Here is a 130,865-nt window from a genome sequence, read left to right as displayed (position 1 = left end):
TTTGAGACTGTCTCCAGAGTGCTGAGTGTTGTCCCTCTCATGCACTCGGGGAAGGCAACAGTAATGCCACAAACACTGCAGTGTGACAAAGGCTTAGCTACCGACCCTGAACTCAACCCCCAATGGCTAGAAAGCATCTGTGTCACAGATGATTAGCCCAATCCCATGCACCCAGGTGGGAACCATTTGAAAACCCCGGGAAAAATCCTCCAACTTTACCAGGTTGTGAGTTCGTCCAGTGCTGTTTGTCCAGCACCCAGCACCACAGGGCCCTAAGAAAAGTCACACTCGACCCAGCTCTCGGATTTAAAATACAAAGTCCAGAACCGCCTCCCTCCCTCATTCTCAGGGAGGCATCCTAGTTACTGCCACAATAACAGTCAGCAAAAAGACTCCAAGCGGGGCCCTTGCTTGCTCTCATCTCTCTTCCCCACATGCTTTTGGGTCGCAGTGTCTGACCGCCTCTCGCCCCACGGCGTTGGAAAGTGAGCTGGAATCTGTCCAGCCTGATGGGTCCTCAGAAGGGCTGGCTACATGTCTGTGGTAGATGCTCTGGCTGCTGTCGAATGTGGAGGCAGGAGGAGTGCGGCCGTATGGAGTTCGGTATTTGTGAGCTGGGTGGTGCTATCCAAACCAGGTCTTGCCCTAAATTACTCCCAGACTAAGAAAACTCAGAGCTGGACTTGTAATCCAAGCCCTTTGGAGCTGGAAATAGCTGAGAGCACAAATAGCAAGGCCCCCGCTGCATCCCCCTTAGCAGATGTGGGTCCCTGCAAAGCTGGGGAATGAGAACACCCCCAACATTCAGGGAGAGTTTGGCTCTGGAGTGGGCCCAGCTACAAAGGCAGGTCTGGAACTGCATTCAGAGCCAGGACCCGTTCTGAGCCGGGGTTCGGTTCAGAGGTGTCTCTATCACACCTGTTTTCAGAGTTCACACTAAATTTTAAAAAGAGGGCAAATTTAAACAGAGATCCCCTGATTTCTGTCAGCAAGAGGTCTGCTTTAATGCGACACGGGATGGTCCTGGCCATCTATTCTGGCCAGCACAGGGCACAGAAATTCACCTGACTGCAATGCCTGCAGCGAGCTACATAAACCTATGTCTGAGCTAGAGCCTGCCTCTTAGGAGGAGACACCCTTCCCCCTTGTGATGGAGAATGCACCACGTCCCTCTGTGCCGCTGCCCCACGGGTTAGTCACCCTCTGGCAGAGAGCTGCCTGCTAGCTCCACTTCATACAGAACTTACTGAAAGTTCCTCTCCTCTGCTCATTTTCCCTTCAGCCCCGTGTGATGGGAAGGCACAGCACTGCCTTGCTGCACCTCCCTGCTCTGTCCGTCCACCCACCAGCTCTTTGCTAACAGCCCAGGCAGCTGCTGCAGCAGGTCCCCCACGCTTTTCACCGAGCGCACAGCAGCGTCCCAGGAGAGCGTGGGGGGAAAGGGGCTGAATCTGGCAGTAATTACCCAGGGAAAGTCAAAACCCTGCTGGGTAGCTTCAAACATCAATGTGTCAAAACACAGAGCGAAGATATTTCAAATACCAAATTCAAATGTCATCAGCAATAACGGGATAGACTGTCAAGAGGCCCAAGCGCCAGTGACAGCACTTTCCTTACCACCCCCATCCTGGATCTCGTTTGGTTTCCATTAGGCCTCAAAAAAATGTAAGCAAATAAAAATCCATTCTAGTCTCCTACGGCTATAAGGTCGGTGTCTGGGCCTGCGGGCCCTTTACTCACATGAATAGTCATCCTGGCTCATGGATCCAGTAAGGGACAGAAACACAACCTGGTGCTGGGCCCCAGTTCAGTGCACGGTTGACCCCTGCCCCAGAGAATTTATATGTGGGGCTGGGGTGGGCGCACACACACACACACACACACACACACACACACACACACTTTGAAACCCACCTGGTTTACAATTTTCATTAGAAAAGCAGCCTCACAGGACTGCAATGTGTTGTGTGTGGTCAGACGAGCCCCACGTTTGATGCTACCCACTGCCCTGTGGGATGCAATGAGGGCACCTCGCTGCCGGCCCGCACAAACCAGGGGTCCTGACACATTAAAATTAAATTAATACAAAGTACAAATGTATTAAACCATGAATGCAAAGCACATGGAAAGTGTTGGGCGAGCAGCACTGCAGAATATCAACTCACAAGACATCAGCTGCTTGAAATACCTTTGGGATATTAAATGTAACGTATTGTGGGTGATTGGCCTGACAAACTTACACTCACAAACAACCTGAGTGCCAGGATGTCCATTTGACAGATGGGGGCACACCGGGAGCCTGGGAAAGAGGAAGGCCCTGAACCCACGTCTGCTCAGACAAAGCCAACCTCCTTCTGCATGCCAGGGCAGCGCTGAAGTTTTGTCTGGTACGCAAAGGTCTCGCTCGGGCTCGCGTCAGGCAGTCTGCACCTCACACAGACTGAGGTGAAGGCCTCGTTTATTGCCACCCCGGGGATCACAATGTTATCAGCCCCCTGGGATGCCCATTTTCCCTTTGCAACACATCGGGGGGATGCTGAGCAGCACGGATGAGCCATCCCAGCGGCTGCGGCTCACCCAACAGCCGTGCCATGCAGATCTCACCATCCTGTGGCAGAGCCAATGGGGGAGAGGCAGAGGCAGCGGTCACCCACCTGGCCCTTTGGGTGCACCTAGGGCACCTTTTCAAGGACCCTCCCCCTTCTGACACAGCCTGGCTCTGGTTCGGCATGAGGTGTGACCTGCCAGTCAGCGGGAAGGCAGACAGGCCCCTCTCCCTGCTCTTTGGAGGCTGTCATGGAAAGAGATCTGAGCCAGTTTTATACACCCTCCAGTCTCCCCAGGGTGGGGGTAGAGGCAGCCTGGGTGTGGTAGATGCTGGTGGGCTCCCCAAAAGGGTGGCACTGTTTGCAGCTAGCAACCTGCCCCTGCACTTTGTGGTTGTTAGGGCAGGAGGGTTAAATGCTTAACAATGTGAAAGGGAACCGTTTTCTCTGGACAGCGGGATCAAAACCAAAACCTACTTGGATCAGAACCCAAACACCAGGTGGGCTCAGTTCTGCCCGCTGCTCTCAATCACCGGGAACCCGGCACACTCAAGCCAAGCCAAATACCTGGGCTCAGCGCATGCACTTACATCACCCCCAGTGGCCGAAGAGCCTGCTGCGTAGGTGCTCGTTCCGGAGCCCCACAGGCTCTGTTCTTGCTCAGCACTAGGGTGTGGGTCTGTCTACAGCCGGCTTCTTACCACAGTCCTGCCCCAAGTTCTGGAGGAGGGGGGTGCAGAGCTGTGCCCGCCTATAGTAAAATCTGTGTCATGTGAAGCTGAAATGCAGCTGGGTTATGCAAGCCCCAGTCCTGTGCAGAGTCAGCCTCGCCTCCTCGGCTCTGGTCACTGCACCTTGCCCTTGAAAAGCAATTGATAAACTGATTCCTTCCTCCAGCCCTCAGGGTGCAGCGCCGTGGGCCGTGCTGGGAGCAGGAATCCGGGAACACGGATGGCTGGGTGAGGGGAACACGGATGGCTCTGCATTGTTTTTTCCAGTCAGAACTCACAGCTCTTTGTGCTCCGTTGCCGCAGCATTGCACAAGTCAGGCTTGGGTCTAACTAGGGGCCGGAGCCCTTTCTGGTTGGTAAAGCGCCCGCGGCTGGAGGGGAGGCGGCATGGATACATAACACTGGCAATGACAGAACAAAGAACACTGTTGCGTCGAGCCCTTTGTGGGGCTTGGGCCCAGTTTTGTGCTGCCCAGTTGTAGCCTAGGCCCAGGACACATGGGGCCTGCGTCCCCGCCTCACACATACCCAGGGCTGCGGGGGAACGTGGGGTGACAGCCGCTCTGCTCTGGGGTAAGGGACAGGAGCGCAGATCGGTGGGTCTGTTGAATCCAATATCTGGTCTCGGATGTTTCAGAGGAAGCTGAGAAACACCCGCATAGGGTGTGAGGCCAAGTGGGCAGGGCTGGGGGAGGCCCCTTTCCCCTGCTCCTCCACCAGCGCCACCACCAGCTTCTGCCTGGGTGAACACAGCGGTCTTAGCCTGGGTGACTAAAGCCTTCCCTGCTCTAGAGATCACAGCTCTGCTGACAGGAGCTCCCGCAGGGCCAGCGTTCTAACCACTAAGGATTAACTTGAGTCAGACCTTGAATAATGCCTCGAACCGGAGCCCTAACGCAGGTCCTCGGGCTCCATAGACAAAATGGGCTTCACTTGAGAATGATTGAGGAGCCGCCCCAAGGCCAGGGGGAGCAGGGACAGTTCGTTCCCTGTCCTTGGCCGACACTGGTAATCAGAGAAGATTTATACACGGGAAAGGGCAGGAGAGACACGGTGGGGAAAGGAAGGTGGCGTTTCAGAGACAGGTGAGCTGGGTGTATTTCACCTTCATGCTAGCGGGAGGCAAAAACAAAGAAGAAGCGTTTGACTTACGTGTTCTGGAGCTTCCATCCAAAGCTGCAGAACACAGGCCTGCTTGGCTCCTGCCGCTGGGCAGCTCTGGCAAGTCTCTTTGCTCCCCTCCAGGTGCCAGTTACACGCATTGGGCATGGAACGTGAGGTGATCTGGGGCACCCAGCTGGAGCCACCTTGAAAGGGGGGCTGGCTTTAAGGAGGCGTGCCTGGCACATCCCAGATTGGGGACCCAAAACTCACTGAGCCCTTTGGAAAATCCTTGCTGCTGGACCCTGCAGCTGCACGTCCTGCTGGGGCAGGAGGTCCCTGTGTGGCATACAATTGGTGACGTCCTCCTTACCCAGCTCACCAAACAAGGCTCTAATTAATTGCGGTTGTGCAGTTCCCCAGCTGTATTAAAAAGCAGCATTACCCTGCCAGCAGTTCCCTGGAAAAGAACTGGGGCACGGCACGTAATACAGGTCATCCCCTCGTGCACAAGAACACCTTGGCGAACAGTCAGGTGCTACACAAAGATGACTGCACTCCAGCTAACGAAGGACTCATTGAAAGCCTCTGAGCCGGGATAGACCATGGGGATCGCTGCTGAGGCTTGGCAGCTCGTTCGTGGAGGGAAATAGCTTACCTGGTGAGCAGGCAGCAGAGCACGGGCTTGTGGTCAGATGTCAATCTCTTGCAAGCATGACTTGGCAAGCAGCGCTGCTGCGGCTCCTGTGAAACAGCCCTCTTATAAAAGGCCCATGTCAGGATGCTGGTACCAGTAGCTCAGAGGCAGTGCCGTCATGCAGAAAAGGCCTGAGGCCAGGAATCAGGAGGGCTGGATTCTGCTGCCAGCCCTGCCAGGTTGTGCCTCTGTTTCCCCTCCAACCCGGTGTCTATTTAGGTGACAAGCTCTTTGGGGCAGGGACCGTCTCTGGCCATGTATTTGTAACACGCAGCCCTGACCTTGGCAAGGGCCCCTGCACAGTGCAGGAATACAGCCACCCGTAGCAAAGAGGACATGCCAGCAGGATGCAGCTTGGCTGAGGAGGGCTCTTCTCTGCATCCAGCGAGGCAGTGACGCGACCCTTTTAATGGATGCATTGCAGGCCTCCTGCAGTTCCAGGGGTGCCAGAGTGTGTTAGTTCGGCTGGTTAACGGACACTCAGCAGCCCCGTGCCAAACGCCTAGTCCCACAACCTGAACAGCACACAGGAGACGAATCCTGCATTTCCCAGCACCCTCCCTGCTCCAGATTCAGCTCCCCCACTCCTCATTCTGGGGCTGCAATGAACTCCTTGGAGAGGATGTGAGGGTTATCAGGAGCAAACTCCCAGCGCAGCCAGTGGGACCAATCGGACACAGATCTGCCTTTAACAGCTCTAGTGATAAAAATGCTGGTTTATTGGAAACACATGGAGTATTTATAGGTGACTTCAAAGCAGGAAGGAGGTTTACATAACAACTGGCCAGATTAAGCAGAAGGCATCTGCTTTTTCTGCAGCCATGGGGCTCCCATTAGTCACAATGCATTTGGGGGACACTGGCGCTTTTCATTCCCTCCTTTGGGAAAAGCAAACAGCGGCAAAACCAAATGCGTTGGCCGTGTAAAATACGACAGGAGTGAGAGTCCCGTTACAGGCTGCCTGCGTGAGTGCAGGCTGACAAAGAGGGTTTAAAAAGGAAAAAGTATAAACAGCAATGGGAAACTTAGCACCAGGGATGCAAACAGAACCGTGGGCCCAGTTCATCTTCATCTCCTGCACCAGAGGGGCTGTGCAAACCAGCGCACAGTGTGAGCAAAAAGCCAACCTGTTAGCACGATGATGTTTCACACCCACTTCGCACTGGTGTCTGGCGCTGCACAAAGGAGGAGACAATGGTGAATGAGGCCCCTTGAGTCTGAACTCATTTGCATTTGGCGTCCGCTCTCTGGTTCTGATCCCCCCCCCCACAAGTCTGGTTCCCCGTCTCCACCCAAAATGGGGAAATTCAAACCCTCCACCAAGCAGTTTTACCCTGAAAAGGGAGACGTGCCAAAGATCCCAGAAAATCCACCAGGGATGGTGTTATTGATTTGATGTGGAAAATGCTCAGTTACTGAGGTGATGGGGGAGGGGGGATATAAAACCCTAAAATATATGAGCTGGGTGGAACCTTGTTATGGAGTGAGTTAAACCCCCGTTCAGATGGATATGTGACTGTGCCCTTCATCTGAGACAATTGTAGGAGATGGTTCAGGGGCCACACCCAAAACAAGACTTAGTAGAAACTAGCACCATGTGGGTGAGGGTCCTACTGGGTATGGGACCAGGGTTGTGCGGGTGTGCAAGTGAACACACGGACCAAGGACAGAGGAAAACACAGAGCAAGGCTGAGCAAAAAGCAGGAAAGTTTGGCCCAGCCCATGCGCACAGAGTGAGCCTGGAGAAAGCGCGAGAGAGAGAGCTCTCTGGTATTGGCTAAAGAGGCTTGGCGCTGTATGCTACGAAACTACTCCTTTTCCTTTTGGTTCCTCCTGTGTTTGGAGAACTAGGACTTCTTACATGCCTTGGAAATAAACGAGCCTGCATTAAACAAAAAATCCTCAACCGCTTTCTACTTCCAGCTGAACATCCCCTGGTCCCCGAGCTTTGTCTAGCCACTTGGACGGCAAAGGGGAACACTCCAGATAGACCCGCAGGGGAATAGTTCTGGTTCAGATGTGCCTGGATCACAATCCTGCTGAACTCACTGGAGCTGCGTAGGTATAAGAGATGAGCTAGGGCTGGAACAGCCAAAGGGATTTGGGGACATTGGAGCTGTCCACACAATGGTACCCCCACTCCATTCCCCCTTGAGATGAGGACAACACCATGTGCCACGTTCTGCTTCACTTGAATATGCTGTAAATCTGGAGTGACTGCATCGATACCTGCAGAACAGAGACCGATACTGTCAGCACTCGTCAGCGATTCCTCTCCTCGGCAAGCAAAGATCCCCAAGCTGCCGCCTTCCAAATCTTTGCTGGAGCCTCCATCGCCTAAAGTTTTGCACGGATCAGAGTTTCTTGGGGAAAGAAAATCCTCCCATTAGAAACTCTGACTGAGCCCAGCCCAAAACCCCACTTAATTTATTCTTCTCAATTGTGTGACTAATGGACATGACCAATTAAACTGGTCTCCATTCAATCCTGCCAGCCCCTCCCACACAACACTCCAATTCTCCCTGGACTCTGGCCAATTATTCCTTCCGGACCCGGTTTCTCAGCAGACCTGGTCCTCTCTCATTTATGAGCCATTGTGTAAACAACAAAGTATTTCCTGATAGCTTGTTGGAAGCATTTCCCTTAAGAGGGACGTCCCAAGCCACATGGAGACCAAAGCTTAAGAGAGAGGATATGTTTCTAAAACCCCATTGACCTGCCATGTACTTCAACAGCCTTCTCTCTGGGCTAGATTCACCATGGCCCTGCACCTGGTGGAGCATTCGGACCTGGTATCAAAAATGATTCTGGTCCTTTTCTAGAACTGATAAATGAAATTGTTTTTAATTATTAATGTAACGTTTGCCATCCACTACACTTGTCTATATTGTAACTTCTGTTCACTGTTTGCCATATTGTAATTCAAACCCCATTTTAAAACGCTCACTCCATTTTGTAAAGGCTTCCTCCAACCTTCATTTTTGCAAACCCTGTTGTACTCTTATTAGTTTAGTTGTGTGACGGAGGTGTGGATGGATGATGGAATCAACCTCCAGCCCCAGCCTGTCCTGATGAAATAAAGTTCAAACCCCAACGGCTGAAGATGCAGACAAGAGCCCTAACAAAGTAATAAGTGTCCACCCTAAAAAGAAAAGGTACAATAGAAGGAAGATCAAAGCCAGGTCTGAGGCTGAAAGTCACGCCTGCAATTGACAGGTGATCAATCACCAAACCCAGAGGCAGTGACACAGCAAGACCTATAGACTCTGGATTCAAACTAAAGCCTACACAAAGGATGGGTGAGATGGGAGACTTTGGAGGGTAACATTCTGCTGCCAACATGGAAGGGCATCGGTGCAGGCCCAACAGAGACCCAGCTCGTCCTTCTGCCCGGCTTTCCTGGCCAGTTACCGCCACAAGCTACAAACCCAAGCTGCAAAATCAAGCCACGAACTCAAGCTATCTTCAGGACTGGTAACTATGCAGCAGCTGCAGAACATCTGATGTGTGTGTGTGTGTGTGTGTATAGGTATTAGGTATAATGTGTGTGTATAAGGATTAAGATATTAGTTATTGATCATAAATCAAATTGTTATCATAATAAATGTGGCATCTTTGTCTTGCCCCCTGAAAAGATCCTGTGTAGTTTTGTCTGACACAACACTTTGCTGCTCCCTGGGTCCCTTTGCTCTGCCAGTTTGTCAGGCAGTTGCTCTTTTGTTTCAAATCCCCTCTCAGCTGCACAAGGGAGCAAACATTTCGATTGGAAGCAGAAGACTCTCTAGTGCCAAACCCATTTTTGGGACCTGGAAATTAGACCCCATTGATTAACTTCAGCTCATTAAAATTCCGATGACATAGGAAGTTTTATGCAAAACGTTTTGCTTCTTCAGCGTGCACCAGATTCTGCTTTGACACTGGTGTAAACCAGGAGTCACTCCACTTCAGCCAGTGGAGATACACAGTCACGGAATGCTGAACTGTATTATACGTTTCAGCCACTAGGAGGCGCTGTTTATAAACGCCCTTCCTTGACCGAACCCGGCCAGGCGACTGGGCGCACAGCCCAGATGTGGTGCAGGAACTGACACACAGTGTAAACCTGGTGTAAGTCAGAGCAGGGGCTTTCCCACCTGGATCAACGATCCGGGCTGGGCACAGGGTTGCACAAAAAACTCTTGTGTGTGCATCCGGATTCCTTTCTATTTAAAGGGTTTTTCATTTTTACTTTTTGACATTTTTTCCACATTCTCATTCATCGTTAACGAGCCTTTGTTTTGTAGCATGAAAGTATCAAAAACAAATGTGAAAAAAGTTAGAATTAAAAAATCCCTTTGATTAGAAATAAGGCTTTTAAAAACCCCGCCAGGGGACCAGGCTGGCCAAAAAAATTTTGGGGGAAAAAAAATGAGTTTGAAATTATCTTAACTTTGAGCTTTCCCCTCCTGCTCTTCAAGCCGCTCTCCTGAGCCCCGTGTATCGTCAAACCAGGCCTCCCCGGATACCAGCTGCGGCCTGACGAAACGCTGCCTGGCGCCCTGTGCGGCTTTGCAGCGGAGCTGAGCAGGTGTGAACCCCCCATTCTGCTGGGCCAGGAAATGAGGTACAAGGCAGCGGCACAGCAGATCTGGGGGTTCCAAAGGAGAGGTCTGGTTCGGGTCCCTTTTGTATTTCCTACGAGCACAGCCAGGGCAATCAATTGCAGTAGAGGGCAAACAGTCGGCTTGCCCATGTCTGTACGGTGCAGTGATCACACTGTAGCAACTCTGGCTTATTCTGAGTCTGGTTCCAATGGACGGTGCAGAGCTTCCCAGCCCCGCCACGCCCCCCAGAATCTCTGCAGCTCAAATCTTAAAGACATAGCCCCAACATGTAGCCGAGAGCAGAGTCCCCCTGCGAGCGTGGCTGGCGTCCTTTAATGGCTAAGCCGATTATTCTGGCTCTGGAAGAGGGAGATGTCCCTGAAAACAGAGCCGGTGTGAATTTCCACCAGCTCTTGTAAGTTGCAGGATATTTCCCTTACAGCTCTGCCTGAACAAACCCAGCCGGGATTAAGGGTGTAACCGAACCCGTCCTGCGAAGGCCAGAGTTCAGCTCAGCAGGGAGATGGGGAACGACTGGGCTTGATGCAAAGCAGGGAGGCCTGTCGTTGATTTCGGCAAGCTCTGGATGAGAAGCCACTCACACATCAACCCCCTCATGAGAGCCAGTACAGGCTCAAACAAGGGGCCAGCCTGTACCAGCTCTCCTGGGGGGAGGGGAGCAGAGTGAGCAGGGGGTGAGTGGCCGCAGAGACTGATCTCCCCAAGGTGCGTCCCTGCTGGGTGGGTGGCCTAATGCTGGGACTCCTGCTGTATTTCTCCTGGGAAGAATGGGCAGGATGGCTTAGTGGGCAGACCAGCATTCTGGGCTCCACCACAGACCTGGGCCAGGCACTTTGGGGCCTCTTCTCCCTGGCTGTCCCTGGGGGTAACAGCCGTTCCCTGCAGCGCACAGGTTCCCCGAGAACACGGCATCGAGGGGCTGTGAAGAGAGGGCCCCAGATTCCGTGGCTGCCAGGCCACTGCTTTTCACCGGCATGCAAGGATAAAAGTCCATCCTGAAACAAGGCTCATTCCAAGTCTGGGGAGGCAGTTCGGGGCCCCTTCACCCACACCTGGGTGCACAGGGGGCGAACAGTCCCCCACTCCAGCTGGTGGCTAGGAGGCAGTATGGGCCAGTGGTCAGCGTGAAGGCCCCGAGGGTTCTCACTCCAGGCCAGGCAGGGATGTGCCCTGTTGGCCTTAGACAAAGCACACAGCCATACAACTTTTCTCTTCCTGTAAGATGGGACCGACACCTACCTCTCAGAGGGAGTGCACGATGCTCAGTTGAACAACGCAGCTGAATCTTTCTGGGATCCTTGAATGAAAGTTGCTACATGCACTGGGCTGGGAGTCAGGTCACCTGGGAATTCTATCCCTATCTCTGGTACGGCCCCTAGGTGACTTCCCCTCTTCAGGCCTCAGTTTCCCCATCTGTACAATGGTTAATGGTGCTGACTTCCTTTGCTTGATGCTTTGAGACCTACAGGTGATAAGAGCAAAGCTCGACAACTGGAATAATGCGGGTGGTTTCCTGTCGGTCAGACACCAACCGGACATAACAGCTCTTCAGCCAGAGGAATAATGCACTCTGTGAGGTCTTGCTACCTACTCTTCTGCTCCGGGAGCAGACACCCAAGCTAGGCGGGAGACTAAAATTTAATTACCACTCGCCCTTGACGAAGGCGGCATTTCCAGGTTGCGGGGTCATCCGTGTATCATGCCAGTGAAGATTTGATTTCAGCCCGGTAGCCTGAACTGCAGCTAGTGTGCTAGTGTAGGCATGATTTCAGGTTCCCAAGCTGTAACGCCTTGTGTCAATTCACCTTCCAAACATGCGTAATATTCTGCAAAATCAAATAATGAAGTAGTTACGCAAGGGGCAGGGCTGGCGCAACCCATTAAGGCACCTAGGCGGTCACCTAGGTTGCTAATGTTTGGGGGGTGGGGACCGCAGTGGCCGGATGTTCGGCCGCCGCGGTCATCGGTGGTATTTCGGGGGCAGGACCTTCCACCACCTAGGGCGCCCAAAAGGCTGCCGACGCCCCTGGCAAGGGCTTGCATCAGGAATGTCTTCCATTCAGGGCAGAATGTTCTGCACGGAGCTGGGTGAGAAGCAGTTCTGTGGTTAGACTCTTTTTTCTGGATGGCTCCAGCTGCATTTCACAGCTCTGCCAGCTGGCTCCAGCCCCGGGAAACGTTACATTTTCACGTCAAGTGTTTATAGTCTCATGCGTTGTCATCTCCCACCTCCGAGTAGCCCGGAATGCCAGTGCACTTGTGACATTTCCACACAAGCACCTTTGCAAGTCTCCCGTGCAAGGGACGTGCTCCCTGGAAACATCTGCAAAGCTACATTCATCTTACACCACTTTAAACCCCTCCTTGGAAAGCTGAGCCCACTGTCTATCAGGCTGAGCAATATTATCCTATTGCTTCCCTGTGCTCCCCCGTCGGTCTTTCCCCACCTGCTGTCACCTGTCTTATACGCAGATTGGAAGCTCTTTGGGGCAGGGCCCAGCTTTGAGTTCAATGTCTGTGCAGCACCCAGCACAACAGAGCCTCCTGGGCCCTACGGTAATGCACCTAATATATAATAATGACTAATAATATTTCTCAGAACTTCTCGTTTGCAACCCGGTCTGGAGCCTCTCCCCAAATCATTTGTGACACTGAGTCCAAGTGGACAGAAGCCAGAGGACTGGGCTCCGTTTGTGCCTCCATTTATACTTTGTAATCTAGATTCACAAAGATTGCAAATCAGCAGAACTCTGACTACACCCCCAGTTTACACCGGTGGGCCATGTCGTTCCCACCCCCCAAATTCCCACCCCATCATGGGCCCACGCTTCGCTCTGCACTGGGAAGGGAACAGAAACAGCAATAAAAGACTGTTCCCCAGCAATAAAAGACTGTATCTAGCCAGGGTTTCACCTCACCAGAGACAGACAGATGCAGCCTGGCTACGTTTCAGGACTAGACAGGTTTGCAGGTTGCGTGTTCTGACCCCACTTACCCTTCGCATTGTAAAATGGTTTGTCATCTCTCATGGCACCCACACTCAGCACTAGGCCTGGGCATCACAGCAGTGAGGCTCAGGACTCGTGAGACCTAACAGACGTTTTTGGCTGGGTCCTGAGCACAGGGGTGAATTTCAGCCACCGAGAGTCGAGCAGGAGTGAGCACATGCCAGACGCACACAAGGACAGTGGAGGGAGCTTTGGGGAGCGTGAATCAGGAGAAGAAATCTTAGCCAAGCTGGCCGAGCACATGGATTCCTCAAGGTTTGCCTGCCTCCTGTTTAACCTGAACTCGACTCTCCGCCCTTCAATCAAAAGGCAGAGTGTGCCTGGGAGGGGAAGAAATCTGTTGCCATGCACTGTAGCCAGGGTCTCCAGGCCCTCAAGGTGATCTCTATCAAAGGTCTTAAACACCCATCACAGCAGAACAAGCACCTCCCGTGTACTTAAAAATAATCACAGTAGCAACAGGCAGGATCTGCAGCTGGGTCAGCAACTTAAAATGAATCCTTATTTCACAGAAAAGGGGGAAGGAAAAAATACACCCCATTTCTGCAGCTGTGCGACCAGCCACAGAGACACACACACCCCTGCCCCGCCTGGAAGCCAAGAGCCCCCTGAAGGGTTAACGAGCCAGCCTCGCTTTGGGGTGGCTGGATGTTTATGAAGCCCTGTCCCAGAGGCAGAGGGAGCCTGGTGAAAGATGAGAAATAGCCCAAACCATGCTCTCCTTTACTGACACTAACCCAGCAGCATTAGCAACTTCCTAGTCATCACTTTCAGCCAGTATTGTTCTGTTCTGTAAATCATCCACCTCCAGCCCCCTCTTTCTCTCTCAGCCAGAAGCCCTCACCTTGGTGTTGGGCACATCCTCCCGCCCAGGCCCGGCCTGTGCCTAGTGTAACACTGAGGGCCCATACAGTCCCCAGCTGTGCATTGTTCTATTTCTATTGATCAGCTGCACAGTCAGCCAACGGGACATTGCTTTCCGGAGGGGAAGACCCAGTTCTTCTTGTAGGATGTGGCACTCAACTCTTGGGCTGCCTACAGGGAGGTTGTGGGGTTTCTTCCGGCCTCTGCCTCTTATTGTCCAGCCTGTTCCCCCAGGGAGGAGGAGGAGGAGGCTTCTGTTCTGTGACTCTTGAAGGTGTGAGAGAAGGGACTTCCAGATCTTTGGCTTTTGCAGTTCAGATTCTAGCTGCTCACCGTCTCCCTGTAGGTTCAGAGGTGGGTGCTGTCATTCCATTCCCCTGGTACTGTGTAGCTGTGCAGTGTTACTGTGTGCAGGGCAAAGGCTGCTACGCTCCCCATGTGAGGTGGCTGCATTTCAGTGCTGGATGGGTTTTCCTGATTAAATGGCTGTGTATGTTACAAAGCATACATGCACGCCCCACTTTCTAGGGTACTGTATTGATGATATGTATGTAGGTGTATATGATGATTATACACCCTAGTGATCAATCCCAAACATTCAAAAATCATGAGATTGGCTTAAAAATTTGTTCTCCATGGAGGTTTCATGGTCTCAAAGGGAGCAGTTTTAGATCATTTTTTCAGGGGGGAATTTCACAAGATGGCTTTTTCCTGCTCTGTTTGGTTCATGAAGGAGCCAGTTTTCTGGGCACTGCCTTCTGAATAGCCCCCTTCAAGGTCTCGCAAACCAAGCACCCAAGAACCGGAACACTAAAACCCATGAAGCGCCTGCAGCAATGCAGGCCTGTAGAATTACCCGGGTGACACAAGTGGCTTTTGGGCAGAGAAATGTGACTTTCTTTCTGGTGAGCCAGGAGCACTGACAGGGCTGGTCAAGAATTAGAAAGGACTCTTGACAAGCGGTTTTAAAGAAAATCCAGCAGCTGCATTAAGGAAAGCTGGAATACCCAGGGTCTCTGGAAGAACTCTTCCCCTCCCAGCTGTAAATATGTGGATTAACTTGCCAGGGAAAGCCACCGAGGCAGTGCAATTCAGTAAGTTTAAGAGACATTTTTATGGCGATGCAAGGAGGGTGAAGGATATGCTGACAAGCAGGAAGGAGGTTTGGAAACAAACCCAAGAGGGGACAGGCGCGTTGGCCAGTCAGCGTTTACCTGCCCACTGCCCAGCAATTCCTTACTGCCCCAGCTCCTGCTGTCTTGTAAAGGGCCTGATGGATAATGCCCACAATGAAAGCCACCGAGTAGCCCCATCACCTTTCTCCAATTGCCTCCCTCCCCGCACCGCGATCCATCTTCTTTATAGCAAGTATCCGTCTGTGCCACCAGCAATACAATTATCGCAGGGGGACCTTCCTTCCCAACCACATTTCACAGAGGCCTTGCACGGCTTCCTGAAATGACTGGCCACACACATGGGGCCTGTGCCGGCACCACCACTCTTCACCTAGAGCTCTGGTTCTGGAATTAGCAAGTCTAATGTCCCCTTCCCCTGCCCTCACCCCTCAAAAAGAGACATTGAAATTGATCTCTGTTGCTGGCCATCTGTAATGTAATCAGAAAAATCTCTTTCTTTGGGTCCCTTTTTTTAAAAACCCTAAGACTGTAAGTTAAAAAGGACAGTGTCAAAATGGAAACACCCTCTGCCCCCACCTGGGAGTTATTAACATTGGCAAAGAATTCACAGAAATCTCTCCGGCTCTGTGCATCTCTGCTCGTTTGGGGCTTGCTAATCAATGACACGCAGCCATTGAGGAGCCAGATTTTCCACTCGGCTCGCAGCAGCTCCTATTGTGACAACATGCTGAGCGTGCTTAACTATCGGCCCCAAGGTCCCAGTCCTGCAGACCACTCACTGAGGGCAAACCAAAGGCTGGTGAATTTCCTTTGTCCTGCTGCATTCACCAGCTATTATTTGTATTGGTCTAAAAATAAAATGTACCTAAAGCCAGAAAACACCACAAACCTGAAAAGCTTTTTGAAAACCTCGGGACCTGATTCTGCTCTTACGCTCATGTAAAGCAGGAATGACTCATCATCTGTAGAAACAAGCTACACTAGTTAACATGTATTTGTCAGGATTTTAACACGCATTTGTTTAGACAAGGTGGCTTGTAGTTGCCACGTGTGTTAGCTGGTTGATGTAATCCTCAGCTTTAATTTGTGCCCTGAACATGTGTTCAAGAAAGCATGCTGTGTATACACTAGACTTATCACCGGTGTTAATTAGCACATTCTAACGTCCCTCCTTTTACCCTAGTCTAGACAAGACCTTTCAGACCAGATCCTTCCTGAAAGCCCAACAAGCTGGGTTTTGCAATGTCCTGCACCTTGCACAGTCTTTTCCACCAGTGCAAAATGAGTTCTCAGATGGTGGCTTTGATCACTTGCCCCTTGGAGAACACTTCTGTTCTATGGAAAGAAAAATATTTTAAAGCAATCCTTGTGGGTACTTTGAGGTGTCAGTATGCAACATTAATCATATGCCCAGCAGTTGTGGAGGGGAAATGGTGTCGCTTCCAGGATAATTGGAGATATACCAATCTCCTAGAGCTAGAAGGTACCTTGAGTCTAGCAGCCCCCTGCCTTTGCTAGCAGGACCAAGTACTGATTTTGCCCCAGATCCCTAAATGGCCCCCTGAAGGATTGAACTCACAACCCTCTGATTAGCAGGCCAATGCTCAAACCACTGAGCTATCCCTGTCCCAGTGTATCAGAAACATGATTGGAGCCAAATGGTGCTGAAACTGGGTAATGGAGCCCCCCGATCCAAAATGCCTGCCCAGCTCCAAGTGATTTAGCAGGGTGCTCTCTGCCCAGCACAGCAAAGGGAACGAACAGAGTCTGGGTAAACGTTATTCAGTGCAAACATTTTTGGACAAAAGAAAAGGGCTTTCGGAAGTTAACGAGAATGTCTTGCCCCATGGGTTTCCTCCCAATTTCCTTCATTCTGGCTTCTGTTCTTTTGGTTTTTCTTTCCTCTTCTCTGCCTTTTGTCCTTTCCCCCAGCCTCTTTCCTCTAGACAAGTGTGGGCTTAGGGAGAGGAATGAGGAAGGGACCCAGAGATCCAAAAGGAAAATTATTGTTCTGAATTGTTTGGTCCCAAAATTATTTGAACTTTAGACACAGAAAAAACAAACATTTCTCATTTGGTTTAACATTTTTCAAAGACAATATTGACTGATTTCCCTCTGACTGCAGAAGGATCACAGCCAGCCAATGTGCACACAGGGCTCAGCAGAAACAGAAAGTAACTTATGCAAAACTTTTCACAAACCTTTTGTCCTGTTTGTTCTCAAAAGTTCAAACAAAGGAAATAGTTGAAAAAACAGAGAAAAACTGAACTATGGATGATTTTTTCCAGCTCTGATGCTGAGCTTTTCCAGCAAAACCAACTGGATCTGATGCATGTTTAGAGTCAACACATTGCCAACTGCTCAACAAGTTGGATGTTCCAGTCCTGCAGCCCTCAGGCTAGCGTCGTTGCAGCCACTAGAGAACTAACATCTCACCAAAAAGTAAATATTCTGCCCCCCTCCCCCAGCATGTGTCCATTGCCAGGAGGTCTGTGCCAGCCTGTTGACCTGCCCATCGGTCAGTCAGGTCACTGAGTGCTTTGTGGTCAGCACACAGAGGCCCTGCCTGCACACAACCTCGCGTGAGGTCGTTAAGGCTGTTTAACCAATCCAGAGCATGCACCGGCGTGAACACGGATATTTCAGTCTAAGAGCGGCTTATTTTGGTTTAGCTTAAACCTGTCCCTAATCAACTTGAGCTCAACAGCAATAAACCTGGCCTAACGCCAAGCATCCAGACAGTGACTACACGTAACATGCTTCAGCGCTGTGCCACTGTCACGTGTCAGTGTAGACACTCACCATGGTGATGGGAGAGGCTCTCCCGTCACCGTAGTTCATCCACCAGCCAAGAGGCCATAGCAAGGCTGACGGAGGACATCTTTGTCCTGGCACTGTCTGCACCGGGGCTTGGCCTGGCCGAGCTGCGTCTGTCTGCTGCGGGGTGGATTTCTCACACCTCTGAGAGATGTGGCTATGCTAATGGCAGTCTCTAGCGCAGACCAGCCCTAAACCAGATTAAGTTTCCCTCAGACTGGTGCAGCTCTCCATGGAGACAAGCCCAAGGTTGATCTTTTCAAAGGAACTGAAGAATGTTATGGGCCCACTGGATTTCCCTGATATTGTTAGGGCTTGTCTACATGGGAAGTTATTCCAAATCCTAATTAACTATTCCTCCTTAACTCCCTGTGTGGATGCTCCTGTTCCAGAATAAGAGTGCTATTCAGAATTACCTTAAGCTACTTTGGATGTTTATTCCACTTTCAAGTCACTCTCTACTTTGATCAAAACTTATTGATACGTGCAGGAGAATGGAGCTTCTGGGTGCTCTCCTGCGCTCTCCAGAAGGTGTAGTAATGGTGTCCGACACCATCAGCTGGTCCAGAGACATTTATACGGAACACATCACAGGACACCATCAATACCACATTGAGTAATTGAGACCGCCGACCAGGGAAATAACCTACTTCCTTCCCTGACAAACCAAGGGATGCACCCCACCCATGTACTTATTTGCTACACCGATACTGGCTTGGACTCCTTATACAGTCCATGGGTGGCGTACCCGAGCCCACTTATCCACTGACGCTTTAAAAACTCCCACACCCAATCTGGGTCTATGCTGGTTATGTGATATAAATGTATCTCTTCCCCCTTGCAACCGGTACCTGTGATCCCTCAGAACTCAAGCCTGACCCCAGATATACGGTACCGTCCCTCTTAACGTGTGTCTATTGAATGTCAAACATGAACGTGAATACAATTGTAAGTGGGGAGACTCAGCACAGCTTGGCTGTGTGTTCTGTGCCCTGCCAGCAGTTAATAATGAAGAGTCCCATGTAGTGAAACCGGAGAATGGGCCGGTGCCTTTCGAATGGGAAAGCCACGGTCTCTCCCCACTGTCGCCCAGGAAGTTCTGAGAACGCAGTGCGGCAGGAGCTGCTGTTCCTCCCTCGGCCGTGGCTGTAATAGAAATGTGAATCGCTGCGCCTGGCAGAAAGCCCTTTCCGAGTGATCCCTGCTCCTCAGAGAAGCTCTGCTGCTCTATTCTGGGATTTCCTTTCACAAGGAACCAGCCAATGGTGGCTGTCACAATAACGTTTGGTTAATAGCATCAAAGGCCTTTGTTAAATCAATGATGCTCTGCAGACTCGACCTTTATCCAAAGCTGCTGCTGCATCACACATGATCTTCCCAGCCCTGGTAATTCGGTTACACCCGGACCCCCCACCTCCGTTAGCCCGGGAACGGTAGGTCCATTGCAATGATGCAGTGATTGATGGGACAGGAGCTTAATGCCAGAGCTGCTGGTGCAAACAGAGGGCCAGGGAATTAGCCAGGTGTTGTTACCCCCGGATCCCCTGAAATGCTCAGAGTCCCAGGCAGTGGAATGAGTGACAGTGAACGGCGTCGCAGGAGATGTGGGTTCTGTTCCTGACTCTGTCGGAGTCACTAAGCCGGGCTGTGCCTCCGTTTCCACTCCCACCTTTCGTCCAGCTGATCTAGTCGCATCGTGAGCTCTCACTGTGTGTGTGTGCAGAGCCCGCCCCCATGGGCCCCTGAGCTCTGACGGGGACGCTGTGGACGACGGTAACACAAATTAAACACACCATGACACACAGTTGAACAGTTCTGATGCCAGTCGGTAGAGGGCGGCAGCCTTCGCACGCCAGCAGGTTCACGATGAGAGAAAAGAAAAGTTAATTTGCAAACCCCACTTCATTCACAGCTCCCCCCCTCCTGTTTATTTCTTTGGGTTTCCCCCCGATCACCAGCGCTACAGACCTGCCGTAGGATCCAGGTGTCACCCTGGGCTCCTTGCACATCCTATAGCTTGGTCCCAGCCCCAGAGTCTCTTGTGTTTGTGCAGCTCTTAGCGATGGCTCGCAGTGGAGTTCAGCTTGCAGCAGGAGCATAGAGGCCTGGTCTGTGCTGGGGTTTCAAACTAGGGCAACCTGCACTTGTTTGCACTATGGGGTTGCACCAGCATCAGACATTAGTGGCTAACGAGTGTCTGGCTAACAAGCCTGCTGCAGCAGTAGGCGTGGGAAGGAAATGCAGCTCGTGGTCCCAGGGTCCCAGGATGGCAGAATGGCCCAGTGCTCAGGAGAGCCAGCAGGTCAGATGGCTGAACCTCAGCACAGAGCCCCCTCCCAAGCAGTGCACGGCAGGGCCTGCAGCCTGCCCCACTGCATGGGCTGCTGCAGAGGCAGTTCCTGTCCGGAATTGCAGGGAAATGCAGCAGCGCCGACTGAGGAAACAGCTTGGCCCTTGCCGCTCCGAGCTGACCAGTGGTGGCGAAAGCAGGAATAGAACTGCAATCTGACAGAGCCGTGCTCTTCCCACGGGGCCCCTCCTTGTCACTGGCACCCCTCAAACACTTATTGGGGTGGCCACTGCAGGTTCGGTAAGAAGACACCCCCCACCCTGAGGAGCCCCAGGAGGCCTGGAGCTCCTTGCAGAATGCAACAAAGGGGATTAGTGTCCTGCTGCCCCAACCCCTGGAGGAAGCAGCATCCCGCCCGCGGCTCCACTGTCAGGAAGGTGATCGGCAGAGTGTGACAGGCGTTCTGACGCCATTGTCCTGTCTGCCTCGGGCTTTCCCTTAGAGCCAGGAATTTACCTCCCGCCCCTTGTTCAGGATCTCGGGGACCTCCCATCAGCCAGCTAGGAGCAGGCACCCAGCACTGTAGGGCTTTGGGGAGTGCAGGGAAAGGAGCTGTTCACCCTTCAGCAACTGGCTCTGCGACCAAAAGCACCGGTCTCTGGGCAGTGAGGCAGCTTCCAATGGGGAGACGCTTTCAAAGCCACTAGCAGGTACAGGAAGACGTTGGGATGCGTCTACACTGGGGGTTTGCCCCAGTCACAACCATCAGTACCCAGACACCCTGGCTGCTGCAGCAGTGCAAAAGCCTAGTGCAGACAGGCACAGCCTCGACAAACTGCACCCATGCCCAAGCACTCTGTGCTGCTTGAAACCAGGGGTGAACTGCACCAGTGCAAATCACGGCTCAGCCTGCCTGTGCTAGGGGCTTCCACCAGCCGCCACATCAGTGCAAATCATGGCTCAGCCTGCCTGTGCCAGGGGCTTGCACCAGCCGTCACATCAGTGCAAATCACGGTTCAGACTGCCTGTGCTAGGGGCTTGCACCAGCCGCCACATCAGTGCAAATCACGGCTCAGCCTGCCTGTGCTAGGGGCTTGCACCAGCTGTCACATCAGTGCAAATCACGGCTCAGCCTGCCTGTGCTAGGGGCTTGCACCAGCCGGCACACCAGTGCAAATCATGATTCAGGCTGCCTGTGCTAGGGGCTGGCACCAGCCGCTACACCCATGCAAATCACGGCTCAGCCTGCCTGTGCTAGGGGCTTGCACCAGCCGCCACATCAGTGCAAATCACAGCTCAGCCTGCCTCTGCTAGGGGCTTGCACCAGCCGCCACACTCGTGCAAATCACGGCTCAGGCTGTCTGTCCTAGGGACTTGCACCAGCCGCCACATCAGTGCAAATCACGGCTCGGCCTGCCTGTGCTAGGGGCTTGCACCAGCCGCCACACCCGGGCAAATCACAGCTCAGCCTGCCTGTGCTAGGGGCTTGCACCAGCCGCCACATCAGTGCAAATCACGGCTCAGCCTGCCTGTGCTAGGGGCTTGCACCAGCCACCACACCAGTGTAAATCACGGCTCAGGCTGCCTGTCCTAGGGGCTTGCACCAGCCACCACACCAGTGCAAATCACAGCTCAACCAACCTGTCCGAAGGGCTTGTACCAGCAGCCGCACCAGGGCCAAGCACGGCTCAGCCTGCCTGTGCTAGGGGCTTGTACCAGCTGCCACACCAGGGCAAAGCACGGCTCAGTTTGTCTACACTAGGGGCTTGCACCAGATGCCGGGCTCCTCCTGGCTGAAAGCCCCGTGCAGGCCTGGCCTTATTTGTCATCATCTGCAGAGTGTAACATGCCATTGAGTTACAAATACATCTAGAGCGTCGCTGCAACCCAGGTAACAAACTGCGCTGACATTGGGCTTAGGCCCAGAGTGCTTCATGGCAGGGCCAGTCTCTCACTCTGTGGGTGCAGCGCCCAGACAATGGGGCTCGAAGCAGCAGGCGAGCCTATATATGGGGCCTGCAGGATGCCTCCCAGCCACCCAGTGCCTGGTCATCAGACATACAGAGCCCCGTGCTTCGCAGCAGTCACGCAAGCCTCTTTGCACTGGGCTCTGGCAAGCCACTCAGACAGGAGCCAAAGTCCCTTATTCCCCCCGGGCCCTTCCCCTCCATTCAGACACCCCCAGCAGAGCCACACTTGGGGCCAGCGCGCTCCCAGAACCAGTAGCGAGACTCTCGGCAGCAATGGGGCAGGGAGCTCAGTTATGAATGAAGGGGGCTGATGTCTGACCTGGGCTGGGTGGGGCTTCATTGACCAGCTCACTGCAGCAAACACCTGGTGCTACTGCTTTTGGCCCTGCAGCTACAGCGCAGTGCGTGTCCCCGGCCGCTCCCACACGTTTAACGGGGCAGGGCACAGTCAGCGCACAGCTGGGAGTCCTCCAAAAACTGGCTCAGCCGTGGCGGCCTCGCCTCAGAACCAGCGTCCGAACTGCGTGGCTGCTGGGGCTGTACAACCAAAGGGCCAGATTTGCTGCAGCTCATTGTCCAAATGGGGGGAAAGGGGGAAGAGCCGAGCTAATGTGGCTGCGTCTCGGCCAGCTACCCGTCAGTGACGCCCGCTTCGTTCTGGGTCACTCAGGCCTGCAGGCCCAACCGCCTTTGGCACCCAGCGGAGGGGCCATCGCCAGAGCACCAGACCCCCTTCTTGGCTGGGTCACAAGCCCTGGGTTTCCAGGGATGCCCTGTCCACACGAGCCGCCCAGCCCTCTGTCTGTGGGCCTGTTGCCCAGCACAGCAGGATAGAGCCCTGCCTGAGGGGGTCGCTAGCAGGCCACGGGCAGGTAACCGGCGCTCAGGAAGGCATAGCCTTGGTCACTGGTTTTCTAGGAGCTGTGCCTGACAAACGCCTCCAGGCTTCTGTAGGCAGGACACCCTGTCCAGACCTAGCTAATTAACCCACCAGCCCCTGGCAGATAGGTTACAGGGGAGGGGGGAAAAGGCAGCTCTCCCAAGACGAGCGGCAGAGCCAGCGCCTTAGTCCCCAGGGCAGGAGGGATTGTGAGTGCCGGGGATGCGGGGGCAGAGCCAGCCCTGGGAGGCTGCTCCACGCATGGGGTTACAGGGCAGGTTGGTTGGATCCAGCCAGCCACTTGCACCCCAAGCTATTAATCACCCCAGTCTGCAGATGGGCTCGCCCTGCCCTGCCCTGGGGACTCTCGGCCTTTATCCCTGCGACATGCCATGTGACTGGGGAACGCCCCTCGGGCAGCACCCCTTCCACAAATCACACTGGGCAACACCTGTAGGGGAGGCCGAGCGACCCCAGCACCATGCCCTATGGCACCGCCAGATGCCCTACTCGGAGCCATGTCCACCCCTGCCCTGGTCTCCCAGAGAGGTGAGCAGAGGCAGCCGGGGGCCAGGACAATGGGGCTGAATCCCACCCCCACCCCCTGTGATAGGTACGGCATTGTGCACCACAAAGAGCGACTGTATCGGGTGACATCAGCGCTCAGCTGCTCCGAGGCTCATCGATTGTGTCAGGCACTGAGACCACCGTGCTCCGGTCCCCACCCCCATAAATCTGTTAGTCACGCTGGGCACTCCTCCGCCTTCCAGCCTGTCCCAGCCCACCCGATCCTCCCCCCCGAGCCTGCACCCCTGCCCGGAGATGAGAGCGGCTGGCTGTCTGATTCCCAGCTGGGGGCCAGGCGCCCCGTCCTTCGAGAGCGTCGGTGCCAGCGCAGGGCGGGTATGTGGGCGCAGCCACCCTTTGAGCTGGACACAGGCCCCTCTTGTTGGGACAAGAGAAGCGTCAGCTTGTGTGGGGGCAGGGGAGACCCAGGTCTGTATAGCTGAGTGATGGGACAAGGGGCTCTGGTACAGAACCAGGCAGCTCTGGGAGGGTCTGGATTCAGATGGCCCTAAGCCACAGAGCTCCGCTGGAAAGCTGCAATCAGGGCCCCATTCGCTCTCGCTTCGTTAGCATCCCCATCTCCCACTCATTTTGTGCTTCTGCTTCCCCCAGATCCAGAAACACAAGGATACTCGGGAAAACAGCTATTAGCCAGCACTTCCTACCATCCCCAGCCCGTGTCAGTTCTGGGCCCCCTTGTGCACCATTGCTGCCGTGAATGAGCAGTGCAGCCACATTCCCACACAGGATCAGTGCTGTGAGAATGGGGGGGCGAAGGGGGGAGATTGTTCTGAGTCAAACAAAACGTTTCCATTTTGACCATTTAAAATGTTTTTGGTTGTTTTTAAAGAAAAGCTGAAATAAGAAGTAGTTCGGAACCGAAAAATCCAACGTGTCGATTTTTAAACATTCTTGGGGGGTTGGTTGTTTGTGGGGTACAGTTCGGTGAAAACACTAATTTGTAAAATATTCAGTGTCTCCCAGCTGTAGAGGGGACGTTGTCAGGTGTCCCTCCCACTGCCGAGTGGCTGAAACGCTTCAAGATGCAGGCCCAGGGACCCTGCCCCAGAGCCAGGACCCAAAGGCAGCACTCCCCAGAGCCAGCCGCGCTACCCAGGGAAGGGAGCGAAAGCAAAGGCAGCTCCCCACACAACCCCTGCCCCAGCAGCAGCTCTCTCCAGTGTCCCTGGGAAACAGGCCGACTCCTACTTTTGCAATGAGCAGGCCAGTGCTCAGCCCACTCTGGAGTCAGGAAACGTCTCCATCAGGCTCAGCGAGTGCCAGGGAGGGGTCAGAGCCCCTCACTCATCTGCTATAGGCGCTCGCCACAGACGCGGGCAGGGCCTCGGCTCGAAGCCGGGCTCAGAGGCTCCCACGCAATTCACAGGCAGGAGGGTCCTGCAGGAAGCAGCCTGAGGAGAGGAGGGAAACGTGTGTGCCTCCTTCGTGATCTCCCCCCACCCACCAGCACCACAGACCCAACCCAGGCTGCTCACTGCCGCCCACCCACCTCTCTGGGACCCCAGCCCCCCTCAGATTTACCCCAGCAGGGGCCCCAAGACACCCATGGAATGATGGAGACTTGCAGTCCCTAGACACCCTGGGACTGACCCACTGGTGCCACGAGTCTCTGATGGCTTGCCAGGGCTGCCTGGCGTTGGCAGGGGGCTGACTGTCCCCGCGGCTCTGCAGCCGGGAGCCCACATTCCGTAGCCACAGATAGGTGCAAGGCAGACCCTGGCTGCACTCAGCCGCTGACCCAGCCCTGACCTGGCATGAGCGGGGCCAGGGTTAGAGGCGCGCATCCTGGGCTCTAAATCAACACTCCCAACTTCCCTCTGGGGCTGAGTTATTACGCCCTGGTTTTGTGATGGAGATGACGGGGCAGCCAGGGCTGACTGACCTGGGCGAGACCACCAGGCTCAGGGCTTCCAGTCGGACGCTGGGCGGGAGGTGAAAGATCAGGGCTTTATTCCAAGCGCGTCTCGGCCCCCGCCCCACTTCTCGGCAGCTCCCGAGCATCAAGTGTGATTTAGTGCCCGCGCGGTTCGTCTGGGAGCCAACGACACTCACGACTCGGACAGGCTCCCTCTGGCCAGCAGAGTCCAGTGGTCAGAGCAGCGAGTGAGGAGCCAGAATACTCAGATTCTATTCCTAGCTCAGCTGTGCATTCGGTATATGATCCCACTCAAGTCACATATACCTGCTCTATGCCTCAGTTTCCCTCTCTATAAACCAGAGACACCCCCAGGGCTGGTCACATCCGGGTCTCTCTGTAGCCCACCAATGGCAGCTGCTTCAGAAGAAGAGGCAACTCACTCGGCAGTAGGGCAGTTCTGGCCCAATCTGCCCGCAGTGTGGCCCATGCCCTGAAGCAGGAGGATTTATGGTGACGGAGTGACCCTTGGCAGCATTGCTTGCACCCTGCCCACCCCTGTAGCCTGCCCTGAGACCTCTGGGCAAAGGAGGCACTTCCCTGCTTAGCTGGAATCGCAGCAGCGATGGCAGCTGCCCGGCCCCTGGGCTCCCAGTGCAGGGCCCCTCCCTTGGGGCCACCCAGGATTCCCCTCTGACCAGTCAGCCCTAAGCTGGGATGCCAGCATGCTCGTGAGCCTGGGTACGTCTGCACAGCAGCTGGCAGGGAGAGGGACACGTTAGCTCTGCTCCAATTAGTGCCTGAAAATAGCAGTGTGACCACAGCGGGACGGGGGGTGGCCCAGGCTAGTCACGTCCCCAGGGTCTCGGGTGGGATTGTACTCAGACGGCTAACCAAGCTGCCGTGCTGTCTGCGTCACTGCGGCCACACTCCTGTTTTCAGGTACTAGCATGAGCAGAGCTAACACGCATCCGTCTCCACGCACTGGGAATCGGACGTACCCTTAGCACAGCCCATCAGGTCAGCAACCCACATTTTGATGGAGGGCTCCATGGAAGACTGGAGAGCTGGGGGGCTTATTACCTCCTCCAGGGGGGTCTAGTGGTTCGGGGGCTTAGCAGAGCTGCAGCTAATTCCTGTCTCTGCCACAAACTCCCCGTGTGACCTGGGGAAAATCACTCAGTCTACCCCATGCCCATGGACACTGCTTCCCTACCTCACAGGAGCTTGGAGATAGGAAACGCCTCCAACGAGTGGACACAGTGGTGACGAGGGCCATGCAGGTACCTAGCCAGACATCTGCCTCTCCTTGCGCTCCCAGCCTTTCGGAGAGATTAAAATTCATACATTTACTCTGCACCATGGGGCTGGTTCACTTGCTGCAATGAGTTCTGGGCCTTGCGCTCAGTTTGGGAGAATGAAACCTAGCTGGTCGGCTTCACATTTTGTTTGGACTTAGTGTCATGTCCTCGCATGGGCGCCAGCAGTGGTGCAGGGGCTTGGTCGCAGCTCGGGAGGGAGAGGATGGTTGTTTTTAAGCCCTGAAAAGCAAAGAGAAAACGTCCCACCACACACTCCTGCTGGACTCAGCTCAGGACCCGTTGCACTAGGGGCTGGACAGACAGAACAGGGAGGATCCCGCAGCCAACCTCTGAAATCCTCAAGTTCTAAACTCCAGCTTAAAACCACCGACGCTGCTCCCTGCCACAGAAAGAGAATGACGCCGGGGAAGCTGCCAGCCCATGGCCATCCCTGCACGTCCCCAGTGGGTCGACCCTCCCGAGCTGCACGGCTGCCCCTGCTCCTCACACACCCAGAGGAACTGCAAAGGGTGGCCCCTTGCCAAGCACACGCTGCAGTGTGGTGTGTGCACTATATGGTGGCGGGGGGCCTGAGCGCTAGGAGAATACAACCGATGGCGTCACCTCGTGGCTGCTGTGAGCTCTGTCACTGCCATCCCTCGCTCTGATTTGATTTGCTAGTGCAGGCCTGGGTGCACCCTTCCGCCCCTCTAATGAAGGCCCCACAATTATCCTCATCACATGCCTCTTATGCCCCCCCCCCGCCTCCCCGCTGCAGCGTCACGAGCGGAGCCCTGCTAGGGGCTGACTGTCACACACCAGCAGGGGCCAAAGGGGGGTTATTCATGGCTCTCTCCAGGTCTCCCCACTGTCCGGCCATCATACCCCGCTGGGGAGGGGAGGGAAGGGGAGCTCAGTCTCCATGACCTGTTCTGCCCCTGGTTTCTCTCCAAACTGCAACATGGAGACTTGTGCACTAGGCCCTGGACCGAGGCCCACAGAGTCAGCGCATCACGGGCCACCAAATAACAATGAACAGTTTGGCCTCCCTGCCCCCCATAACTTGACTTCCCTCTTCATTGAGCAGATGGGAAGCTCTGTGGGGCAGGGGCCATCCCTTTGTTCTGTTTGCACAGCACCTAGGACGATGGGGCCCTGGGCCATGACTGGCCGTTCCCTCAATACAAACCCTGAACAACCACCACCATCTTTGTGTGGGGCACAAAAGGCCGGGGGTGGGTGGTGGTGAGTGACTTCTCCACACGGCCCAGCACAGACAGGGGGTACGCGCCCCAGAGCCCTGCCCCTACTCCCACAGCAGGACTGCGGGCAGCGTTTGAAATCAAAGAGCCATTTCATTGTAACAAGGCAGCAAATATTTCAGGCCCGGCATGTTTGTATCTGGGGTAAAGGAGGGAGGTGATGGAGTAGGGAAGGGCCCAGCCTCATTGCAAGCTGGCTCAACGTTCATGACAAGCAGGAAAGCCGAACAAGTCAGGCACTGGCTGCGTATTATCCAGCCACCAGCTCCACGTTAATAATCAACCCGCTGGCAAACCGGCTCTCTGGCCTTGTCCTGTGGCAGCCCCTTGTGGTCCCTGTTGTCAGCACACAATGCAGCCATTGGAACAGCGAGCGGCGTGCTTCTCTTTGGGACATGCTGCCTATTATCACCCTCCTCGGTTCCCACTCACGTTGCAGAGGTGCCAGGCCAAACACACGGGATTTGCAATCCCAATAGAAGCATCATCATCCCCTGGGTATGGACGCGGGAGCCACGAAGGCCACACAGTGAGTTCGTGGCAGTGCTGAGACTTGAATCTACATCTCCCGAGTCCCTGCCCGGGGCCACGCCAACCTGCCTCGCTCTGCAGCTGTGTCATGTCAGGTGCTGCACAGACCCCAACCCCTCTGGGTGCCCCTGGCAGCCCTCCCCACTGGCTCTGAGCCCCACAGAGCGCCCAGCCGCCTGCCGCGGGAGAGGGTGGGGCAGAGCGCAAGTGCTGGAGCTGTAATGAGCAAATGCACCTGTGGGCTGTGGCGAGGCCAGGCCAGGCATCCCAAGGTCTCTGCTGTGACATAACCTGCTCAGAGGCTCCTGCCTGCAGCCAGGACAGATTATAACACGTGGCTCCCTGTGATAACCCCCGTAAGCCCTAAAGCCGCTCCAGGTCTTGTCTTGTGATAAGAGGGCTGGGGAAGGTTAGATAAAGGCCTGATGGCAGCACGTGGCAGGCAGGACAGGGCCTACGTCACACGGGGACCGGGCTCCTGTGCCGGGACCAGGCAGCTCAGGGCTGCAGCAGCCAGGCGCTATTCTTGCCGTCTTACGTAATGGCTGCAGAGGGCTCCGGCTGCTCCTGGGCTCCCAGGGATATTTGTCAGAGCTGCAGCATCAACCCCTTGTCTCCTCAGCCCGTCCAGTAGGGAGTGGACGTGCCCCCAGTCACCATTTGGGGGCCCCAAATCCCAGGGGCTTGGAGCAGGGCTGGTGGCCACTCTTGCCCCCCCTCCTCTCCCAGCCAGGATGGAGGCCCAGTGGCAAGGGGTAGCCATGCACATGGGGGTAGGGACGCAGGACCCTGCTGTGTGCGCTGTGGGAGGATAGGAGGCCCCAGGGCTCACACTCCAGCTCCCTCTGGTAGCCCAAGACTCACCTCTGTGCCCTCCCCACAGAGACACACCCAGCAGAGCGGGTCAGGGGAGGAAGCGACCCACAGGCTGTCAGTGGGGCCCTGGAGCCTTCAACCCGCAGCAGCGACAGCAGCGGGACGAGCTCCCCACACCCTGCCCCCAGCTCAGCCTGCCCCCTGAGTCTCACGTCCCAGGCTTGCTCCCCCTTTAGCTTCACCCCCAAGGCCCCCAGCAAAGGGACCCAGTAGCTCCCAGTGGGACAGTGGCCTTAACTGTGGAGACACTTGTCTGCTAGGGTCTGGACTGAGACCCACCCAACCCATGTCACGCACGAGGCCCACTTAGCCATGAGAGGGTCACAGCTTCCAGTCTGACCCACACTGGATTTGAACTAACAGCTGCTGGGGGACCCACCCTCTGCTGGGACCCCACAAGCCGCCCTGGCCCCTTCATTTGGGAAACAAAAGCAAGAGGAAGGAGGGGCCACTGGCTTCCTTTGAGATGTGGGGCCTGGCCAGCGGCTCTGCTCTTGAGAGCCCCTCCAGGCGCTACAGACCGTGGTCAGTCTGGCCCAAAGCAGGTGAGCTGGGTTCAGCGGCCCAGGCAGGAAATGCGACTGCACCCGGGTGTTTCATTTGCAGGTGCAATTGTGCAGATCTCATACTTCCCTGTGCAAGCGACCCATTGTGCATCTGCTCAGCGGTTTGCACGCCATGTGCAAAGAAGGCTCCAAGTTGCACGCCCCAGGCACTGTCTTCTTCGGCCCCCAGAGCTCTGAGCTGGGTCGCAGTGTCCTGCTCTCAGAGCGAGGTGAGTGTAAAAACACACCAAGGAGAGCGTGGTGGCTCCCAGCACCCCCTTCTCCGGCTAAGGACACCAAATCCCACACACGCCTGCCTGATCCTGCTCAGGGCGGCCAGAGCCTTTTTAAGTAACAGTTTAAATTAAGATGCCTTGGTTGGCTAAGCCCTCAGCAACGTGCCAGCTGTTACCACTCGGGAGCCCGGGCCAGAACCAGCTTTCCCTTGGGGAGTGGGAAGAAGGGAAAACTTTCCATATGCCTCAGTGCCCCAGGGATCATCTCCGCCCGGCTGGAGCAGCGCTGAAATCCAGAGGGCCAGGACAGAGGTGGGAGAGTTAAGTGTCCCCGGATAAGCCCTGGGAGGGAGAGAAGAGATTTCTCCGTGCCTGGGCCGAGAGGCGAACGCTGGCTCAGTATTTCCAGGGATTTCCAAAGCTTCGCTGGTCCAGAGCAGAGCAGCAGCATCCCCCAGCCTGCAGGGACTGGCAACAGGTGCCTCAGGGAAGGGGCAGGAGACACTAATGGTCAGGTAGGCAGGAAGCTCGTTCCCTCACCCCCCATAAGGGTTTTATTTCCCAGATAATACGGGAGCAGTGGGTGTCAGCCCGCTAGCTGCCAGACCTCCCCTTGCATCTGCTCGGGACCTTGTGGCTGGGAGTGGCGTAGGCTAGCGGTGCACCACGTAAACAAGTGTGTCCTTCCAGCGTGGGGGTAGACGGGGGTGATTAGAGCAGGGGCTGCCGTGAGCTGGTCACACACAGGGATGGGGTGCGAGGGAGGGCAGCAGAGAACCAGGGCTGCTGCCAGCCTGCCAGAGAACATCGGACTGCACAGGCCAAGGGGCGGCTCAGAGTCGGCTTCATGTCAGGGCTGTGCTAGCGAGGGGTCCAGGGCTCCCTTTGTCCCCCATTCCCCCCACCTCACTAGAGCTCTGGGCATGGGTGCCCAGAACAGTCCCAGAAATGCCGGGGCAGCCCGGCTGCAGCGTTCGTGAGTTATCCCATTACAGACATGCAGAGAAATGCCAGCAAGCTGGGTGCAGGGCCGTCGCATGCTATGCCAACTTCTCTGGAGGGGCCTGGGGGCTTCGGACCTGGTGGTCTGGAGTCTGCTCCCCTTCCCCAGCAGGAAGGGGACCTGCACCTGGGGATTTAATCTACCCCTTTGCTGGACTTGGCCCCAGATCTGCCTGGGAATAGGCTTTGCAACTGCCATGTTCTCCTGTGTGTGGATAGGACGGGGGGCAGGGATAACAGGGAGGAGTGTGAGGCCCCGGCTCCTTCTCCCGCCTCTGGTTAATTCAAACTGACAAGCAGGTGCTTTCAGAGCTGGACACCTGGGGCAGCACAGGGTCTCTGTGCCACTAGCAGCATACAGGACAGAGGCAGGACTTTGGGGGCAGCGCCGCCAGCCAGCCGGGTAGTGGCCCAGCCTGCTGGGACCTGGGCACAGCGGCACTCCCTCCTTGCCCGCCCCAGCACGAGAGGAATCTGGGTTAAGAGATGCCAATGGAAGGGGCAGTTGGGGAGGGGCACACAGGTTCCCGCTCTGCCCATCTGGGTCCCCCATGGCACGTGGCCCAGAGGCTGGGAGCAGGGCGATGCTCTGCACCCCCAAAGCTCCCAAGTTGCCCCCAGCCCTCGGCAGCTCCCGGATGATGGTTTTATGGCCTGCTCTGTGCCTGGGTCCCAGCCTCAGTGAGCTGCTCAGGGGCGGGGGTGGGGGGTCTAATCCCAGTTTGGTCTCAAGGGCGAATGGAGCCATATGCCAAGACCAGCCTCAAGCGCCTGTCAGTCCCGCTGCCCTGCGAGCGGCCTGGAGAAGCCAGGGCTCCCCCAGCCTCACCACAGAGCGACCGGTCCCTGGGCAGGGGAGGGGGCCTGGGCCTGGCCCAGCCTCGCTGACCTAGGCTTGCACTGCAGAGTCATCAGCCAGTGGTGAAGGGCACCCAGGCTCCTGGCGTGGGGTGGGCAGGTGGTGCCGTGCCAGGCCCTGCTCCCTCTGGATGGGCTGCATGACAGATGACAGCAGTGGAGGAGAGCGTGCTGCAGACCTGGAAGAGCAGCCCGGATGCCGTGGACCCAGAGCTGCTCTACGAGGAGGAGGAGGTGGAGGAGGCGGAGCTCTCTGACACCAGCAGCATCCTCTCCGACGACTCTGTCTACCCTTGCTACGAGCCAGCCCCGGCTGCGGATGGTGGGCAGTCGCTCACCTTCTACCAGTGCTGTGCCAGGAACAACGCCAAGCTGCTGCAGGAGATGCTGGCGCAAGGGGTGAGCCGGGAGGAGGTCACGGAGCTGGATATCAACAGAAGGGTAAGCATTCCCGCGCGTGGGCGTGGAGCCCCTCGGAGACAGACCGGGATGGCTAGCAAGAGGCAGCTGGACACAAACCGACCCTACGGCTCCCCTGGCTCCCACGCCACACTCCACACTGTGTCCCTGCTAAGGCAGGAGCCAACCCCAGGTCCTGGCCAGGTGCATCGTGGTTGGGGCAGAAAGGGTTCCCACCACTGGAGGTGGGATACGGGGACTAGACACACCAGTCCGGCACAACCTGGAGGCAGGACAGCAGACTGGATGGACCCTTGGTCTGCCCCTTTACCTCGAATCCGATTGGTTCTCAGCACCAGAGCCCAGCCTCGTAACTTCTCTTGTGCTACAAACCATTTTCCCATCATGCACTTTAGCAGCATGGGAGAGGGTAGGTGAGGCCCTGCAAGAGGGGCAAGTGCCATGTGGAGGTGGGTGGGGTGGGGGTACGGTGGGGAAGATGCTGGTGTTCACTGATACACTGGTTCTGAATGCTCCTCCCTAGAATGGGCTCATAGTGGCCTGCTTCAAGGGCTTCGTGGACATCGTGACCCTGCTGAGCAAATGCCCCTACGTAGACATCAATCACCAGGATAATGACGGGAACACGGCCCTCATGATCGCTGCCCAAGCAGGTAGGAGCTGCGGTGTGCCGGTGCTGGAGCTGCACTCAGGGGCTCCCCAGAGTGCAGGGGCATGGAGCACTCACTGAAATTAGCAGGCAGTCAAACAGGCAATGTCCAGTTATCCTGCAGCAGTGAATTCCATGGATTATTACAAAGGCCTGTTCTCAGCTATCTCAGCGATGGGAGCCTTAACAATAATGTCTCATTTCAAAGTTGCTGCCCACTCCCACCCTCACGTCCTTCTCTAGGAGACAGACCAGGTCCCCAAACTAGTTGCTCATGACAAATAATCAGAAATAGCTCAATGGCAGTGACTAGAAAACAGCCTCCTTTTTAAGCAGTTCGGCCTTACACAGCTACTCTACACAGACAGGTCATCGCATTTTGCTTGGACTCAAAAATGCAACACCCCCTTCACGCTCCCTCCCTTCCCGCCCCCAGCAGAGGAACAAAAACCCCACAGAAACCATGGCTTGCAGGTCCCAAGGGGCCTAAAGAAGTCAGAACATCAGACCCTGCTATCAGGCCTCCTTACAGCAGTAGTTTTTAAACCGTTAAGTCATTTAATTCCAAAGTTAAGGTTCCTACAACAACGTCCCCTTGGGCTCAGGGCAGCCCCCGCCTGAGCGGTGCTGTATGTTGGACCAGATCCTGAGCTGGGGCTGATGCATTAACTAAGTTTTTTGCTTTTCATTTCCTAGGATTTTAAGAAGTCAAACACATGCATGATCACTCTGTTTCACCCCCTGCAAGCACCGCACTGGGGCCTTCATGGACACTGCCCCCATCACACCACTAATGCACGCAGGCTTCGGCGAGTGGGCACTAAATACTCTTTTCTTGTTATGTTCTGAAATTCTAATGCAGCTTCTCTCTCTCTGCCTTTCAAGGACACGTCACGATAGTTAACTATCTCCTGAACTACTACCCCATGCTGGAGATCGAGAAGAGGGATGTGCGGGGCCTGACAGCGCTCATGAAGGCGGCAGTGCAGGGGCGGAAGGAGTGCGTCACCGCACTGCTCCTGGCAGGTGCGTTGCTTTCTGGATGTCTCAGGGAATTGCTGCGCAAGGGCCGAGCTTAGGGAAAAAGTGTTTTTTAACTCATTTGAAAATCCCAGGTAAGATGAGGCATTACAACTTTAACATGCGTTAGCTCAGCCCCCCACTTAGGGGTTACCTTGGCCGGCTAACTCACATGAAAACTGACAACTGCCTCGTCTGCCCTAGGATTTTCACCTGGGTCAAATACACCTGTTTCCTAGGCTACATCTTCACAGCCAGAAGGTGTGTTCACATGGATCGCTCTCGCCGTGTGAAATCTGAGTGAGACGAGACGCTGGTTTTTACCTCAATGTAGCCAGTCAAGGTTATTCCCAGGGGAGGTGCACAGGGTTGACCTCAACTAGCTATTTAGGTTATGTGTATACCAGACCCCCCTGTGGCCATGAGTGTCAGAACCTGGATCAACTGGCTCAGGCTCAAGCTATGGGGCTAAATGAACAGTGTAGCTGTTTGGGCTCAGGCTGGAGCCTGGGCTCTGAAACCCACTGAGTGGGGTGGGGCTCAGCGCCGAGCGAGGGCAGCCACGCTGCTTTTGGAGAGGTACACAAGTGAGCAAGCTGTGACGGAGGTGGCTGGGTACCAATAGCATGGAAGCTTGGACCTTGGTTCTGCTCTCAGAATGTGCTGCCCCAGCTTCAGGCCCATTGAGACCTGCGCTAGCTAGCTTACCGCTAACGTGGGTAAGTCTACACTCGCTGCAGTCACACCTTTGGCTGCAGCGTAGACGGGCCCACGACCTCTTCCGGGTGCACAAGTGATGGGTTAGAATCCAAACCCTGGGGCCCAGCAGCGCCTTGCTCCTTGTTATCTGCTGCCCCTTAGCGCTCATTCAGTGTTCCAGCCGCAGAGCTCAAAGCACTTCACAGAGCTGGCCCAGCACATTAACCCTAATTTTGCAGGTGGGGAAACTGAGGCAGAGTGGTGGCACAACTTGCCCATCATCGCTCAGCAGGCCAGTGGCCAAGCTAGGAGTGAAGCCCAGCCTGTTCAGGGCACTATCCACTAGGTCACACTGCCTCCTTCAATTTTGTTCTAAAAGCCTTTTCCAAACCACAAAGTCTGTGATGAGGCCATTTGGAACAGGCCTGCTCTCAGGCCCTGACCCAAGCCGCTCGCAGCTACGCAACCAAGGGGTTCATTTTTATAATAGGCCGTTTCTTTACCCCCTGTCGTCTCAGGAGCTGACTTGACAGCGGTGGATCCTGTCCGAGGGAAGACAGCCCGGGAGTGGGCAGGTCTGACTGGGAGCTTCGAGACCATTGTGCAGATCCGCAGCATCCTGCAGCGGCCCCGAGCCGAGCAGTTCAGTGACCAGTACCGGCCCGAGTGGCCGGCGCTGCCCGAGTTGGTGACCAAGGCACTGGCCACTAAATCCAGATGCGAGAGGCTGTTGGAGAAGATCTGCTCCACCTTCAGCGTCAACCTCCCGCATGACCCCGAGGTGGACGGGGTGATGGACCACATGGTCCGGATGACCACATGCCTGGCCAGCCCCTTTGTGGCTACAGCCTGCCAAACCATCTGTCCCAGGAGCCCCCCCGAGGTGGGCAAGCAGAGGCTGTCAGTGCCAGAGATCCTCGAGGAGTACACGCCGGATCCTGACGCCAAGTCTGAGCCCAACTCATCCTCCTGCAACGGCCAGGCTGTGTCAGAGACCCGCGTCCTGGTCCCGTACCGGAGCCCCTCCGGCATGCTGAGATTCCTCCCACTGCGGCTACTGCGCAGGAACAGCGTCTTCCCCGGGGGCCACATCCCCAAAATCAAACTAGTCAAGGCCCCCTTCCCCCCAGCCTACCAGGGGAAGCCGCCGCAGTCATGGAAAAACAAGAACATGCTGGAGCTGCCCAAGTGGAAGTACAAGGAGCTGAAGGAGGAGAAGAAGAAAGCGGCTGAGGCCGAGGAGAAGCAGAAGAAGACGATGACGAAAACAAAGACGAGCAAAGGGAAGAAGTCATAGGGGAGGGGGGTGCTCCTAGGATGGCAGCTGGCCATGGGGGACACGCTCGCCCTCTCTGCTGTTTGGTGGGCTGCCCTTCTCTGAAAGAGCATTTCACCAAGGGGCAGATCAGAGAACGGCTGATGGGCTCAGCAGTGAGAAAGAGACATAGGGAGCTTCAAACTGCATGTGAATGATCAGCTGAACCCCTTCGAGAACCCCCAGCCTCACCCAGTGCCCCACAGGGCCCTGCCCAGCCCCGCCACCCCCATCTGGTATCCACCCCCAGGCCCTGCCCAGCCTCAGGGCCCCAGTCTGTTACCCAGAACCCCCCAGTGTCCTACCCAGCCCCAATCAACTAAACCTCACCGAGAACCCCCAGCCTCAGTGCCCCACAGGGCCCTGCCCAGCCTTAGTGCCCTGGTCTGTTACCCAGAATCCCTTGGGGCCTTTCCCAGTCGCCCCGTTCCCTGTTACCCCGTACCCAGGGCTGATGCCCAGAACTAGCACTTTATTTTATGAACTTCTGGGCCCTTAGTCTCTGCTCGCTGCTCTGCAGGAACAGCTGCCCCAGGTCACACGTAACGCTCCTGCTGCCCCAGGGCGGAAATAACTGGGAGCGACAAAACGGGGGTGGAAAAAGGCCAGAGACTTGAACTCATGTGGCGGCCGATGCTTGGCCCAAGGAGGCAGCTGCCCGGGGGCTGGGGTGCGGGAAGGGCGAGCAGAGGATGGGGGTTCTCATCATTTCCATGACGTTGGCGTGCCAGGACATGGCTGCCGAGGGCGCCCCCCAGTGGTGAAGCTGGCAGCGCACGGTACAGGGATGTTCTACCAGCCCCGGAGCTGAGCTCCTTTGGGTCCTAGTGCCAGGGAGCTCCCGCTTTGTAACAGAGGAAGGAAACAATCCAGAACATTCCAGAAGGGGGTGAATTTCTGACCCCTCCCCCATATTGTTTAGGTCCTCATCTGGCTGCGATTTCACGGAACACGAGTGTTTAAATTAAACTAAAAGCGGTTGCCAGGAAATCAGCGTTTATGCATATATCAACCCCCAGGGCTGACGAGGCCTTGTGCTCTTTTCATGACCATCTTCCGTCCAGGGGGATCCAAGTGCTTGGTGGGTATTAAACTTCCTAACTCCAGCGTCAGCCCCCTGTTACTCACGGAGCTGCAGAGAAGCCATGTGACCTGCCCACAGTCATACCATCAGTGGCAGAGCTGATACAACCCAGGAGCACCAGGCCCCCTTCTATAATCAGGGGACCCCACTCCCCTCCCAGAGCTGGGAACAGCACCCAGGAGTCCTAGCCCCCCTGCTCTAACTGCTAGACCCCACTCCCCTCCCAGAGCTGGGAACAGGACCTGGGAGCTCTGCTGGTCACCTTGTTCTAACCCCTAGCCCACACTGCCTTCCTACATCTGAAAACAGAACCCAGGAGTCCTGGTTTCTCCAGTGTCCTGGGGGATGGTGGGATTTCCATTTGCTGCTTTGGTGAATTAAACATCCCATAAGTGCCAGGGGTGTGGAAAAGCTACCAAGTCAGAGCTCGCTCCGCAGACAGATCAGCACAGCTTCTGGTAGCTCTGGCAAGAGATGGCTCCCGTCATCTCACTCGATCCTGGTGCACCTGACAGGCAGAGCCTCATGTCAGCTAGCGTAAAGGACACCTATTGAGTCTAGTTCCCAGAGTCGCTTCACCATATGGTGGAAATGCAGCCTCCTCTGGGGAGCAGCACAGCACACCAGATTGAGGCAGGATGACATCACACCCAGTTCAAACTGCAGAGGGCATATAGGGACACAGACTGTAATGCAGCCAGGACAGTCCATAGCCCCCACGAGGTGCCAGGGCTGCCACAGCTGCTGAGAGATGGCAGTGAGGTAACAGGACATGGGGTTCGCAACCTTTCTCTTTCTGAGCCTCCCCAACCCCTCCAACATGCTATAAAACCTCCATGGCCCACCTGTGCAAGGCCAAGGCCTGGGGCCCCGCACCACACGGGCACCGGGAAGCTAAGCCTCTCGGGCTTCGGCTTCAGCCTGAGGTGGCGGGACTCAGGTTTGGCCTTTCTGCCTAGGGCCCCAGCGAGTCTAACACCGGTGCTGCTCTCTGGTTTATTTTGGCAGACCCCCTGAAACCGGCCCACGGCCTTGCTGAGAACCGCGGCTCTACTGAATACCCACCCAGGGGTGCTCCTCTGAGGCACCCTTCCCCGTGGTGATACAGCTCAACCTAGCATAGCTTCACTCGGCCACGTTAACCCGATCAGTGCATTTCTCACGCAGCAGCAGGGGAGGGTCAGCAAGATGGTGCTTAACGGGAGTGCAACAGCAGCTCCTCTGAGCATCCCACTGCAGCAGACCCCCACGGGTCCCTGCTCCCCACGCCCAGTGCCAACAAGCTCTGGCAGGAACAGCACCTGGGGGGCACTCGCGCCAGCTCCAGCCTCGTGGCATGGCCAGGTTAAGGGATCGGGGACGTGCTGTGCTTGGCACATTGTCCCCTACACACAGCACCTGGCATCAAGGTGGGATGGGAACACACCTGCCATCCAGGCCGGGCCAGGAGTGGAGAGGGGCAGAGGTTCCTGCTGTGGGGTCCCAGCTCAGATCAGATGCTGTGTAGTTACCCAGGATTGCCCCCCTCTTGGACTCTCCCCCAAACGGAGTTCAGTTAAAATGAACCAACAGCCACAGTCTGGGCCGTGAGCAGCCCCAACAGGAGAAAGGTGAGCAAATCAAGACTCCACCTCCTGGAGCAGCGCTCAGAGCCCCTCACCCCAGCTGGAGGGGGGCAGTGCTGTCCCAGGATACTTGCCAGTCCCTAGAACTGGCTTTGCCCAACATCATTCTAGTTCAGCCAAGGAGAGGGTAAGCAAGCATGTTGAGCTCCAAGGCTTCGCAGCAAACCAACATATCTCCCAGAGGTCCCGCTGAGACTTGAACTCAGATTCCAGGATTCAAAGTCCTGAGTGCTGCCCATTACACCATGGCAGATTCTTGGTGTGGCCAGTGGGATAAATCCTCACCCCTCTGCAGTCTGGATGTAGCTGGCTTAACCCCACTGGGCTATGGCCAGTATGCCAGCACAGGGCTGGAGCTACCCTGGCAGGACCTCGAAGGAGCCTGGCCTCTTGGGGTCTGAAACAGACACAAACTGGAAAGAACAGGGGGTTTCCTTGCAGGCACCCATGTGACTCACAGGCACTGCCCTGGCCAGCTGCTCTGGGCCCACTTGGACACCTCCCAGAGATGAGTCTGCTCCTATTTGCAGATCAGGAGACACAGGAGAAGTGTAGGCAGCTCATCCAAAGGCAGAACCCAGGACTCCTGACTCCCCCTACTCTAATAACCAGACCCCACTCCCCTCCCAGAGCTGGGAACAGAACCCAGGAGTCCTGGCTCCCAGCCCCCTGCTCTGACCCCACTCCCCACCCAGAGCTGGGAACAGAACCCAGGAGTCCTGGCTGTCAGTTCGCTGCTGGAATCACTAAATACATTGTCTTGTCCTGCAACCATTTATGTTGCAATTGAGTCCTGCAGGCCCCGGTCGCATTACACAACATGCCGAAATGCATCCAGTTGGAGCTGCCTAGTCACATCTCATCCCTGAGCTGCAGGTAAAATACGGCATCTTCACAACTCTCCCGTTTCCGTGCGCACCTGCTGATCCCACAGCAGGAGCCACTCTCTGTGCTCTGGGGACCCTGGAGATGAGCATGTTGGAACTGAGCGACAGAAGCAAAGACGCAGTTAAGGCTTGTCTGTCGTCTAGAGACCCCTAATAAAGCCGGGTTACTGCACTGTAAACAAAAGGGCCAAAGAACCATTGAGTGACTCACAGGACCCATTGGTCTCAGCCTTCGCGATGTGAGAGCAGGAGAACTGCGGGCCCTGGCTAAACCTCAGCTCCATGCCCAGCGCCCTGCAGTGGTTACTGGGTTGGGATCTTGCACTAGAATGTTATCTCAGAGCAGGGCAGGCAGTTTTCTGTCTGGCCCAGAGACAGCCAGGCAGTGTCCGGGCTGCAGCAAGGCCGTGCGGAGCCTTGCCATCAATTAAAGCACGTTGCTGCCCTCCCATTTATATCGGGTTTCTACTGAGGTCATCCCACCCACAACACACCAGCTCCCAGCCATTGTTGGGGGAGGGGTAAAAGGCCAGGTGCTCAGAGCACTGTGGGCCTGGATATATAAAAACCTTTGATTTGGGTGCTGTGCTGGTTGTCTCTGCCCTGAGGCATTTATACCCTAAGATCCCTGGGGTCCCCCCGGCTCCGGCTGCTCCTGCCTGCCGCCCCTTGGGGATTCGGTTGCTGGTTTTGCGTATTGCTGCTGTGTGGATGCTACACAGCTGCTGTGGTCCTCCCCAGAGGTGGCTGCCTGTCAGTGATGGGACAGGGGCATCATGAGGCTCTAACTGAACTCTGGTGCAGCATTTTGGAGGGACGGGCCTATGGACATGGGGAGAGTGGCTCGCGCTGCTCCCCTTCCTCCCTTGGCTAATTTTCAGGTTTCTCCCTGTGTTGTTTCCTTCCTTTGCCAGCTCGCTGGTTCCGCACACATATGGGCTGGGGGCGGACGGCACATGGAGCAGGCGAATAACTGCTCTACACGTGCAGCTAGACTTGTTCTCACGGCGGGCGGAGGAAGGGAGCGCAAGGCACCGGCGAGAACAGGAGCCTCTGGGGCATGCGTGGATTTTTGCTGCACAAGTGCTGCCTTTGTAACAGCCAGAAGGGGAATTTATTGGGCTTTGGGGGGGACTGACTCATGTGTGTGTGCATCTCTGCTTTCCACTGCTCCAATGTATGTCACAGTCCCCATGCTTCTACCAGCAGAGGGAGAGTCTCCAAAAGAGAAGCTGGTACTGGAGGCAGAAGGTAGCAGAAATCTTGCACTGAGGCCTTGTCCTGCTGCAGTTTCCAACCTGCCATTGCACACTCATGATGCTTTCATAGGAATGGTCGTCGTATTTTTGCTTTCGTTTGTGGGCTTCTCCATTGGCAGATCTGGAGTTGCCGGGCCCCAGCTGCCCAGATGAAGGGTTGTGGTGCAGGGATGGTTTCCTGGAGGGTGTGCTGTAGCAGTTAGAGATGTGGCCTCACCCTCAGGCCTCTTGGGCTGTGTTCATGGCTCTGAGAATCAGTACAATCTTGGGGTTGCAGCCATGGGTTGAGTGCCTGCTCTGGGAGGAGAGTGTGTCTTAGGTGTGTTTTCAATGTGTGTGTTAGATCTAGAATGGTTCAAGCAGGAGATGTCGACAGAACCCAGAAGTTCTGCGCCCAATCTCTGCTGATGTCGGCAACCACTGAAACAAGCAACCCCCTGGTGCCTCAGTTTCCCCATCTTGTACTGTGGAGATGATTTCCTGCAGCATGGGGATTGTGAGGATTAGCTAACGGGTATCTGTGAAGTGCTTTGACATCTTCAGAGGCACGGCGTATTGTCCCACAGTCTTTTGTCGCTGCAGCCTTTGTCTTTAGAATGCCAGAAACCTACTGTCTCTGTTCTCACCTTCCAAACATCTGTTTCACAAACCTCACTCACTTAAACCCAGCAGGAGCACCTCAGAAGTGTGTCCGATCTGGCACCCGTTTGTCTCTGACAGCCACCTCAAAGGAAGCACAAACCCCCGTATCTGTGCAATGCTACACCGACTGTGTGTATGGGCTCTGTAGGGCTAATGCCCCATGGAGATTCTCCTTAATTCAGGTAGCAGTGGCCTGTTCTTTCTGTGCAGGATAGTCCAAGCTCTGGTCTCACTACAGCTGTGGCTGAGTGGCCACTTCAGCAGCATGATGACAACTGGGGAGCTCCCAGGTGGCTGGCTCCACGCATGCCTCCGTCCCATTGCAGTACAGCGCTGAACTGTCTGTGGCTGTGGGTCCGATGCCTCCTTTTAATATTCCTCCAACAAGCAATGAGTTAACGAGCCCTCCACCCCCACCCCCAGCCCCACTCGGCCTTTTTAAAAATAAACCAGTGGAGCTAATATAAGAGCCAACCTCCTCTCTTGGGGGGCTGTGTGGAGGAGGGGGGCAGCTCCAGCGTCTGGCTGGTTAGAACCGGAGTTAAGAATTTCTTCCTAAAGATGCCCAGACTTTGCTGTCCTTTCTTGCTGTCTGAACCTTCCCACCCCATTCCCTTTGGGCCTTCTAGCCAGAGGCCCTCAGCTCTGCAGCAGCTGACGCACGTGCTTCCCGTTAGCCAGCGAGCCGTCACGGTGACCTCCCTGGGGCAGCCTGACCACTCCAAGTGGAGCAGAGGTGTGACAGAACACGCCTGCCATGGGACAGGAGCGATCCCTGGGGCTGCCGAATCCCCAACAGGCCGCTGGGATTTCCAAGCGGGAGCAAAGCTAGTTCATGTGATGAGGGAAAAGGCTGTGAAGGCAGGCTCCCTGCAGGCCCAGCCTCAGCACACAGCTGCCCCCTCAAAATCAAACTGAAACTCTTTACTTCCCATTCCAGGGAGTCTGGCTCCAAAAAATCCCCCAAGGGTTAACATTTGGGCTGTTCGTGTTTCATTGCTGCTTTTTAAACCTGCTGTTTAGGTCACATGTAAGGCTGCCAACCCTCCCGGCTTGGCCAGGAGTCTACTGGGATCGGCATTGATCTCCTGGTAGCTATTGAAAGCAACCCAGGAGATTTTAATAGGTACAGTATAATTAATAACATTACGTCATGGGGGGGGGGATCTCCCGGAATAGCTTCAGCAATCTGTACAAATGAGGGGATGGTGGCCAAACAATTGATGCATCAAAGTTTTAGTTATGTGGGTCTAAGTGCAGGACACCTGGGTTCTGTTCCTAGTCCTGTGAGCAATTAAGGTTACTGGGAGGCAGGATGCCTGGGTTCTGTTCCCAGCTCTGGGAGTGGCTGCAGGAGAGAACTGGGAGCCAGGACCTTATGGCGTGTAGCTTTCAGGTAAGTATCTTTAACTCAGATTTAATGGTGTGAGCCCAGGACGCTGCTGTGGAGGTCACGTCTCTTCGCTGAAGCTCGGTTTTGTGTCTACATTGGGGCCTGATTGTCCTCTTGCTACCGCAGCTTGCTCCACGGAGTTAAGCAGAGCTGCTCGGGGTTCACAGCGGAGTGAGACAGCGGCGTGGGACCCGGTGACTTCATTACAAAGTAGCATGTGAAGCCAGTCCCCAGGTGCAGCTGGCCCCCTTCTTCTTACCCAAATGGAGGAGTTAAGAGGCCAGGAAGAAGCAGCTGGCGGGAGGCCTGAGGCTGGAGGAGAGCTCCCTGAAGGGGAGAGATGAAGAGGGAGAAGCAGCTTACTCTGAGATGACCCAGAGGAATGAGTTAAAAAAGGGGAAAGGGGGAAGTGCTGTTTGCGGTCCCCACAGAGCCCTGCCAGCCCTGCCAGCCAGCCTCACAAGTCCGTGGCTGCAGGGAAGCTCCAGAGACATTTGTGGTTTGGCCGGAAGTAACCCTCTCTCCTCCCCCCGTGGGAACCTGAACACCAGGGTTAGCACCCGACTCTTGCCAAAAAGGGCTCTGGGGCCTTTGGGACCAGGTCTTGGCATCCCATGTGAGAGACGGCCCCCCAGCAGTAACAGCGTCTGCTGGCATCCAGCTGACATGCTGCGGGGCAGCGTTCTCTTAAAGGGCAGAGTGCCAGCGCGGCTCCCTGCCGCACAGCGCTCCTAGCCCTGCCCTGGGGCAGTGGGAGAGCACCCGAGCACCTTTGTGTAGCACAGCGCCCCCTAGGGACCATTGGGGTCAGCACTGATGGTGAGGGCAGAGCGCCCCCTTCTGAGTCACTTGCATCACTCCCTGCAGCCCAGCGCTGCCTTGGGGTCAGCACAGACTGAAAGGAGCGAGGCTCCTTCCCCATTAGTCTGTACTACCAAGTTCCTCAATTGCTTCTCAGCCCCATACACTGGCCCCACGGGAGCTACCAGCATTGCTCCCAGAATGTCTCTTGCCTGCTCTGACTCCAGGCCAGTAAACTGAGGCAGTGCGAGGCAGTAGGGTGACCAGACAGCAAGTGTGAAAGATCGGCACAGGGGTGCGGGTAATAGGAACCTATATAAGAAAAAGACCCAAAAATCGGGACAGTCCCTATAAAATCAGGACATCTGGTCACCCTAGATGGCTGCCAAACCCTTAGGCCCCTGGCTGCTCTGTGCGGAGACTTGGCGCATTTCCCTTTGTCCAGACAGGGGTTTGGTGGGAGCCTGAGGAAGAGCCGGGAACGCTGCCCACCCTGGCGTGGGGGAGTGTTTGGACGAGGCCTGGGCGGGTCCCAGGGAGAACAATCGGGATGGAGCAGGGGCCCGGTGTGTGCAGGAGGAAGGGAGCTAGGCTGTGGCTGTATGTTCAGCAATAGGAAATGCTTTATTAGCTGGGAGTGGTGGAGAAAAGCCAGGCAGGAAGAGGCAGTAATAAGAAACATTTTTTGACTTCTCCCACATCCAGAGCTCGGAGATCTTGCCAAACTGCTGCGTTTGGGGAACAGGGAGAGAGAGAGACGAGCCCCCAGGACCGGGGAGGGAACCTAGACGCACACACCCCTCTCCCCAGCTGGGACAGGCGACAGCGGCTGGAACTAACACCAGAGCCAAACCTCTGCCCTGCGAGCATCCCTGTGCGAATCTAGGAAGGTTGGTGTGTGCGGTGGGGAGGACGGAGGCTGACCCATGCATCTGCTTCAGGCTGGAGCCTGCAGTGCAGTGGGGAACTGCCTGGGGTGAGCTGGAAAAGTGTCCGTCGAAGGCTGGGATCCAGACACTGCAACCCAAGGAGAATCGCCTCTTGCCCTGGGAAAGGGTGACCGCAACCCTGCTAGCAGCAGACAGCGAGCCGGATACAGGACGCCCAGACCTGGGTCGGGCAGGGTTCCGTTCTGCCTCCAGAGGCTCTGCAGAACCCGCCCGCCCACAAGCAGCCTCTCCTCTGGGCCAGTGCTGTCAATGAGAGGGAAAGAGCCGTAGGTGAGTTGAAATGAACTGCTCCCTCTGTGGGTGTTGGGATGTTGCTTAGGCTGCTGCTCAAAGCAGAAAGCGAGCTACCAACGATCTCGTCATGGGCCCACTCCTCAGCTAGAGGCCTAGCGCTGAGTTCCCTGGAGCTTGCCCATATTTGTAACTCCTCACCCCCTCTGGTCTGTTCCTGATTTGCCCCCTCTGTGACACATTGGAGCAGACAGTTCTCTGGATCCCCCTTTCCCTCCTCTCTAAGACTCTGATCCCCCTTTGTGCACTACATGCTGCTGAGAACCACTCCATTGCTTGAATGTAAGTCTGGAGTAACCGCACTGGAGCCAGCAGAATTTGCTTCTGATGTATGCTTGTGCAACTGAGCCTAGAATCTGGGTTTACCTCAATGACACTTACTGAGATGACTCTGGATTTGCACAAGGGTAAGTGAAGTCAGAATCTGGCCCTGTGTCCCCTTTCAGAAGATGAAACAAAATGTAAACTATAATTATATGAAATGCAATGGAGCTAGTGCTGGAGGATTGGAGAGTAGCAAATGTTTTGCAGATATTTCTAAAAAGTGCTGGGGAAATGTAGTAAACTGCAGACTAGAGACTGGTTGAAATGATGGAATTACAAAGCACTTAGAAATGAATGATATGATAAGGTCAAAGCAGCACAGCTTCTGAAAAGGAAAACCATGTTCACCAATCTATTCAAATTCTCTAACATTTTCTGCAAAAGAGTAGATAAAGGAGAACAAGTTGACACAATTCATTTCCATTTTCAAAAAGGCCTTTACAAAGTTCCTCATAAGAGGTTGCTGAAGGAGCTTACTAGTCCAGAGATCAGAGGCAAAGGGCTATCTTGGGTCAGGAACTAGGTAAGAGATGGAAAACGGATTATGAAGAGATGGTCAATTTCATCACCACCAAAAGTGAACAGCAGGAGCTGTGCTAGGGCTGATATTAATTCATGATCTGGAAAAGAAGAGGAGCAGGGAGGAAGCAGAATTTGCAGATAACACAAAATGATTTAGGTTAACCAAGACTGTGGAACGTCAGAGGGACCTAACCAAGTTAAGGGCAATATGGTGGCAAATGAAATTCAGCTTGGGATGGAACACCGTGAACTGCTCCTACACTGCACAGAATCACTAAACTGCTCAGGAGAAGCTCGGCCTTAGCTCAATGAGCAGCGCCAGCGGAGAAAGCAAATCGATGTTGGGGTGCGGAAGGAACGGGTGGGGACTATTCTGTTGCTATCCTGTAGCTCAGTAGGATACTTGGGACTGGAATGGGGTGTTCAGTTCTCACACACACACACATACACACGAGAGGGTCAGAGATGCTTCGCAGGATTTGTTTGTTACTGTTTCTAAAAAGCTTCCAGGCTAGAAATAAAAAAACCCCTTGCTGTTCTCGGCACAAACAAACAGAAAATCAGCCTCGCCCTCCTGTTTCTCTAACACACAGAAAAAATAAACACGTGGGTGGGGAGGGGGCATCTGGGCTGATTTTTTTTTTAAATAACAAAACCTGTTTCTCTGATTTTTAATGTAGCAACTGCCTTGAGCGCAGGGCAGCACAAAGCCTGTGCTGTGCAATATGGCTGCTTGAGGTATCTGCTGGCTCTGGGCATGCGGCGCCAGGCATGCCAATGCTCCCGGGGCAACCTTTGGAAGGCTCCGAGGCTCAATTTGGCTCCAAAATGGGCCTGAAGGAGACTCCTGAGCCAAGCGAATCTGATCTCTGGCTCCCAGATCTACATTCTCTCCAGCCCTAGGAATACAGCATGTTCCCTGGATCAGACCATTGGCCAGCTCCTGAAAGCTTCAGTGGCAGATGTCACTGCCGTATGCACCTGGCCAATTCTGTCCCGGTGGGCCGGGAGAGGAGGGGAATCTTCGTAGCTCTTCCAATTTAGGTTCAAAGCCCATTGAAGTAAACGGAAAAACGCTCAATGGGCTTTCGATCTAGCAATGCCTGGCCTGGTTTGTAGAGGAGTGAGCACCCCGGCTGCCTCTGACCTGAAGGGGAACTTCAGCATGTCTGACAACCAGCCTAGAACAGCAGTGTCCTGGAAACTGCCTCAATCTGCTGCCTCCCCGGGCAGGAATAACGCGTGCTCATGTGCTCTGGGGGGGAGGGGGGTGTCAGCACAGCTGCTGGTTCTCAGGGAACAAAAATAAGGAACCAGGTCATGAGATGCAGCCTGGCACTCAAAACCCAAAAATGGCTTTTCTGTGTGCGGGTCGCTGGGCAGGAGCCCTAGATCTCTCCCATGCGAGCGTGTGACTGTGCGAACCATGCTGATCATTGCGTTGATGATTCTTTTTCCTTGTTTGGCTTCATGTCAGCTAGTTAAATTGTTCTCCAGTGTGAACCAAGCCACATGAAGGGCCCTGGTGCCTAGAGCAGAGTGGTGGGAAGAGGAGAAGGGTTTAGGTCTCAATCTTCAAAGTATTCTCTGGGGTCTGATACTGATTCAAAAGTATCCTCTGGGCACCTGCTGCTCCCAGTCACTTCATCTGGAATAATGAGTGCTCTGCACCTCGGAAAATCAGGCCCAAGATCACGGTCTCAAAAATTGAAGCTTTTAAACTCTGTGGCCCCCTTGGAAGACATTGGTCTTGCTCAAAGGCCTGCGGCACAGCCGGGACTGGCTGGGTCAGCTGAGGTGGGGGTCTGGGCTATCAAACTGCAGTACAGCTTTGCAGGCTTGGGCTGGAGCACAGGCTCTGAGACCCTGCGAGGGCGGAGTGTCTACACAGCTATTTTTAGCCCTGCAGCCCAAGCCAGCTCAGCCGGGTTTGAGATTCAGCGCGGTGGGTTTTTATCCCAGTACGGCAGTGCCCTCTGGGGACAATTCATGGCTTCCCTGGACAGTCTGTTACACAAGTGCAAGGGGCTGTCTCTGATCTTCGGAGACCTGCTTTGCACTGGTGTGACGGCTGCAGGAGGCACCAGGCATGGCTGTCTCAAGCCCAGGGAGCTGGTTTGAATCCAGCCCAGCTCGATGTGAACAGAGCGTAGTTACCGCTTAGGTGGGGTTGTGCATCAGGAGTTTGGTGGGACTCGATCTAGTTCTTTCCGGACACGTGTCCACAGCTCAGAAACCACCATCATGAAAGGCGCTTGCTGGCAGCCCCGGCACGTGGACCAAGGCCTGAATGGGCCACAAAGACTGAACCCTGGCATATTCAGATGGTCCTGCCAAGGCACCATTAGGGCTTATGGGTGGAGCAGGGGAGCCTACACACACGGACTGGTCACTGGTCCTGCGCAGAGAGGTCTCAGGGCTCTCTCTGGTGCCCTTCACAAGCACTAAACGCACTCCAGATTTGATAAAAACAGACTCTGTGCTGAGTAGAGGGCAGGGTTGGCCTTACAGCTGCAGTGGAATCCTGGGCTGGCACGCTGCTTGTGAGAGAAGGGTATGGCGCCAAGGGGGTCAAGGAGAGACAGAGACACATCTGCAAGCATTCAAAGCCCTGCTTCCTTGGATGCTCTGAGTCAAAGTGGCCCATGGGGAGTTGCAGCTCCGAGTGCACTTCCATTTTCAAAGAAATTGATACTTTGCGATCTCCACTCACATTCTTAATAGAAGCATCTTTGATAGGTCATTACATTGGCCAGCTTTCTTATGTGGTTCTATAGGACACCGTAGCATAACATCTTAAATGCTTGGCATGCTCTTGCTTTATAAATCATATCAATAGCACATGCGAGGAAGGGGTGGAATTAAAGTTACTTTAACTCTGATTATCCTCACACAGGTTCTCGACTGGTGTAAACTGATATAGTTCTGTTTATTTCACTGGAGCTATTCCGATTTACAGAAGCTGAGAATCTGGTCCCTCTCTTTATTTATTTGTGGTTCAGAGGGTCACAGACCAGATAAGGCTGCCTTGCCTCTTTTCCCCTGAGCAGTTTGTCAATATGTGGAGCCTTGCCTAGTGGTTTCCATTAGAGAGGAAATTGATGATACAAGTCAGGAATTTCTCTGGTCTAACCCTGTTTATTTACAGTGAATGAACACAGGGTCCTATTTCCCAGAATACAGAAGGAAAAAAGAGCAGGATGTTTCCTTAGAATTTCCAAGCCAGCTTCTCCAGCCAGTCCTGTGCCCCAAGGAGTTCTGTCTCTCTTCTCCTCTGGGCTAGTCTCACAACTGTTTCTCTTGCTGTCTGCTGGTTTTCTGGGCTCTCTGCTTCTCTCACATGTCAAAAAATCCTTCAGGCCAGGAGTTCTCAAACTGGGGATCAGGACTCCTTGGGGTCATGAACTGTCAACCTCCAGCCCAACCCCCGCTTGCCACCAGCATTTATAAGGGTGTTAAATATATTTAAAAGTGTGTTTAATTTATTGTGAGGGGTCACACTCAGATGCTTGTGATGTGAAAGAGGTCACCAGTAAAAAAGTTTGAGACCCACTGCATTAGCCCCTACATTTCTGCAATCTGTCATAGAGAAACCCCACTTATTCTCCCTGGGGTCCTTCTTGATTAGGCCTTGCCATGCAGCCTAGTGACTTGGGCGGTGGCTTCTATTATGTCCAGTTATCATTATTTAAAAAGGGGCTTCACTTCTTCTATTTGGCATGAATGAAAGGTGGTCAGCACACCCTTCCGTTTTAACCAGGTCTATGATCAGTGGTTGCCATCAACCCTTCCAGTAGAACCATGTTTAAAAATTCTTCTTCCCTGTGTTACTAACTCTCAAGGTGATTAAAACTGAAAGGACTTGAAACTTCCAGCTGATTTTCCACCACTGACACTGCCGTCTGTTGGACCCATTTGTGCGTCAGTTGGCTTGGGATGGGGATAGTGCTCCAGGCACTTCCATTCGGTTCCCCACACTTGCAGGACATGCTGCGTGGTGAAATTAGAGCATTTTGGTTCATTGGGTTTTTTGTGCTTGGATCCAGGGGGTTGATTCTAGAAACAATCCCAAGAGGAAGTTCCACTCGGCTCTAAGATTCGGGTCTTGCCACTTTTTTCACCAGTCTTGTAATATTTAGGGTTAAATCCTGGCTCCCTTGAACACAATGGCAAAAATCCTAGTGACTTTAGTGGGGACCAGGATTTCCCTTCGAGTCCCTGCTCTGAAAGGAGACTCATGATGGCGGGGTCTCAACTCTCAATTAAAATGAAAAAAGTAAGTTTCTAGCCCTCGTGATTGCAGAGGAAAGCCTGGAAATGGGTCTCAAGTGCCCCCCTAAGGCCTCACAAACCAAACGGTAACAAGCCTCAGCTAGAGTAGCTTTGAAAATCGTACAATTCATAAGCCAATCTCGTCATACTTTGGGGCCTGACTCCTGATTCTGGAACCATTGGGGTCAGTGACACGGACGACTACAGCCAGGTTACCTGTCCCGAGTCCTGCACTTGGTTCTGAGTCGAGGGCCATAGTTGGTACCAGTTGGCACAGAGACGCTGACGCCATGGTGTGGAGACCTAATGAGGTGAGAGAGCTACAGAGAACATGTGAATGGTGAGTCACTGGTGCAGAGGGTACAGGAAATTAAATCTCAGTTTCTGGAACAGAAGCTTCCTTCTAGAAGCAGCTGCTTGGAAAGCAGCAGAATAAAGTGAGTTTTCAGCAGTTCTCAGGGCCCTCCCCCCTCCCACCGTGTTTCTGTTACTGATGAGAACCAGAGAGCTCAGGCTGGGGTCACGGGGCGACTTGTGACAGAGATGCTTTGGGTCTCTGGAGCAATGTTACAACATCCAAGTTGTGGGGCTTAAAGAGCCATCTGTGTTAGCGTGTGAGGGAGAGAGGGAAATGGGACAAAGGGGAGGATAGCGATGGGGGAAGGGAGGGAAGGGATCAGAGCCCACAGGAGAGGCGAGAAGGGAGGAAGAAAGAGAGTAGGGGCGAGAAGGAAGGAAGGAAGGAGATCAATAGCGTATGGCTCATCCACATCTGCCAATAGCAAACGTCTCCACCAGCTGGAGGTGGGACTCTAGATAAGGAGGGCTCTAAGTTCTATTGAGAATTCTTTAACGGGGTCTGGCTCTGGCCCACATGCCCAGGGTCTAACTGATCGCTGGGTTGGGAGGGAATTTCCCCCAGGTCAGAGTGGCAGAGACCCTGAGGCTTTTATACCTTCCGCTGCAGCACGGGGCACTTGGGGGTTTGAACTAGAGTAAGTGGTGCACTCGCTGTAACTTGGAGTCTTTCAGTCATGATTTCAGGACTGGCTAACGCAGCCAGAGGTTGCAGGAGTGAGTGGGCAAGATTCTGTAGCCTGCAATGTGCAGGAGGTCAGACTAGATGATCACGATGGTCCCTTCTGGCCTTCGACTCTATGAGATCAGGAAGACGGAAAGAAAGGAAATGGATCATGGGAGCTAAACAGAACTGGGCCCAGCTCTTTGGAGGTGCCACTGGGCCCAAAGACCTTTTCCGGGAGCTTCCTTTGTCTCCAGGCTCTGGATGGGGCCTAGATTACCAGGACAGCAGCCATCCAAACTTGGGCACCATGGAGGTTGCAATTCCTACTCCAGGATCTTGCCTGCAGCCGGGGGGACCCAGCCTGTGAGATGAAGGGTCAGGTGCCGCCCTGGAGTGAGCTAGCACCTTGATTTAACCAGGAGTGTGTTTTGCTTACACCAGGGCTGGATCCGTGCCCTGGTGTCTGCACTGGCTGTGGGGCAAGTGAGATTGGGGTGCAGCCCATGTGACTGTCCCTGGTTCAGGGCGCAGCTGCTGGGGATCACCTATCCCTCCCCCCAGGAACGTTGCCCTGTCTGTGCCAGTGTTTGGGGGATGGGCCTCAGAGAACCAGCATTGCCCAACATGGGTTCAGCCTGCAGATGCATCCAGCCCCTTTGCTCACCCTTGAAAGGGCTGTTTGCCTGCTGGTGCTTTATCCACAAAAGCTGCAGATTCCCTGGCCAGAGGCAGCTCCCACTTCCAGCCCCAAATCCCACTGGAGCTGAGTCTCTGTTTCCCCTCTGGGAGAACAACAAAGCGAGTTATTTCAGGGAGGAAAGGTCCCTGCGAGGCTGCCCTATGGCTGGAGCCACGGAGCTGCTGTCTGGGCCAGAGATCTGTTTGTGCGGCTGGGAGCTGTGTGTGTTTGCGTGACTCCCCTTTCCCATCAAGGCCAGAATCTAAACAATCTTGATTCCTGTTCTGGCTTCAGCAGCGGGCAATGGGCAGGGCTCCCTGAATTGCAGGAAACGGAGCCATCAGCCTGTTTACGTAGAAATCACAGACGGAGGTGGGTGGAGAACCCTGGGCTCCCAGGACCCAGGGGCTCGTCCATTTAGAAAGGGCTCCAGAAGCGAAGGAGACGGCTGCACAGCGGGGAGGGAGGCTTGGGGACAGTGGTGAGGTCAAGTCTTCATCATGTTTAGTTTGGCAAGAATTCCCTTTTCACAAGGAAGAATTTAAAAAACAAAAACCCCTCCCTCTCCATAGAAGCAGCTGGGAAACTTTTGGCAGCCTGCTAGGAGTGTATTTGTATCGCTGATAAGCCTGATACCAAAGCCCGCTGGAGGACCCAGTCCGCGACTCTCTGCAATGCACCGCTGGCCTGAAGGATACTTCGGAGCAGGCCCACGGAGCTGTATCTCCCACCAAATCAATTCCCTACCATTGCCACGAGCCCCCATATTTCTCTGCCTGTGGTTTCCTTTAATCTAGTACGGATTACTGGCCTCAGGACCGAGGTAACTGGGCGGGGTTTCGTGGCCCAATATGCAGGAGGTCAGCCTAGGTGGTATGGGGGTCCCTTCTGGCCTTAGAAGCTTGGACTTTGATGCACGGAAGAGAGGTGTGGTGGAGGGGAAGGTGAGCCCATCTTCATCAGGCCCTTCTGAGCCATTGCTCTTTGATCCTGCACGATCTATTGCTTAGACCTAGTTAAATCCCGCTAGCGGCACTGCCCTGCTTTGGCCCTGTTGCATCCCATTACATCTGTTACTCCCTGGCTGCCCTTTGAACTTCCTAGGTCCCCTGTTAGTTCCTGCCGCCTACTCTGTCCCTGCTGTGTTAGTGATCAGATCGTGTGGAACTCGCTGGCTCCCTGTTTTCAAACTGGAGCTTGGCTGGTGCAAGCTGGGTGCTGTTCTCCACGCCAGAGATGGCTGCATTTCAGTGGTGGTGAGGCTGCGCAGCCTGTAAATTGCTTTGATGTAGATTTTCCTGGGATGTAAGGAAGTGCAGCAACACAAGTTGCTACAATGAAAAGAGGCTGATGTGTCTATTGCTCTTCATGCGACAACAGAACATGAAGGCACTGCAGGGACACAGCTGGGTCACAAGTAAGGAACCATGCTTACTACACACATGCCAGACCTAGCTACAACCACCCTGCTGCCCTGGCTGCTTTCTGGTGGCTTCTCCAGCCCCAAACACAGTTAGCGCCACTAGCAGGTTCACAAACATTTAAAGGTATACTACCCTGTTCCTGTCTGCTACCCTTCTGTATACAAATGGACTGTTGTCAATCATTGCAGAGTTTGCACTGTGTTTATTTACATGCATTACCAATGCAGACTGATCTTCTGGAGGCTGAGTTTAGCTGGAATGGGTTTTCATGCAGTTATGTGTCGTAAAGATGTCCTGTAATCTCTCTCAGGAAGAGGTGGTAACTGTGATATCCTGGCCAAGTTCCACTCTGGATAATTCCGTCTTACCTACCTACATCCTGCCCCCCCACCCTGGCAATTTCAGTTGACTACAGAATCCTTTATTTCCTGTCCAAAGTCATTGTGTAGCTTTGCCAAGCGACTGTGAAGCAGCTGACCCATTCCATCCCAGACGTGGCTGCATTTCAGGGATGCATGAAGTAACCCCCTATATATAATGAAGTTGCACAATAATAATATCATTTGCATTTGCAAAGAGCTTTCGGATCCTCCAGGTGAAAGAGGCTGCCGAATTGTGAGAGTGTGCTATTAATTAATTCTGTTTTCTCCAGAGAAAATGCTGCAAGGAGCCATCGGGAGCTTTCTCCTGGTTGTTCTGACTGTTCCAAGGAGCTTTCCAGCGGGTATGTAGCAGAATAGCCAGAGTGACTAAGAACAGTGCTGTGGACAGCACAGCTGTTTCTTTCTGTAGCATGCAGGAAACTGAAATAAATGGTGGAAGAGTTGGAGATTTAGTTATATACTTGCCTCTCAAAATAAGTCACCATCCCAGGCAATTTATTTGTCCCCTGTGTGTCTGCCTGGAGAGGTCAGAAGAAGGAGCTGGGAGTCAGGATTCCATTCCAGCTGTACCCATGACTGGCCATGTGACCTTGGGTGAGTTGTTTCTCCTCATGTGTCATAGAATTGCCGGGTCAAAAGGGACCTCAGGAGATCATCTAGCCCAACCCCCTGCTCAAAGCAGGACCAATCCCCAGACAGATTTTTGCCCCCCATCCCTTAATGGCCCCCTCAAGGATTGAACTCACAACCCCAGGTTTAGGAGGCCAATGCTCAAACCACTGAGCTATCCCTCCAGCTGCTGATCCCCCTTCCAGTGTTAGTTCACTATGGCTCATAATGTGCTTTGAGCTCATTGGAGACATGAAACCGAGAGATGGGATGCAGGGAGTATTCTTAAATACCTAGGGCTTTTCCCTGGGGTAGGATCCTCTTAGTCATGGAGGATGCTGTCTTGGGCTATTAACTGGACATCTCTTAGTGTCCTCCAGTTACCCCAGTCTGCTCATCTCCGTCACTGGTCAGCCCCAGCCCGGGGTTGTCTCTTCACCCTGTTCACAGCTACCCAGTGCTGAAGCAAGGAGGCACTTTTTGAGGCCCCGCTGTTAGGGCTAGTGCCATGGAAGAGCTCTGTGCAGAGGGAGACACTGGTGGGTTTGCATTAGAGATGAGCCCAAGCTGTGAAACAGGCCAAATCCCAACCACAGTGTACCCAGGGCTCTGGGGCTTCAAATCAGAAACCTTGCTCGGGGTCAGAGCTCGCAGCTGCTGCCTGACTCTGATGGGCCAAACACCCTAAAAAGGCGAAGTTCGGGTTCAGGTCTTGACTTTGCCCCTGCTCTGGGGAATGCCTTGATGATGATGATTGGCCCCAGCCTAGGTTCTGGGTTCCAGGCATAACTTTAGGGCCTAGGTTTAGAGACAGGACCAAGATTAAATTCCAGATCTAAATGCCCCTGAGTGGCGCTCAGAGTCCAAATCCACATGTGAAATTGCAATGGGATGAACAAAAACAGCTGGATCAAAAAACACTGACCTTCCTGAAGTTAAAGCCCCAGAGACAAATATCCTAGTTTGAGCCCGTCCCCAAATTCTTTCTCATCTATCCATCACATTTATCTAGCTATTTATTTAGCTATTTATCTGCCAGTCTGAGCCTAGATTTTCAGAAGATCTCAGGGGCAGATTTTCTGGTGATCAGCACCTAGAAAATCTGGCCCGCATGGCCCAGCCTCGACTAGCTGACCCTCAGCTATGTGAGACTTGCTGTTACAAGAAGCTGGTTTGTGTCCCTCAGTATTTATTAATGACCTGTCTCCCAGCCCAGTCACAGTCCTCCCATGGCATTCGGGGAGTGCCGGATGTAACATACCCCAGCTGGATTGTGGGGAGAGTCCTGTGTGCCCACCCTGGCTCGGCCCCATCCATGAACAGTGCTATCTCGTTTGTGTCCTGCAGAGAACCTGATGTGCGCCTGTGATGCACAGATGCAGCCCTGTCACAATGCCACCTGCTTGGGGAAGGTGTGTTTTGTGAGCAAAACCCTGGAGAACGGGAAGGCCATCCAGGCCAAGGGCTGCCTGAGTAACCATATCCTGGAGCACTGCCAGATTCCGGCCATGGAAGAATATGCCATGAACTGCTGCAGCTCCAACATGTGTAATGAGAACATCAGTGTCCTCCTGAAGGGTACGGCCCAGACGTGTCGTCGGTCCCTGGTGTGGCTGGGTGGAGGGGGCTCCCCTGTCTGGTAGTTTGTCCCAGGCTCCCACTCCCTGCCTTAGGGAACCCTCCGACAGCCTTTGGGGAGACAGGAATTTCCCCAGAAATCACTCTGAGGCTGCCCTGGTTCCCCTCTGCCCTTGTCCCCTCAGCTCAGGTGCCTCCCAGCCCCGAGCTCAGGCCCTGGGCTGCTGCATCCATGCTCACTGGATCCCAGCAGACTCTGTCCCCCTCCTTCAGCGGGAGGAGAGCTGTCAGCAGGAACTGGAGTGACGTTTGCTGTCAGCTCTCCAGCTCTCTGCTTGCTGCCCCTGAATTGCTCAGGGCTGCTGGGGAGTTGGGCTGGCCCTTTCACACCCACGGAGAGGGTGGCTCCTAGCAGCCCCGAGGCTGCTCTAACTTATACCAGGGCCCTGCATGGCTCTAGAATATGAGAAAGAGAAAGGTGGCCTGAAGCCTCCTCCCTGTCCCAGCACAGGAGCACAGAAACCAAGCTGCAGACCCCACAGTCTATTCCATCCAGACCGGACCCCTGCTCTGACCCCATGCATACTGCATTTGCCCCTGGACTCCACCACAGCTCGTCCTTTTCTTTCCCTCAGGCCAGGAGCAGCCCGAAGAACCTGCCTCTCTGAAGAACCTTCTCCTGATGATCCTCGTGCCCCTGCTGGCCCTCCTCGTGCTCGTCATGCTCATCACACTCTCCTTCTGGAAGCTGGCTCAGCACCGCAGGAAGCGGCTTCTCATCAGACATGATGACTTGGGGGACACAGACTTCATGCTGAAAGCCTCCATGGTTGGAGACAGCACCTTAGAGGTGAGTGGGCCTTGAACAGCCTGCCCGCTACGGACCAGAAATGGCGATAGCCACAGGCTCCCACCCTGCAAACCCCCCCGGGTCTGAAGGCCCCAGAGTTCTGGAGAGGTTGGATCCAAACCTGAACTTTGTGGCCAGAGCCCATTGCTGTGTCACAGTCAAGGGGTCTCTTCCTAACTAAGCAGATATAACATTCAGGAGTGCAAGTAAAGTGGTACCCGCCAGTCTGCAGTACCAGCAAGAAATTTTTAGCAGTATGGGGTACTGGAAAGCCTTGGGGCTAACCCGCTTCTCTGGGGGCAGGGGCTGCGCCCTGCTCTTTAAAGGAGCAGAACGCAGATAGGGAGAGCATTCATTCTTTGCAGCCAAACTAGTCTGATATGCATTTTGTTAACTGGAACTGGAGCAGCAAAACAAAGAAAACAAATGCCTCGTTTTCCAGCTTTGTGGGTGAGAGAACGATACGTGAAGATTATAATGCCAGACACTGATGGCCTTAAACCAGCTGCCTCAGGAATCTGCCGAGAACTTTGCTGAAAATATGTTCCTCATCTTAGCAAAGGAGCTAAGACTTTTCACACATCTGCCACCTTTATTCGAATGAAGCTCCTTCTGATCTGACAGCTCGGGCATTGTCAGTTTCATCCAGAACAATTTACGAACTTGGTACCTTATCCTGTAAACCCTTAATCATTTGATCAATCCCACTGAAAACAATGGGACTATTTGCATGATTATGGACCACTTTTGTGGGCTGGTAAGAGTTTCAGGAGTCTGTTCTGTTCCTATAAAGGAAGTTGAATCCCCCATTGAAAAATGCAATGTTTGACAATGCCATAAAGCAGTTTAGGATACAGTTCTACTTAAAATTTGTTTTTAATATGTCATATATAGGCTGAAATGGCTCCTCACCCAACTCCCATATTCCATAAAACAGACTGAATACTGCATATATAGGGGGAAAGTGAATAGTTAAGCATGTTGATGTTTGTATGTACAAAGGGGGGTTGTTGGAGGGGACGGGGAGAGCGTGTGGGTCCCGGGCTGGGGGCAGGGCAGGGAGGAGTCACATGGAGGGTCACGTGTCCCACTTGTCTCCCTCCCATGAGTGCAGTACTGGCAAGAAATGATTTCTACTTGCACGCTGATAACATTGAATAGGAAAGGTATGTGGGTGGCATGGATTTTATGGTCTCCATAATTCTCTCTCCAGTTCACCTCTAGGTGCCACACAGCCATCTCTGTTCCACAGGTCACTGGTACCCTCCTTTCAGCTTTTACTCTGTCTCCAGCCAGAACAACCTTCATGCCACAACCCCACCATCACGTGCCCCCTCTCCGCCCCCTCCTATGACACTGCCTCTCCATGCCCTTTGCCCCCAGCCAATCTACGGCGATGTACCAATCCCCACCCAAAATCCATGCATGAACTCACTCCATCTGCCCCCATCACTCTGCCCATGTGCCCCATCTCTAGCCCCAGATCACCACCAGGCAGTTTCACCACCCTTGTGCACCCCACCTACCTCCCAGCGCCCCACTCCTGATTGCCATGGTAACCGAAGAGATGGGGATTTAATGTTGCTTGAGGGGTTATTGTGCCACAAGCCATTTGCAAGGTTACCTTGCTGCAAGCTCTGTCACTGACTTCCAGTGATCTGTCCCTCAGGACCTGCTGAATGAGGACTGCACGACGGGCAGTGGCTCTGGGCTGCCCTTTCTTGTTCAAAGAACTGTGGCTCGGCAGATCGCTCTGGTGGAATGCGTAGGTAAGAAAACCCAGCCACTGCATCTGCCTTTAAACATCTGCACAGGGTGAAGGAGGAGCCCCCTGACTCAGCTATCAGCTGATTCCTTCATCCAGTGAGCCAGGCATGTCCCACACTCCATCCTGGGAGCAGCTAGACATGAGACCATGAATCCTGACCCTCGGGGGAAATTTTGGACTTTGGTTAAGGCCATCTTTGTTACCCACCCACTAGCCCAAGGCCTTCTGGAGATGCTTAGTATAGGAGAGGGAAGGACGAGCAAGTCTTGGACTGGAGCTGGGCTCTTCCTAACCCTTAATCCCTGATATCCGATGGGCTGGGCTCTGGCCATGAGGCTTCTGGCTTAACTCTTCATGGTACAGACTAGGCCGGGCCCCAGGGGACCTGGCCTGACCCCTAGCCCGACAGACCGGGCCTGGCCCTGTGGGACCCGGCCTGACCCCTAGCCCGACAGGCTGGGCCCAGCCCCGGGGGACCTGGCCTGACCCCTAGCTCGACAGACTGGGCCTGGCCCTGGGGGACCCAGCGTATCCCCATGACTTTATAGGCCAGGCCTGGGCATGAAGTCACCTGTCCTAGCCCCTAATTGGTCAGACTAGACCCTATTAAGCCAAAGAAAAGTCCTGGCAATTTGGTGGTGAATAGGTTTGTTTTCTGACAGCCTCAGGCTGCTGGGTTGCCCAGCGGCCATCAGAGGGTGCAGTGCAGTGGGTCAGCCATGGGACCAGGTTGCCTCTAGTCATTGATCCACAAAGAACATAAAACTTATCCTGAGGTGGCTGAGGTCGCTAAGCCTCTCGCTTAGGCAGCAGTGGCCTGGGCTTCTATCCCGACGTGGCCCAGTGGGGGCAGGGGTGCCCCATGTGAGCCCATCACCTGGGCTCGCTCAGCACCGGCAGGCAGCGTGACGCTGTGTCCATGTCATGGCAGGGAAAGGACGCTATGGGGAGGTCTGGCGCGGCGTGTGGAACGGGGAGAACGTGGCCGTGAAGATCTTCTCCTCCCGGGACGAGCAGTCGTGGTTCCGCGAGACGGAGATCTACAACACGGTGCTGCTCAGGCATGACAATATCCTGGGTGAGTAGCAGCCCACGAGGGTGTTTATGTGGTGCCCGGCCTGCTGGTGCACCCCTGTTCCATGGCCCCTTCTGCTTTGTCCCCCTCTAGGCTTCATCGCCTCTGACATGACGTCCAGGAACTCTAGCACCCAGCTCTGGCTCATCACTCACTACCATGAGAATGGCTCGCTCTACGACTACCTGCAGAGGACGGTGCTGGACACCCAGGCCTGCCTGAGGCTGGCCTGCTCCATCATCTGCGGCCTGGTCCACCTGCACGTGGAGATCTTCGGGACCCAAGGGAAACCAGCCATCGCTCACCGGGACCTGAAGAGCAGGAACATCCTGGTGAAGAACAACATGCAGTGCTGCATCGCAGACCTGGGTGAGGAAGGTGCCTCGATGTACAGGGCCAGAGCCAGGGCTGTAACCCAGTTCTGGGTGTCATCTTGCTTGGGGAACAGAGGAACTGACCATATCAGACCTTTCTCCCCTCTACGCCTAACCACTGTCTGGATTCCCTTTCACCTGCATGCCTTGTGGTGAAAAGGCAGGTGCATCTCTAGGGGGTGATAAAAACAAAGGCTGTTTCCTCTGCCAGTGGAAGGGGTGGTCTGCTCATCAGAGCTTAAATATTTAGTTCCCTGGAGTCACAGGTTCAAATCCCAGTGGGGTCAATTCTGGGGTATTTTTTCCTCCCCAGAACAAAATGGTAGTGTTTCAGGAGGTGTCAGTCCCAAGGTGACAATAAATAGCCCCCCACTTTGCAGCCCCACTGATCAGCAGAAGGGAGGTGAGTGGGATAAGCCAGGGAAGGAAAGAAAGAACAATCATCATGGGAGACAGAGGCACACAGGCTGTTCTGATCCAAGGTGGACTTCCGTGGGCTGTAAGCAGAAAACTTCGCCAGGCCCAGATTTCCTCATAGAGAGAGGAGTGAAAACCCAGGCCCCCTGTGTCCTCCAGCTCAGCCTGTGTGATGCTGCTTCCTTTCAGGGCTGGCGGTCATGCATTCCCAGGGCAGCGACTACCTGGACATTGGGAACAACCCTCGGGTTGGCACCAAACGCTACATGGCCCCCGAGGTCCTGGACGAACACATCCGTACCGACTGCTTCGAATCCTATAAGCAGACAGATATCTGGGCATATGGTCTGGTGCTCTGGGAAATCACCAGGAGGACAGTTGTTAATGGTAAGGGGTAGTTGGGGGGCTTTGGGCAGTGAGACGCTGTGCTCCTGATTCTCTGTCCGCATGCAGACACACAAATGTGGGTGTCATACAAGGACCCTTCTCTATAGATATGCACACATCTGTCTGTCCTTTTATAGTACCTGGAGACTGCCCTGGGGCCCCTGGTCTGTATATATGCACAGAATATCTTGATGTCTGCAGACACCTGAGAGGGTCCTATCTATTCTGCTAACCTTCTATATTCACTGTCTTATACCCAGACTGCGAACTCTGTGGGGCACAGACAGCCTCCTTGTTCTGTTTGCACAGCACCCAGCACACTGGTCTCCTGGGCCAGGACTGGGGCTCCTTGTACAACCTCAATATTGATAATGCATCCTAACCTGCAGAGAAAGAACTGGAGCTCTGACTGGACGGGCTGAAGCTGGGATTGCCTGTTTTAATAGGAAGTCAGCAGGATCAATGTCCTGAGTGTTGCAACAGAGGGCAGCTGGGTAAATGGGTCCGTTTAGGAACATGGCCCAGCCTGTGGGCGCAGCCGCAGCAGAGAGGCTGAACGAGCGGAGTGAGAGCCGGAGAGGCTGGAGTGAGAGCCGCGTCCTCCTGTGAGTTAGCGAGGCTCCCAGTGCAGAAATCAATGCTGCTCTGGGCTGTTCCGGTGAAGGTTTTCGGCTGCTCTGGGTGTTTTTTGCCTGAAGATTAGCTGTAAATTATAAACACTGTAATCTAGTGTCAGCGCGGGGCTCCCTGATTAAAGGGCCCATTAGACTCAATCAGTGCTTTGTTTGTTCAGCACTGATTAGAAAACAAGCAGCATCAGAGTACTGCTTGGAACCTGGCCACATCCAGGGGACTTCCAGCTCCTCCGGAGCATGGGCTGGTTAACCAGCATGTTTCCCTTGGAGCCTGCCATGGCCAGGGGTTGGTCAGTGCGGGCCTTGGGCAGAAGCAGCTGTTGTGGGATGGGGATGGTGGGGAGGGCAATGGGGCTGAAGTGGAGCAATGACCCAAGAACAAATGGACCAGATGCAGACTCCTTCTCCAGGGCTTTGGGAGGTGGAATTCACCTCCCCTGCCCCATTCTCCCCCTGCAATAGCAGTGTCAGAATGTGGGAGGAGGGCTTCGCTTCTGCAACTAGGACGCCCCCAGGCACAGTCCTCTCACCCTCTGGCAGCTTGGGGTGCCGTGGATGGTGAGCTTGGCCCCAGATGTGGTGTCTTCAGTCCATGTCCCAGTGGCAATGGAATACCCCCCCCACACACATACTCATTGTGGTGGCCTCAGCAGACGGGCCCAGGCTGGAATGAGTGCCACAGAGCCCACCTTTCCCTCCAGGGCAGGGCTAAGGGACACAGGCAGGGGGGGAAGGTTGACCCAGGTGGACACACACAGAGGCCTGCGGTCTCCCGGGTGTCCAGCTGGCACCTTTCACCAGCAGGAAAGTTCATTAAATGGGGGAAGTTGGGGGCAAGGTGGCAGCTCCCCCAAGGCACAGTCTGGCCAGGCTAATCTCATTTACGGCTCCCAGGCGCTCCCAGATTAAACACTTCACTTAACTAACCCAACAGTGCCCTTGCCTTGGCTGCCCTTAACCTTTGTGGGGCCAAAGGCCTCTCTCCCAGCACTCAGGGCCGGGGAAACTCCCCACTATTCACTGCATCCAGCGGGGCTGGGTGACGTGGGGGTTACACCCTCTGCCCCGAGGCTTCCGATCCTTTTTTGATGGAGGCTTGTGAGGTGCCGGATAAGATGGGACCCTGGAAGGGCTTTGGCAGCCAAACAGGATTAAATCTCTGGCACAAAGACATATGGAGGCACTAAATATGAATTAGCCAGGGCCAGCTGCTGGCCAGTCTGTGATGAGCAGCTGCCTGGCCTCCAGTTCACCACGAGGTGGCAGTTGGCGCTGCATCTAAGACTGGTCGGTAACCTTTCAGAAGTGGTGTGCAGAGTCTTGATTTATTCATTCTAATGTAAGGTTTCGTGTGCCGGTCATACATTTTAATATTTTTAGAAAGTCTCTTTCTATAAGTCTGTAATATAGAAAGAAACTATTGTTGTATGTAAAGTAAATAAGGTTTTTAAAATGTTTAAGAAGCTTCATTTAAAATTAAATTAAAATGCAGAGCCTCCCCAGACTGGTGGCCAGGACCTGGGCAGTGTGAGTGCCACTGAAAATCAGCTTGCGTGACGGCTTTGGCACGCGTGCCATAGGTTGCCTACCCCTTGGCTAGTCTTACAAAATTCTGGCCCCATCTGATCAAAACCCAAACCCTGCACAGACTGAAGCCAAAGGAAACGTGTGCCCTGTGCCACAGCTGAGAGTGTGAGTGCCACTGAAAATCAACTTGCGTGCTGCCTTCCGCACACGTGCCATAGGTTGCCTACACCTGGTCTAAGACAAGGTTCCCAGATGATCTGAACTGGTCCCTGGTTTCTTGCAATTGCAACCAGTTCCAAAGGGAAACCTGGGGTTGGGGGGGTTCCCTCCCCATGAGCAGCCCTGAGGTGTTCACTACAGGCTTGGTGCATCTTCCCCTGAAGCACTGGGTAGCCAAGGAGGATTCCACCCAGGGTCTGATTTGGCAACGCAAACAGCACAGACTGAAACTGATGTGAGCTACGCCAGCGTGAATCTGGAGTGAGGGGGTGTAGTTTGTGGGTCAGCTCCTACAATGTGCTAGCACTGTGCCCAGTGTGTGAGCACGTTCGTGTCACACATCCTGGTGCGCTGCGTATCTGGTCACGCCTGCTCACGGTACATACCCCCGTCACGTTTCATGCCATCCAGGATGTATAGCATGCTCGGTGTAGTGTCCCATTGACTGGTTTTGCCCACCCATGTTCATACCATGGGGAGGGTCCGTAACACTCTGCAGCCACTGTCAGTACAGACAGCACGGGGAAAGGATCCCTGGGGTGAAATCCTGGCCCCACTGATATCAATGGCAAAACTTCCATTGGTATCAGTGTGAGCAGTTCACCCCTGTTCTTCCGTTCCTCCAGAGACACGGCTGTCTATACACTGTACAGCACCTAGCGCAGTCTTGACTGGGCCTCAGGCACTGCCGTAATACATGTGAGTCTGTTGTTTGAGACTGGAGCTACTAGGGGTTCTTCATGTCCCGAGTACAGTGCTAGGACAGGTTCATCTCCTTAGAAACAAGCACTCAGCAGGCCGGGTCCATCCAGCAGAGGGCAGTGGTGCAAACGTGCACTCGCACACGCACACGTGCCTGAGTGGTGTACACTCCTCCTGTTTGTCCTGTGGCTGCTGCTGAACTACAGTCATTGGTGCATAGTGCTGATTTTGTGCTGCATGCCCCCGTGACCATGCCAGCTTTCCTCACATGCTGCCCTCTCTTCCCCTGGCAGGGATAGTGGAGGACTACAGGCCTCCTTTCTTTGACATGGTGCCAAGCGACCCCAGCTTCGAGGATATGAAGAAGGTGGTTTGCACTGACCAGCAGACGCCCAGTGTCCCTAACCGGCTGTACTCTGACTCGGTAAGTGCGGCAGAGGGCACAGATCCACTCCAGTGGAGTGACTCTTTAACTCAACCACTGTATAAACCCATAAATCCATAAATAAGATCATAAGACTGTCCAGACTGGGTCAGACCAATGGTCCATCTAGCTCAGGATACTGTCTTCTGACGGTGCCCAGTGCCAGGTGCTTCAGAGGGAATGAACAGAACATGGCAATTATCAAGTGATCCATCCTCTGTCGTTCAGTCCCAGCTTCTGGCAGTCAGAGGTTTAGGGACAGCCACAGCATGTTGCTGTGTCCCTGCCCATCTTGGCTAATAGTCAATGATGGACCTATCCTCCACGAACTGATCTAGTTCTTTTTTGAACCCAGTTATACTTTTGGCCTTCATCACATCCTCTGGCAGAGTTCCACAGGTTGACTGTGTGCTGCGTGAAGAAGTATTTCCTTCTGTTTGCTTTAAACCTGCTGCCTATTAATTTCCAAAAATGGGCAAACACTCCTGGGTCTAGTGTTATGTGAAGAAGTAAATAATCCTTCCCTAATCACTTTCTCCACACCAGTCATGGCTTTTTAGACCTTTATCATGTCCCCCCCCCCCCACACTTAGTCGTCTCTTTTCTAAGCTGCACAGTCCCAGTGTTTTTAACCTCTCCTCATACGGAAGCTGTTCCATCCTCTAATTATTTTTGTTGCCCTTTCCACATTTTTTCCAATTTTAATATATCCTTTTTGAGACGAGGTGACAAGATCTCAGTATTCAAGGTGTGGGTGTCCCATGGATTTGTACAGTGGATTTGTGACATTTTCTGTCTTATTATCTATCCCTTTCCTAATGGTTCCTAACATTCTGTTCACTTTTTGGACTGTTGCTTCGCATTGAGTGGATGTTTTCAGAGAACTGCCCCCAGTGACTCCAAGATCTCTTTCTTGAGTGGTAACAGCTATTTTAGACCCCATCATCTTATATGTATAGTTGGGATTATGTTTTCCAGTGTGCATTACTTTGCATTTATCAACATTGAATTTCATCTGCCATTTTGTTGCCCAGTCACCCAGTTTTCTGAGATCCTTCTGTAACTTTTCCTGGTCAGCTTAGGACTTACTATCTTGAGTAGTTTTGTATTCTCTGCAGACTTTGTCACCTCACTGTTTACCCCTGTTTCCAGATCAATTATGAATATGTTGAATATTATTGGTATCAGGACAGATCCTTGGGAACCCCACTATTTGCCTCTCTGCACTGTGAAAACTGTCTATTTATTCCTACCCTTTGTTTCCTATCTTTTAACCAGTTACTGATCCATGAGAGGACCGTCCCTCTTACCCCATGACAGCTTACTTTGCTTACTTTGCTTAAAAGCCTTTGATGAGGGACTTTGTCAAAGGTTTTTTGAAAGTCCAAGTACACTCTGTCCACTGGATCCCCTTGTCCATGTGTTTATTGGCCTTCTCTCTCTCTCTCGTCCCCACCCAGATTTTGTCCGCCCTGGCTAAGATCATGAAGGAATGCTGGTACCAGAGCCCCTCTGCTAGGCTCACAGCCCTGAGGATTAAAAAGACACTAAAGAAGCTGAGCAGCTCCCTAGAAAAACCCAAACAAGATGATTAACTGTGGGGAGCAGGCCCGAGAGTGCTGCCATCGGGTTTCTGACTCGCTCAGGCTCTGAAGCAGCAGAGAAGCCAAAAAGGTTCAAGGTCACCGAGTTTATGCTGCGCGCAGGGAGGGGGCCAGGTCTCTTTGCGCAACTCTGAAACAAACCGGTTTTTCCCTCGAAGTCCAGCCCCGTTGTGGAAGGAGGATTTTAATTGGCCACCATTCCCCAGGGACCATTCCAACCTGCTGCAGAAAAGCCCCACTCAGCAGCTGCCAGTTGCCCCGGCATGTCTTTCGCAGTCGCTCTCCAGTGTCCTCGGAGTTGTTTTTTTGGAGGTTTTTTTTTTAATTAAAAAAAAATTCTCCCAGCCCATTTATAAAAATACCCGCTGGGTCCATGAGCTGACGCCAGCCTGTCTCGCGTGCCAGACGGGAATATGAGCAGCAGCCCGTGCCCCACCCTGCTCACAAGAGTGGGGCGTTGACTCTGGACGCCACATCAGGACCATGTAAAAAGCAAGAGTCTCAGTTTAGCCTTTGGGATCCTTTTGCACACGGGTGAGTGTGCATGCATGTGCACATGGGTGAGTGTGCGTACACGCATGTCTGTCTGTGGGCACGTGTAAAATAACACAGTATGCACTCTGGAATCACCAGGAGGCGAGCAGCAGCGCAGTGACTGGAACTGGGCTGTGATGAACGCTCTGTGCTCATTCAGGGGGTGCAACTGAAGCCACTGAGGGATGCACTAATTTAGCATCCTATTGAGAACTGTCCCCTGAGGTCTCTCCACTGGGGTAGAGAGCAGTTTTAATAGCTGCTCTCTACCCCAGTGGAGAGACCTCAGGGGACAGTCTGCCACCCCACCCTGGGGCTGAATCCCTGTGGGGCTGCAGGTGTCATTTCTCCTTCCTGCGGTGGAGTTCTGGCCTTCACGCTCATCGGACTTTTACTGGTCGTCATTCAGAGCCAGGTGAGGCTCTGTGCAGGAGGTGGGCCCAGGGCCTTTCTGATTTACTTTCATTTGTTTACACCAGGCAGGAATTTGGTGCAAGCAGCCATTTGGGGTCTAGGGCTATCTTGACATTTCCTGGGTTGTCCTGATCTACCCTCTCCCTTCCCCAGAGGCAGGCGCAGAAGGGCAAGAAACACCCCCTCTTTCAGTGGGTCTCCCTCATTTCCCCAGCGCGTCCAGCTACTCCATCCCCACCAGCTGGCAAGCCAGCCCTGGCCAGCTTAATCTCACTGCTACCCATAGCTGGAGAGGTGAGTTCCTGCCCCCTCCTCCCTCACTGACACAGCCCAGCCTGAAGGAATCTGGGCTCTGCTCAGACCTGAGCTTCCCCAGTCAATTTGGCACCAGCAGGGCGGCCCGCCCACAGCTCCCCGGTGACAGCAGCCAGGAATTCCCCGACGGGCGCAATGTGCAGCATGTTTCTTGTATTCTGCAAAGGATGGTACTGGGTTAAGTCCGGGTTAGCGTCCCCACCCCACCTTGCTGCTGCAGATCCCAGACACCCTGTTAGCTCATAGATACTCCCTGCCGTAAGGGTACTTTGGGTGCATTTGCTTCCGTGGGAAGGGGAGTCACATCATCGTATTCCAAGCAGACCTGCTAAAGATGGGTCTGAGCCGCTGTATCTGGCCCTGGCCTTGTCTCCTGTGGAGGCCTTTCCATCTGTGCACACTGGCCGTGCAACCTGGCCGTTCTGACGGGGTGTCTTTTCCCCTGCATTTTGCACAGGTGGAAATGACAACACAAGGTGCAAGGCGGGGCAGAATAAGACCCCAGGTCTCCCTAAAGGCAGCACAGACTTCCAGCCACTGGAGGGGCCCACCTGACACTCCCTTGTCTGTTACAGACAGAGGAGCCCAGAGGGACACTCCAGGTCCGTAAGGGACGCAATGTAAGCCACATTTTACAGCCGCATCTGAACTCACCCCGGCTTTGGGGGGCTGTTTGGAAGCAGTGTTCTCATCGGGGTCCCTCTCTGGTTTATCCACATCTGGAACCCTCTAGAGTTGGGACACCCCACCCCCTAATGCTGCCCACAGCTGCCCTGCTGCTGTCATACAAATGCAAGGACAGCGCTGAACAGCTGCGGGGCTCTATTGCTGGTGGTTTCAGCTGCCCAGCTATCAAGGAAGATACAAGCATGAGCAAAATATTGTGGCTTTGTGTGTTTGTTTTTGATTAACAGAGCCAGGACTCAGCCCAGAGATATTCTGAGCAGCCTCAGCTTCCCTTGACTTCGCCTGGAGCCGAGGGCGCTCAGTGACTCGTGGGGGCAGGTCCCTTGTTGAACAGATATGGGCAAATTAAGGGCCTGAGTGTGCTCCCACTGCAGTCCATGGGCAGTTTTACAACCGCTTTCAATGGGGAGCAGCAGGACTGAGTCCCAGCTGTGGCCCACAGCCTCCTGGCAGGTTGTCAGTGCAGCCAAACCCCTCTCCCCCCACCCCCGTGTATCTCACACAGCTCAGTCATTCCTGGAGCTGGGACAAAAACTGCCCCATTAGCAGTGCTGTGACCAACCCTGATTGAAATCAGTGGCTCGTAGGCATAGATTAATGAAATACATGTCTGTCTCTGTGTATCCAAAGTAGCTCTGATTGGAGTACAGCAATATCATGGATGTCATGTGCTAATGAGCCCCTGAGGAGCCTTTCTCTCAGTCTCAGGAGTATAAGGATAAGAGAAAGCACATTTCCTGGCTCTCCTAAACCCCTGGAGAACAGGAGGACTCACATGCCTAAAGACAGGCACATGCTTTAAGTGTCTTGTTGAATGGGGGCCTGAAATACCTTCCTCTTGTCACCTCTCTTGTGATGCTCACCTGGTAGCCATCACTATATTTAAGGCAGAAAAATAGTTCCCATTATACCCTGCCATATTCTTCTCCCTCCTTCCTTCCCCGGGATGCAGCACCACAGGCCTGGTCCACACTACAGTGTTAAATCGATTTAAGCAGCGTCCACACTACAAGGCACTTTAAAACGATTTTAAGGGCTCTTAAAATCGATTTCTGTACTCCTCCCCAACTAGAGGAGTAACCCTAAAATCGATATTACTATATTGGTTTAGGGTTAGTGTGGACGGAAATCGAAGTTATTGGTCTCATTCTTTTACTGAGCTACCCAGAGTGCACCGGTCCAGAAATCGATGGTAGCCTAGGACCATGGACGCACACCACCGAATTAATGTGCCCAAGTGTGGACGCGTAAAATCGATTTTATAAAACCAGTTTTATAAAACCGGTTGTAATAATTTCGATTTTATGCTGTAGTGTAGACGTGGCCACAGAGATGTTTCAGCTAAAGAAGAAACCAGTCCCTAAAGTTCTGACCCAGATCCAAAAATGTCTCCAAAGCTTAAGGCTGTTCAGATCTTGGGGATCAGTTTGGTCTCATCTGTACCATCAGTTTAAACAATACCCAGAAAAACAGCTTTGGGTCCTATTCTATAGTTATTTATATGTTAAAATGTAATATATTGAATAAAATGTAAAGCGATTTTATCTCCTAAGCGCTGCAAAATCTCAGACTTTTGCCCAAAGTGAGATGTCAGGAGACAGGGAAAACCCTGCTGTCCAGAGCTCATGCATGGTCTTTATTTATGCTCAAAGTGTTCAACTCCTGTGAATAATGTCATATATCTCATTTGCATCCAAATCCTACAATAAACCTTGTTTCCAACCCATTTACAATCTTTTCTTATTACAGATTTGAGGTGGGGGGCTGATGTTGCAGCACATGGCTGCAAAATGAACCCCCAGGGGATTTGCCTGACCAGTTTGGAAAGATTTGAAGGTGTCAGAGTGTAATTAGCAAGGGAGGATTTGGCCAGGGCTAATGCCCTGACTTTTACAAAAAATCTGTCATAAGATCTTTAATGATCCATGAGTGGTCAAGACATTGGCTTTACTCCATGAGGGCTGTACAATGGACTGGGTCAATTCTGTTTCAGTGCATCACCTACCCAGGAATACTATTACTTAGCACTTTTCATCCCAAGATCCCCACAGGCTGTGTTCAGGAGAGGAGCCCATTGTTATCTCCATTTTACAAAAGGAGGCAGAGGGAGGTGAAGTGATTTGCTGAAGGTCACACAATGAGTTAGTGGTGGAGCTGGAAACAGAACCTGGATTTTCCAACTCCCAGGGCTGCATCCTGCTGTCTCCCCATGCAACTTCCTGCGGCATCTTCCTTTTTCCTTACAGATCAATCCACGTACTAGACTGGTTAATGGCGCCTGAACTTGGAACAGGATCACAGCAAATCATGGCCGTGGATGTGGGTTTGTATAGAAAGGTGCTGTGCCTGATTCTGCTTTCACTTATGCCCGTTTCACACTGAGGTAACTGCACTGAGCCTCATCCACCCCCATTTAGATCACTATGAAGTGGCTGTAAATGGTTACCCAAGGGCAATGGAGAACCAGGCCAACAGACTTACCTCTGGTTTACACCAGCTTGAGTGAGACGGAGAAGATCTAGCCTCTCTCTTTTTATGCCTGGGTGAAAATCCCCTTTACAAAGAGCAGGATCTGGCCACTGGAATCAGATCTGCTGTGTGAGTTACTGTTCCTAGGAATTTACACCAAAAAAGGACAAAAAATGCACCGACAAAATCCAGGTCTTGTTTGCGACCACTGGAAATGGCCTATAACAACATTATTTAAACAGGATACTAGAGGCTTATTTAGCCTGCATCACCCAGCTCCTTATCACCAGATCCACATCATCTAGCATGCAGGAGTTTCCTGCTGATAGCGACACCCCGTAAGTCAAAAGCCCGGAGACAGATGAAAGAGGAACTTGCTCAGGAGATTTTGCTGCAATCATTCTTTTTTCCGCTCCCTGATTAAAAACCCGCAGGGTGGGTTGACCTTTCCTGGAATTCCTTTTTGGTTTTTACGGGTAGCCTTGCGAAACATACACCAAGCAATTGGCTGGTCTATCAGGCTTGTGATGTGCTCCTAAGATCCACCCACAAGTCAAATCCCGCCCACTCATGGCCCAACATCAGACCAGTTTGTACTGATCTGCATGATAGGGTCATTCCACTGTTTCCTTGGATTCACAGAAATAGTGAACAAAGCCAACACTGAATTTGTCCTCACTGTTGTCCCCCATTTCTCCCCTATAGCAGATTCCCCCAGGATCTCTCAGTGCCCCCAATGTCAGGGTTTCTGTATGTCCTGCCATTCCCTCCTTCCCCCATACCAGGGTCTCATGTTCTCGCATGCTCTCCTCACCATAACAGGGGCTCCATGTGCCCCTCTTTCCCCTACCAGTGTGCCAGGGTCCCCCATTCTCCTCACCATGCCATAGGCTCGGTATGTCCCCCCTCCCCAATTCCCCACTTCATTGTGATCTATAGACAAGTGCAAGGTGCTTGAAATTGTGGCTCTGCTAAACAGATGGCAGGGACTCCCTATCTCCCGTCTTAGGGGAGAATCATTAAGGTTCCATCCATTGATGTTTAGAATATTCCCTTAAATTTTGGACTCAGTTGGATGCTGTGGTTCAAAAGTTATAATGTTACAGCTAAAGAGACAAACTAGGCAAAGCTGTCATGCTGGGCCTTGCAAGCGCAGCCAATAAATTGCCAATTTATTCCCCTTTCCCTGACTTTCCCATCTAGATGGCGAGCTCCTTCGGGTGGGGACTGGCCTTAAATGTTCGGACAGTCCCTAGCATGTCATGGGAATTACTGCAAAGAAATAAATAACAACAGAACTGCTGCAAACTGTCCCCTTCCTGCTGCTCACAGTCAGCCAACAGCCAAGTACCCGTGCAAACATGCCCTAATCTTCCAAACATCACATATTTTAGGCTGAACGATGATTGGTCTGACAATCTGTTGTGAATGTTCAGTTGCTCGGCATTCATCATTCACCTGTTTATAAACTTTTCATCATCCAGGAAAGCAGTTAAGTGCCTGCTTAAATCCGTCCCCACTCCAGTCAGCAAGTACATGCCTGAATGCTTCCCTCAGTGACAGGAAGTTTTGTGAATCGAGGTCTTCATCAAGGTGCAGCAACAATACTATGTAACTAAGGTGCTAAACCAGACTCCCCCATTATTGAATGTTTGAAGGGTGACCGATAGACTGAAAAAAGTCATTGCAATTCTTCAGTATAGATTTAGGACCAACCACTATTCACAACAACCCGGATTGGTCCACAGTCAATTCACTAACCGGAAAAGAAGGTATGGTCCAGATCTTCAAAGATATTTAGGTGCCTAACTCCTGTGGGAGTTAGAAGCCTAAGGATCCTTGAGTGAAAAAGGTCCAAGAGCTGTACAGGTCTGGGCCTAGCTAACTGCAGCCCCCATATTCCTTTGTAATTTCCTAGCCTCGGCTTCTCTTTTGTCTCATCTCAGGAAGATTCGGGAGGCCAGACTTTCAAAGGGCTCAGCTCTTATTTGGCCCCTGAACAGAAGGCCCATGCATTTAGGAAGAGCTGCATGAAGCCCTGGCGTGAGTATGAGCCGATCAGCTAGCCGACTCCAAGGCAAAGTCAGCCATAGGGAATGACTTAAAGAAATTCACCCCAAACGATCTATTCCCGGCCTGTAAACATTCATTATAATGTCCCCAACCAGCAGATGGGTTTGCCCTGTATCCTCATCTATATATTTATTCCTATGGTTTTACGATCATTTTCTGCTTATGGGCCTGAGTTTGCAACATATGGGGATCTCAGCATCTTACGGGTATTACTGTTGCTTTGGGATCTTTGTGTGTCTGCACACACGTACACACATGCTTTAGGAACTCAGCAAATTAATCATTGGCTCAGCCTCCAGCAAGAATTTAGGATTTTTTTTTTCTGGAATGCAACAATTGGTAGAGTAAACCCAGCACACCAAGTCCCCAGAGACCCATAGATCCAGGCGTTCGCACTATATAGCAGGAGGGGAGGAAAAAGAGCCCAGCAGTTTGCAATGAAATGTGTTTTAATTGGAATGCCAGAGATTCCACTGGTGCCTCTGGGGTAGCAATGGAATGGTCTGGGATGTCCAGCCAGCCAGCCTCAGGCTCACATTGCTGAGTCTGCCTGCATTTAGCATGTTCCCCTGCCAGGTTTGCTGCATGCTGGGGTCTGAAAATAGCCCTTCTGGCCAAGGGTGGGGGGATCCAGTATCACTGTGTCTGAAATGCAGTGTTGGGGCAGGGGGGAAATAGAGTATTACTGTGTCTGTAATGCATTGTAATGGTTGTACACAGTGGAATCCTCTCCACCTGTATTGCATACGGTGATATTGACTCCCTCCAAGGACATGGGATATGCAGATTTGCCCCATATGATCAGTGCATTCCCCGTGTATTGCCCACGCTGTACACAGCCTTCCCTACATGCATTGCATGTCTGTGTGCGCCCCTATCGCTCCTCTCCCTCTTTGTACACATGACACTAATTCCTTCCAGGTCTATTTCTCAGTTAGTACGTAACACCCATGTGCATTGCACAGACATGGCACACTACTCCATGTGCACCGCACACAGAATGGCGTTGGCTTCTCCTGCACTACACTGCATGTAACAGTACACCATGCACATCATGTATAAGGACACTGGCTCTCCACTGGGTGTCGTGCATATACATGGCTACACATTGCCCCAGCATGCATTTGCACAACCATTGTACACCATCTGCACACACATGGCGCCCATATCCATTTGCACCCTACTGCACATTCGTTCCATGTCATTTGCCTAAACCATGCCCCCCATATTCGTTTGCACACCCATGTGCATTGAACACATGCTCTTGTGCACATTTGCACACCCATGTGCATTGAACACAGGTTCTCCTGCACATTTGCACACCCATGTGCATTGAACACAGGTTCTCCTGCACATTTGCACACCCATGTGCATTGAACACAGGTTCTCCTGCACATTTGCACACCCATGTGCATTGAACACGCTCTCATTAACATGTGCACACCCATGTGCATTGAACACGCTCTCATGCACATTTGCACACCCACGTGCATTGAACACGCTCTCCTGCATATTTGCACACCCACGTGCATTGAACACGCTCTCATGCACATTTGCACACCCACGTGCATTGAACACACGCTCTCCTGCACATTTGCACACCCGTGTGCATTGAACACACGCTCTCCTGCACATTTGCACACCCACGTGCATTGAACACGCTCTCATGCACATTTGCACACCCGTGGCCTCAATGTCCATCTCTACACCCACTGCCCCACGGGCATTACCCACTGACACACACACACTCGTACACTTGCCTACACGCCCGTTGCCCCCCCTACCCGCGCACACGGAGCACGCTCGTTCCACCCTCCGGACGTTGCCTGTTTACTGTCGGCGGGCAGCTGCTGTCCCAGCCCCCCCTTTAAGGCCGCGGCCCCGCCCTCTGCCCCTCCCCTTTAAGGCCCGGCGGCCCGGCGGCGCTGCTGGCTGGCTGGCTCGCGCTCGGTCCCTCGCGCTGGCCGGGCCCGGACGGGAGCGAGGCTGCGGCGGTTGCTATGGCGGAGTCGGCTCGCGCTGCCGGCCCCTTCCCGCGCTCGCCGCTGCCGACGGCTGCGCTCGCGCTGCTGCTGCTGCTGCTGGGCGGGCCCGGGGGGGCCCGGGGTGAGTGCGGGGCCGGGCCCGGGGGGGCCTGTCGGGGGTGCAGCCATTGAGGGGATCTCCGGGGGGCAGGGGCGCTCAGTGTATCTGGGGGCTGTGAACTGGGGGAGGTCTGCGGGGGATTGCGGGGGCCCCTGGGGTCTGTGTTCCCCGGGGTGGGGGGCAGGGGGATTGGGGGGGGAGCGCCTGGGGTCTGTGTCCCCCCCGGGGGGGGGGGCGGCGTGCCCCTGGGGTCTGTTGCCTTGGGGGGCAGGGGGATTGGGTGGGGGGTGCTTGGGGTCTGGGTTGTCTGGGTTGGGGCAGGGGGATTGGGTGGGGGTGACTGGGGTCTGTGTTGCCTGGGGTGGGGGGATTGGGGTCTGTGTTGCCTTGTGGGGGCGGGGGGTGGCAGAGAGGATTGCATGGGAGTGCCTGGGATCTGTTGCCTTGGGGGGGCAGAGAGGACTGGAAGAACGCCTGGGGTCTGTGTTGCCTTGGGGGGGCAGGGTGGATGGGGGGGTGCTTGGGGTCTGTGTTGCATGGGGGGGAGCGCCTGGGGTTTGTGTTGCCTGGCAGGGGGCAGGGAGGATTGCATGGGAGCACCTGGGGTCTGCGTTGCCTGGGTCGGGGTGCTTGGGGTCTTTGTTACCTGGAGGGCTGGGGAGCATTGGAGGGAGTGCCTGGGGTTTGTGTTGCCTGGGGGAGGGGAGGGAGGATTGTATGGGACTGTCTAGGGTCTGTTGCCTTGGGGGGGCATGTCTGTGGGAGGAAGGGATTGGGGACCTTGGCTTAACTTTCATGAGTGAGACATGGGGATGGGACAGAGAGGCTGGGTTGATACCGTATTTAGTGGAGGGAGCCTAATTCTCCTGGAGGCTAAGGAGGTGCAGGGCTAGGAGGAGACTCTGGAACCCACTCTATGGGAGGCTGGCAGGAGACTGATGGGCTGTGGGGACTGAGGGTACTTTGCAAGGGGGAATTTGAGGAGCTACATGGCCTAGGTAGGTGATAGGGGAATTGGATGTGTCACAGGGTTTGTGTGTGTATTGGGGGACTTTCCATGAAGGTGTAGGTTCTCCTCTTTGTGGTGGGAAGGTTTGGAATGCTCCTTTTGTGTCTTTGGAAGCATAGAAGGGAAATGAAGACTTGTAGGACTCTACCATGAGAGATTTGGAAGGCTATCTTCACTAAGGGTGTGGAAAAATGTTTCACCATAGGGATCACCCTCTTTAGAGAAGAGGGGAATTTGGGGAGCTGTTCAGGGTATGAGTTCTCTTGTCCTCAGTGGACAGATATTTGTGGGTAGGAGACTCCTACCTCATAATGGTGGCTAGTGGTGTCTCAAAATTCTCTTGTCTTTGATCTGTGGAATTTCCAGGCTTGTATTGCCTTAGTTTATAGGGTCTGTTTGGTTTCAGAGTGGTAGCTGTGTTAGTCTGTATGAGCACCTTAGAGACTAACAAATTTATTTGGGCATAAGCTTTCATGGGCTTCAACTCACTTCATCAGATGCATGGAGCGGAAAATACAGGAGCAGGTATAAATACATGAAAAGATGCAAGTTGCCTTACCAAGTGTCTTTTAATGTATTTATACCTGGATCTGCTTGGCGACCCACCAGGATTGGCACATGAATAGAGAGTGGGGTGCTGGTATCTGGAAGTACCACAGTTACTCTAGAGTCTGTGCAGAATGTGTGGAGTGATCTGATTATTATGCAAATTTAGATGCACAGCATCTTTAATTTTTTAGGAATTAAAATCAGAGGTTTTAATATTATTTCCCTTGAATTATATTTTAAAATGGCTCCTTTCCAAAGCCTCACACTCCTGGGGACCAGCTCCCAGTAATTGTGGGAGGAATGATACCTTTGTAGAGGAGACCAGAAGCTTCCAAACCACTTTCAGTACTGCAACATTTGTAGATGTCCATTATGCGGCTGGAGGAAATATATTCTCAGTTGTTGTTTCTGTGTGATTTTATCAGGTGTTATTTCTTTTAACCTGTGGGGATCCTTTTACTTAAGGCCAAGTGCTGCTGCTTTGATTTAAAAAATAAACAAACTGAAACTTGTGCTGGTGAAAGGCATCAGCTTGTTTAGGCTGAAGACTGATGCCTTCCTTCTATTTATTGACTGAGTTAGTATAGTACTAGCTTTCCTGACAATCTGCCTCAGCCCTGGCTGCCTCTGAGCTCCGGGCAGAGGATAGCTGCTTCTTCATGGCCCATTCAGTTCTTGGCCTCTGGAAAATTGCCCACCAGAATGTTAATAGGGATAGCTGCTTGTGTACAGTAACTTGAATAGGTGTCCAATGAGAATTAAGACCCACAGCTCATTTTGCCTATATCAGATAGTAAAGACCCCAAAAGTTTTACAGGCTCAGATGTGTTGCTAACCTGTGAAGCAGCAGATAATGTATTTGACATTTCTGATTAAATTGCTGTTAATACAGATGCACTTGAGTAGAGGATAGGTGTATGATTTTTTAAAAAACTCAGAATGACCTATAGCTGTAGAAATTTGCATCAGCCACCCTCTTTGAAATCCATCAAAGGTCTTCATCTTGCATCTTCCATAAAGTTTGTGCATATAAAAATAAACAGGAAATGGATAATCGACTTCCTGTGTTTTGTTGAAATTAACCTGTTTATCTGTAGTTTTGATATTGTATTTTGTATAGCTGCCTAATGTTTCCATTAAGCATCTTTTGTGTTTTCATTCACGCTATGTGTGAAAGCTGTTAGTGCAGTATGGTCTTGTGGACAGGGAAGAAGGTGTGAGTAGGTCCTGGTGTTTGTGCAAGGATAATTATGTGAACAAGCAACTAATTCTGTAGAACAGCACAAAAAGATGATAGGAGACAGTCTTTCTACACTCCCTGCCATTTCTTATTCCACACAGAATCTAAGGCTGTTTGCTGCTTAAGAAGACATTATGTAAACTTGGTGTGCCTTAACAAACAAGGTCTCAAAGCTTTCTGTTGCACCCTATATGTGTTTTACTTGAGAATCTAACAGCTTCCTGTTTCATTGTGCATTGTAAAAAGAGCCTAGTTCACACAGCATTTTGAAGATATAAAGTGCTATATGCATTAGTAAATAAGACTTACAAAAACACCCTCCTCCTCCCTCCCTGGTTATCTCTAGTATAGTGTTTATGTGGGATTTTTTGTTTGCTTCTTTTGAATAAAGCACTAAAATGTTCTGCAGTCAACAATCTTGCACAGGTAGATCCTATGACTAACACCTGCTTAAAATATACATTTACCCAATTAAATCAGACTAGCTCTGAATGGTACATAATTCATTTTAGAACTCTTCAAGAAAGATTTTTTTCTAACTGGGAATTAAAAGCTGTCCAACAGGCATTCATGAACTCTTTTAAACCACTTGGCCAGACAACTCAGACTTTTTTTTCTTTGGGTACACAATCTGTTGCCAGCAGTGGATGCACCGGAAACCACTGTTGCGAAAGGAGTAAAGTGAAACGTCAGTTCTGAAATAGCAAACAAAGTTCACAGGGTGTCAGCTAGTGGGAATGGTTTCTCTTCGTGTGTCCAGGGAGTAATTATCCGAGTGGAACAAGAGAATTAAGTTCTCTTTTGTTTGTGCATTCCAGTGGAGTAAGCTGTGATGAGGGAATTTCTGTGATTGAAACCCCCATTAACAGTAAATATTGTAAGTCAGATCATGGAGTGTGAGTAGATGTGCAGTGATGGGATGGCTCTTAGGTCCTATTTGTTTCAGCAATAACGTTTCTGTTTAGATACATGCTTGTTGCCTAAGCCTCTGGGCCTACTTACAGTGATAAACAATATTTTTAATATATCACATCAATAACTGTCAGAGTTTGGGCCCTAAGAACTGTCAGTGACTGAACATCTTTGCCTTGCTATAGAACTGACTTTTAGAAGAAGCTTTCCTAATACTGAAGCATGGATTTGGGCTTCATTAAACTTATTGGTCTCATAACAAATTTTAAAAATTTAAAATTAGTTAAGGCTAGAGTGGGAGTGTGGAACGCAGATCCAGCATTCGTTTTCTGACTTGAAGAACAGCAGTCACAGAGACATCAGGCCTTATTTTAATTAACATTCAGTGTATTCAAATAACAATGCATTTTAAAGAAGTGAATTGAAATAAGTCAGTCCACTCAGAGGCTGTCACTTTGTAATAGAGGTTGGTACTGCACAGTGACAACAGCTCACTGTAATAGAAAGTGCATGCCAACTGCATTTTCCCCCTGTATGTTTTCCATTCAGTAGCATTGCTTTAATATCCAGTTCAGCCTCTGTCAGAGTACTGTAGCCAGCTTCTGGAGTCATATGCACCCAATTTTTCTGTTGTCCCTTTTTATTTCTAACTTCATTGATTCTAGTGTAATTTCTAGTTTCTACAGAATTTTAATATGTTCTAGAAAATGATTTAAGCATTAACTAGTGGTAACAAAGTAAAATGTAAAATTAATAGCAATTGGAAAGCAGTTTTAAGAAACAATTGCAAGGGACAAGAGACATTTGCAGATGAGATTTGGAAGTAGATGGAAAGTTGAAGAGGCACCAAGATGTAGGAAGTCTGTTTCAAATGGTGACATCAACAGAAGAGAAGGCTCTTGCACCAGTCCTGTCATGATTGTGTGGTAGAACAGAGGTATGCACTTGCTGGAAGAGTAAAGAAACAAGGTCTGTGAAGGAGGCTGGAATGGGTACATGGGTTATTTGTTTCAGAGTTGAGTTCTAATGTGGAACAAGTGATGTGGCTTGAGAATCGACAGTGATGTGCTACTGTTTCTTAGTATGAGAGAGAGGGTGAGCAGCAGCATTTTGTACCTACCAGACTCTAGAACTTGGACTCGGTAATGCCGGCTGCTGTGGGCACAGAAAGTTGCAGTGGTCATGATGAAAGTAGTGGGATGTATCAGGAACTAGCATGGATATGAGCTTGATTTTTTTAGACTGATTTTCTGTACTCTTAAATTTAAAACAACAAAAAGTCTTCTGCCTAGTTGTTGTTTAACTTTAACAAGGTCTGGCCAACTTGATGACAGTGACCAAAATTTTATCTGGCATAATTGTCTCATTGATTTGAACGCTAGGTTTTAGCAAAGTATAATCAATTTTGCAATCTATTAGATAAGTCTTGATTATGGCTTGTCCTTATGTTTTGAGAATGAAACCTTTATTGTGTCCTTGAACAGCCACTAGGCTTGCGGCCACTGTCATTCTGCCCCATGCATGACACAATTTATGCATGGCACTGGCAGATAGGAACAATGGATTCTGTTCTTAGTCCTGCAGTGGACTCACAGTCTGACCTTGGGCAAGTCATTTACAGGTGACGCACTGATTTTTGTGTCCCATTTTTGTTTCATTGTAGTGTATAGTGAAGGCCTGAAAGGCTCTTATTTCTTTTTCTGATGTGCATACATGCTTGTTAATCATAAAATGTAAAGAAGCAACAGAGGGAGCAAATTGTTGTTTTCTTTGCAGGTCAACTTTAGCTTCTGTGTGTGTGTTTGCTGGTGTGGGTGGGCCTGCATACCTCATACAGATACTTGAGGCTTAATTCTTTTAGTAGGCATTCGAGAGTAGATACAGTTCCAGTGGTTGCAGGTGTGTTAGCTCTTGTGTTATGTAGAGTGCTCTGAGAAGGGTTAAATGACATCCTTATTAAAAGGCTGCAAGAGCCTTGTCTACACTAGCCCACTAATAAGAGTCGAGTAGACCAGCTGGCAGGATTGACAAAACCATCCTGCCAGTACCAGAGATGGCACTACTGCTGCCCATAAAATCACAGAAATGTAGGACTCAGAGGGACCTTAGTAGGTCATCTAGTTCAGTTCTTTCACTGCAGTAGGATTAAGTATTATGTAGACCATCCCTGCCAGTTGTTTGTCCTGTTCTTGAAAACCTCCAGTGATTGAAATTCACAACCTCCCTAGATATTTTATTCCAGTGCTAAACTACCCTTACAGTCAAGTTTTTCCTAATGTCTGACCTAAATCTGCCTTGCTGCAATTTAAGCCCATTACTACTTGTCCTGTCTTCAGTGGATAAGAACAACTTCTCCTCCTCCTTTTTATAACAACCTTTTCAGCACTTGAAGACTGTTATTGTGCCCCCCTTCCTCTTCTCCAGACTAAACAAGCCCAATTTTTTCACTTTTTCCTTGTAGGTCATGTTTTCTAGACCTTTAATCATTGTTCTTGCTCTCCTTTGGACTTTCTCCAGTTTGTCCACATCTTTCCTGAAGTGTGGTGCCCAGTGCTGCACACAGTACTCCAGTTGAGGCCTTATCAGTGCTGAGTAGAGTGGAAGAATTCTTGTCTTGCTTACAACTTCCTGCTGATACATCCCAGAATGATGTTTGCTTTTTTTGCAACAGTATTACATTGTTGACTCACATTTAGTTTCTGATCTCTTTAACCCTCAGATTCTTTTCTGCAGTATTCCTTCCTAGGCAGTCATTTCCCATTTTGTATTTGTGCAACTGATTATTCCTTTCTAAATGTAGTATTTTGCATTTGACCTTGTTGAATTTCATCCTGTTTTATTTCAGACCATTTCTCCTGTTTTGTCAAGATCATTTTGAATTCTAATCCTGTCCGAAGTGCTTGCAACCTTTCCCAGCCTGGTATCATCTGCCATCTTTCTTTCTCAAAAGTGGTGGTGTTTCTGCCTAGATCTTTCAGTCCTCCTGAGAACATGAGCTGTTGCTCAGAGTCCATCAGTTCCAGCAGTGCTCGTATAGCTCTTGATTAAAGTTCCTTTCATAAACTAAGTGATAAAAAGGGAGGATTCTTTAACTTTCTTCTAAATCCTCCTATTGCAGTGTTGATTGCCTGTGTGCAATTAAAAAAAAAAAAATTAGGAATGGAACTGGAGGAGCTCCCCTGCTCCTCCAATTGATGTCATGACCACCAGCATTCAGTTTTGGATTAAATCACAGTGACGGTTCACTTCAGCATAAATACAGATCTGATCTATCTTTTAGCGTGAGAACAAAGCTTTCATTCTGAGGTTCTGCAGCTTAATGTTACACTTGTTTAAACAGCTTCCTTAGGGTTGGGTTTGTCTTTGAGCAGAATGTCAAAAAGACAGTGTATTGAACAGATATAACAGAATCCACTGCCAAGGTCTAGAGCACCTTTCATGCAAACTCATCCCTAGGCACTTTAGTGGAACTAAAGACACCAATTGTGTGAACTGTCATTTTGTTTTCTTTTGTCCAATTTTGTTTAGCCCAGTCAATTCTTCTGTTTAAGTAGATTATATATTTTGCTCAAAAAGAGCCTTTTCTTCAGAAAAAGATAGCTGTTAGTGTGAAAATTTCTTTTATTCAGTCATTTCTCCTTTTGACTTGCCCAAACATCCCCAGCTGCTCTCAGAATCTTGCTTTGAAAGGAGCTTGTGATCAGGTTTCAAATACCTGTTGGGTTTTGAACACTATCCAAGGTGAAAGAATTGTAGTTTTTCTTTTAGAAATACTGGATTTTGCTCCTGGTTTTATTGATGTAAGAAGAACTTTCCCTTCTGGTTAATCAGAACTTGAAATGCTAGAACTGCACGAGTTGCCTTGTAATTCTGTTTGTGCTGGCATCTCTTAATTCCCCTATTTCCCTCCAGGCATCAATGCAGAGAGGCTATGGAAAACAGCATCGGAGCCGTTATTGCTGCAGCTCCTACAGTTGACCAATATGGGGCACTTGCAGAAGAATGATGTTCTCGCTGGCCATTTTGCTCTAAGGATAGCTGCATGCATCTGTATATGCAAGTACTGGACTTCTTCATAAAAGAGAAGAAGGGACACATTCAGACGTTTAGGAAGGGAAAGTAGTATAATGTTAGGAAGGGGGTAGGAATTGGACTTCAGATTCTATTCCCAGTTCTGGCACTGATTTGCTGTGTGGTCTGGGGCATTTTGCTTCCATTTACTTTTTTGTAAAATGGAGCTAAAGGTCACGTGCTGCATAGGGATCGTGAAGCGGAATGTTTGCAAAGTTTGAGGTCCTCTAATGAAAGGTGCAATAGAAGTGTATACATCTGTTCACTGAGAAATAACTTCCCTTACTCTCATACTGCTTTTATTCTAAAGGTTCCCAGATGTAAACACAAGAATCCCTTCATGTCACATGCCACTAAAATGCACAGCAATCTCTGGTGAAGAGGCTTGCAGCCAAGCTGGATGATCAGCACACAACAGCATGTGGACAAATCTTGGCCAGTGTCATTAGGGCACACCTTTTTACTTCTAAAATGTGAAATGCCACAGGATCGCTAATTTCCAGACGGAATGGAGAGGACCTATTTACAAAATTCCCTCTGCAGTAGGATACACAGACACAACAGCCTTGTAGAGCCAGGGAACAAAACTAACTAGAAATAGAGTAAACCTAATGGTTTTAGTTTTGTGTCCAAGCTGAGTTAAATGTAAAAGAGAAACAGCATGAATGGAGAAAAATGTATTTAAATTCTCTGTTCATTGATAATCCATGATGTATTGGTAACATAGTGAAGGAAGCATTTCCCAAAGATTATATTTAATTGTCCTTTTAATGATACCTGAAGGATGGAATGTGCCCCTTCTGCTTTCTCTTCTCTACAATGTTTTTGTAACAACCCAGTAATAACAAACCTCGGTCTGCATGAATGTGGTCCTCAAAAGTGATTCACTTGGAATGAGACAGCATTCTAATGAGCGGTGGAAAATGAAGATTGGGAACTCAAGTTGTTTTGTCAAGCCAAACCTTAGTGATGGTTTTGCCTTTTTTAATAATAAAAGCAGGTCCCCTTTCAGCAGCATCTTATCGAAACGGTGCCTCTTGCCCATATCAGAATAGTCCAGTCTAAGTCTTCATTTTGTCTTTCCCACCCCCAAAATAGAAATGAGGCCTGTGGGTATCTATCTGTGCTAGACCCAGAACAGAAATGCTAAGGGTATGGCTACACTCGGAATTTCAAAGCGCTGCCGCAGGAGCGCTGTCACGGCAGCGCTTTGAAGTGCGAGTGTGGTTGCAGCGCCAGCACTGGGAGTGAGCTCTCCCAGCGCTGCACGTACTCCACATCTTCATGGAGTTTAGCTTGCAGCGCTGGGAGCCGCACTCCCAGTGCTGCGGCACTGTTTACACTGGCGCTTTGCAGCGCTGTATCTTGCAGCGCTCAGAGGTGTGTGTTTTTTCACACCCCTGAGCACGAAAGTTGCAGCGCTGTAAAGCACCAGTGTAGCCAAGCCCTAAGTTATGTTTGCCACTTATGAAGTGCTCTTGAGAAGAAAAGTCACTTTTTTCTCATCAGTTTTTAGTATTTAACTGGTCTTCAATCTCTTGTCCTATTTTACATTGTATAGTTCTTGGTTCACACAAAATTAGTATCCAGTTTAATTTATCTAAATTGCTACAGCTGCCTCTGAGGTGGAATATGACAGCTGTTTAATAGCTCACAGCAACAGTTTGAAAGAGAAAATTAAGTGTCCTCTTGACACTTTAGGGAAAATACAGGGACTTCTAATGTAATTATCCAAATTAGGATTTAGCCAGGAATGCTGTCTTAATGTGTCATGAAATTATCATGACCACAAGTGATCAGGACCTGTTTTGCATTCTTGTCCACTACATTGGCGCTTTGGGTTTAGTGCTGATTCAGAAGGAGGAGATCCTTCTTGCAGCACCCTGGATTTTTGTAGGTCAATATTTGGATAGAAAACATCTAATCTTGACCTACTTGGCTTGTTAAATCTGTTCATCCCCTGAGATTGTATAACTGAAGGCTGTGAGTTCCAGCCACACCTCAGGAAGATGACTGACATTGGAGTGTGCAAAGTGTAGTCCAGTGTGGTGACTTTTTTTCTCATCCACAATATCTGTAAAGTGGGGGATAAAATCAACAGCAAATTCCTCCAAGTCTGTTCGAGTGGAGGACAGTTAACTGTTGCTCTCATTTATATACTTTAAATGTTACTTTAAACTTTCTGCCTTAAAAACCATCTCTGCAGCGGGTATGTACATGTTTCTGAATCCCTCCAGGAAGATGGGATCTGATGAATGCCGAAGAAAGTAGTATATGATATTAAACGGTTCCCACCTTTCTTCCTAACATGGTTAAATTATCTTTGTTTCCTAGCATGGCATTGGCTAGGGATTTGGCTGCAGATTTTCAGGCAGCTTGAGAGAGAAATGATGACAGCTGGGAGGCTGAGATGTGAAAATCTGTCTTTGGAGTTTGTTTGGGTAAAGAGTGAAGGGATCTTTATCGATCGCAAGAAGCCAGAAATGTATTTAACCCAAGATAGTCTGGCAAATCAGAAAGCAGCTAGTGAAGAATTGACTGGCTCAGGAGAACATTAATGGGATGCAGAGCTTTTTGCCTCTTATCACCGATCTGAACCCAATCTTAGTTAGGAAAACCACGTTAGGTCACTGAACAGTTCTGTTCTGTGAAATAAGATGATGAGTCTCAGTCTGATCGGTAGTGGATGGATGTCCATGTTACAGTTGGGATGCTAGTTTGTAATCTCAGTGAAGGCTCAAGAACTAAGGGCACTGAACTCCTTCTCAACACTAATGTGGCTCTCCCCCACCCCCAGGTCAGGTTTGGAACAGATTGGTGGAGAAGTATGCCTTCGTGCAGAACCTGTTCTAAGGATTGACAAGTCTTGAGACTCCAGCACTGTCTTTAATGAATAATAAATTCAATTAGAAAAACTATTTCTGAACCTTGACTCATGAATGGGGAATGGCTTAATAATTAGATGCTACCAGAAAAACAGACCCAATTTTTCAGCCCCCTCCCTTGTTAGCTGCTAAGACAGAGGCCCAGCCATTATGAATATATTTATCAGGAAATGGAATTGGCAGGATAGTTGCCCCCTAAGACCCTCACCTTTCAGATTTTATGCACCATTTATAATTTCTTACCTTTTTAAGTGCCTCATTGGGGGTGGGGGCTGGCCTGGCCTAATTTCCATTGGCAGACTCCAGCATTGTTCAGTGGCAACTGTCTTCTGTAGCTGAATGCATGTCATCTATTGCAGGGGTGACCAACCTGTGGCTTCTTGTATAGGCACCGACTCCGGGACTGGAGCTACAGGCGCCAACTTTCCAGTGTGCCAGGGGGTGCTCACTGCTCAACCCCTGGGTCTGCCATGGGCCCTTCCCGCACCCTCTGCTGAGCCTGCTGTGCCCTCGCTCTACCCCCTCTGCCCCAGAGCCTCCTATATGTCATGAAACAGCTGATGAGGAGGGGTGGGGAGGTGCTGATCTGTGGGGCTGCCAGTGGGTGGGTGGCACTGGGATTGAGGAGTGGGGGAGCTGACGGGGGGCTGCTGACGTATTACTGTGGCTCTTTGGCAACATACATTGGTAAATTCTGGCTCCTTATCAGGCTCAGGTTGGCCACCCCTGATCTCTGTTGCATGGCCTGAAAGTTGATCAGATTATCATGGGTGGCTCTTTGTGTTATGGAAATAGAGGAGGATGGGGAATCTATAATCCCCACTGCCTTCCAAAAAACCTAAAACAACCCTCTGTTCCCTAGCTTCTTGAAACATTCAGCTAATATTATTGGTCCCTTTTAGAGCCAGTTCTGTCTCAGCAAAACCTTAGAATGATCAGTGTCCGACCCCAATAGTAGATGAGTTTCCCTGTTCAAAGCTCTCGTCAGTTTCAAGGAGGTTTCTGTGTCCTGATTTCTGCAGCTTTGATCTGTTCATGCTCCAACTGCAATCAAGCAAACTCCACGTGCAAAACAGATGGGGCTTGCATGGTCTCCATCTCCAACCTGGATGGAGTTGAGCACCACATCCGGACCTGCATCCCTAAAGCAGAGCTGATTCCTGCTGGAAAACCCTTCTACTGCCTGAGTTCAGAAGATCTGCGTAACACACATTGCTGCTACTCTGATTATTGCAACGAAATTGACCTAAGGGTACCTAGTGGTGAGTAAAGAAGTCCTCTGTCATCTCCTTGAAGATTAGGTACTGTCTAATAGAGCAGGGAGCCAGGACTCCTGAATCCTGTTCCCAGTTCTGCGACTAGCTTGCTTTTGTAAACATAGGCAATTCCTTCACATCTGCAAAAAGAGAATAGTGGTGGTCTACCTCCCAGAGGGTGGTGAAGCAGTTTAAGATCCTCTGATGATAGGCAAATATTATCACATTGCAGCATTCAGTTTGTAGGGTGGGAAGAAGCCTCTAAATTGGATTTTTTCTGATCTCTCCTTTGGTTCACCCACCTTCAAATGTTTGATGTGAACAAGACAGCATACATCTCTGACCTGATCAGCAGTGCGTATCCTCTTCCCCCTCCTCCCCAAAGGTCCTTTGAAAAATTTAAGTTCTTTCTGCTTGCTGCCACCCAGTCATGGATGTCCTGTCTCTGCATAGCGCTCTAAGCCGAGGACGGCCTGAGGTTGAGGTGCAGACCCTGGGACTAGTCTAAGATCCCCCTTGAGTGGTATTGCAGTCTGCTCTTTAAGCAATAGAATTGCTCCCTGTGAGACTGAAATGTCTCTTTCAGTCATGAGCGTGGTTTTACACTTCAGATTAAAATGAGGGAGATGCTTGAACTCTGAGTGGTAGCAATAGGGAGATGCTTGAACTCTGAGTGCAAGTAATAGAAATAGACCTGCCCTGGAATGAGAGTGCTGGAAGTAATCTGACTTGTCAGAGTTCAAGGCCAGAAGGGACCACCACATTGTCTAATCTGACCTCCTGTAATGCTCAGCAACCGCACACTAAACCCAGCAACCCATTCAGTCAAAGCTCTTGTGTCAGAGAAGGCACATGCTGCTTATCTCCCCCATTCTGGGCAGTTTCTCTGGGTTCTCATGAACTGCAGAATGGTACCATCATCCATCAAGATAGGAGGGGAATTCTATTTTTTTTTCTGTTTAGCTCAAACTCTTCACCAGTTGTTGGTTTTTAAAGACTCATTAGCTGTTACATGTGGGGAATAATTCCTTCCTCCTTCACTATAATTTTTATTAAGAAAGTTGGCTTTGATGGTAGCCAACTTAATGCTTTAGCTGTAGTGCTGAGTGAAGGCAATGACCAATTTATTTTGAGGGGAAGGTGGGAAGGAGTGCTTTGCCGTGAACTTAAGTGATCATCTGGCTGATTAGGCAGTAGTGACTGTGTTGGGAGGGAGCAACACATCCAGGCCTAGAGCAGAAAGCTAGGTTAATCCAAGACAGATCCTCCTGGGTGAGAATAAAAGGGAAGTTGAGGTGCACAGGGCCCCCCATACACAAAGCTGCCATTCCTCATATAAGTGAGGTGTATTCTGTGCTTAGATGGAAGATGCACTGCAGACTGGTCTTCTGAAATTGTTTGGTTACAGTTTTTTGTTCCAATATAGTCTCACTTTATGACCTAAAATACACTAAAGTAAGCCCTAAACTGGGTGCTCAAGTGGGGTCATCAACTGCTTCTTGCAGTTTCAGTAAAAGTGATGACCTTCCTCATCTGTTATTCCTTCCCAACTTGTTTATTTCTGCTTTGCAATAGCTAGTGGATTAATGTTGCTGCTTGGAGTGTCCTTTACAAAGTCCTGAGACAGAGTTAAAGTAGTTTGGGCTCTAAGAGAAGGAGTTAGGGACTCTTGCCTACAAGGTTTCGAGTGTGTGTGTGTGTGTGTGTGTGTGTATATAACGGAATCAGGTTGTGCTTAAAATGTTGTTTTTCTCTCCTACCACTAAAGGTCACGTGAAAGAGAACGAATCTCAGTCTAGCTGGGGCCCTGTGGAGTTAGTAGCAGTGATTGCAGGGCCTGTCTTCCTTTTGTTTGTCATCATGATTGTAGTGGTTTTCGTCTTTCATCACCACCAACGAGTTTATCACAATCGTCAGCGGTTGGACATGGAAGATCCCTCTTGTGAAATGTGTCTGTCCAAGGATAAGACTCTGCAGGATCTAGTTTATGATCTCTCCACTTCTGGCTCTGGCTCAGGTACTAAGCTGCTTTTGTTTTGGAAATAATAAATGACATGTGATTGTAATGGAATCCTGTATTCTGAAGTGCTCATCACCAGGGTATATATGTTCTAATATTAGATCATTGGCTATCCTTCCTTATGTACGGTCTTGAGTTGTAATGGGTCACTGGTGTGTGTTCTTAATCCAAGTGTACATTAGACAGTGAAGCCAGTGGCCCAGTATCAGCAAGGACTCTAACTTTTTGTGTCTTGCCTGAAAGACTGCACCTACAGCAGTGTAATAGCCCCTTAACAAATGATGTGGTGTTGCTTATTTTAGTGCTGTCTCTCCACTTCTTACATATAGCCTCCCGATGTTCCTTAGAGAACTCTCCCCCTGTGAGCAGTGACTCTGCTCAGCTTACAAGATCTGATGGGATCACAGCACAAGGTGGTATCCTAGGTCTTGGCCCAAAGTGATTTGGAATAGCTAAGAAATTGCAGGAGTCTTGTGGTGTAAATCCACTAAGACTTTTTAGGTCTGTATAAGTGTGTATTGACTTGTTGGTATTCTTGTAGAGAGAAAGCTAGCCATTTGATTTTGCTGATTTGCCACTGCTGATGAAAGACCTTACATGTTTCTGTTGTAGCAGGTTTAGGTTAACTTTGTTTAGAAATTATATTTTATTTCCTTTTGACAAAGATGGTCCAACATGCATCTGGTTGCTCAGATAGTGTACCAATGAGCACAGCAGAAGAACCTGTATAGAATAGTACTTGGGCTCCAGTTGGAATAACTGGTTACAGAACATGGGGCAGGATTGTTCTGCAGAATATTTGTCCACAGAATTTTGTTGATCTGAATAAAAACTGAGCTCTCGGAGAAGTGTTTTGAAGTGATCAGTGACTTAGTGACAGTGAATGATTGGCAGTGGGGAGAGAACAATAACAGTCTGATTCATATGTTGGAAGAAAGGCCACAGATGAGAATGATCTTCTTTTCCGATCACTGTTCCCAAATCAGTGAGGGAGGGACATGAAATTTTCTAGTTGTGAAAACTTGTACTTGTGGGCCAAAACGCTTCCTTCCCTGGCAGAATGAATTATGGTTCTTAGGTACCACGGCGGTGAATCTTGGGTTTTTATTTGGACTGCTAAATACAATCAAATCAAACCCAGACAACCCTAAACCTTGCAGCATCTCTCGAGTGTCCCTCATCTGAATTCTTCTTTCATTCTTTTGCCCACAGGTTTGCCACTCTTTGTCCAGCGAACTGTGGCTCGAACGATTGTCCTGCAGGAGATCATTGGAAAAGGCCGCTTTGGGGAGGTGTGGCGTGGCAGGTGGCGTGGAGGTGATGTGGCTGTGAAAATCTTCTCTTCACGGGAAGAGCGCTCCTGGTTTAGGGAAGCAGAAATATACCAGACTGTCATGTTGCGACATGAGAACATCTTGGGGTTTATTGCTGCCGATAACAAAGGTAAAAATGCTGTCTCAGCCTTCAGAGCCAAAGCACTAATGGCCATAGGTTCCTCAGAGTTCCGTGTTCTAGTATAGGATTTACCTTTTTTAATGAAATAAATAAAGAAAGCCATCAATATATTTGTAAAGTATTACGATCATTTCCCCAAATTATAAAAATAGCTGGCTATCATTAAAAACTATTAAAGCTGTCAGTGTGACATAATTTGTTACAAAGGAAGCTTGCATAATAGTTGAATGCACGAGAGTATTCAGGCGACTTCACGTTTTAATGTAAGCTAAATTATTTATTAAAACATTCTTAACATGGTCAGTTCTGCTCTTCACTTTTTTCCAGTTAATCGAAGTATTTGCTAGATCAAAATAATTCTAATAATTTAATTCAGTTAAAACAGGGATAGAGAACAGCCTGACCTGTGCACTGAAATGCTTAGCAGCACTTCCTTTGTCCCTGAGTATGGGCTTAATCCACAGAACTCACCTTCTTGCCGAGAAGTATCCGTAAAATTGCTGCTGTCACTAGCAGAAACATTGCGTCATTCATAGTAGAAGCTATTGAAGCAGTGACAGGTAATGTGAAAAGCTGCTTGGGAAATGTACTAAATATATATAGCACTAAGGTGCCAGAAGTAATCATTACACTTCGCCTTGCAGTTCTTCCTGGGTCTGCTCAGACTTGCTGTCGACCTAATCTGGCAGCTCTTCCTAGGTTTGTTCAAAATGCATCGTAAGTGCTGATGTGATGCTGCTCTCTCCCCTTTTCTCTTGCTGCAGATAACGGGACTTGGACTCAGCTGTGGCTTGTCTCTGATTACCATGAGCATGGCTCTCTATTTGATTACCTCAACAGATACACAATGACCATTGAGGGAATGATTAAACTGGCCTTGTCTGCTGCCAGTGGCTTGGCACACCTACATATGGAGATTGTGGGGACCCAGGGTAAGAGGGTGCTAGCAAAGTATCCTAAACATGAACTGGACAGTCTTCGGAGAGACTAAAGCAGGAAAGGTGAAGACAGAAATATGGGGCTTGTATGATGCACAGGGTGCCTTGTACTGAGAGAGAGATGGAATCTAATCATAAAATGAAAGGGGAAAAGTGCCCTAAGGCTCTGGGGACTGAATCTAGGCCAGTTTGGTCTTGACCAAAAGTCATTGAAACGAGTTAGTCTTGGTCCAGCTCCTGTTAGACAGGTGTCCATGTCTCGTGTGCACGCACACACATTTAAATCCTCTGGTTGGGATGGGGAGCACAGAAGAGGTTTGCATAGGCAATGGCAGAGCAAAACAGATTGTAAACTCTTCAGAGCAGGGATTCTGTCTGTGTGTGGATGAGAGACCTGGTGCAGTTTAAATAGTACTTGGAGGGTATATGGAAGCTCTTTAGTGTTTTTAGCACCTTTCACTGGTACAGAGCTAATTTAAATAAGAGACTGAGAAGAAGAATAGGGCTGCAGATCCTACTGTACATAGAGATGTTAAGATTCAAATTCACTCTGGATTTGATGACAGCCTCAGTCCCTCCATTTTCTGCATTCAGCTCATCTGCACTGATCAGATACATTAAGGCCTGGTCTACACAGTCAGAGGTGGGGTGGGGTGGAAATCAATCTAAGATATGTCAACTTCAGCTATGAGAATAGTGTAGCTGAATTTGATGTATCTTAGATTGACTGACTTTGCGTCCTCGCGGCGCGGGATCGACGGCTGCCGCTCCCCTGTCGACTCCATTTCTGCCTCTCGCCCTGGTGGAGTTCCAGAGTCGACGGGGAGCATGTTTGGGGATCGATCACTACCCACCAATCCGGTGGGTAGTGTAGACCTACCCTAAGGTGAGAGAGGAAAATCTGCTATTGAGACTTATTTTACTCCATCAGGAAAACCAGGGATTGCGCACAGGGACTTGAAATCCAAGAACATCCTTGTGAAGAAGAACGGCATGTGTGCCATTGCTGACCTGGGTCTGGCTGTCCGGCATGATTCTGTTACCGATACCATTGATATTGCACCAAATCAAAGGGTTGGAACCAAACGGTAGGGAGGGGGCTCAGCTGTATTCCTGGTCAAGGTTCAGTGCTATCAGAATGAGGGTATAGAACAGCAGTTCTCAAGCCACGTGTGGTGTGCTTAAAAAATAAATAAATAAATAATTTTTTTTGCTGCTGTGGTCTGAAAGGGGATAGGGCTAGCTGAAGGGGAGACAGCATCTGGCAGCCTGCTGGAGTGCTCCTGGCAGCAGGGGCCTGGGGAGTGCTGCAGCGGGGCAGGGTGTGGGAGAATGGGTCGCTGGGCAGGTTTGCAGGGAGGGGAGGCACTGGGAACTAGGGGTTTGTGGGGATGCTGTAGCATCCCCAGGTTTTAGGCTGTGGGGTGGAGACTCTGGTCCTCGCTGCCTAGCCCTGCTCTGTGGAAGGGTCTCTGAGCAGGGGGTGCTGGACATAGGGGACTGTGGTTCTCAAGCTGCAGCCCACAGTGTTAAATAGGTTGAGAACCACTGGTATAGAAAATGTGTGAGCCTTACTGGGGATTGGTAGAGTTTCTGTCTTACGCATTGGCAGGGTTTCCAGAATATCAAGGAGAATATTTAGTGGGTTTTTTATTTATGAATAAATAATCTAGGTCTGAGGTACTTGAGCAGTCACAGCCTACTGCCTCTTCCCTCTGCTTATGTCCTTCCATCCTCCCTCACCTCCATCCCAGCCTTGGGGGGGTCGTTGCTATCCTTGCCTCAGTGCATCTCTGACCATTCCTGTCTCCCTATTTCACCCCTCTTTCTTTTGGGGTTTTTGTTGTGGATTATTGTTCTATTTGGTCTCTTAACACAGTGCCTGCTTCTGTCTGCATCAGTGGCCTTAGTTTGATTTTTATTGTCTAACTTCTGTGCAGCATCCAAGCACTGTATCTGGTAACACATGTTGTGTACAACAAACATGAAGAATTCATCACTGATAGTCTTCTAGAGAGTCCCTCTGACAAGGAAATTACTTTTTTTCTTTGCTGCAGATACATGGCCCCTGAGGTCTTGGATGAAACCATTAACATGAAGCATTTTGATTCATTTAAATGTGCTGATATCTATGCCCTTGGCCTGGTCTATTGGGAGATTGCTCGTAGATGCGGTTCAGGAGGTAATATGCTCTCAGCTTCTTCTCCCCACTGCTGTCTTCCCCCCCCCCAAAAAAAAAAAAACCAAAAAAACCACCTCACAACCCTTGTCTTTGACTTAACTGAGGCCTGAAGTTAGAGAATAACTTGTCCTCCAGGCAGTTGTGGAGATTGCATTTACCCCTGTATCCTGGGACTATTGCAATGTCCCCCAAGAGTATGGCCACCAAGATGGTGGTAGTGTGGGGAAGACTCCAGACTGCTCATAGACCAGGCATGTGAGAGGTGATGGGTAGCTGTGCTGTTGGTGGCACACCTATTTCTTTAGCCAAACCTTAGAGAAGGAAGTGGTGTTGCTGATTCAGTACATAAGTTGCTTCCCTATGAATCAGTGACACTGAACCAGTGTCCTAGCGTATAGTAGTGGATGGGGGCAGGGATGGGCATCCTGTTGTTGTAAGTGCTGTCTTTCGTATCCACTAAGTCCTGAGCACTTGTGGTCAGTACACATATCTTGGCCCTTTTCCCAGGAGAGGGGAGGCGCTAACCCCAGTGGCCTAACCTAATCCCAGTTTGATTACTTGCATTCTGCTTCCCTGAATTGCTGACTCTTCGCTTTTGTAAGTCATGTCATCCAGGCCAGGGGTATTGTGGCTCTGGGGAAAGTGGTAGTGATTTCCATTCTCTGTGAATGACATTTTTCCTTCCCATGCTTAGGTATCCATGAAGAGTATCAACTCCCATATTATGACCTTGTGCCCTCTGACCCCTCCATTGAGGAGATGCGGAAGGTTGTGTGTGATCAGAAGCTGCGCCCCAACATCCCTAACTGGTGGCAGAGTTATGAGGTAGGATCTGTCGTCTTCCTTTGAGCCTAAAGGAAATGCATTATCCACTGAATAGGTGAAGTTTAGATTCAGGCCTGGACTGAGTTCCAAATTCAGTAAGCATGGAGGCTGGATTTCCCTACTCCAGCCAGGAGTGACTGGTCCCTCCAGTGTGGGTTTGGGGTCCATGGACAGAATCAGTGTGGGGAAGTCCAGTGGGAAAGTGAATGTGGAGACTTGAGGATCCCATGTGAGGCTAGAGAGTAGGTGGTCACTCCTGCACTCCACTCGTTGGAGAAGGCCAGAGGCGTGTTCCAAGCACTTGGATAGCAGGTCAGTTTTGAGTCCATTGTGTTCCATCTGCGTTGCATATGATGGAAATCGGATGAGTGGTTAATAATAGTGAGTGAACTTTGTCACCCTGTAACTGCTCTTGGGCTCTTAAAGTAACTGCTCTTCCTCTTAATGCTTAGCTTTTTCAGAGCACTGTACAAATGTTAAGTAATGCTCAGAACAACCTCGCTGTCACCATTATGCAGATGGGGTGAAACAGTAGAGTCTCACTGCAGTTGCTAATGGTCCATGTCCTTACAAAACTAGCAGTAATGCATTCCCATGTTGCTGGAATGGCTATCAGATGGCCCGTGAAGAGACTCTGTAGAAGGGACATCCCTCCAGGTGAAGGGTAGCATGGGGAGCTTGCATTCTGCTGCCCATGCTGTGCCTATTCTGGGGATAAGCAAAGGGCTTCAGTCTTGGCACAGTTGCGCCAGCGCCTTCCACAAGCATTGGGTTCACTTTAAAGTGTTAGCAGAAGGAACTGAACTCTCTGAGAGGGAAAGGGCTGACGTTTCTCTCCGTTTCCTGGCCAGGCGTTACGAGTGATGGGCAAGATGATGCGCGAGTGCTGGTATGCCAATGGTGCAGCTCGGCTAACGGCCCTTCGCATTAAGAAAACACTCTCACAGCTCAGCATCCAGGAAGATGTGAAGATCTAGCCCACAAGCTGCAGCATGAGGAAGCTGCCCAAAAGCTGCCATGATAGTCGACGAGATTGAGGCCTACCTCGTGTTTCTACCCAACCTACTGCTACTGACCAGACCGTGTGACCTATGGGCTGCTAGCTAGGGAGGACAGAGCCTATTAAAAGAAATGTTCTTTTCCTGGTTTGGGTATGAAACAAACAGAACCCTTTTATAACCACCTCCTGACAGCGTGGAGACTTGAGGGATCTGTGTGGGTGGATCTCGCTATGACCATCACTTTTTGTTTCTTTGATGGAAATCCCTGTGTAGTCCAGTGAATATGGCACGTTCGTTGGGAAGCATTCAGGGCCTGGGAGTAGGGAGGGACAGGGACGGTGGTATTGCCATACCTGCAGGCTTTCCAGGGACTGGCACAGACACACAGAAGAGGCATTGGCTTCATGAAATCATTTCTCCTTCTTTTGAGCTTGAAAAATTCAAAAAGCCAGACTGGCTGTGTGTGTGTGTGCGTGCAAGTGTGTGCATGTGCAAAGCCATGTATGCCCTGTGCCTGCTTAGTCCCCCTTAGATGTGCAGAGTATCTGCTTGTAGGTTTGCACATTCCTGTTTGTGTTTTTCTGTGCATGTGCAAGTCTGAAGTATTGGTGCCTTGCCTGTCCAGTAGTGAGCATTATCTAGCTTGAACAGGCTACTTACAGCCAGATCTTCTTTCTCCTGGAGCAGGGCTCTGTCCTGCCAGCTGTACACCAGCTGCAGGAACTTTCTGTCAAGTTGCCTCACTGCCATCCCTCTCCTTTTTAAAGCAGGGTACTGATTTTTGTCCCTGAAATTTTAAGCTTTTGTTTTGAGAACCCTGGTTTGTAATGTGTGGTAGTATGGAAGGATTGCCTTGCCAGAGGAGCCATCCGCGGGAGGGATGCAAAGGAGAGAAGAAGCGTGTCTCAAAGATTGGAGCTGGCGCTCCCCCTGGGTGGAGGGGACCAGGCCACAGGGACATGCAGGATATCAGCCTCTTAGGAGCATAACCCATGGATCTCTCAAAGGGCTTTGGCAGGAACACTCTAGAACTTGGAGCCAAGCATAAGGTCTGATCTGTGAAGATCTCTGTGCCCACAAAAACAATTGTGCACAGCACCTCTCAAGGAACACTCGGCACACTGCAGGATCTGACCATTGGCGACTAGGATTGGAAATACATGTCCATCTTTTAAATATACATATATAAATATCTCCTATTCTGGAAGCAGCTGTGTATAACTCTTTGGGTGGGGTAGGGAGGGGGTAACTGCATGAATCTTATTTTAATTGAATAACCAGTCAGGGTGAAGTAGAATTGATTTGAATGTTGCCTAGTGAGTGTTAGAAATAGCCTAGGGCTGAGTCCTGTGTCTGAACTGAATGCAGCATTAAAGACAACATTAGAAGGCTGGGTTGTGTGATGGTTAGGGTGTTATCTGTGCTATGTGACTCTGAAGCCATAACTTTTAACTGGAGTGCATTTGATTATTTTTTATTTGATTGGGAGGGTCTGGATTTTAACTTTTTTTAATATTGTTAATTTTTATATGAGAAGAGAAACAATCTATAATTACCTCTCAACCTCTTTGTTTGTTTGTAAAGAAATCACTGCAAAAAAAGGAAAAAAAAATGCAAATACACACAGCTGAATTTACACTGGAACTTTCTACTCGAACCTTGAGCCTGCTCTGTAAGGTGAGCATTCATCTCTTCTCTGGTTCGCAGGTGGTGGTTGTTTTTTTGTTTTTTTTAAGACTTTCTGTTCTCACTGTCTGTGTGTCTCTCTTCCCTCAGGCCCCCATCCCATCTGTGATTTAGATCCCTCAAATGAGGAGTCTTGCATTGTGTTTGGAGCCATTTTGCATTCTTCCCTTGCTTTTAAATGACAGGCAGGACAGAGCTGCTCCCTGCCTGCAGTGGTCTGCATCTTAGACCTTTGGTTCATGCAGCAGCGTACGTGGTTGGTGAATGTACAGCTTTCCCTTCTGATTTGTTCTGATATTTCTCAGCCAGAAATTACTGCATCTCCAGTGTGACTTGTTACTTACCGAACCCTTCTTCTGCATTGAGAAACCAGGGTGGTGTGTGCCTTAAAAATACCTACAAGAAAGACTTGTCAGCTACTGTAGCGGGACCGTTAGGATGAGACTTGTGCAGGAGCTGGGGAGGAAGTGTGAGGAACTGAAATAAACGGCCACAGAGAGGCCCATCACACTGATAAGTAGGGGTTGCCATCTGGTCTTCCCATGAGCATTTAAGAAAATTCTCCCTCCAGAGCACAAGGTCTCCAGTTCCATTAGCTGTCCAAAGACTTTCTTTGAAACTAATTCAGCAATTTAACTCCTTGGTTGATCCGCTCCGCCACCCCCAACAGTAGCCACACATGTACCTGCCTCAATACCATACCAAACAGCACATGCCAGCGTGTCTGGAAGGGATTGGTATCACCTTGTGATAAGGATTATGAAACCTACTCAGTTCATAGGTACAGATAAGAGCGGTCAAACCCTGGCTGGACCCTCTGAGATGGGAATAACAATGTAGCATTTATACGGCACTTCTCATGCAAATGTGCGAGAGCGGTGTGTGCAAACCTTACTTAGCTGACTTGTCGCAAATCTAGGGATCACTTTGCCCAGCACTGAAATGCAGCCTTGTCTGAAGTGAGACACACCAGCTATTTTAGCAGCATACGGTAACAAAACAGTTGGGTTTAGGCTTTTGGTTCAACCAGGGGAGATTTTCAGGTTGATCAATGGATCAAACTGGGGAAGGGTTTCAGGTCAAAGCTTGTGCCTCTAGTCTCTGACACAAGATGAATGGATGGTACTCTGGCTTCAGAACAGATCTTTCTGGGTATTTATCTGCCCCCTTTCTGTGTATGTTTTATTAGAAAAGGACTGTAAAATAGTCACTTAGACACTTTACCTCTTCAGTATGCAAATGTAAATACATTGTAATATAGGAAATCTTGTGTTTAATATAAGAACAAGCTGTCCAATTTCTGCTGTACATGATTAAAGTTTGTTTTATTCACACAAACTGTTGGACTCTCTCTCCAACCCAGCTTGCTGTGGGTAACCTGCAAAGGGTTAGCCCTGGCCAGTGGGTATAGCGGTCTGCAAACAAGCAGCAGGAAGGGAGTGGAGGGGGAGTAACCAGCGGTAATGAGATGGTACTTGGAAAATAAACTAGACTAGGAGGCGTCAGACCATGAAGCAGCCTCCAAGGTCAAATGGGAAAGGTCCAATGCTGTGGGATCCTAAACGGGATCCTGAACAAGATCCTAGAACCTGCACAGTGGCCCTTTCTTGATCCCTGGGAACTCACCTGGAATGACCCTGGGCTCTTCCTACTGTCAACTCCAATAGGTGAGTCTGGTTTAAATTTTTTCTGTGCATCACATGATCTGTCTGCATGACTTGTCAGCAGTGGGGATTGAGCCCAGGTCTGCTAGCCTGAAGCCAATGACACACACGCATCATCCACCTGCTAGAGTCTACAGCAGCTCTTGTCCCCATGGGCAATACACCTTGCCTGGTGTTTCCCAAACATTGAGTCACAACCAGGTTGCAGACTGGTCATGGGACTGCTGTGGAGGGCAGGTACCCACCCCACTCACATTGTAGCAGTGAGACTAGCCACAGTGTGACAGGGCCACTCCGGTTTGGACTTGCCCCCCAGAGAGGAGTGGGGCTGTGATCCTCTGCATCAGGTCACATTTCCTGGAGTGGGGTGTCAGGGCCAGCCCTGCAGGATGGGAGCTGTGGGGTGAGTGCAGGGCAGGCTTGCTATCCAGTCCCTTGTCCTCCCCATCTGCACCAGGCTGGGATTAGGGCTGAAGTGCTGGAATGGAAGGTATGGCATGGTGGAGGGGAAGGATGCTGGCCTATGGTTTTGGGCCCCCCACCCACAAATTTGGACCCTGGGCGGGCTGCAAAAAAGACACTGCGGTGAGTGAGTCACCTTACTAAAATGTTTGGGAGCCACTAAAGATGCAGTGCCTTGGCTCCTACTGTTTTACAGGGAGGGGACTGCGTAACAGTGGTTTCACTGTGTCTTTTCCAGTGAAGACGGTGCTGGAGAGCTCCAGGGCCAGCCAACAATGGCTTAAAACTGCACTAGGATTTTAACACCGGTTACCGGGTTAGTGTCACAGGAGTTAAACATGCTTTAGTGACCTTCATTGGCTGCCACACTTCAAAAAATACCCCTTTGCCATCACTGGGCTCGCCTGAGCTAGGCTGAGCTAGAATGAGAAGTTTTAGGTCCCAGCCTTCACCCTCATCCACTAGGTTTCTGTGGCTGTGCATTGAAAGTGGCCCTTTTGGTAGGGGGAATTGGAAATGGTGGTAACAGATGTAACGGCCTGTGGATGGCTTATTACTGAAACCTACTCCAAGGAAGGTTTGTGGGCCCCCTCCCTCCAGACTGTTTCAAAGTGGAGTGCATTTTAGGCCTCACTTGTCTTTGCTGTTCAAAGTGCCTGAACTAATTCCCAGTTAGCCCCCACCCCTTCTGAACAGAGCATGTCGTGAAAGGATAAAGGGGCCAATCCTCTCCTAACATTATGATGCCTTGAGTACCCCTCGAGATGAGACTAATGGACATAGCTCGGGGGAAGCTGCCATCTGGGCCTTGCCCTGGATTTTAAAGTGTAATAGCCTTTCTCTAGCACACCCTGCCCCCTGCTCTCAGTCAAAATGCAATCCTAGGCTGTGACCTGGGCAGAGGGGGAAGGTGTACATTACCTCACCCTGGGCGGTTCCACATCATAGCTAGACAGCCAGGTGTACTCAGGTGTGACTCTCCCCCAGTTCCTCAGCTCAGATACCGGCCAGGCTGCAGATCTACAAGCAGGTGCCTAGTACCGCCCAGTCCTTATCAAAGGCAACTAACTTGAATTTAAACTACTCTCCTGGCAGCCTGAGGATGTGTGCAAGACAATCGGATGGTTACAAACTAATGACTGGTTGACTTTACGTGTGTGTGTGTGTGTGTGTGTGTGTGTGTGTCTTAAAAATGTGAACATGTGGGCAAAATCCTGACTTCCAAATCCTGGCTGAGTGAAAGCAAACCCTGTGCTTAGGCAGGCTCTGAATGCTCCTTATAACTTTAGAAACAAATCAATTTTTAGTACACTTACACCAAATCAAAAGGGAAAATTCCCACTTGTTCCTGTTCTCAGAAGCTGTTGCTGTTTCTCTCTGTGTAAACGCTCTGACTGCCGGGTGCCTCTGTACTGAAAACTTATAGCTTTTCTGCACCAGAAAGAACAAGGAGTACTTGTGGCACCTTAGAGACTAACAAATTTAGTGCACTACTGCCTGAAGCTTCTAAGCTGCGAGCTTCCGCTGTTGATTAAATTGCCTGTTGAGGCTAAGGCAGAGGTTTGCAGTGGGGCAGCGCAACTGCAGACTGGCTCTGACCCAGTCTCTGTGCTGTGCGTTGGCAGTGTGGCCCGGCTCCAGCCGTGTGGCACAGCTGTAGCACCACCAGCCACCAGTGCTCCAGGCAGCACAGTTAAGGGGCAGGGAGCACGGGGGCTTGGATAGAGGGCAGGGGAGTTCAGGGTGGTGGGCAGGGGTGTAGATAAGGGTTGAGGCAGTTGGGAACCGGGGGTTGAATGGGTGCAGAGGTCCCGGGGGGCTGTCAGGAAGGAGGAGGGGTTGGATGGAGCAGCAGGGGTTCCGGGGCAGTCGAGACAGGGAAAAGAGGTGGTTGGATGGGGCAAGGGTCCTGGGGGGGCCATCAGGAATGAGAGGAGGGGTTGGATGGGGTGGTGGAGATCTGGGGGCGGTCAGGGAGTGCGTGTGTGTGGATGGGGCAGATAGGAGGTGGGGGCCAGCCCCTAACTGGACCTCTGTACAATTTATGAAACCTGGTGCGGCCCTCAGGCCAAAAAGTTTGCCTGGCCCTGGGCTAAGGGCTTCTGCTGCCACCTGTTGGTAGATCTGCAGATTGACTTCTTAAACACCTCTCAGAGGTAGGGTTCTATCCTGTTCCCATTGTTCAGGGGCTGAAACTGAGGCTCCGACTGAAGTGACTTATCCAAGGTCCTACAGCAAGTCTCTTATGGAAGCAAGTACATAGAAACAAGGGATCCTGATGTAGAACTGAAAAATGAAATTGTTTTTAATTATTAATGTAACTTGTTTGCCATCCACTACACTTGTCTGTATTGTAACTTCTGTTCACTGTTTGCCATATTGTAATTCAAACCCCATTTTAACACGCTCACTCCATTTTGTAAAAGCTTCCTCCAACCTTCATTTTTTGCAAACCCTGCTGTAATCTTATCAGTTAAGTTAGATGTGTGATTGAGGTATGTAGGGATGATGGATTCAACCTCCAGCCCCAGCCTGTCCTGATGAAATAAAGTTCAAACCCCAATGGCTGAAGATGCAGACAAGAGCCCTAACAAAGTAATAAGTGTCAACCCTAAAAAGAAAAGGTACAATAGAAGGAAGATCAAAGCCAGGTCTGAGGCTGAAAGTCACGCTTGCAGTTGACGGGTGATCAATCACCAAACCCAGAAGCAGTGACACAGCAAGACCTATAGACTCTGGATTCAAACTAAAGCCTACACAAAGGATGGGTGAGATGGGAGACTTTGGAGGGTAACATTCTGCTGCCAACATGGAAGGACATCGGTGCAGGCCCAACAGAGACCCAGCTCGTCCTTCTGCCCGGCTTTCCTGGCCAGTTAGCCGCCACAAGCTACGAACCCAAGCTACAAAATCAAGCCACAAACTCAAGCTATCTTCAGGACTGGTAACTATGCAGCAGCTGCAGAACATCTAGTGGGGGTGTGTGTGTGTATGTATAGGTATTAGGTATAATGTGTGTATATAAGGATTAAGATATTAGTCATTGGTCATAAATCAAATTATCGTAATAAATGTGGCATCTTTGTCTTGCCCCCTGAAAAGATCCTGTGTAGTTTTGTCTGACAAACACTGACCCAGAGTGTTTGCATTTAATGCATACCACCCTCCCTCCTCTCAAAGATACCTTCCTTAGTGTTCCACCAGCAGCCCCGGGGTCCTGGTTGCCTTTATCAACTTAATTTACAAAGATTTTAACAATTCCTAAAACCAAAATGATGCAGGATCTTTTTATAATCTTGATTATTTTTTTAATCAAGATGAGATCTTGGCCATGTCCTGTGCTGATATCGCATCCTGTTAAGCCTCATTTTCTAACAATAAGATAACTCCTGAGCTTTTTATAAGCCTCTTACAAGCTTCTGTGTGGTGTTTTATTGATCTCAGCAGAGATCACCTCTGGTTGGTTTTGTCACTCTTAACTACAGCCCCCCTCTAGTGAGGTGCAAAGGATGCTGCAGCATGGCTGAGGGGTAACAGCCGGAAACACTAAAACGATGCCTTTGGGTAGCAGATAAATGTCTTAAAAAAACCAACTCCTCTCCAAAGGACATGTTTACACACTGATGTAATTAATATGTGCAACCCCCTTAGACAGACACTTCTCCTCGTCTCTGTCTTCTGTTGGCCAAGGATAGAGCAATGTTTAGTTAAAGCAGCACAATCCCCCTTGCATGGGCACATTTATACCAGTAGAAAGGTGCTTTGCACTAGTATGGCTCTTCCCACATGGGAAGGGGTATAAGCTATCCCAGTATGTAGGATGCCTGTATATTAACAGAGCTGCATCCACGCTAAGGGGGTTGTTCCAGTCTAGTTACAATGATACAACTTTGTGTAAACGAGGCCTTCGTTAGGCCCTCTTAGAAGTGCTTTGAAATCCCATGCTCGAAGATGCTGCAGAAGCTCTAGGTGTTGGCAACCTGACCTGGTATTTATGTGGTGACCACTTCTGTGGGCGGGGTTCACACCCTGTGCTCGGATCTGGCTCCAAACTGCCCCAAAGTTTATATGTGCTTGGGTCTGGGGCTTGAGTGCTGCTCCTTGCTGACTCTAACCCAGCTGGTCTCTCCCCAGTCTCCAAGGATGATGCTTTTTTATATTGCTCCCGTGAGCTTGTGAGAGGTTTGACCCCCTCTGGGAACAGCTGTTTCTGTTCAGTCCTGGGAGGGTGAGGAGCAGATCCCTGCCAACCCCTCCAAAAAGGGCAATTCCAAGAACAAACCCAGCAAAAGGAGGGAGCACTACATAACTTGCATCATTCCCGAAGAAGTTCCTGTAATGTTGGAGTCAAGTTATTGTGAAATCTCCCTCAGCTGCCAGCCATCTGCCCCCAGACATGTGGCTTTGAGTTTGTTCTCACTGAGAAATTTATGCAGCTAACAGTGCATCAGTTCATTCCTTGCTAAACATTAAAGCCAGCTGCTGGATCCAAACCGCACACGCAGTGGAAATATTTTCTTGAAGATGTTTCGGGCCAGGCCCTGTTGCAGAAAAGCAGTTGGTTTTAGGTCCTGTCTATGCTACTGTCAAAACGGGGGCAGCAATGGCTGGACTGTAGGCATAGAATGAGTGTCATGGAAATATCAGAACCTTGAGAAGCCGTCAAGTCCAGCCCCCTTCGCTGAGACAGGGCCAAGTAAACTAGAGCATCCCTGACAGGTGCTTGTCCAACCTGCCTTAAAAACCTCCAATGGTGGGGATTCCACAGCTGCCCTTGGAGGCCTGTTCCAGAGCTCAACTACTCTTAGAGTTAGTTTTTCTGCTATATTGAACCTAAATCTCCCTTGCTGCAGATTAAGCCTATTACTTCTTGTCCTACCTCCAATGGACATGGAGAACAATTGGTTCCATCGTCTTTGTAACAGCCTTGACGTATTCGAAGGCTGTTATCTGGTCTCCCCTCAGTCTTTTTCTCTGAAGACTAAACATGCCCAGGTTTGTTAACCTTCCATAAGAACAGCCATACTGGGTCAAATCAATGGTCCATGTAGCCCACTGTCTTGTCTTCTGACAGTGGCCAATGCCAAATACTTCAGAGACTGAACAGAACAGGGCAATGGGTGAGTGATCCATCTCCTTTTGTCCAGGCCCATCTTCTGGTTTGGAACACCCAGAACATGGGGTTGTGTCCCTGACCATCTTGGCCAACAGCTGGTGATGGACCTAGCCTCTATGAACTTATCCTTCACAACATCCCCTGGCAATGAGTTCCACAGCTTGACTGTGTGTTGTGTGAAGATGAACTTCCTTATGTTTGTCTTAAACTAGCTGCTTATTAATCTTATTGGGTAACCCCTGGTTCATGTGTTATGTGAAGGGGTAAAGAACACTTCCTTGTTCACTTTCTCCACATCAGTTGTGATTTTTAGACCTCCATCATATCCCACTTTAGTGTCTTTTTTCCAAGCTTTCCTCCTAGGTTGGGTTTTCTAAACCTTCTATCTTTTTCGTTGCTCTCCTCCAATGCTCTACAATTTGTCCACATCTTTCCTAAAGTGAGGCATCCGGAAGTGGACATAGTGCTCCAGCCGCGTGGGATGATTACCTCCCAAGGCTTACATATGACACTCCTGTTAATACACCCCAGAATTACATTCGCCTTGACACACATTCGATTTGCGATCCACTATTGCCTCAGATCCTCTCCAGCAGCACTACCACCTAGCCCGTTTTCCCCCATGGTGCAGGTGTGCATTTGATTTTTCCTTCCACAGTGAAGTACTTTGCATTTGTATGTATTGAATGTCATCTTGGGGTGAGCTTGTAAGCATGGGGATCGCTAGCAGGTTTGCCTAGATTTGGCTAAATCCTCCGGGGGAATCCCCTACCTGCCAGCGTTCCTACTCCCAGATTACACCTACTTGTGCTCAGTGGAGCAGCTCTGATGTCTCCAAGATTTGGTGGTACTCTGGTGTTCTCCCCACTCCTGCAGATGGAGGGGGGACTAGAATGTTTACATGATTTGCACAGTGGATGTCAGACATGCATCTTGTGAACCCATAGCTGCCTCATCGGATTGGGCTCTTGTACTCATGTAGTGCCTCACTGAAGTCCTCAGAATTCTCCCTAGGGTCAGCTTCAGGATCAAGGCCTTTGTAAGGCTGCTGGGGCAGGGACACCATGAGTTCTGTTTGTACAGATCCTAGTGCACCAGGGGCAGTACTAGAAACAACAACCATAGAGATCCAGATCCAGAACCAGAATCCAGGCGGTCAGACCCTAAGTGGCTGCGCTAGACATTCTGCTCCCCATTATTCCCTGGTTCAGTAGGGCCGACAAATTGCTATACAAAGCCATAATCAGTCATGAGACACGTGTAAAACCTCAGTGTTTTTGGCTTATCTACAGGGGAAGAAGGAAACCAGAAAGTTTGGTCATTTAGGGTCTGTGGCTTCTTCCCAGTTCCTTCTTCACATCATGGAACGGGGCTCCCAAAGCCAGTGGGGGTGTGAGTAGATACGACGTACTGGGAAGGAAGCTGCTTTTGGACAACAGAGGGCGACACAGGCCTGCAGCTAAGTTGACTCCAGCCAAAGGAAGCCAGAGCCGCAGCTTCAGCTCCTGTTGTGTTTGGACCCTGTGTTCTGAGGGAGGTTCCTCTGTCCTGGAGGGAGCTCGCCAGGGGGACCTCAGTAAAGACGAATTTCCCCTTCTGCCGCCTATTTTGCCAAGGATCTCAGAGCACTTTACCAAGACCGATTGGTGATGTCTCAGAAGGTTCTGTATGGCACAGGTATAATTCTACAGCTGGGGAAATGGAGGCACGGTGAGGGGAAGTGACTCTCAGTGACAGGATAGGCCTGGGTCAGTACTAAGCTGGGGAATCTCTGAGCAACGAACAGCGCTGCAGGAAGTGGGGTAGGGGAAATGCCAGGCAGCGTGGCCTAGTGCAGAGTGCTAAAGGCTGGGAGGTAGGTCTTGGTTCTGCTGCCCTGCCTTGCAGTGTGACCTTCAGCAAGTCCCCTTCTCTCTGGCGAGGGGGGATACCGGTGTTGGGGAAGATCCTTAGGCTGCCTGGCTGAAAAGCACAGCGTAAGTCGGGCAGGAGGGATGGGGTAAGGCCTACGTAGTGAATGTCTGCTGAGCCCTGGGAACGAAAGGCACCACAGAAATGCAAAGGGTGTTCCCATCTCTGATCTCAGACTGGCTTTGATAACGTGGCTGGTTCGACCCACTCTCTGCACTGCACAGCCCATGCACGGGTGGGAGAGGAAACAGTGGCTACGGAGCCTACTGCTGGGGAAGCAGGAAGAGCAGCGGGGTGGTCAGCTAGCGTAGCCCTGACGTCCCTTAGAAAAATCTGGGTTGGGCTCCATCACAGGTGTCCAGGACAGCAACTAAAGCGATGGAGGTGGCAGCTCCTGGGGTTAGCTCACCAGCTTCTCTTCTTGGCTGGCATTGCTTTGCCGTGCCCTGTGTAAGTCATTCACACCCTGGACTTTCAGAGGTGCTGCCGAGGCGTGGCATCTCTGAACACTAGGCTGCCAAGTGCTCCGTGCCTCAGTTTCCCCACCTGTCCAAAAGGAGGTGATGTAATTATTATTTATTTAACATGAACAATGCAAGTTGTGCACGTCCCCTTCACACGCTATAATCCTTAACGAGGTCATACGAGTGTGCCAGCAAGTGTCCAGTTCAGTGGCACATGCAGCTCACCCCCACCTTCGTGTGTACCTGTCCTGGGGGAGAACATGACTCTGCACTTGTGTATTTCACTTCTCCTTTTTGGTGCTTCCTATAAAGAAGCCCACTCGGTGCTGCACTGTTAGTACAAGGTCACTGTGGCTAGGTCTACGTCTGACCTGCATAAAATCATTACTGGCTGAGCTCGGTTTTAGTATGAAAGGAAATTGGATCTTGTGGGTAAGGCCGTGCACTGTGATGCAGGGCATCTGGTTCAACTCCCAGCTCTGTCCCTGGCTTCCTGGGTGACCTCAGACCATTCACTTCATCTCTCTGGGACTCATTTCCCCATCTGTAAAATGAATGATAACCCTTCCCTTGGCTGGGACCTTTATGTCTTATAAATAATAAACTGAAATTCGTTAATTGACTAAGGGGCACATTCAGATGGCCCCCAAACAAACCCCCTCTTTACAGACCCTGGTATGAATAGAAATGAGTTAATCTATTTGTTTGATAGAAGTTTAATGGAAAGCAGTTTCATCTGGATTTAAACATTCCCTTGTAGCGTTTGCTACCAAATGGTGCAGGAAGGGTGTGAAACTCTGATCTTGCAATGAGCTCTGTACCTGTGGACCCCACTCCAGGATCTGGCCCTTGGTGAATGCATGACGACCAAATCATGACACTGACAAGTCATAATCCATTTTCTAAGCTGAAAGAAATGCACAAAGGGACGGGAGGGGGGCGCATCATTGGTGAAAAATACAGTAAATACAGGAGTTTCAAATGAGTTTCGCATTGCTAACCAGGGGTGTTATTGCTAACACAGCTGCACCTGTGAATGTATAACTGTTTTAACCCAACAGTGCCTCTTTCCAGATAACTCATATCATGGGGTATGCCTAGAAATACACCAGCCAAGATTCTCCCAGGTGTCTAGTGCTTCAGCATGCCTCAGTTTTGGGTGTCTGACTCAAGTCACCTGAAATGGACCCCTCTGAAAATCAGCTCCCTTCAAGGTGTATCAGGTTGGACACTCCAATTCACTGGTCTTGGGCCCCCTTTGAATAATACTAATAAATGTAATAACAACCTCTCTCTCTTTCTTGTATGACATCCAGGTCCTGGCCTCTGGATCCTGCAGGCTAGGCGTTGCAGACTGCCCTCCAGTTCTCAGGCTGGGTTATTGTCTGTGATGCTGTCATGGTGTGGGGAGGAACCCAGGCAAAGCCAGTGCATGGCTGCGACAGCTCTGGTTGAATGGGCTGCTGAGCCTGGTCCAGGATCTACAATGACACGGACAAGGAGGCAAGTGCAGCGATGGGCTCCTGAAGTTAGCGTTAGACTCTTTATCACTGAGGTTTCCAATCTCTAAGGATATAATTTTCGGCTCCTTGGCGGTGCTGAGATTCGTCAGTGCATGACTAAAGACTGGTAGCACTCTTGTCCAAGAGTGCCTGAGCTGCCACGTACTGGGTGGCAAGAGAGCAGCCGTGGGATTCCTCCCCGAAATACGGGAAAATCCTCCAGTTGGTGCTGCCTGTTGTACCCTGTCTGGGTATAAACACGACTCCTCCCCAGCATCTATCCTTTGCAATTGCAAACACTATGGGGGTGGGATTTATGTGTCATGAGGAGGAGTTTCCTGAAGGGGTGGAGCTTATATGTTAGGGGGAGGGGTTTTCTGAAAGGGGTGGGGCTTCCCTGGAAGGAGGCGGGCTCCTGGGGCGGTTTCTGCGCTGGGGCACAGCTCGACTCGCGGAACTGGTGAGGTTTGTGAGCCGCAGGATGGAGTTTCCCTGGACGGGGGCGTGGCCTCCCATCTTTAGAGGCGGGGCGTCCGTGGAAGCAGGCGTGGCCTCAACCTGCGTCGGGATTGGTGGGTTTGATCGAAGGGGCGTGGCCTCCCCGCCCGGGGGCGTGGCGCTGCGGTGGTCCCTGTAGATAGCCTCTCCCTGACGGGGCGGGGCCTGTGTGGCAGAGGGCGTGTCTCCCGGCGGCTCCGCCCCCCCGGGCCGATATAGCCTCGTGCGCCGGCGGCCCGCGCCCCGCGCCCCGCCATGACCCTGCGGCGGCTGCAGCCCAAGGAGGAGGATGCGGCGGGGGCAGCTGCTCTGGATCCGGGACCCGCGGGGGGCGGCCCCTTCCTGGCGCTGGGCGGCTGCCGGGCGGCCGAGATGTATCGGGCGCTGGCGGCCTCCGGAGGCACCTTGCCCCGGGCACGCAAGGTACGGACCGGACCGGGACCGAGCCCCCTCCTTCCCCCGAACCGGGACCGAGCGCCACCCCCCGCACCGGAAACCGGGACCGAGCCCCCTTCTCCCTGCCCCGAACCGGAAACCGGGACCGAGCCCCCTTCTCCCTGCCCCGAACCGGAAACCGGGACCGGGACCGAGCCCCCTTCTTCCCCCGAACCGGGACCGAGCGCCACCCCCCCACCGGAAACCGGGACCGAGCCCCCTTCTCCCTGCCCCGAACCGGGACCGGGACCGAGCCCCCTTCTCCCTGCCCCGAACCGGGACCGGGACCGGGACCGAGCCCCCTTCTCCCTGCCCCGAACCGGGACCGGGACCGGGACCGAGCCCCCTTCTCCCTGCCCCGAACCGGGACCGGGACCGGGACCGAGCCCCCTTCTCCCTGCCCCGAACCGGGACCGGGACCGGGACCGAGCCCCCTTCTCCCTGCCCCGAACCGGGACCGGGACCGGGACCGAGCCCCCTTCTCCCTGCCCCGAACCGGGACCGGGACCGGGACCGAGCCCCCTTCTCCCTGCCCCGAACCGGGACCGGGACCGGGACCGAGCCCCCTTCTCCCTGCCCCGAACCGGGACCGGGACCGGGACCGAGCCCCCTTCTCCCTGCCCCGAACCGGGACCGGGACCGGGACCGAGCCCCCTTCTCCCTGCCCCGAACCGGGACCGGGACCGGGACCGAGCCCCCTTCTCCCTGCCCCGAACCGGGACCGGGACCGGGACCGAGCCCCCTTCTCCCTGCCCCGAACCGGGACCGGGACCGGGACCGAGCCCCCTTCTCCCTGCCCCGAACCGGGACCGGGACCGGGACCGAGCCCCCTTCCCGGGACCGGGACCGAGCCGCTCCCGCGTCCGGACCCTCCCTACCCCTTAGACTCCCCCTCCGGGGACCGAGACCCGACGCCCTCCCCGCTTCCCGGACCGAGCCTCCCTCCTCGAAACAGGACAGAGCCCCTTCCCCCCCACCCTCCCCGACCGGAACCGGGCCGAGTCTTTCCCCCCACCCCCACCCTCCACGACCGGGGCCGGGAACGAGCCCCCTCCTCAACTAGGACCGAGCCCCCTCCCTGCCCCTTAGAACCCCCCCCCGGACCGAAACCCCCCCCGCGGACCGAGCCCTCGACTGAAACCGAGCCCCCCCTTTTCCCACCGGGACCGAACCCCCTCTCCCGCGTCCAGACCCTCCCTGCCCCTTAGAGCCCCCGACCGGGACCGAGCCCGCCCCCACCCCACTGGGTCCACAGGCTATGGACCAACTGCTACTTGACCCCCCCACCCCACTCCCAGCAGGGACTTGGCTCCTCCCCAGGTGCAGCCGGCACCTTGTGTTGTCCCAATGCATCATCCCCCCATCTGTGGTGTGCGGGATGCAGGGAAAGGCTGTGGGTTTCCCTTGGTCCCCAGGGACCCGCCAGCCCTAGGGCATGTCCCTCTTGTGCTGTAAGGCCACCCCGGCCCTATGGCACCCCCAGGGCCAGCTTCCCCTAGCTGAGACTCAGCCCTCCGAGAGCATCCAGAACCCGGGGCCTGCAGTGCTGCTGTGGGCACTGAGATGAGTGCCTTTAAATCCTCCTGCTTTGGGGTCTGAACTGACCCCCGCAGGGTGGGCATTAGGGAGAAGCAGCGACAGGGCGGGCAGGCTTCCCTGTACCTGCTCCCTGCAGGCGTTGTGCATCTTCTGAAACAGCCCCTGCAGGGGATGGGGCACTGCTCTTAGCGGGCAGCTCCTGGGAGCAGATTGCCAATGCAGACAACTTGTCCTCCTTGTTGATCATCAAACTGGGAATGGCTTGAGTTCTGTGTAACTTGGAGAGGAGGAGATTGGGGGGGGGACGGGACTTTTTGCATGTCAATCAGTGGTATGTTCCACTTAATGCTTAGAGACGCTGATGGGTTAAACTCATCTCTCCAGAGAGCCAGTTTGGTGGCAAAGCGAAGGTTACAAAGATCTGCTGCAGTTCTGGCTCTGTGCTGGTTTCCTTCCTGCCCCTCACCAGTAACAAAGGCAATGAAGGAAGCTAGTTGATTTTGCTTTTTTATAGTTATCTCTAGGTCATTTCACTCCCAGCTTTTCATGCCCTAGCACAGTGCCACAATGCTTGGATTGTAAACATTGCAGGGAATTGTTGGGTTTTAAACCTAACTTCTCACTGGAACTCTTCTTTTAAAAAAAAGAAACCTCTCAGAATTTTCCACTGACCTCTGTAAAAGCTGATTATGCACGATGCTTAAATGTGGGGCTTAAATCTGACATGATGCGTTCCAGTGGAAAGAGAACACCTTAGGATCATTACTTGGCCATGGTCACTGAAAAGTTTATGTAAGGTAGAGGAAAATAACTTTAAGAAACTTCACCTCTCGTGTCCTGAGAGACATTCTGTCTAAGGCTGTCGATGGACTGCTTTGGCTGGTCCCTGGAAAAAGCCCCTGGCATTCCATGTAAAAGGGTTGCTTCCAAAACTGAGGCTTAAGTTGGTAACTGGCTTAATCTGCTGGGCGTGATAGGAAAGTAAATACTAGGGTGCTGGAAAGTGAAGTGTTTGAAATGTCTTAGTTTAGAAAGTTTGCTGTGTCCTGAACCAAGTTATCAAAACTTTCCCAAGAGAGAACTGACTGTCGGTGGGAAAGAAAGGGCCGAGTCGGCAGAACTACGGGAGCATAGCCCGCAGTCTGCTGCAGTGTGGGCATTCCTATCTCGTCAGCATCTGTCTGTGTCAAAAGCACTTATTCAGGATTCTGGGTGTTTGTGCACATGCTAGAAGTCATATGAGCACAGGGACAAGCAGCCGTAACTCTCTCCCATCTGCCCCAAAACAGACGTCATCTCTCACAGTATAAATTGTCCCTATAATCAACTTGCCAGCAATAAAAACAACAAGGAGTCCGGTGGCACCTTAAAGACTAACAGATGTATTTGGGCATAAGCTTTCATGGGTAAAAAACCTATTCCCAAATAAATCTGTTAGTCGTTAAGGGGCCACCAGATTCCTTTTTGTTTTTGTGGATACAGACTAACACAGCTACTCCCTTATACTTGCCGTCAATAGTTGGCTCTGATATCCCTCAACCTGCAGGGGTTTAGTCAGGTCACATCAAACCCCTCAAATTCCACCTGGAAAAGGACTGGAAGCCAGGACCTGTTTTGGAGCAATTCCCTGTGGCCAGTGCTTCAGAGGAGGCCATAAAACCCACAATGTCCCCTAGCTGTGCAGATTTCCAGGTGACAAGCAGGGGAGGAGAAATTCCTTCCTGATCCTAGCTGGCAGCCATGACCAGAAGCATAAGGATTGATGACTCTTATAATGTTCACCTAGGTATTGGGGCAATGGATGCTGTTTTTCATACCTTTCCTACAGCACCAGTGCTTTGCAGGCAAAGGGAGGTCCTAAGAACATGCCGACCAAGTTAGACACAGCACAGCGAGGGGTGGGATGGGGTTAGAGTCAGAACACAGGCTGTGCTTTCATATGAACACCCCTTGCTGGCTGCAGTTCAATGTTCAGTCCTCTTCTAACAGCTGTTGAAACCACTTGCTTCCTTTAGTAATATCCTCTAGCGGGGAGTTCACCGGTCAGTTCTGTGAGACACAGGCCCTGGAGCTGTGTTGTGTGTGAAGGCCTTACTGGAGAAATAAGGACTTGCTTCCTGCCCAGCTTCCCCATCCCTGTGGCAGCCTGGAAACACTCACTGCTGTTCACCAGGAACACTGAATGCAGAGCTCTTGGTGGAGCCTCACTCAGGCCGCAAGTTCTTAAGTGATCAGCTTTTGGGAGCATGTGATTGTGGGGTGCCCGTGACGGCACAGCAGGCTTGGCTCTGGGTACCATGGTATCACAGCCGCTTCAGGACACATTGACGCAATTGTCCAGGAAGTGTGGAACGTAATGAAACCATTGTTGGAGAGACAAAGAGACAAATGACTTCTCAGGTTCCCTTTTTTAATAAGCTTTTCCAAATGAGGGTGGTGAACGTGTGTGAGGTCAGGAATGGAGCTGTGGAAACCATGTCTAGTTGCGTTTTTGATCTCTGTGGCTAAGCCACATCAATGCAACGCTGGGGTGAGGGGGGTGGTTTTTTAGGTGCTGTCTATGTAGTCAGAGGCGTCAATAGCTGCCGAAGAGCAAAGTGGATTCTCTTGTCTCCTGCCAAGACAGAAAAACTGTCACCTAAATATGGATGCTGGAATCTCCTATGGTTGTGGGGGATTTGTGTACCCGTGAAGTCATGCTGTTCCCCCTTCGGTGCCCACGTAGGAAGTGGAGTTTGCAGCCCTGGCTGAGAACTCCTGTGTCACAAGCTGAACCAGTTGGGAGTGAATGATACAGATGCACCAACCTGTTGCTCTACCAGCCTCTTGTCTGATTCGAGCCCCCCGGGGTGCGGGCTGTGTGTTGGTGCAGACCTGGGGTCAGGGCTCTCGGGGTCTGCACCCAGCACTGCCACTGACTGGCTGTGACCCTGAGTAGGGCATGTCCCCAGCCAGAAAGCAGGATAATACCGCTCTGCACGTTCCTCTGGCTCCCCTGGGTGAAGAGCACTAGAGGAGCGGGGTGCTGCTGGGCGCTGGTGCTGCTGGGCGCAGGCTGCTAGTGCTGGCTCTGAGCGCTCGGCCAGGGCCGCTGAGATCGCAATCTGAGTGAGGCAGATCAGACAGGATGTGCTGGGAGGCCAGCAGGAGTTCTGATTCCAGGGGCCAGGAGGGAAGGCAGCGGGGGTTGACTTGGCAGAACAGAGGGGGTGGGAGGCATGGAGGCTGGGGGGACAAAGCAGCAAATGGGCATTGAGGCTGTGGGGGGGGGCAGCAAGACTGGCCATTTTGCTTTCAGCTGGCCGTGCTCCGGTCCCCTGGTGCGTGGGAGCTCTTGGCCCTACACTTGGACTTTTTCTAGGACTCTGTGTGCTTTACACACTTGTTCTTGGGCATGACACAGGCTCCTGGCTGCTCAGAGCCTGTGGGGGACACCCCTTCTGTGCTAACCAGTGGCTGGCGCCCAGGTCTGAGGCATTGCACAAACTTTCCTAGCCATCCCTCTCAAAGCAAGTGAGACTTTTGGTCTTGCAGAGGAAGCTTCCTGAAAGTGGCTTGGGGCTAGATGGGGCGGAGAGAGGGAGGAACTGAGTCGGGTGTTGCTAAGAACTTCAGAAGAGAAATGAATCTAGAGGCTGATGCTCTGCCAAGAAACTCTAAGTTTACTAGGAGGTCATGGATGTAGCTTCTGCGGAGTTGCCCTCTTAGCTCCCTGGTTCCTGAATTTCCTGGTGGGGAGGAGTGGGGTGGAATAGTTTCCACATCAAACTTCCTGGGAGGGGTGGGGGTCACTGCTGGAGGGGATGGCTTGGTGCTGTGATCATCACGTTTGAAATGGTTGGACTTCCTGGTGCAGTGGGTTCCAAGCCCAGGAGATGACGCCATTCCAAGTCCTGGAGCTGGCAGAAGGAGTGGGCGAAAGGCTGCCAAAGCAAAAGGGGGCAGCAGGCCTTGTGTTTGTGCCAGAGGCAAATACGACCTAGCCAGCATCAGCCAGAACAGGGCTTCAGAGCGTCTGGGGCAGGTGTCCAGGGGCTTCGCTGCACAGGGCATTGGGTTTACTCCTTTGCATCCACTTAGCTTCTCAGAACCTCTGGAGGACAGAGACGTGTTCTTGGCAGGTTAGAGTGGGCAGACCCAGCATTTCTCTGTTTGGATGCTAATGATGATAACCTGCCTTCCCCTAATCCTTTACCCAAATCTCTCTCCTCCCCCACCCCACCCCGTTGTGCCTCCCGACACTGCCCTTCACCCCCAAGCCAGTTGCACTCAGTGGCTTGTGAGCACTCTTGTGTGCACGGTCTGGGGTCTTCCAGTATGAAACTCAGCTGTGCAGAAACTTGAAGAAAGCTGGATAGTCGCAAACAAGGCCCCACCCAGGCACTGGTGCCTCCAGCCCCAGACAGGAAACCAGCTCTGCAAGCGAGTGGATGAACCGTGTGGTTTGTTTACGGAGCTGTCGGGGAGCAGGACCGGCACATTTCACTTTCAAAACCTGGATTTCCATGGGAGTCACAGATCCATTTGCATGGTCAGTTTCGCTGTAAATTTATCAGCACCTGGCTCCTCGGAGCACAGAGCTCCCTCTTTTTGACGGGGTGGGGGGCAGATTAAATTTCGCCCTCTGACTCTAGCACGTCCCAGCTGGGGAGGGCAGCCCTGGCAGGTGTGGCCCATCGTTACCCACCTGCCACCCCAGCAGAAGTAACAGTGCCCCAGCCACAGGGCGTGGTGTCGGTCGGTGCTGCCTCGGGCTTCGTGTTGGAAGCACATGTTTGCACAAGAGTCTGTTTAATTACACGTGGCGACACCGAGTCCTTGGTCGCTGCATAATGGTTTGATTCTGCAAAGGACCAAATGGGGGGATAATGTTTATTGTTGGAGAGAAAAGTAGCTGCTCTCAGCTGGCTGCTGTTTGAAGCTGCCTCGCTCTGTTCTGCTCAGGAAGGGCTGTGACCGGGCCTCTGGAGTATTTATTTATTCTCTGTGCCGTGCAGGAGCTTGGAGAATCCTGGCGGCTGCAGTGGCTGGCCGGCCGGCTCGCATGCTTAGCTGTGTCTCCGACTGGGCTTGCTTTGTGCACGCGTCCTGCCCGCTAGCACCACGGAATTGGCCAGGGCGGCGTTCGGCAGATGGCAGCCCAGCCAGCGGAGCCCATGGGGCAGCCCTTCCTAGGAGTGTAGATAAGGCGATGGCAGGAAGATGAGCCCGACTGGGCAGGGTGCTAAGGGGGGGGTACACTGGGCTGAGGGTGCAGTCAAACCCCCGGGGAAGACGGAGGCTTTGGCCGGCGATCGAGGGAGCTTGAGGCAGGATTCTAGTCCATGTTTATTTTCAAATCGAATTCCACTTGTGTGGGGTGAGGACGGCTGGGCTTTTCAAAGGCAGTTTAATAAAAACCTGCTGTCTGCTTCTTGGCCGCTGCGAGCGGGGACCGGGTTGAACCAAAGAGCAGCAAAAAAAGACACTTGGTGACAAAGCCCCATCTTTATAGTCAGCCACTACTTATGCCTCGGCCGAGATGTCTGAAATTCTTATGGCTGACTATGAAGTGGGTCCCGGGGCCGCCCACCTCAGGGTGATCCATTGATGCTAATTCATCTGGCTCATCTGCCTTGCTGCTGCCTCCCATCAGGCGTTGGTTCCCCATTTTTTAAATGATCAACAATGAGGGGGATTGTTGAATTTTGCATTAAAAATCTGACTTTAGAGGAAAACAAAGAGGCTTTCTGTCTGCGGGGCTTTCATCTCCCAGCCCCACAGAGTGCTTGCCACAGCACGCAATGCACAGAACGTGACAGGAGCCAGCGATTCTGTTTGACGTCAGACCGGGGACAAGTGTCAAACAGATGCAAGCTCCAGCTTAAACCAAAACATGATTCGATCTGTCCCCTGGTGCAGCCCTGGCCTGGTGGACCCTGCTTGTGGCCAGAGCGGAGCCTGCTCTTTGTCCTCTGTAGCACATCTCGTTCCCAAGTGCTTCACAGACTCTGTCAAAATGCAGCTGCGTCTGGGGTGAGGTGCAGCCACTGTTGAAATGACCCATCAGCGCTGCACGTTCTGGAATCCAGTGTGCCGTTTCCCTGGGGGGGCAGTTGCCCAGCTGACATTTCCCGAGGTTGCTGGCCTTCTCGCAAAGAGGGGCGGTGGGATCTGAAAGCACAGCAAGACCTTGGTGTCTCATCTCATCCAAAGGGCAGGGCGCCCGGCAGTGCAGTCTGCTCCCTAGCATTGGGCTGGGTCAGGAATGGAGCTCAGGATGTCTGGCTTGATGCCTCCTGGGGCTGTTGGCAGGTCCTCCAAGGCGAGTAGTGACTGGCAGCTCGCAGGCCCAGGCCGTGCAAGGGGAGCCTCTCCAGGGTCCCTCTCCACTGCAGTAAGAGCCCCGCGGCTCTGCCCCGGCTGACTCAAGCTGCAGGACTGAACCTTGCAGTGGAGCTGTTTGGGTTCAGGCCCTGGCTCTGAAACCCTGCGAGGGCCTGGGCTCCAGCCCCTGCGTGCACTGCTCTGTCTGAGCCCCGCGAGCTGGAGTCAGCTGACCCGGCGCTGCAGGTTTCTGTAGCAGCGCTAGGTGGTTGATTTCAGGAGTCAAGAGCTGTGACTTGTCTTGCTGCTGCAGCCTGGCGCTCCCCATCGGGGCAGCCGCCATGGGGCTCTACTGGTCACAGAGCAGGAGGTGGATGCTGCAGAGCCGGAGGTGCCACATTGGAAGGGGTCTTAAAACACCTGCTTAAAGTGGGCAGAGTCTGCTGGTGCCCATCTGGGATGTAGCAGCTGGACAGGGATGGCTGCCCGACCCCGAACGGCTCCAAAGGGGCAGAGCCCAGCCCCTCTTTCCAATGCGCCTTGAGCCCTTTCTAAGGGCCAGCCGGAGCTGCAGGGGAGGCGGATTTTACACTTCGTTGTGCAGGGTGCTGGTGCAGCGATTGTGCCCTGACCAATCTGTGGCCTGGGAAAAGGGGAGCTCTGCCCAGGTGCCCTGAGTTCACGAGGACATCACACAGGGTGGATCTTGCCTGTATGCTGGGCAGCAGCCGTGTGGGACGGCAGAACCTGCCACCCCTCCCTCCATGTTCACACATGCCCTGCAGCGAGGGCCCAGGATGGCACTGGCTCTCCATCTGACACTTGGAATCCTTGGGGCCTGGCCCAGCCACTGAGTTGCTGTGTGACTGGCCAGGCTGGGTCAGACCTGAGAGTCCCTCCAGTCCTGGGTCCTGGCTCCAGCAGGGGCCAGCCAGACTGAGGTCAGCCCCCGGCTTGCTGGGCTTTATATCCCTGTGAGCTGTGATCGCTGGGCGAGGTCACTCCCTCTCTGCCAGCCCCAGCCTGGCCGCCTTCCCCGGCGGCAGGGAAAGGGGTTATGGGGCTATGGGGCTCACCTGGAAGGTGATGTGGAAGGGCCATGTGCTCCATCGCCTGGCAGTTCTGCAGCTAATGCTCCAGAGTCCCAGGGGGAAGCATCTGCTTTTGCACGCCGGCGTGGGGGGGAAGGGATGGGACGGTCTAACGTTGGTGTGTTTTCTCGCTCTCTCCTAGGGCTCTGGATGCCGATGGAAATCTCTGAGCCAGTCCCCGGAGCAGCACCGGTAAGCCACACCGCTTCCTTAGCCCGAACAATAACCGGGGTCTGGCCTCAGCACGGCAGCCTCCTTCCCCCTCTCCCAGCCAGAGCAGCCTCTGGCTACTCCTTAGCATCTTGACAGGCTCATAAAAAGCAGCCTCCAGCTTCTGATCAGCTCTTGGGTTTCGGCCATTAACACTCAAGGGCACTTACCCCTAGGTGCGGCTGTGATGCCAGGCGGTGCCCACTCCTCAGCTGTCCCAGACCAGGCATGCAAATAGGCTTGTGGTCTGTGGGGCTAGGCCGGGGCAGGGGGTAAAGGGAACAGCCCCATAGTGGCCTGCCAGCAAGGGAGGGAGGCTGATTGTGAAAAACAAACAAAAAAAAATAACCCAACCTAATATCAAAGAGAAGTTCCATGAATTCCTAAAGCTTCAGGGAAGTTTAGCTGGCCCTTCTGCATCCCAAACGCAGCTGCACTGGGCTTGAGCAGAAACGTTGGTTCCCTCCGTGCTCTCTACCCCTGCCAACGGGCCAAGCTGAGTGGGGATGCCAGGAGTGAACCAGCATCGGGGGGCAAAGTCAGTTAGCGCCTCAGAAGCGTTCCAGTTCTAACGATCTCCCCTGGCTGGGGGCAGGCGGGTGTGCTGAGGGGCCATTAGGCTGGGGGCCGATGTGCAGCTTGGCCCTGTGGGAATTTATAGAATCATAGAACAGGAAGGGACCTCGAGACAACATCAACCTGCGCTCCTGGACCATCCCTGACATGTCTGTCTAACCTGCTCTTAAAAATCTCCAATGACGGAGATTCCACAGCCTCCCTAGGCAATTTATTCCAGTGCTTAACCACCCTGACAGTTGAGAAGTTTTTCCTAATATCCAACCTAACCCGCCCTTGCTGCAATTTAAGCCCATTGCTTCTTGTACTATCCTCAGAGGTTAACAACAACAATTTTTCTCCCTCATTCTTGATAAGTTTCAAGTACATAAAAGGGTGGTACAGGTCCCCTTTCAGTCTTCTCTGCTCCAGACTAAACAAGCCCAATTTTTTCAATCTTCCCTCCTTGATCATGTTTTCTAGACCTTTAATCGTTTTTGTTGCTCTTCTCTGGACTGTTTCCAATTTGTCCACATCTTTCCTGAAATGTGGTGCCCAGAACTGGACACAATACTCCAGATGAGGCCTAATCAGCGTGGAGTAGAGCGGAAGAATTACTACTCGTGTCTTGCTCACAGTACTCCTGCTAATACATCCCAGAATGATGTTAACTTTTTTTGCAACAGCTTTACACTGTTGACTCATATTTAGCTTGTGATCCACCATGACCCCCAGATCCCTTTCCGCAGTGCTCCTTCCTAGACAGTCATTTCCCATTTTGTGTGTGTGCAACTGATTGTTCCTTCCTAAGTGGAGCACTTGGCATTTGTCCTTATTGAATTTCATCCAGTTTAGTTCAGACCATTTCTCCAGTTTGTCCAGATCATTTTGAATTTTGATCCTATCCTCCAAAGCACTTGCAACTCCTCCCAGCTTGGTATCATCCTCAAACTTTATAAGTGTACTCTCTATGCCTTTTATGTAAATCATTGATAAAGATATTGAACAGAACCAGACCCAGAACTGGTCACTGAGGGACCCCAGTCGTTATGCCCTTCCAGCATGACTGTGAACCACTGATAACTACTCTCTGGGAATGATTTTCCAATCAGTTATGCACCCACCTTATAGTAACTCCATCTAAGTTGTGTTTCCCTAGTTGATTTATGAGAAGGTCATGTGAGACTGTATCAGAAGCCTTACTAAAGTCAAGATATAGCACATCTACCACTTCTGCCCTATCCATAAGGCTTGTTACCCTGTCAAAGAAAGCTATCAGGTTGGTTTGACACGATTTGCTCTTGACAAATCCATGCTGACTGTTACTTATCATCTCATTATCTTTTAGGTGTTTGCAAATTGATTGCTGAATTATTTATTCCATTATCTTTCTGGGTACAGAAGTTAAGCTGATTGGTCTGTAATTCCCCGGGTTGTCCGTATTCCCCTTTTTGTAGATGGGCACTAGCTTTGCCCTTTTCCAGTCCTCCGTGACTTCTCAAAGATAACCACTAATGGCTCAGATATCGCCTCAGCTCCTTGGGTATTCTAGGACGCAGTTCACCAGGCCCTGATGATTTGAAGACATCTAACTTATCTCAGTAATTTTAAACTTGTTCTGTCCCTATTTTAGACTCTGATCCTACCTCGTTTTCACTGGCATTCACTGTTAGACGTCTAGTCGCCACCAGCCTTCTTGGCGAAAAGTCATTAGGCACCTCTGCCGTTTCCGCATTTTTCTCTTATTGCCTTTCTCCCCTCATTGAGTAACGGGCTTACTCCGTCTTTGGCCTTCCTCTTGCTTCTAATGTATCTGTAGAATGTTTTCTTGTTACCCTTTATGTCCCTAGCTAGGTTGATCTCATTTTGTGCCTCGGCCTTGTTAATTTTGTCCCTACATATGTGGTGTTTGTTTATATTCATCCTTTATCGTTTGACTGAGTTTCGACTCTTTTTTGAGTTTTAGATCACCGAAGATCTCCTGGTTAAGCCAGGGTGGTCTCTTTCCTGTGCAGTGGGATAGTTCTGCACACCGAGGTGTTGGAAAGGTCTGCAGTCAGCGAGGGATTGGAGCCTACAGGGCGGAGGGCGTTGCGGGGCTGAGGACCTGACTGTGAGAGGGTCTGAACACCTTCCAGGGGGTGGGTCTCGAGCATGCCCAGAAATCCCGCCTGCATATCATAAAACCAAGGCTGTGTGCCAGGAAAACCATTAACCATTTGGGCTCTGGACACAAACCTGCTGAAAAGCCCCAGAGGCTGCAGCTCCTCTCAGAGCATTGGATTTCCTCTCGCTGGCTTTTATCCCAGCCTTCCTGGGGCTTCAGGGTGACCATTCACCGCTCAGTCCCACCAGGTGGGAAGCAGCAAGCACCGCTCAGGATTGGGCCGTTAGCAAGGCCATGACAGCAATGAACGAGCGGCAGAAGTGTGTGTGTTTGAACTGCAAAGAGAAGTCTATAAATAAAGGCTATTTTGAGCGCTTAGCCGTGGGGGCAGGGGGAAGTGATGAATTTTCTTAACCGGATGGTGAAATTCTCCCACATGAAATGAGACCCATTATGAGCCCGATGAGCAGCTGGGAGCCCTCCAGCGGAGCTTGTTAAATGCCTGCTCGGGGGCAGGCATGACACATCGCACGTGAGCCGGTAAATGGCCTGTGGAACAGCAGCCGCCTCAAGGTGTGGGGATTTTTTCCCTTTGCAAGGCTGACACCAGAGCTGGGAAAGGGCCCCTCAGATTTTGTGCTGTCGGCAGCTGCTGCAGTCCTGCCTGATTGGGGCAAACCGGGTGTGTGCTGGGGGCTTTTCCTCTCCTAGCATGCTGGTTCCTGCCTTTGCAGGGGCTGGGCTCCGATCCAGGGAGGTCTCTCCTCTCCAGCCTCCGTGGTGCATGGATAATTAAAGCCGCCTTTGAATTTCTGTTACAAGTGCCAGAAGGATCCAGCTGGCAGCCGAGTCGCTGTCTCTAGGACGTGGACCCTTTTGAGAGGGCTTTGGACAAATCCCAGCCCTCGACCCCTCAGTGTGGGGTCCTGCTGGAGTGTGAGTGGTGCTTGGGACCTGATTTGTCCCAGGCTGCAAACCAGCTGTACGTGGTGGTGTCCGAACTCACCCATGCAACCCCCCAGCCTTGCTGCTTCCCAGGGGCTCGGGCTGTCCCCCGATGGGCCTGGCTTGGCCATTAGCTAGAGTCAGTGGGACGGCTGGAAGGGCAGCTCTTTTCCTGCCAGCTACATGTGAAAGAAGCCGCATCCCCTTTGAGAAGGGGTGCACGGGTTTAATTATAAACCGAAGGGTTTGTCTGCTTTGGGAGTCTGGGCGGTGGAGACGTGTTGCCACTGGCTTTAAAGTGGGGCTTGCAGCTGGGTAACGGGTTGGCACTGGAAGCCCAGACATGCGGGGGGGGGGGGAGGTGGGGTGTTACACTGGTGCAAGTGATGCTTTACCCTCGTAGACGTGTTCCACTCGTGTAGTGTTAACACTGGCGGGTTGTATTAGTAGCGATACTGGAGCAGAGATCCCGAGTGCCCCAGACGAGCCGCCTCCTTGGGAAAGTAAAACCGATCACAGCCCTGATGGGTGCCGGAAGTAGGGCCAGCAATCCAGGCTCCTTCCAGCAGAGACTAGGATGGTAACCCTTGGGCAGCCCATGGTGGGCAGGGCTTGTGAGCCATCCCATGTCACGGCTGCCAGGGCTGCGCCACTGTCCCCATTTGCAGTGGGGGGACATGAGGTGCTGAGAGGTTAAGGGACATTCCCAAGTTCACAGCACCAGGCAGTGTCAGTCGGTTTCCTGACAGCAGCCATTATCCTCGGTGCTCCTCCAGGTTTGCCGATAGCTCCTTTCTCTCTGCGCCTCCTGACGCCCCGGAGAAGGCCCAGTGACTCATGCTGAATGTGGAGGAGAGCTGTTCTGTGAAGACTTAATTCAGTGAAAACACTGAACGAGCTGCTTGGCTAAGGGGCACGACGCGCTTTCCTGCCTGCATTGTTCTGGAGCACAGGAATAAACCCATTTGGAGTGTAATTGCTTAGCTGCAAGCAGGAGACGCTTACGCAACTTGTTAAATAACACGCTCTGGGGAGCAGCGGGGCCAGCCTGCTGGTGGCCTGCGAGGTGGGGCCTGATGCTTGGTACGCAGAGCCTGGCAGGTAGTCAGGGTGGATTCCCCTTTCGTGTTGGGAGGGTGGGGTTCCCCTCTGGGAGTCGGGCCCATGCTGAAGTCGTCATATCTGTGTCACTGTCTCTTCCCCCTTCTGCCCCTCGCTGGGGAAGCTGTATAATTAAATGTGGCCCTGGCCTCAGTTCATTCCTGCTTTAAACCTGGGAGCTGGGACTCCTGGGTTCTAGCCCCAGCTCTTAGAGGGATTGCAGTCCAGTGCCTGGAGCAGGGGGACCAAGAGCTCGGACTCCTGGGTCCTCATCCTGGCTCTGCTACTGACCTGCTGTGTCACCTTGGGCAAGTCACTTAACCCTTCTGCGCTGGCTCAAGGCCCGTGGGAGAGAAGAGGTGTCCCTGGGATTTGAATGGGCTTTGTGACAAGGGGGGTTGAGTTGGTAGCCGTGCTCCATGCTGGCGAAACACCGCTGGGGCGGGAGGATATCACCGGTGCTGCAGGGAACAGTAGCAGTGACATGGGTGAGACGCTGCCCTGGGGGCCGTGGCTCTGTTCTGGGCACGCAGCCATGGGCGGCGTGGAACAGGGAGTCTCAGACCGCTGCTGATGACCCTTTCCCTCCCCAGGAAGGTGATCACGCTGGAGAAGGAGGCAGAGGAGACATTTGGGTTTGAGATCCAGGTGAGTGCCCCCCACCCCTGAGGGCAGAGAAATCAGCTGACACTCGCTCTAAGACCGACCTCAAGTGGGATTTGGATCATGGTTCTACCCGGTAGGCCCCCTGGGGACCAAGGGCTGCCTCTCCTAGCCGCTCCTCCCGCCTGGTGGTGCTGGGCGGCCAGGTGTGGCTGTATCAGCCCCAGCGGTGCAGTTCGCAGCCGTTCCTGGGGAGGGGGTTGCCCCATGCTCGGCCATTGCAGGCAGCACTGCTCCCTAGAGCAGCAGCGTGCTCACGGCGTGGAGGAGCTGCCCTGGGTTCAGTGATTTCAGACCAGACCTTGCTCTGCATTTACAGTATTTTTAAACTGCATCTGAGCCTGGGATTATTTTTAGCAGCGATGATGCCGAAGTTACAGAAGCCGCCCCCGACTCAGTCACGGTTCAGATGGCGGGAGGGGGCTGGCAGCTCACGCAAAGCAGCCAGCTGGAGCAGGCTGGGTTTGAGGGCCTGTGTGGGGGCCCCCATCGCTGTGCGTTGCTAAGCACTATGCAAAGGTTGGTTAAATACGGAACGTTTGGGGTGGTGGCTCGTGACGTGCAGGGACGCGGAGCTGGAGGGAGGCAGCGTAGGCAGTCCCTGGATCCTCAGCTGTAGCAGGGACCTGGGGAGGTAACACGGCACTGGGAGATGGATGGTGCTAACCTTGGGGCTGGAAGCTTCCTCTGTGTCTCGCCGGCCAGCCAGTGCTCGCTCAGCCCTTCCCACTAACGAACTGGCGGCTGCTGCTCATTCCAGACCTATGGACTCCACCACCAAGACAAGAAGAGTGTGGAAATGTTCACCTTTGTCTGCCGTGTCCACGAGGGGAGCCCAGCCCAGTTAGCCGGGCTCACACCCGGTAAGTGCATCGTGCCAGCTCCCCGGGGCTTGGTCCCCATCTCACACCCTGGGGCAGGATGAGGTACGGACGGTGGGGGGAGGCTGTCAGTGCCAGGGTAGGACCCAGGCATTCAGTGGGCTGAGGGACCCAGGCATCCTGGCTCTCAGGGGCAGACCCATATTTCTCTAACAGTGGTGTTCACTGGTTAAAGTAAGTAGAACAGAAGAAACCAGATATGGGAGCTGCCGAGTGGGAGGAGGAGGAGGAGAACTGAGAAATAGTTCGGGAAAAGGCAGCTCCATGCGTGGCACCTGGGTGTCAGCCCCTCTGCCCTTTCTTGGCCTTGCATTGTTTGACTGACCCCCAGGGCTGCAGGGCCCCGGGAAATGACTGGTCTCAGGCGCGAGGGGGAAGTCACAAGCGCTGCCCTTCACAATCGCTTCTGTTTGCATGCAGCCCCTGGCGGGTGCCAGCCACACAGGCAGTGTCCCCCGCCTTATCACGTCACCGCACATGCCACGGCCTGGTGCTGTGCAGCCCAATGCAGGAAGTGACTCTGCAAAGTTCACTGGAGCATGGGGCCTTCCATGAGCAGACAGTGGGGTGGGGTAGCTCTGAGCTCTGCCATGCACTCGTTCTTGTAATGTTCCCGGCCAGCCAGATTCCAGCTGGGAGCCAGGACTCCTGGGTTCTCTCCCTGGCCCAGGGAAGGGGTTGGGGACTAGTGGTTAGAGCTATGGCGACTGGGAGCCAGGACTGTGAGTTCTTCTCCAGTTGTGTCCTGAGTTTAACCTGGGGAAAGTCCCTTCTGACATGTGGCTCAGGCTGCCCTGCCCCCTCTGTGCAGGGCTCAGGGTTAGTGTCAGATATCCATGGGGCTGGGAAGGGGGTGGCTGCATCAGCCAATCCCTTGCGGGGGCACCGAGCTGAGGTTCATGCCACTGGCAAGGGCGGCTCTGAGTGCTTTGTCTGCCTCCCAGGAGACACCATCACAGCAGTAAACGGGCTGAACGTGGAGGGCATCCGACACCGCGAGATCGTGGAAATCATCAAGGCCTCTGGCAACGTGCTCAGGTGAGATGCTTGCAGCCGCGCTGGGGGGCAGGAGAGCTGGGTCTGGAACACGTTCCCTGTGCTCCAGATGGGAGGTGGGGATCCACTGTCCCAGTGCTGTGGTGCCTGGCCAGCTTGTGGGGCTGAGGGGCAGGAGAGCTGGGGCTGGGACGTATTCCCCGTGCTCCAGGTGGGAGGTGGGGATCCACTGCCCCTGTGCTCTGGTGCCTGGCTGGCTTGTCCTGGAGATAGGGCTGGGCCAGGGGCAGGAGGAAGCAGCTGGTGCTCACAGGAACTGGCTTCCTCAGAAAATAACCCCTGCCTCAGTGGGACTGGGGGCTGCCTGGCTCCCAGAGCCCAGCGCCTTGCTTAGAGCAGCTCCTGCTCATCCCCTGTCTGTGTCCTCTGCCGGCTGGGGGACTTGTAGCCTGGGGGGGCGAGCCACCCTTGGAGTGCCCCACCTGGCTGCGAGGGAGCCCGCTCCAGCTCCGACCCCTTCGCCTGGTAACGAGCTCCTTCCCCTCTGCTGTGGGACCGTGTCAGACCCAAGCTCGGCACCAGGCCCCGCCTCCGGGGCCACGAGGTGGATGAGCTGAGCCCAGGAAGCCCACCTGGCGACAAGTTGTCCTGTGCTGGGCTGAACTCCGGAGAGTGCCTGGAAAAACATCCAGTGCCTCTTTGCTGCAGCAACTTGAAAGGGGGGGGTCTGCAGAGGACACCCCCTTTGCTGGTGGGGAGCAGGCTGGCAGGGGACCCCCTTTCTCCATGGAAGGCTGTGATTTGGTTGGTCGCTACCAGAAGCTGGTCTCTTGCAGGCTGGAGATGCTGTATGGGACGTCCATCCGGAGAGCAGAGCTGGAGGCACGGCTGCAGTACCTAAAGGTGAGGCTGTGACCTGGAGTGAGCTACCTGCCCGTCCGCAGCCAGGTCCCCCCAGGCAGCCCTAACTGGCCTGTCTGTCTTGCAGCAAACCCTGTATGAGAAGTGGGGGGAGTACCGCTCGCTGATGGTCCAGGAGCAGAGGCTGGTGCGTGGTGAGTGGGGGCGCCGGGTGTGTGTTTTGCTGTGGGAGTGAAAAGCAGCCAGAGGGGTGGGGACCTCCCCGTGCTGGGAGCACACCCAGCCTGCCGGGGAGGGGGCTAATTTGCTGGCTGACGCCCCAAAGCCCTCGCCGGGCTGGCTGCTGCACTGTGTGGTCGTGCCCAGCCCGTTCTAACGCCCCTTGTCCCCCCAGGGATTGTGGTGAAAGACCCCAGTATCTACGACACGCTGGAATCTGTCCGCTCCTGCCTGTACAGCGCTGGGCTCGCAAGCGGCTCCCTCGCCTTCGGGAAGATGCTGTCAGGTGCGGGCAGTACCTCCAGCTGCGTCAGCACCGCCACTGAAGAGAGCGAGGACTCTGTCTACCAGACCTGCTTCTTTGACTCCGCCGATTCCCTGGACGGGCACTCAGGGCGGGACGGGGGCAGCGCCCCCCCAGTCCTCTCCCAGCGCCGGCCCACCCTGACCCGCAGTGCCAGCGTCAAATGCACCAGCAGCAGCAATGGGGCCGTGGGGCACTTCTGGGACAGGCCAGGTGACCAAAAGAACTGCACAATCACGCCCCACAAGAGCAAACACACCAGCTTCCGGAAACGGCTCCTCAGGTTCATCCCGGGACTGAACCGCTCTCTGGAAGAGGAGGAGAGCCACCTGTAGGGGGTGCTGGCTGCAGGGGTGGAGCACAGGGGACAAGGGGGGCCATGGAGCAGCCAAGTTTTACGCAGTTTGGTTTATTTATATATTTATTATCTCGGTTGGTGCCAATGCACTGGCAGAGCATGGTGCTGGGGCCTGGGTTTCAGAGCTGGGGGGCGCCTCTGCTGTGAAGGGCACAGGGGATTTTTGCTCCCCCCACAGAAGGAGAAACATGTAAGGGAATGGGGGGGAGGGCAGCAGGAGCTGGATCTAGCCCCAGCGGCAGCCTGGGTGCCTGCTTGTGGGAACTGCTGGAGGAGGGAACTGGGCCTGTCTGCACAGTTAGGGGGCATTTTCAGGTGTCCTGGGGGAATGGGCCATGGGGGGCCCTTTGCTTCCAGACCTCATGTGACCAAACCCCTCCAATAGCTCTGGGGGCACATGAGCTGATGAGTCAGAGCTTGTCTGGGGCAGCATCAAACGGGCTCTGCCCTCAGGCCAGTACCATCAGCAGGGAGGCCACAGGAGGAGAGAGAAACTACTCCTTCCTCGAGCAGGAGGCATGGGAGAGGCTGGCCATGCCCCTGCCTGTGTCTCCCGGGGGCCAGGTTGCAGTGGAAGTGCAGGACTGTCTCGGAAAGAGAGGGATCCTGGTGCTACCCCAGAGTGCTCTGAACGGAGCAGTAGCCAGCAGGATCTCCGAGCGGGCGCCCTCTTCCCCAATGCAGCACGGAGCATCCTGGCCCAGAGAGGTGTGGGGTCCCCTGCCTGCTTTCCCCTGGAAGGCGTCCAGCAGCCAGTGGCTCTGCTCTGTTCCAGCCACATCCTCCTCCCGTCTCTGCAGCGCTGGGGCTCTGCGTGACTTTCTGCGAAGTCTGGTGCTTCTGTGTCAGCCCTATTTATGGCACTGGCTCTCAGCACACAGGTGACTGAACCTGGGGGTGTCTGTCTCTCCACCACACCACTCCGCCCGGTGACGCATTGACTGGAGTGAGAAGATCCCTTTGTAACCGCCTGACGCCAGCAGAACTGCTCAGCCCACTGGTGTGCACGGGCTGTCACGTGGCCGGGAGAGACCGCTCGGGCTGCTGAGCACCCTGCAGGATCACACCCATGGGGTGGCTGCCGCAGGCAAGCTAGCATCGTACTGGGGTGTGTCCACTCTCTGGAAGGAGGAGTCGGCACTCAGGGACAGCCCTGGCCTGAGAGCGGGATGGGGCTGTACTGGGTGACCTGCAGCCCTTAAGGAAAAGGCTTTACAGCTCCATCTTCACTGGCTGCGGGAGGGGAGAGAACCTGGTTCCATGGAGCAGAGGGGAACGTCTCAGCAAAGCTGGTTCTTATCTCAGGAAATAGCCACAGGAAGAGGGTGGCTCAGCAAGTGAGGGCTCCCTGCTGGATAAAATGGAGCCCCTGCCCCCCAGGCAGTGCTAATAGCAGAGGGGAGTGGGGCTGTGGTTAGCTGTGGTGTGGGGGAGTGAGGTTTTGTACGGACACAGACATTGCTGTTAAAATGCTTGGCACAGATTCTGATCAATACAATGAGACTGTTTTGCATCTGTGTGGGGCTGTTGCAATTTCACCTTGGCTCGCTTGCTTCCCGAGATGGGGCAGTGTCCCTGAGGGGGTGGGGGTCACAGGACCAGGGGCGAAAGGACTTGCCCCCAGGGTCAGTGGCAGAGCTGGCTACGGAACCCAGGCAGCCGGACTCCCAGCCCCATGCACCTGTCAGCCTTGCATGGGCTGAGTGGCTCAGAGGATGTCTCCATTGAGCTCCTGTTAGCAGCCCCCCCCATGAGTGTCTGTCTGGGGGGGCACACTTAGCCTTCCTGTAAGCTCCCTCCAGCACAGCCCCAGCCCCTGGCCCTGCTGAACTGACCATGTGCTGCAGCCCTCAACTGCACTGTGAATGGAACTGGAGGGGGAGAGAGGAATCCTCCTGTCAGTGGGGTCTGCTTCCCGAATTCGCAGCCTGCAGGTGGTTCGGGCCAGCCACTTGCTCAGAGCTGCTCTCCTCCAGCTCTGCCTGGGGCTGGGAGGGAGTCCCAGCATTCCTGTGGCTAAGGGACTAATTGCATGTGGGCCATGGCCTAAAATAGCCCTGCGTTTAAGGCAGCCCAGCTCATGTTAGGGCAGGGAGTGGATTCTGGGGAAGTCTTTCCGTCACCCTGGTGCTGCAAGCCAGCCGTGTGCCCAGCTGGACACAGGCTAGGCTGCTCCTGCTCCCAGCTGGGGGATGGGTTCTGCAGGGCTAGTGACATGCAGGAGGGTGGGTGGCGCAGACCTGGGGGGTGGTAACTAGGACACTGCCCCTGCTTGTAAGACCTGCCGAAAGCCGAGCTCCCCAGGGCCGCATGCAGTGTCAGTCCCTGCCCCAGTGAGCTCCCAGTCTGAGCAGATGAAGGTGGGGGAATAACCCTCTCTCGTCCCCGTGGAGAACTGAGACAGTGTAAACTAAGCAGCTTGCCCAGGGTCACCCCTGGATAGCTGGGATTTGAACCTGGGTGTGAATCCCCTGGCCTGAGGCAGCAGGCAGAAGAGCCTGGAGGTGGGAGACCGGTGTGGGGGGAAGGACATGCAGCTGCCTGGGAAAGGCCACCCCTGTCCCTCGGCTCATCACAGCTTGCTGCAGCAAGGCATCTGAGTGCAATGGGCCTCCCTGGAAAACTTCCTGCTGGAGGTACAGCTGGGGAGGGGCTGCCTTATGGGGTGGGGGTGGAGGTAGCAGTGAGCCCCTAGCCATGGTGTTTGTGGGGAGGGTTGCTCTGAGCTGTTCCTCTGGGTAGCCCAGGCACGGTGCTCCTAACAGCGCTTCCTGCAGGTGGAGGGGCAGGGTCTGAGCGGAAGCAGAACTCTCACCACCCTCCTGCTGCAGCAAAGCCCCAAGGCCGAGCAGGGGGTGGATTTATTCCCAAGCTGCGCAGCGTGGTACAAATCTCATAGACTCATAGACTCATAGGTCAGAAGGGACCAATCTGATCATCTAGTCTGACCTCCTGCACAAGGCAGGCCACAGAACCCCACCCATCCAATTTTATACAACTCCTATCCCAGGACCGAGTTATTGAAATCCTCAAAAATGGTTTGAAGACCTCAATCTGCCAGCAGCCAGGCCTGTTCTGCAGCCCCCGACTTCTCTGCTGGAGCCAGCGTAGCTTCGTGTACAGCACCCAGTGAACGCTGGGCTTGCAGGCCCTCGGGCTGGGGCAGCCCATCAATCCGACCTCCCTTCAGGGCCTGAGCCAAGCCAGCAGCAGCCTGAGTGGGAATTACACCCCCGCAACCCCCCTCAGATCTCTCTCAAAGGGGAACATGACTTGCACCAGCAGGGCCCCCTCTCCTCAGTGCTCCCCTACCCGTGCACCCCCGAAGCGCATCCCACAGCCCTGCCGTTCCCAGGGGTTCGTTGTTAAATCCATCCTCACGTGCTGGCTGCCCGTTGTTTTGACAGCTGCGGGGCCTTGTGCAAAGCAAAGCAGGTGCCTGTGCACTGGCTGGGGCGGGGAGGAAAGTCCCTAGTACGGAGAGGAGAGGTTCTGCCCGGGGGGCGGCTGAGAATTGCTGGGTCTGATGTTCTCTCCAGAGCCTTCAGGGCTGAACTGGGTCTTGCCTGGATCTCATGTCAGCAGGTGGGAGTCTGAGCTGGCTCCCCTGCAGGCGAGGGCAATGCCTGTGACCACCTTTAATATGCAGCCTCTAATGGGGGGGGGGGGGGGATTATCCTGGACTTGGCAAATAAACTGCAGCCATTGGCCCGACACCTGCAAAGGGTTTAGCAGTGGTTGCTAAGTAGATATCGCTCACGTTGCCTTGGAACGGATGCAAGCAGAGCTCAAGTGTGTGTCATGATCCCTGTACTGCTAATGGGGGTTCCCCTTCAGCTCAGGTGCTAACAGGGCTGGGGTTTTGGAGCAGGAGAGTCTGAGTTCCAGCCCTGCAGCTGCCACGAGGCTGCAGATCTGTTCTGACCTCTACTCTGTTTTCTAAAGCACTGGAAGTAGCCGTGCTGGGATCGCTGGCCTGGGGCTAAGTACATCACCAGGAGCTGCTCCAGGCTCTCAGAAGGGAAACACGCTTGCTGCTCTTCTGCCTCGTTTATGCATTTAGCTGCTGGAGCAGCTTTCCTGTGCAGAAGCCCTGGGTCCTTGTGCTCATTAGCCCTCATTACACGTTTATAGTAACATGCTATCTATGCAAAGAAAACTCGCACTGGGGTGACGATAACAGAGCCAAGGCCTTGGTGTTCTGGCCACATTCCAATCTCCGTAACTACATCTTACCTGCCTAAACTTCTTCTTGGAGTTTGCATAGGAGATTCCCTGCCTTAAGCTGGTGTAGTCCACGGCTGTACCACTCGTGCTCCCCTGAGGCAGCTGCATTTCCGTGGTGGGTGCAAAGGCTCCCATTAAATGCTGGACACCGTGCTCTGGAATCCTCTGGGCCGAAGGCTTGTTAGAAATTTTCCCTTCAATGAGTCGCAAGCAGCTGGAGTGCTGATTAGAGGGTTCTGCGCATGACGAACGTTTCTCCTCCATCCGCCGTGCTGCCGGCACGAAGTCAGGGGGTTCTGCTCCTGCTGGAGGGA

General features: G+C 52.4%; 4 protein-coding genes across 5 annotated transcripts; all 4 read left to right on the top strand.

The window, feature by feature from the left end:
- The first annotated feature begins 31,845 nt into the window (after positions 1-31,845).
- On the top strand, positions 31,846-35,783 carry ANKRD33 (ankyrin repeat domain 33). The gene is made up of 4 exons (XM_050924936.1): positions 31,846-32,139; positions 32,642-32,771; positions 33,653-33,793; positions 35,005-35,783. The coding sequence occupies exons 1-4, from the start codon at positions 31,846-31,848 to the stop codon at positions 35,781-35,783; spliced, it is 1,344 nt and encodes a 447-aa protein (XP_050780893.1).
- Positions 35,784-44,729: 8,946 nt separating this feature from the next.
- On the top strand, positions 44,730-66,273 carry ACVRL1 (activin A receptor like type 1). 2 transcript variants are annotated; one of them, XM_050924921.1, is made up of 10 exons: positions 44,730-45,140; positions 53,631-53,702; positions 55,318-55,548; positions 56,184-56,398; positions 58,068-58,167; positions 59,098-59,244; positions 59,335-59,610; positions 60,222-60,419; positions 63,796-63,926; positions 65,387-66,273. In XM_050924921.1, exons 1-10 carry the CDS (start codon positions 45,065-45,067, stop codon positions 65,519-65,521), a joined length of 1,581 nt encoding a protein of 526 aa, XP_050780878.1. In that variant the 5' UTR covers positions 44,730-45,064; the 3' UTR covers positions 65,522-66,273. The 2 variants fall into 2 exon arrangements, with proteins under 2 accessions (XP_050780878.1, XP_050780879.1); XM_050924922.1 differs by lacking the exon at positions 44,730-45,140 and adding an exon at positions 50,569-52,971.
- Positions 66,274-74,020: 7,747 nt separating this feature from the next.
- On the top strand, positions 74,021-96,687 carry ACVR1B (activin A receptor type 1B). The gene is made up of 9 exons (XM_050924923.1): positions 74,021-74,128; positions 85,796-86,035; positions 87,798-88,046; positions 89,262-89,492; positions 90,269-90,436; positions 91,374-91,530; positions 92,500-92,624; positions 93,319-93,449; positions 94,301-96,687. Exons 1-9 carry the CDS (start codon positions 74,023-74,025, stop codon positions 94,424-94,426), a joined length of 1,533 nt encoding a protein of 510 aa, XP_050780880.1. The 5' UTR covers positions 74,021-74,022; the 3' UTR covers positions 94,427-96,687.
- Positions 96,688-108,008: 11,321 nt separating this feature from the next.
- TAMALIN (trafficking regulator and scaffold protein tamalin) lies at positions 108,009-127,735 on the top strand. Its single transcript, XM_050925615.1, has 8 exons — positions 108,009-108,176; positions 117,267-117,316; positions 122,636-122,690; positions 123,466-123,568; positions 124,531-124,624; positions 125,419-125,485; positions 125,571-125,637; positions 125,838-127,735. The coding sequence occupies exons 1-8, from the start codon at positions 108,009-108,011 to the stop codon at positions 126,299-126,301; spliced, it is 1,068 nt and encodes a 355-aa protein (XP_050781572.1). The 3' UTR covers positions 126,302-127,735.
- Positions 127,736-130,865: the final 3,130 nt, after the last annotated feature.

This window comes from Gopherus flavomarginatus, chromosome 16 (genome assembly GCF_025201925.1).
Source record: "Gopherus flavomarginatus isolate rGopFla2 chromosome 16, rGopFla2.mat.asm, whole genome shotgun sequence".
Lineage (NCBI taxonomy): Eukaryota > Metazoa > Chordata > Testudines > Testudinidae > Gopherus > Gopherus flavomarginatus.
Note: the sequence above shows the minus strand (reverse complement) of the source record. Positions and strands in the feature narration are given on the sequence as shown.

What these genes read in the sequence shown, in the direction of transcription:
- ACVR1B (XM_050924923.1), top strand. Translation starts at nt 74,023, where the DNA reads ATGGCGGAGTCGGCTCGCGCTGCCGGCCCCTTCCCGCGCTCGCCGCTG. An exon ending in TATTGCTGCCGATAACAAAG is followed by an intron (nt 89,493 to 90,268) that starts GTAAAAATGCTG and finishes CTCTTGCTGCAG; the next exon opens with ATAACGGGACTTGGACTCAG. An exon ending in GGAGATTGTGGGGACCCAGG is followed by an intron (nt 90,437 to 91,373) that starts GTAAGAGGGTGC and finishes TTACTCCATCAG; the next exon opens with GAAAACCAGGGATTGCGCAC.
- ACVRL1 (XM_050924921.1), top strand. Translation starts at nt 45,065, where the DNA reads ATGCTTGTGCAACTGAGCCTAGAATCTGGGTTTACCTCAATGACACTT. An exon ending in GTGCTGCATCGCAGACCTGG is followed by an intron (nt 59,611 to 60,221) that starts GTGAGGAAGGTG and finishes GCTTCCTTTCAG; the next exon opens with GGCTGGCGGTCATGCATTCC. An exon ending in CAGGAGGACAGTTGTTAATG is followed by an intron (nt 60,420 to 63,795) that starts GTAAGGGGTAGT and finishes TTCCCCTGGCAG; the next exon opens with GGATAGTGGAGGACTACAGG.
- TAMALIN (XM_050925615.1), top strand. Translation starts at nt 108,009, where the DNA reads ATGACCCTGCGGCGGCTGCAGCCCAAGGAGGAGGATGCGGCGGGGGCA. An exon ending in CAGTCCCCGGAGCAGCACCG is followed by an intron (nt 117,317 to 122,635) that starts GTAAGCCACACC and finishes TTCCCTCCCCAG; the next exon opens with GAAGGTGATCACGCTGGAGA. An exon ending in CATTTGGGTTTGAGATCCAG is followed by an intron (nt 122,691 to 123,465) that starts GTGAGTGCCCCC and finishes TGCTCATTCCAG; the next exon opens with ACCTATGGACTCCACCACCA.
- ANKRD33 (XM_050924936.1), top strand. Translation starts at nt 31,846, where the DNA reads ATGACAGCAGTGGAGGAGAGCGTGCTGCAGACCTGGAAGAGCAGCCCG. An exon ending in AGCTGGATATCAACAGAAGG is followed by an intron (nt 32,140 to 32,641) that starts GTAAGCATTCCC and finishes GCTCCTCCCTAG; the next exon opens with AATGGGCTCATAGTGGCCTG. An exon ending in CACCGCACTGCTCCTGGCAG is followed by an intron (nt 33,794 to 35,004) that starts GTGCGTTGCTTT and finishes CTGTCGTCTCAG; the next exon opens with GAGCTGACTTGACAGCGGTG.